Source organism: Chlorocebus sabaeus, chromosome 19 (assembly GCF_047675955.1).
Source record: "Chlorocebus sabaeus isolate Y175 chromosome 19, mChlSab1.0.hap1, whole genome shotgun sequence".
Classification (NCBI taxonomy): domain Eukaryota; kingdom Metazoa; phylum Chordata; class Mammalia; order Primates; family Cercopithecidae; genus Chlorocebus; species Chlorocebus sabaeus.
This window is the reverse complement of record NC_132922.1, coordinates 31,913,706-32,045,950: the sequence shown is the minus strand read 5'-3', so window position 1 is coordinate 32,045,950 and position 132,245 is coordinate 31,913,706. Positions and strand designations below refer to the sequence as shown.

The 132,245-nt window shown below is 48.1% G+C and overlaps 2 protein-coding genes and 1 non-coding gene across 10 annotated transcripts; 1 reads left to right on the top strand and 2 right to left on the bottom strand.

Moving 5' to 3' along the window:
* Positions 1 to 11,924: 11,924 nt before the first annotated feature.
* SLC25A1 (solute carrier family 25 member 1) lies at positions 11,925 to 15,295 on the bottom strand. Of its 2 annotated transcripts, XM_007975053.3 has the most exons (9): positions 14,977 to 15,295; positions 14,533 to 14,640; positions 14,342 to 14,441; positions 14,126 to 14,264; positions 13,499 to 13,583; positions 13,225 to 13,329; positions 12,959 to 13,074; positions 12,804 to 12,877; positions 11,925 to 12,620 (listed from the first exon to the last, which is right to left on the bottom strand). In XM_007975053.3, exons 1-9 carry the CDS (start codon positions 15,068 to 15,070, stop codon positions 12,506 to 12,508), a joined length of 936 nt encoding a protein of 311 aa, XP_007973244.1. In that variant the 5' UTR covers positions 15,071 to 15,295; the 3' UTR covers positions 11,925 to 12,505. The 2 variants fall into 2 exon arrangements, with proteins under 2 accessions (XP_007973244.1, XP_072863131.1); XM_073007030.1 differs by lacking the exon at positions 14,342 to 14,441 and having other exon boundaries at positions 14,977 to 15,283.
* A 434-nt stretch (positions 15,296 to 15,729) lies between these two features.
* Positions 15,730 to 130,661, bottom strand: CLTCL1 (clathrin heavy chain like 1). Of its 7 annotated transcripts, XM_007975056.3 has the most exons (33): positions 130,496 to 130,661; positions 114,132 to 114,339; positions 92,103 to 92,371; positions 81,298 to 81,459; positions 77,865 to 77,978; positions 73,925 to 74,098; positions 71,899 to 72,096; positions 70,814 to 71,014; positions 70,567 to 70,719; positions 69,888 to 70,010; positions 67,215 to 67,352; positions 63,554 to 63,718; positions 62,776 to 62,956; positions 61,344 to 61,507; positions 60,115 to 60,240; positions 59,379 to 59,521; positions 58,806 to 59,040; positions 57,348 to 57,470; positions 53,572 to 53,717; positions 47,647 to 47,830; positions 46,260 to 46,452; positions 45,495 to 45,652; positions 39,433 to 39,597; positions 37,067 to 37,174; positions 33,822 to 33,989; positions 33,599 to 33,748; positions 29,049 to 29,180; positions 24,526 to 24,636; positions 24,101 to 24,271; positions 19,794 to 20,015; positions 17,121 to 17,196; positions 16,589 to 16,628; positions 16,251 to 16,360 (listed from the first exon to the last, which is right to left on the bottom strand). In XM_007975056.3, exons 1-32 carry the CDS (start codon positions 130,535 to 130,537, stop codon positions 16,609 to 16,611), a joined length of 4,923 nt encoding a protein of 1,640 aa, XP_007973247.3. In that variant the 5' UTR covers positions 130,538 to 130,661; the 3' UTR covers positions 16,251 to 16,360; positions 16,589 to 16,608. The 7 variants fall into 7 exon arrangements, with proteins under 7 accessions (XP_007973249.3, XP_007973248.3, XP_007973246.3 ...); XM_007975055.3 differs by lacking the exon at positions 16,589 to 16,628 and having other exon boundaries at positions 15,731 to 16,360; XM_007975058.3 differs by lacking the exons at positions 16,589 to 16,628; positions 39,433 to 39,597 and having other exon boundaries at positions 15,730 to 16,360.
* Positions 88,291 to 88,422, top strand: LOC119622573 (small nucleolar RNA SNORA15). The gene has a single exon (XR_005239169.2). It is a non-coding gene; the product is annotated as a small nucleolar RNA SNORA15 (small nucleolar RNA).
* Positions 130,662 to 132,245: the final 1,584 nt, after the last annotated feature.

Here is a 132,245-nt window from a genome sequence, read left to right as displayed (position 1 = left end):
GCCACCGTGCCCAGCCAGTTGTTTGTTTGTGGTTGTTGTTGAGTTTACTTATATTATTTTTTCCAATATGTCGTCATGAAAATTTTCAAATGTTCAGATAATTTGAAGGGATATTCACTACCTAGATTATTCAGTGATTAATATTTTGCTATAGTGGATTTATCACTAGGTATGCATTCGTCTTTTCATTTTTACAAACGGGGTCTGGGTATGTTGCCCAGGCTTGTCTCGAACTCCTGGACTACCGTGATCTTCCTGCCTCAGCCTCCCAAATTGCTGAGATTACAGGCGGGAGTCACAGCAGCAGGACAGGATTGTTTTTATTAATCTTTCAGTGGCCTGCCAATGGTATATAAAAATACAGTCCCTGTCTGTGTAGTCGTCTGGGAACTGTTTTAGCATCCTAGCACACAGCGGAGAAAAAGAAACTTTAAAAATAGCTAAAATAACGACATAACTAAATGGGCCAGGCACCGTGGCTTACGCTTGTAATCCCAGAACTTTGGAAGCCCAAGGCGGGTGGAGGCGTCTGAAGTCAGGAGTTGGAGACCAGCCTGGCCGACATAGTGAAACCCTGTCTCCACTAAAAATACAAAAAATTAACCAGGTGTGGTGGTGGGTACCTGTAATCCCAGCTACTCGGGAGGCTGAGGCGGGAGAATCGCTTGAACCCAGGAAGCAGAGGTTGCAATGCACCGAGATCACACCATTGCACTCCAGCCTGGGTAACAAGAGCGAAACTGTCTCAAATAAATAAATAAATAAAATAACAAAATGGAAATTCTAGAACTGAAAAATGCAACATCAGAAATAAAAAATTCCCTAAATAGGCTTGACAGCAGAAGAGAGATAACAGAATAACGGAAGAGTCAGTTTGAGACTAGCTGGATAATAGAAATTATCCAGTCTGGGGTGGGATGGTGGCTCACACTTGTAATCTCAGCACTTTGGGAAGCCAAGGCAAGCGAGTCACTTGAGCTCAGGAGTTAGAGACCAGCCTGGGCAACATGGCAAAACCCCACTTGAATTTCTATGAAAAATACAAAAGTTAGCTGGGCATGGTGGCACATGCCGGTAGTCCCAGAGATACTCAGAGGCAGAGGCGGGAGGATCGCTTGAGCCCAGGAGGTTGAGGATACAGATGACACTACTACACTCCAACCTGGGCGACAGAGTGAGACTCCACCTTAAAAAAACAAACAAACAAACAAACAAACAAAAAACAAAATCCTAGCACTTTGGGAAGCTGAGGAGGGCAGATTGCTTGAGCCCCAGACTAGGCAACATAGAGAGACCTCTGTCTCTACAAAAAATTCCAGAAATTAGCCGGGCGTGGTGGTGCACACCTGGAGTCCCAGATACTCAGGAAGCTGAGGTGGGAGGATCACCTGAGCCTGTGGAGGTCAAGACTGCATTGAGCCATGATCATGTCACTGCACTGCAGTCTGGGTGACAAAGCAAGACTCCATTTCAAAAAAAAAAAAAAACAAAAAAGATGCAAGTAAAAGAAGATTTTTTTGTATAGAGTCAATAATATATAAAAAGGCAAAAATAGGCCGGGTGCGGTGGCTCAAGCCTGTAATCCCAGCACTTTGGGAGGCCGAGACGGGCGGATCACGAGGTCAGGAGATCAAGACCATCCTGGCTAACACAGTGAAACCCCGCCTCTACTAAAAAAATACAAAAAAACTAGCCGGGCGAGGTGGCGGGCGCCTGTAATCCCAGCTACTTGGGAGGCTGAGGCAGGAGAATGGCGTAAACCCGGGAGGCGGAGCTTGCAGTGAGCTGAGATCCGGCCACTGTACTCCAGCCTGGGCGACAGAGCGAGACTCCGTCTCAAAAAAAAAAAAAAAAAAAAAAAAAAAAAAGGCAAAAATAGAGAAAATAATGAAGCCAAAGATAAACAAAATTAATAAATTGAACTGAATCAGAAAAAAAGGAACACAAATTAATATCAGGACTGAGAGAAGGGATATAACTATAGATTCTGCAGACATTAAAAGATAATAAGGGAATGTAATGAACAACTTTATTAATAATCTATAGTTAACCTACAGTTAATATCATACTTTCTGGCAAAACATTGGTTATTTTCTCCCTAAAATCGAGAGTAAAGTAAGGATATCCATGACACTTCTATTCAACATTGTCCTGGAAGTCTTAGTGCAATAAAGCAAGAAAAATATATAAAAGGTATAAAGGACTTGGCGTGGTGGCTCATGCCTATAATCTCAGCATTTTGGGAGGCCGAGGCTGGAGGATCACTTGAGGCCAGGAGTTTGAAACCAGCCTAGGCAACATAGTGAGACCTTGTCTCTAAAAAATTTTTTAAAAATTTGCGGGGCTTGGTGGTACACACCTGTAGTCCCAATTACTTAGGAGGCTGAGGGGGGATGATCACTTGAGCCTGGGAGTTGGAGGCTGCAGTGAACTATGATCATGCCACTGCACTCCTGCCTGGGCACCAAAGCAAGACTCCATGTCAAATAAATACCTCAAGGCCAGGTGTGGTGGCTCACGCCTGTAATCCCAGCTACTTGGGAGGCTGAGGCAAGAGAATCGCTTGAAACTGGAAGGCAGAGGTTGCAGTGAGCCTAGATCGCGCCATTGCACTTTAGCCTGGGCAATAAGAGCAAAACTCCGTCTCAAACAAAACAAAACAAAACAAAACAAAACAAAACATTAAAACAAAAACCGAAGTGCGCAAGGCCATCCACTCCGATATCCCGCCCCACACATCGGCGTCCCGCCCCTTCACCATCAGCGCTGTCACTTTGCTGCCAGAGCCTTGTTTAAGTTGAGATCCCCCGCCTTGCCTGCAGTTCAGCTGTGCTCCACTAACCCCGGGGTCTCATCTTCATTTCTGTCCACCCGCCGGCTAGTCTCTGCATGTGCCAGCTGGGCTCTGACGCGGGGCACTCTGCTTCATGCTGTTGATGGGTGTGTCTGGATTTGTCATGTTCTCTCCTCAAGGAATCAATAGTGCTTAGCAACAGCCTCTGAGTCCCATGGCTCTTGGAGTTCCTCCCCACCTCTCAGGTGCCCAGGGCGCTGCACCAGTGACACTGCCTCCCAATGTCTCCCATCCCAGTTCCCCCTGGTGACAGTTCTTACTGTCACACTGTGACCCAGGCCGGGGGCTCTCAGTTCTCCACCTGCCACCTTGGCATCTACAAGGACGGAACACCACAAAATGCTGGAAACACGAGAAGAGTGACGGCTCCCCGTTGCCACCCTGCCGGTGCAGGATCCAATATCAGAGTGCTGTCCTTCCCAGGGCCACCCACCAGACACCCACTGTTGAGGTCAAGTTCCCTAGAAGCAAAGCCTGAAAGCGAGGATTCTTGTTCTCGGGCTGTTGCTGAGCGTGTGCTCAGGAGAGTGGGGAAGTCCGTGCTGCCTTCCGGTGGTGCTGAGCCCTAAACAGTTTCCGACAGAAGCTTACTGGTTCTTACTTCCAGAGGCCAGGAACCCCGATCAGGGTGTCAGCAGGGCCATGCTCTCCGAAGGCTCCAGGGGACAGTCTGCCCCCTGCCTTTCTCCCAGCATCTGACATTGCTGGACCCACTGGGCATTCCTTGGCTCACACATGCCCCCTCCCATCTCCACCTCGGTCATCACATGGCCTTCTCCTATATGCAGCTCTTCTCCTCTGAGGACTTCATCAGTCTTACTGGGTTAAGGACCTACCCTATTCCAGTATGACTTCATCTTCATTTACATGGTTTTTGTTGTTGTTGTTTTGCTTTGTTTAGAGGCAGGGTCTTGCTCTATTGGCCAGGCTGAAGTGCAGTAATGTGGTCACAGCTCAGTGCAGCCTCAACCTTCTGGGCTCCAGCAATCTTCTCACCTCAGCCTCCAAAGCAGCTGGCACCACAGATGTATACCAACATGCCCAGCTAATTAACTTAAATGTTAATTACATCTGCAAACACCTTATTTCTAAATAACTTCACATTCACAGGTACGGTGAGCTGGGACTTTGGCATCTCTGGGGGACACAACAGAAACCTAGAGGGACTCACCATCCTGGTTTGCCTGGGACTTTCCCAGGTTTTGGTGCTGAAAGCCCTGCTTTCCAAGAACTTCCTTAGTCTTGGGAAAACTGAGATGCCTGATCACTGTGGAAGTAGGACAGGGCGGGGTGGTGGAGTGGAGACTGCTGAGCAGAAGGCTGTCTCTGTTAGAGGTCAGTTTTCATCATTCCACATGAAAGCGCTGGGGCAGACACTGAGAACCTCACAGATCTGAACTACCTTTTGGCAAAGCAGGGATGCCCATGTATCAGCCATTGTCAGGGTTCTGCCTCTGGGTCTGGAGGGCTGCTGTGTGGGTGGCTATCATTCCCCAGGACAATTCTCCAAGACCAAGGCCATGAGCCACCAGGAGGCAACAGTCAGCAGGTGGGGACCAGTAGGCTGACCCCCAAAGGGGATCTGAACAGAGTCATCTGTGCACGCCCATCCCCTTGTCCTCCCAGTAAATGGCCCGCCGCCCCACCTACTCACCTGGGTAAACGCACACCTCGACTCTTGTGCACCTTGGTAAACACACACCTGTCTGCCCAGGTAAATGCCCCACTCACTCACCTGCACAGTGCTCACCTGCCTCTGGGGCCGCTCAAGGCTCAGCTGGTGGGCAATGCTTACCACTCCCCACTCCCACCTTGGATCTCATCGTCCACCTCCAGATCCAGCTGGCATTGCCCACGCCTGTCCCTCTGCACTGCCTCCGCCTTGGCACCAGTCGCAGATGTCTGCCACCTGCACGCCCATAGTGGCTGGCTTTTGAACCCACTCCCAGCCACTTTTCTCTCCTGTCCTCCTCCCCAAAGTGAGCCTCCCCCAGAGAGGCGTCAATGCTCACCACAAACACAAGTGTAATCATGGTGCCCTCACTTCAGATACCCGGAGTGAGTGGTCCTCAGTCCCTGGAAGCCCTGGACTCTGCCACCTCTCCCATCTGTCCCCTCCCTTCTCACTCTCAGCTGCTCAGGCCCCTGGTCAGCTCCTCCAATGTGCGGAGCTCGCACCCACCCTGGCTCCTTGACACCCTATCCTGGGGCTCCCGGCACCTCTGCAAAGGGGCCTTCCCTGCTGTCCCCACCTGCACCTCCCTAGACAATCCCAGTGCTCGCCACCATTTCTTTCCCCGACTAAAGAACAGACCTGATGGTTTCCAGGACTGGATGAAGCTGAGGCAGATGAAGGGGGCAGGGATCTGGAGGGGCTGGGGCAGAATTAGAGGCCACAGAGGAATGGAGCTTTGGGTGGGCACGGACGGACCACTGGATTTGGACAGTCAGGACCGAGACGCAGGAGCAGCTAGGACCCAGGGAGCTGGGGGGTTAGATCCCTTAGGTCCTGCACATGCAAAAGTGAGGCTGAAGTAGGAGAGTGGTCCCTCAGCATGTGAGCCCAGGGGCTTCCCGAGCCAAGTGGCAGCCAGAACAGTGGGGAGGGGCAGTCATGGAGGTGGGGAGGGGGCGCTGGCCCCGCTCAGGGCTGGTTGGGGTGGAGGAAGCCCGGGCCCAGGCCGTCCCCCGCTGGGTCGAGGCCACCCCGCCTCGAGGGCGCGGCCGTCCGGATCCCCTGATTGCTTTCTTTCATCCCGGTGCCTTTCTCAGCCACAGACGCCTGCTAATGCCTCCTTTATCACGGAATTAGGGGATTTAGGGCCGGTCACACAAAGGGGCCCTCGATAGCGGCCATAATCAAACTCCAATCGGCCGATCTCGGGCGGTCCGGGGAAGAAAGGAGCGCCGGGGATTAGCGCGGCACCGCGGCCAGGCAGGCGGAGATAGCATAGGCGCCGCTGCGGGGCTGAAGCCACGGAGGGCTCGGCCGCGCACGGAGAAAGGCCGGCTTAGCTCCTGGAGCCGGGGATTCTGAAGCCATTAAGGGGGGCATTAACACCTAAGTTAATCTGCTTTGGTCGCTCAATTGTCAGCATCGTACGCGCGGGGCTGAGGAAACTTGCCTCCCAGCGACCACAGGGCCTTGCCACCCGGCAGTCCAGAGCTACGAGCTGGTATCAGTTTCCCCAGCTATCACCTGGCCAAGGCAGGCCCTGGAGCCAAAAGGGAGATGCGCACGTTGGTGGGCTGGCCAATGGGTCTGGATGAGTGGATCCCCCGCCCCTGCCAGCCTTCCTGGGTGATCAGGGAACTCAGAGAAGGATGCTCCTGCCCCTCCCGACCCACACCACTTGTGGACCCTGATCGCCAGTGCTGCCCTGGGTGCCACCCACACACTGAGCTTGGGTTGCATGGCAACATGCGTGACACACCTGTCTCCATCAAGCAGGATCAGGGGGCAGCCTGCAGACTGGGTGGATGCTGACTGAGGGCAGCTAGCAGCCCCCTTGCAGACCCTCCATCTTCCCTTTGGGGTCCCTGTCCAGGTACAGCCCCCTGAAGGCCTCTGTTGACTAACTCACTGACAGAGCAGAAGTGACACCACCTGCTCTCAATCCATCCTCACTGTTCATCTTCAGTCTTTTCTCACTAGGCGGCAGAGGGAGGGACTGGGCCTCCACAGGTCCCAAGTAGGTCCTTTGTCTCTGCCTGAGTTTTCCTATCTGAGGAATGGAGCCGGCTAAGGAAAGGCCCAGCCAGGATGTGCCAGTATGGTGTGTGGCCTGTGCTCACTGCCACCTTCTGTGGGGACACAACCCCAACCCAGACTCCTTCTCCTGTTCCTGCCAACAGGCCCCCAGAGTAGGCGACTCAGAGGGGTGTGCCTACACCTGCCTCCTCTTCCATGGGGATGTGGCAAGGCCACCGTGCCTTACATGAGCCTACAGGCAACAGTAAGTGGCTGGACTGGAGCTGGCCAGGCAGGCAGGATGGGGTGGGCAGTAGCAGAGGAGAGGCTAGTGGAGCGCTCTGGTTCCCCATCTTCTTTCCCATGGCTGAGACTAGGGACATTGGAACAAAAAGTCACAAGTGGAGGAAGAGACGCAGTCATAAGTACATTTGTCTTTCATTCCCTCTCACCTCCCTCCCTCCCTTTGTTCCTTCAGCAGTGACCAAGGACCATCCAAGCCCGGTGGAGGGGACACAGGCGTGAACCACAGGCCCAGGCTCTGCCCTCTGGGAGCTTGGGTCCGAGGGCAGTTAGACAACCGGATGGGAGGGCGCCGTTCGGGAAAGGGAAACAGGCACCCCACCTGCACATGAGCCAGGCAGGGCCTGCAGGGCAGTGTGAATTAAGGGGAAAGGAGAGGGGAGAGGAAGAGTGTTCCAGGGCGAGGAAGCCGCGCCCGCAGCGATCTGGAGTGCGGTGGGGAGCACGTGAGGCGGGAGAAGCCCAGTTCTGGGACACGCAGGCCAGCTCTAGGCAGGGGAAAGGAGGGGCGGGAGGAGCGGGAGGCCAGGGAGTGTCCCCTCAGGCTGGTGAGTCAGGATGGCCCAGGCAGCCTCCAGCGTGGGCCTCCGCTGGTCCCGGGAGGCGCCGTCAGAGGCTCGGGGAGGGTAGACGATATGGCTGGGCCGCCGAAAATCCAGGGGCTGCAGGCGAGGACGGGGACTCGCGATGAAACCCGAAGGTCAGGGGCTGGTGGCAGTAACCGCGAGGGACCTCCAGGTCGCCCAATCAACCTCGGACGAGGCGTCGAGCCCACGGCGGTGCAGGCGGCCGGGGTCTGAGCAGCGCGGCTCCAGACCTAGCAGCCCCGGCAGGGCGCGTGCGCAGCCCCGGGCTACTGGGCGCACCCTCGTAACGCCATCAGCGCGCGCCGCTCCAATTTCCGAGCGCAAGCATGGTGCTCCCCACAGCCTGTGCGCTGCGAGAACGCGATCCGACTCGGCGGCCCTACCTGCCTGGATGGCCGGTCCGCGAGACTGAGGAAGTCCATTCCTTTTTCGGAAATGGGCCCCAGGAAGCCTCTCGGTGTCCCCCTGTGGCTGGGTACTGAGCGGGGCCCGGGTGATCTGCGGCCGTGGCCCCCGCCCCTCAGCGCAGGCGACTCCCATCCTGGCCCTGGCGGGCACAGCGCCTCTCCCGTGACCTGGGCCGGCCCGCTGGATGAGCCCCCGGATCACGGTCGCTGGCATTTTATTTACCTTCCTCCATTACAACCCCAGGCGAGTCCCCGGGGCCCCGAGAGGAGGGGGTGAGTGGCCAGGGCCATCGGCAGCGGCAGCTGGGGCCTGCATAGGGCTGCCTCGGGGCGACTGGCAGGATGGCCGCGAGCCTGGGGGGCCGCAGCCCCCAGCGCATGGAATGTGCCCCGGAACCCAGGAGCTCCAGGAGCTGCGCTTGTGAGAGAGAGCTTGCGCTGCTTGGAGCTAGTGAGCCACCGGCCACGGCAGGGATTTAAGCAGAGCTTGGAGGCAGAGGGATGAGATGGTGCATCTCTTGAGGTCACTTCAGGAGATGACACTCCTGTGGCTAAGTGTAGCCTGCCAGATACAGCTAAAAGCTGGTCGTTGTTCCCAGGTCAGGCCTGGTCAGTGGAGAATTAAGTGGGCGATGGGTGGTGGATGAGTGTGGTTTGGCAGAGGGGACAAATGTGACAACAGTGTAATAAGAGCCATGTTGGGGAGGGTCAGGGGTCAGGGCCTGGCCCAACCTGAGCAGAAGGGAGGCTGCTCTCAGGGATACTTGTCAGGTAGGAATGGGTGGAGTGGAACTACAGGGCCACCATGTTTCCCATGGGTCACCCATGTTTTTGGCCTTGTCATGTTTATCCGTGATCCTCAGTGTTCTCTGTGGTCCTCCCAGCGCCCCTTTAAGGCTGTGCTTTCAGTTCCCCAATGTCCCTGCATCATCTCTGCCCCTGTCCCTTGTGTGTCTGTTCAGTCCAGGTTCCCAGGTCTTGAGGTGGCCCCTGGTTCTGTGCCCCTTACCTAAGACCCTGTGCAGGGAATCTGTGAAAACACAGAGGAAATAAAAAGTGAGGAAAATACTACTCTTGCATCCTCGACCAAGATAGTGTTTGTTGTGAGTGCTGAGAGGGACACAACCCCCAAACCAGCATTCTCTTTGTTGGCTAAGAGGAGACAGACCCACTGACAGGAGTCATTGGCTTTTTTGAATACTAAGCTCTGACTGCCATTCATCATCTACATAGGGACAGAAAACCCAGTGTGGAGGAGGTGGCATGCAGCAGTGTGTGAGGGGAACATCAAGGAATCTGGGGAGCGGGAGGATGGAGCAGGGTAGCTGCCTGGAGGCCTCAGTCCCACAGCGGTGAGGACAAGGCTGGAGGTTAGCCATGCCCTGCCCTAGGTGTAGTCACCACCTCACCTGCTCCCTCGTCCTTTTCTGTGAGGCCATTGTCCCTCCTGGGCACAGTTGGTAAAGTTCAGATTCCAGACTGTGACTTTAACTGGCCACTGTGGCTCTGGCTGGAGCAGGACATGGTGACCTGGAGTCTCCATCCAGTCCTCCAATGTGCACTTAGCCACCTCCTGGGGCTCTCCCCAGCACTGGCCGAGTGTCCTGGTTAGTGGGGAGACGTGGAGCACCACGCTAGAAATCAAGACCCTTCTGCCTGCAGGCTAGCTTGGAGACCCATCCACATGTCTCTGCCCCTCTGCCCCTAAGGGCCCCAGTGTTCTTAGTCTATGCTACTCCCTGCTGCAAGCCTCCTCTTTGCAGTCTGGTTAAATGCAACTTGGCAGGCCGGGTGCGGTGGCTCACGAGGTCAGGAGATCGAGACCATCCTGCCTAACACAGTGAAACCCCTTCTCTACTAAAAAAAAAAAAAAAAAAAAAAAATTATCCAGGCGTGATGGTGGGCACCTGTAGTCCCAGCTACTCAGGAGGCTGAGGCAGGAGAATGGCGTGAACCCCAGAGGTGGAGCTTGCAGTGAGCTGAGATCGCGTCACTGCACTCCAGCCTGGGCGACAGAGCGAGACTCTGTCTCAAAAAAAAAAAAAAAAAAAAGGCAACTTGGCTCCCTCCAGGCCCCTGCCTGCCTCTCCAGCCTCCAGCTCTTTCCTGCACAGACACCTTTCCCCTTGGGTCTCAGCCCCAAGACTGGAGGCTGCTTACTTCTTGAGGGAATGTGTGAAGCAGCCTACAGTGTGGGTTCTATCTACCAGAGTAGGTAGCTCCTCCATGCTCGTGGCCCCAAGGGACTCAGACCCAGCTCGATCAACATTTCTGGCTGTGCTACCTGATGTCTGTCCTGTGATTCAAAGCATAAACAAGGTGACCCTGAGAATGGCAGGGGTCCAGGGAGGATGGAGACCCATGCCATCCTACACCCTGCTCTCAGCTAGTGCAGCCTCAGCCCCTTCCTTTGGAGAGGGACAGGGACAGGACTCGATGCAGGTGTGCAGTGAGTGGCTGGCATCTCTGGAGGTCAGGATGTGGGGGCGGGGGGTTCCCTTCAGGCAGCTGCGAGGCCTTGGCTGCTCCCAGAACTGCCTGGAACCTGGGGAGACTGTAAACAGCCTCCTGCAACCCCAAGAAAAAAGCTGCCATGTGTGAGGGCTTGCTCTGCACTAAGCATGATTCTCAGCACCTGCAGGGAGTACAGCAAGTGGATGCTGAGGCCTGGAGGGCAGGCCCCAGAGCGCTGAGTGCCCCTCCAGGTTTCAGGGCTGGCACTGTGGACTGGTGTGGCCCACTGCCTGCTTGCCAGCCCACAACAAAGCTTCTGAGGTGCAGAACCAGTGGCCTGAGCTCCAGGGACAGGAAGCATCTTGGTGTGGGGTTCTCGTGGTGGCACTTGCATGCCCTAGTGCACAGGGGCAGGAGGGGAGGCTCTGTTGCCTGGGCCCTTTCTCTTCTGTAGCAACAGATTGGGAAGTCTGCCATGAGCATGGAGAGTGCATGGCCATCCCGTCACAGCACAGGTTGAGTGCTGAGCCACCCCCAGCCCTCCCCAGCCCTGCGGCTCTCCCCAAGGAGGCTTCAAAACCCTTTGCTCCCTTTGTACCCCCAAACCCATGCTTGGCTCTCACCTCTGGCCCTTTGCACCCCAGACTCCTCCCCAGCTGCACATTCCCGGGATTCCAGGGATCTGGTGCTGTGTGAGGTCACCAGGACAGGACAGTCTCCCCAGGGACGGGACCTGTTCACACGGAGTTTCTGGCTGGCAAAAGCTTATTCTCCAGTCTGAGCCAAATGCTTGCATGACTTTTCCCCCACGGAGGCACTTGGACAGGAAGCTGGCTTCTGTGCACAGCCAGGGGCACTGACTGATCCCATCCTGCCCGAGTGTCTTCCACGTGGCTCATAGGCTGTGGAAAGAGGAGCTTGGCCCCATGGGGACATGCCAGTTCAGAGCTCTGGCCTCCAGCCAGAGGGACACTTTCCTCTGAGGCTCCTGGCTGTGGCATGAGGTGCCCAGAGAGCCCTGGCCAGGCAGCCCCACTCCCTGCTGCCCCAGGGCAGCTGCCTCCCAGCCTGGGTGAAGGAACAAGGAAGGGCCCCTGCCCAGAGCCTTTGGGCAGCAGAGGCCAGACACCCCCACCAGGAGTTCAGAGGCCCCAGCATGCCCCCATCTCCTCCTCCCCACAAGCAGCGCATTTCACTCACTCAGGAGCTGGGCATGCCCCGGAGGGGCCCTGGGCAACCCAACCCTTCCCTAAGATTCCCTGTGGGTGAGGGGCAGGCAGTCGTCCTGGGGACCCCATCTCCTGGGCCCAGCCCCCTGCTCTGAACACTGCTCTCTGCCAGGCCACCCTGAGGCCTTGTGAACACACACTTTTACCCATATCATGGGATCTTGCCCACAGGCCACAGAGAAGGCCAGGGTGCAGCCCAGATCCTTCTTGGCCTGGCGCTGGGCTTCTCAGGGAGCCAACACTGTGGTCACAGCTGCCCTTTCCTGGGTGGACACTAGGCTTTCCCTGTACCCCTACTGCAGTGTCCTCAGATGAAGGTGGCCTGGTCCCCTGAAGAGGCACAGCCACCAATCGCATGCACAGATGGGCCCACACAGGGACGAACACAAGACAGGAGACTACAACAGGATCCGGTTTATTCTGCCTTGGCAGGGTGGTCCTGAGAGTGGTGGGTGCCACCCTGTCCCGGGCGGAGGGAGGGCCCGAGGGCCAGTTAAGGCCAATGGCGGGAGAAGCGAGGGGCTGCAGCCCCTGGAATGCGGTGAAGCCAGGCCGAGGCCCGGAGGCAGCTGTGGTAGGCCGGGGCAGGGTGGAAGGCACCGGACTGGGACCGGGCCAGGGCTACAGGGCCGAGGACCCAGGCCACACGGGCACCCCGGGAGGCGGGGCACAGGTCACATGACACAGAACATGAAACACAGGCACAGGGCTCACAGTAAGCACACGGACAAGTGGGCACAGGGTCACAGGCCAGATGCACACCCAGCCATGGCTGGGCCAGACACCAGGACACAGTGGTGGTGTCACACAGACCACAGGGGGGACACATGGACTTGACAGCCACAATGCACAGACCAGGCTACAGAGCTCGAGGGACGTGGGAAGGGCCTTTTGGCACTACTGCACTGGAATCATGTGAGACAAAGGTGGCGGGGCACTCTGGAGGTGCCTGGGGCGGTCCCCTTACAGCCTCTCTAGGCTTAGTCTGTCTTCCACACTTTGTTGAGCAGCTTCACCACTTCATCATAGATGATAAACACTATGGCCACATCCAGGCAGACCCGGCCCAGGCGCGGGACAGTGCCCTTGTAGAATCTGGGTGGGAGGAGGGGTGGGGAGAGGAAGGCAGGTCAGTGCAGTGTCCCTGCACAAGGCAATCCCCAGATGCTGAAGGGGGAGGCACAGAGGCCTGAAGGGGACAGCATAGGGCGTGGGAAGGCCAGGTAGGCCCAGAAAGGTCTGAGGTGGGGACAATAGCCCTGCCCCTCCCCCACTCACGCCTTGAGCCCCTCCTTCCTCAGGATCTGCAAGCCACAGTCCCACGTGTTCCGGTATTTGTGTGCCTCCAGGCCCTGCGGGACATCAGCAGGCAGGGGCTCAGCAGCTAGCTCTGGCCCGGTGCCCCCTTCCCATCGCATTCCCAGTCCCTGCACCTGCATCCGGGTCTTAATCACATCCAGAGGAGTGTTTCCAAAGACACTGGCTGCGCCTGCAATAGCTCCGAAGACCCCAGTGATCAGAGGGTTCATGGGCTTGTTGGGGTTGTCCCCTGGATATGAGGGGTAAGGTGTGGTCAGAGGGTGCCAGGAGGAGCCTGGATCAGCACCTCAAAAGGTGGGTGCCCGCCGCCCAGGGGTGGTCTCAAGGAGAGGAGAGCAGTTGGCCCTGTGCAGATAGGGGCCCTGTGGTGCAGACACACCTCGGTACCAGTTGCGCAGGGAGGTCATGACGAAGAAGCGGATGGCCTGGTTCGAGCCCTGCTTCAGGACGGTGGCCGTGAGGCCCTGGTACGTCCCCTTCAGCCCTGGGGGAAGGCAGGCACGGGTTTGCCCTGCAGCCTCTCAGGCCCTGGCTGGGAATTGGTGTGTGTGGAGGGTGGGTGCTGCACAGAGCCCAAGGCAGGATGGGAGGTGCAGGCCCTTCCCACCCTGGCCCAGGTCCCTGAGCCCTAGCGGGAAGGTCCAGTGGCGCACCTTGTTCCCGCACAATCTCCCTAACCCCGTGGAAGAATCCTCTGTACTTGGGGTTTGGAGAGGTCTGGTCGTGGATGAACTTCACCTGAGAGAGAGAAGCAAAAGCGCAGGTTCTCGGCTGCCACCTGAGTGGGTCCTGGTTAGCAGGCAGGCCCAGGGCCCATCCAGGGTGGAGGAAACTGGGGCTGCAGCTCTTCCCCCAGAAGCAGTGTAGCCAAGGCCGCCCTGGGCCGCCCGCACGGACCATGCCCCAGGACACAGGGCAGCCCGCACAGACCATGCCCCAGGACACAGGGCAGCCCGCACAGACCATGCTCCGGGACACAGGGCAGCCCTGGTGAGCCGCCTCTACCTTTACGTTTGTCGCTCTTTTCCAGTTTTCGCAGTGAACGCGTCATTTTGTTTTCTGCTTTATAAAAGCATTTTGTAAATAAGGCTGCCTTTAGCATAGATTCAGCCTCCACGGATGGCCCTTCGTGGCAGGCGTCCTGCTCCAAGGCCCCGCGGTCACCCCGCGTCCAGGAGACCCTCCCCAGCTTGCCGGTTGCCCCTGGAGCACCGGGCCAGTGCGGCCGCCAGTCTCCGTACTCCCTGCGTGTCCGGGGTCCTCGCCAGGACCTTCCCCACCTTGATGGTCTCCATGGGGCACACGACCACCACGGCCTCGGCCACGCCGGCGCCTAGGCCGCACAGCAGCCCGCGCGTGCTGTCCAGTCGTCCCTGGGCATCCCGCATGTGGTTGCTGAGGAACTCGAACATTCCGAACCTGGAGGCGGGAGGCAGGTGAGAGGGGCTGCCACGGCCGAGACCCTCCTCCCGCAGCAGCCCCGGGCCAGGCCTCACCTGACGGCTGCCTTGGGGATGGAGCCGTAGAGCAGGGAGCTGAGGCCGCGGTACAGACCCAGGACGCCATGGCTGCGGACCGTCTGCCGCACGCAGTCCCCTGCGGGAGGGGGCCGTCAGGACCCCACTGCCCTCGGTGCCGCCGCCCTGGGTACCCGCCCCCCGTGGCGCCGCGGCCTCCCCCTCCTCACCGATGCCCCGGTACCGCGGCGGGTGCGAGCGCTCGTCCAGCTGCAGCTGCGTCTTCACGTACTCAGTGGGGAAGGTGATGCAAATCTCGATGCCACCCGCCAGGCCGCCTGCAGGGACCGGGCACCGGTTCCTCAGACCCCCGCCCGGCCGCTGGCGCTCGGGCCCCTCCCCCGTCTCGGACTTTGCCCGGCGCGGCCGCCGCGCCAATGTCGCGGGAACCTGGGCTGGGGCCCCACGACTCCATGCCCCCACCCCGTTGTCCCGGCGAGGCGCGGGGGTGACAGGCGGCAGGCGGGCGAGCCCCAGCGCGCGGGGTGGGGACCAGGACCGCGCCCCCACGACTCCCAACCCAGGGCCCAACCCGGAAGTGGGGCGGGGCCTCAGCGTCCCGGGCCCACCCGGAAGCGTGGCGGGAGTGGGGTCCGCGTCCCGGAGGGGCCCACCTGCCAGGATCGCCTTCCCCGGGTGCGTCAGCTTGACCTTCCCGGACGCAGGCGCGGCGGCCGCCAGAGCGCGCGGGGCGCTGGGCGCGGCCATGGCGGGCGGGAGGCCGGGCGCCCAGTGGCGGCTTCGGGTCCGAGCCTCCTGAACTCCGCGCTCGGTCCGCGGTGGCGGCAGCGGCCGGTTATGGTCCCGGGGGCGGGGCGGCCGCGTCAGCTCCAGGTCCCGCCCCGCGTGGTCCGAGTCGGGCCCCGCCCCCAGCCCGCCCCAAGCGGGCCGGGAAACTGAGGCCGGGGCGGGGCGCGCCGAGGCAGGCGTAGGGGCGGGGCCAAAGCGCAGCCAATGGCCGAGTCTCTGGGCGACCGCGAGCGGCGGGGCGGGGGCGGGGCTGCGGGAAGCGGGGCTGCGAGAGGCGGAGCCGTGGCCCAGCCCCGAGCTATGGGGTCAAGGTGCACAGTATGCCGCTCCGCAGGGAAGCGGGCCTCGGGTCTGCGCGACTGGCGAGAGCAGCGGGATCCCCGGGGATCCCGGAGGCCAGGGGCATACCCTCCCCGAAAACACGTGGGGCTAGCCCAGTCCCTGAGGAACTCTAACGTTTCGAAGCTGGAGGAAGGCGGCGGGTGGCGGGTGCGAGCCGGATCCCCTCCCGCAGCGGCCACGGGCTGGGACTCACCTGCCGGTTTCCACCCACACCTTTCCCGGATTTAGAGTTCCTGCGTTCAGCGAACAAGGTCCGGAAAGACCCCAAATGCAAGCGGCTATACTCTCCTAGGCAGCTTCTCTGGGCGCAGGTCCCACACCCCCAGAGGGCCCAGCAAATCTTTAATGGACTGCGGGGCCTAGGAAACTGGCCCCTGTCCCTCCCACCCACACCAGCACCAAGCAGAGCACCTTTGCCTGGATAAACCGACTTTAATATTTAAGATTGCCAGGAGGCTCAGAGTCCTGTTATGAGGTCCGGTACCTCCAAACGAGACGTGTTCATGTAGTCTTCAAACTGGCCTGGAGGGGGCAGCTCCAGCCAGTCGGGGGCGCCCAGGAGGAATGCCTGGCTCCAGCAGGAGGGCCCAGAGTCCAGACCCTGCTGGCGGCTGAAAATGGTCAGCCTCTACCCTGGCCTCCTCAGGCTCTAGGATGGCTCAGAGGTTGCCATCATTGGGTTTCACCAAAAATAAATATTGTCCAGGTGTCCCTGCCTCCCACTGCGGTCCCCTGTGCTGCTGGAGTGACACACTCCTTGAAGAAGTTAGTAACTCTGCAGGTAGAGTGGGTGGAGACAGCGCCCACTACACGCAGAAGTTGTACACTGGAGGCTGGTGAAGTTGGGAGCAGAGGCATATCCATAGGGGAAGCTGGCAGGGCCTGCTGTCAACCTCAGCTGCTGGCCTGCAGAGGGTGAAAGCCCACAATGAGCAGAGCTCTTCCTGCCCATGGGGGTCCTCTCCTGGCTGCCCTGAGTAGCTGGGGCCCAGGAAGCAGGGTCTATAGGACCAGCCCTTACCACCCAGAAGCTGAGGCACCGAGAGAATAGGCACCCAGAGGCAAGGAGTGTGTGGTCAGCCAGAGAAGCTGGCCTGGCTAGAGGATAAGCTAGTCCCCAAATGGGACACTTACTTAGTGCAATCAGCTGGGTCTCATTCATGCCCATGAAAATCTAAAAAAACCAGAATGGCATTAATGGTGGAGGGACACACTCAGCAGGAGGCTCGAGACCCACCAGCATGCTACACACTCATACCACACCCTCAGGCCTGTGTTGGCCCAGCAGTGTCCCAGCACCCCACAGTCTCTCCAGTCTGCTCGACAGCCAGGCTGCCCTGGGCAGGTTCTCAGGTGCAAAGTTCCTCCCAGCACACACCAGCAACAGCCTTGCTGCCCAGGGGCCAGGCCCAGCAGGACACAGCAGCAGTTCACAGCTAGGCAGGCAGCCCCATCAGAAGGCAGGCACCCTTACAGCAGGGAGGACAGTGGCCATGCCAACATTCCTGGACGTACACTTCTCCACACCCAGCAGCCAGTGGGATCCTTCCAGCCCCGACCCATCTATTCCCATCCCCATCCAAAGCCCAGTCAGGAAAGGGCAGTGGGCCTTTGACTCCCTCCCTGCTCCCTCCCCAGGGGGTTGGGGGCTACAGGTGCCACCTACCAAACATGAGAGGGGCCGGCTCCATCACATGCTCCTCTTGCTTGTGCAGACTCTCCAAGGCATCCAGTCTGTCCACCTGCAAGGAGGCGAGAGCATGTGAGCACCCACTTGACAGAGTACAGTCCCGGCCTCTAGGTGAAAGTGGAGTGGAAGGTCAGGACACAGGGCCTCCAGGAGAATGACAGTGGAGGAGGTGCACATGGGCAGAGGTGGAGTGGCTCAGTCCTCACCCCATGCACTTTTATAATGCAGCAAGGCATGGAGAGGTGAAGCCTCAGTAGCTGGGCTGAGACGGAGCACCAGGTGGGGCCCCCAGAGCTTCCCAGTGGGGACTGGGGCAGTCAGTTGTTACAGGCTGTGAGTATGGCCTGCTCGTGGGGGGCCAAGTCCTCCTCTGGATACAGGGATACTGCCATTTACTGACTTGCAGGGCTGGGGCCATGTGCAGGGAACACTGCCTGCTTCTGAATCCAGTCAGTCTAGTCTGCCCGCCCCTCCAAACCAGCAGAGAGATCATGTGGCTCTCAGAGACAAGTCACCTGGCACCTAGACACTTCACCTGAGTACTGAGCACAAACTGCCTCCTCACTCTTCCCTGAGGCTTCACCAGACACTGACCCCACCCATGGCCAGAGAGTGAGGTGGCAGCACTGCACTGGAGGGGCGGCAGCAACTGTGCAGCTAGGATCCCCTCACAAATGCACTGAGTAAGAAACAAGAATATGCCCCCATGAGCTGGGGTCTGGGGGGCTGAGAAGTGAGGAGGGAGCAGGGGGCACACTCGCTGACACCTAGGGTGAGGGGTGAGCTAGGCCTGTACCCTCCCTAAACTGGGAGAGTGCTGGGGGCATCTCAGAGGGATGGCCCTTGAGCTTCCCAGATGAGCCACGAGGCCCTGGGCCCAGCTGTCCACCAGGAAGGGACTGTGCTTCTTGTCTGTGCCCTCATTCTCCCAGCACTGCTGTGTGGAGTCAGCTGGGCCCCAGCTCAAGCTGACAATCAGCTCACAACCCCACGACACTGACTGGGAAACCCCTTGCCAGCCCCCTCCTCTCCTTGAACTCTCCCCATGACAGGGGTCTCATCTGCCCCGGCAGAAATAGGTGGGCAGCAGCAGGGCAGGTGCTGCAGCAGCCACCACTTCCCAGGGCCAGTGGAGTCTGGGAACCCTGGGCCAAGGCTGGGCAGCCACAGTGCAGACCAAGGTGATAGTGGCTGCTAACTCCATCATCCACAACAGAAAGGGAATGTGTTCCTCAAAGTCCTGGGGGATCCCCACAACAGTACTTTGACCCCCACAGCGATGACATCCCTGAGGCCTGGTGAGCCTGAGTTCCTCTGACACTAACCCACGGACCTCTACCGCCAGGAAGAGATTCAAGCACGTTCTTCTTTCCTTGTGCTGGTTCTCAGAACACAGACTACTTTCAGGAAAGACACCCGAGGGATGGGAAAACCTGCTCATCATGGTGAAAGCAGCTTCCACAGGCACACACCAGACACTGCACAACGCACACCATACACTGCACACCACAAACCACATACCACACATGCTGCCTGTAGGGAGCTGCCATCCACTGTGGTGGGGGAACCAGGGCCCTTGTCAATCCAACCAGTCCATGTCCCCTGGCAGCCCACGCATCTCAGGCCATGTGGCCAGGGCTGTCCCTTCCTCCCCACCCCTTGACAGTCATCAGGGAGTCTCTCACTCAGGCGTGCTATGCAGATGGGATGGGGTCACACTGTCCTACAGAAGGGCGATGGCCTCGAATGGCCTCTGGGATGGCCTTCACTAGGGGTTGGGCAGCCGCCTAGAGGCTCTGCAGGTGGCAGGCAGCCCTCCAGGCACTTCTAGGCTAAAGCTGGCAGCATAAGCCCGCCTTCCTGTTTCCCTCCTACCTCCCACTCACCTGGGAGGCCCCTCCCTTCCCTTGCTCCACTGAGTGATGCTTCAGCATGAGTGCCTTCCAAGGGTCTCCATCTGGCTTAAAGGAGGTTAGATGGGCAAGTAGATGCTACTGGAAGTGACTTTTCCAGTGTTAGAAACAACAAACTGTACCAGATGACACTGCTGACACAGGTCTCTGGACAGTGGCTAAAGCTAGGTCCCAGCAGGGACTCCTAGGACTTCAACACCCAGGGAGAGTTTTACAATCAGGTACTGTCACTTCAGTGAGGCAGAGAGTCATCCTCCCTATGGCCATTAGAAAGATTCAGTGCATCTGTGAATACTCCTACTATGTGTTCAGCAAAACGCAGCTACCACCAACAGGTATGCTAACAGCTGCACCCCCAGATGCCACTGGGAGCTCCACGGGGAGCTGGGATTGCCAGCCACCTCACTGTCACCCTGATGAAGTCCAGGGCTGGGGACGAGCATGCCTGCTGTGCTCCCAGCAGTGTGCACACTGGGACAGCTGCACAGCTGGAGTCTGCAGGAGGGCTGCTGCCAGTGGGCACTCCCCATGATGATTTTCTGGAGGGGCTTAATGTTGGGCAGAAAACCACTTGAGCATCAAGGAAAGCAGCCACTCCTGAAGGCGGGCCAGGGCTACCTGGGGAATCTGGGTTGGCCCCAAAGGGGCCCACCCTTAAGACCTGCGGCCAGAGTCACTGCTAGGGGTGGGCTGTGCCACACAGGGGCCAGGGAGCTGCAGCCGGCCCGGCACCTACCTTGCTCAGGTACTCCCTCATCACCTGGATGAAGTAGGGCATGGCCAAGTCCACGAGGTTGTGCCTCCAAGCCAGCTCGAGCACCATGTCTGGGCGAAGCAGGTCATAGCAGGTGAAGAGAGAGGCTGCGAAGCACTCCCTCTTGCCTTCCTCCAGGAACCACTGCAGCAACTTCTGGGCTAGCTCAGCATCTCGCGACTCTGCGGCATGCTGCATGGCATCCTGCAGCCAAGGCAAATGCTTGCTTGGGCATCCTGCAGGCACAGGCCTTGTGCCTGTAGCAGGTGGGCTGGAGGGCAGGGAGTGGCACCAAGCTCCACAAAGGTCTTCCTTTGCTGTGAGCAAGTCTGGACCCATGGCTGAGCCATTCCCTGCACCCTGCTGCCCACTGGTGAAATGGAGGTACCACCTCCAGGAGCTGTGGAGGGGACAGGTGGCTCACGGAGGTGCAGGTGCCCTGGGAGACAGGAACTCTGGCCCCGAAGGCAGAGGGTGTGCACTGGCTGCTCTGAGGAAGGCACTAATGGGGGTTTAGGGGTTGCAGGTGTGCTGCACTCAGGCCCATGGAGCGTGACACCAGGGGAGCAGTTAGGAGGGGTACAGCTACTGCTCTAGAAACAGCAATGTGCTTTTCTTTCAAGTGGCTGAAAAACCCCTAACTGCTATTTTCATCCTTGCAAATGTATTTGTCTAAGACAATATCATTGATAAAATAACACCTGCACCTGACCAGTCCTGAGGAAGCCTGCACTTCCTGTGGCCATTCTCTTATTTTCTAGCCCCACAGCAAGTGCTGGATCACCTGACTCCCCCTATGGCCCTCTATGGCAGGGGCTATTAGTACCCCTTTCAGAGACCAGGAACCTGAGACCCACATGTAGTCACTTGCCCAGGGCCACTCCACCTGGAGTTGGCCATGACCCACTGACTGTGACCTGTGCTCTCCAGGATACCCTGTGGCGGTCTCAGCTCCGCATCCCGCCGTCGCCTGCAGCACACACCTCTGAATTCCATTTGGGAGGTCCCTGAGGACGCCCACTGCCCACATCTGCATGGCCCCGATGTGCTGAGCCAGCTCCGTAGAGAAGTCTCTCCTGCCAGCACGCCGCTCACAGAGCGCTGCCTCCTGCCCCACACTGTTCCCACAAAGGCACCAGGATTCGGACCCGCAGGTGAGAGCTCCAGGTGCCTTTGGGTCGCCGCTTTGAGGACCTGTGATGCCCGCTCATCTGTCTCCCTGCTGTGCCCTCCAGTGGCCCAGCCTACCCTTGCTGACTTGTTTTCCACATGTGCCTGAAGTGGGCACTGCTGTTCCTCTTCTGTGGGCCTTGGGGACTGTCTCACTGGCTTCCCAGAGAACTTCCAGTAGCAGCAGCCTCCAGGAAGCTCCCAGTCAACGCCCTGCTCCTGTGGCCTGGAGCCGGCTCAAGTCAGGCTCTCCCACACCCTTCCCTCTCATCACCACCCTGGCTCATACCACTCTGGGCAGCTTGATCCTGGTCCCCGTCCCTGCGTCCAGCTCTCCAGTCTACACCTGTACTTCCGCAGGCCCCCGCTCTTCACTGGTGAGTGTGGGAGGGCCCCACTGACTGAGCTTTCATTTAGATTCTACTTCTGTCATCTGGAAATACATTTTTCTGTTGCTGGCTGGCTTGGTCCTGACTGGACAAACTGTGACCTGGCCACCCCTCCAGGAAGACTCCAGGAGGCTTCAGCTCTGGCCTCAGGGCAGGCTCCTCCAGCGGCAGTGCTGACCTTGGGAAGTCTGCAGGGCCGCCTGCGCATCGGGGCTTATAGGCCTCATCCCTGCCTCTACCTCCTATACATAGCACCACACCCCAAGCTGTGACAACCAATCATTCCCTGGGGCCACAGGCACTCCTGGCTGACAGCCACTGTTCTGGGGGAAGTGTGCTCGGCCACTTTCTTTTTTTGTTTTTTTTTTTTCTTGAGATGGAGTCTCACTCTGTTGCCCAGGCTGGATTGCAATGGTGGGATCTCGGCTCACCGCAAGCTCCACCTCCCAGGTTCATGCCATTCTCCTGCCTCAGCCTCCCGAGTAGCTGGGACTACAGGCGCCTGCCACCACGCTGGCTAATTTTTTGTATTTTTAGTAGAGACGGGGTTTCACCGTGTTAGCCAGGATGGTCTCGATTTCCTGACCTCATGATCCGCCCGCCTCGGCCTCCCAAAGTGCTGGGATTACAGGCGTGAGTCACCATGCCCAGCCGTGTGCTCGGCCACTTTCTATCTGTGGCTTTGTTCTCTGGACTCTCTTCTGGGCCCACGTGGCTCGGAGTGGGTGGCTGGCAAGGCCAGTAGGCCTCTGGCAACACTGACAGTCCTGCTCACTCATCACTGCCTGAGTGTTGAGGAGGCTGTGTGTTTAAGCCCCCTGACAGGGACCACATGGGTAGGACAGAGTGGCTGTGATCAGCCAGCCAAAGGCAGCCTTTCCTCAGGTGTGTCTGAACCCAGCTGCCTCCTCCCAGCAGCCAGGTCCAGAGACCTCCAGGTGCTGTCTCAGAGCCTCAGCAGCTTTTCCTCTCCATTCCCTCTGCAGGGGCTCTTTGGGCACCTCAGGAAAGACCACAAGCCCTGTCACCAAGGGCTAGATGTCACAGAACAGTTCAAAACACTGGAGGTGACAACTTAGGATGAAACTCAATGCAACACTGATTCCAGGGATCACAGGCCTCCATGGAGTCCCAGGCAACAGGCACAGCCCAGGAGCCATGAGAATGAGGCCCCTGTGCTAGACAAGAGGTGGCAGGTGTCCGTGTGTCCTGGGAAGATACTCAGGAATGGCCAAGGCCAACTCCATAAGTAACACCCTCAGGTCAAGTCCAGAGTCTCTGGGCACAAGGGGCCCTTGGGAATTCGCTCAGCTGCGTAACACAGCACAGACAAGGCCCTCTTGTACAACTCCACCTCACCCCCAGGAAGATGTTCAGGCCAAGCAGAGGATGTTAATGCCTTCGGGGTCTTGGTGGTTCTTCCAGGCAGCCCAACCTGTCCAGCAGATGCCCGGATCCTGGTCTGAGAACCCGTCTGAGAATGATACTAAGAAACCTCTCACCAGCAGAAAAACACACTGTTTGTTTTTCCTCTCAAGTGGTCCTCCCACCTCAGCCTCTAAAGCAGCTGGGACTACAGGTGCACAGGACTATACCCAGCTTTGAAACAAATGTTTTGAATGCGATTTATTTATTTTTTTCCTTTTTTTTTTTTTCAGGGACAGTTTCACTCTGTCACCCAGGATGGAGTGGAGTGGCGCGATCTCTGCTCACTGCAACCTCTGCCTCCCGGGTTCAAGCCATTCTCCTGCTTCAGCCTCCCAAGTAGCTGGGATTACAGGAGTACACCACTACACCTGGCTAACTTTTGTATTTTCAGTAGAGATGGGGTTCCACCACACTGGCCAGGCTGGTCTTGAACTCCTGACCTCAAATGATCTGCCCACCTTGGCCTCCCAAAGTGCTGGGATTGCAGGCATGAGCCACCACGCTCGGCCTTTGAATGTTATTTTAATTTAGGCTTTTAAATTCCTCAAATCTTTTATTTTGGAGACAGGGTCTCACTCTTGCCTATGGAGCAGTGGTGGGATCATAGCTCACTGCAGCCTCTGACTCCTGAGCTCAAGTGATCCTCCCTTCTCAGCCACCCGAGTGGCTGGTACCACAGATGTCCATCATTACACCTGGCTAATTTTTTGTAAAGATGGGGTCTTGCCATGTCACCCAGGCTGGTCTCAAACTCCTGGATTCAAGCACTCCGCCCACCTCAACCTCCCAAAGTGCTGAGATTACAGGTAAGTTCCCAAATCTTCATAGGAAGTAAAGTAGGTGTCAAAAAGTGAATCTTGCCACACTGTGTTTTGGTAGAGTGAAACTCACACGTAACTGTCGTGAAAAGAATCAACTCCCTAAGACTCTGTAAGTCTTCCAATGCAAACAGTTTTTTTTTTTTTTTTTTTTTTTTTTTGAGAGGGAGTCTCGCTCTATCGCCCAGGCTAGGGTGTAGTGGCCAGATCTCAGCTCACTGCAAGCTCCACCTCCCCGGGTTCACGCCATTCTCCTGCCTTCAATGCAAACAGTTTTTAAGGGGTTCTAACTCACTCCCAATTCTTACCCTATGTTCTAAATATGGTCTCCCCTTAATGCCAATCCCCCCACCCACCATGAGGATCCCCTGGTGAAGCTCAGAGCCAGGTCTCAGGAACAAGAGGGAAGGGGTGTGACCCCCAAAGCATCAGGAAGTATACCAAGGCAGGAAGGTGGGAGGAAAAAGGGGCCCGGGCCACTAACCTTGTAGAGATGATCCTTCTTGCAGAGCTCCACACTCTGGGCCCACCAGTTGTTGCCCTTGTACAGATAGGCTGCAATGCGCCTGAACTCCATCAGCTGATGCTTCTCCAGTCGCTGAGCCAGGCTGATGTTGTCAAAGTTGTCATAGGCATCGATAGATGCCCTTAAGCCCTAGGAAGACAGCCTTTCTGTGAGGGATGAGACACTGTGACATGGGCTGCCTACACATGGAGCAGACACCTTGTGTTACTTGATGGCTGCTGCTATCACCATGGCCTTAGAAGGCCCCCTACCCATACATCCACTGGTGTCTTGTGGGGCCTGCATACTCTCCTGTGCAAAGGCAGCCTGCTTTGAGAACAGAATGGCAGTTGCAGGGGAGGAGCCCAGCCCACCCAGGACAGGGCTCCCTCCTGCACACCCACCTGATAGTCCTCCTCCTCTGTCAGCAGGTGGTTGAGTGCCTCATTCACACTCTTGTTGTTGTGGCTCTGGACTGACCGCAGGTAAGGCTTCACCAGGGGCAGCTGACCTGCCTAACAAGTTGGGGTAACTGTCAAGGCACTTGGCCAAGCTTGTTATGGGGACACTAGGCAGGGGTACAGGTGGGCATGTGCGTGCCATCCACTTGAATGGTCCAGCTCTGGAGCCAAGGGCACCTTCTGGACACCTAGAACCAAAAGACCTATACTCACACAAAGAGGACTGTCTGGGTGATTCAGTGGACGCCAATGTCACCAGAGACATTCACACCTCACAGACACTGGGGTTTGGTTCCAGACCGCCATAATAAAGTGAATGTCACAATAAACAGAGTCATATTAATGTGTGTGTGTTTTTTTTTTTTTTTTTTTTTGAGACGGAGTCTCACTCTGTCGCCCAGACTGGAGTGCAATGGCTGGATCTCAGCTCACTGCAAGCTCCGCCTCCCGGGTTCAAGTGATTCTCCTGCCTCAGCCTCCCGAGTAGCTGGGACTACAGGCGCCCACCACCTCGCCCGGCTAGTTTTTTTTTGCATTTTTTAGTAGAGACGGGGTTTCACTGTGTTAGCCAGGATGGTCTCGATCTCCTGACCTCGTGATCCGCCCGTCTCGGCCTCCCAAAGTGCTGGGATTACAGGCTTGAGCCACCGCGCCCGGCGTGTTTTTGTTTTTGTTTTGAGACAGAGTCTCGCTCTGTCACCCAAGCTGGAATGCACTGGCGCAATCTCGGCTCCCTGCAAGCTCCGCCTCCTGGGTTCATGCTATTCTCCTGCCTCAGCCTCTTGAGTAGCTGGGACTACAGGCAACCGATACCATGCCCAGCTAATTTCTTTTTGTATTTTTAGTAGAGACGGGGTTTCACCCTGTTAGCCAGGATGCTCTCGATCTCCTGACTTCGTGATCCGCCCACCTTGGCCTCCCAAAGTGCTGGCATTACAGGCGTAAGCCACCGCACCTGGCCAATTAATGTTTATACTATGTTGTAGCCTATTAAGTGTGTAACAGCATTATGTCTACAAAAACAGAGTACACACCTTAATTAAAAATATTTTAGCACTAAAGAATGCTAACAATCATCTGAGCCTTCAGTGAGTTGTAATCTTTTTGCTGTGGAGAGTCTTGCCTCAATGTTGATGGCTGCTGATTCATCCAAGTGGTGGCTGCTGAAGGCTGGAGAGGCTGTGGCAATGTCTTTTTTTTTTTTTTTTTTTTTTTTGAGATGGAGTCTTGCTCTGTCCTCCAGGCTGGAGTGAAGTGGTCTGATCTCAGCTCACTGCAACCTCCACCCCACCCCAGTTTCAAGTGATTCTCTTGCCTCAGCCTGCTGAGTAGCTGGGATTATAGGTGCCCGCCACCATGCCTGGCTAATTTTTGTATTTTTAGTAGAGACAGGGTTTCACCATATTGGCCAGGCTGGTCTCAAACTCCTGACATTGTAATCCACCCACCTCAGCCTCCCAAATGTTGGGATCACAGGTGTGAGCCACGGCGCCCGGCCTCTTTTTTTTTTGAGACAGAGTTTTGCTCTTTTGCCCCGGCTGCAGTGGAGTGATCTGATCTCAGCTCACTGCAACCTCCAGCCCCCGGGTTCAAGCGATTCTCCTGCCTCAGCCTCCCGAGTAGCTGGGATTAACAGGCACATGCCACCATGCCCGGCTAATTTTTGTATTTTTAGTAGACACAGGGTGTTGCCATGTTGGCCAAGCTGGTCTTGAACTCCTGTCCTCAGGTGATCTGCCCGCCTCTGCCTCCCAAATTGCTAGGATTATAGGCATAAGCCACTGTGCCCAGCCAGCAATTTCTTTCTTTCCCTTTTTTTTTTTTTTGGGCAAAAGGAGTCTCCCTCTGTCGTCTAGGCTGGAGTGCAGTGGCGTGATCTCAGTTCACTGCAATCTCTGCCTCCTGGGTTCAAGTGATTCTCCTGCCTCAGCCTTCTGAGTATGTGGGATTACAGGTGTGCGCCCACCGTGCCTGGCTAATTTTTGTATTTTTAGTAGAGACACAGTTTCACCACGTTGGTCAGGCTGGTCTCGAACTCCAGACCTCGTGATCCACCCGCCTCGGCCTCCCAAAGTGCTGGGATTACAGGTGTGAGCCACTGCGCTTGGCCAGCGATTTCTTAAAATAAGACATCAATGAGGTTTGCCTCACTGACTGACTCTTCTCTTTATGTAAGACTACTCTGGACTTGTGTTGCATAAAACAAAACCAACAAAACAGACAAACAGACTGCTGTGCAGCATGCAATGCTCTTTGACAGCACTGCACTCACAGTAGGACATCTTTCAGAATTGATCTTAGTCCTCTCCAAACTTGCTGCTGCTTTATCAACTAGGTTTATGCACTATTCTAAATCCCTTGTAGTCATTTCAACAATGTTCACAATGTCTGTCCCAGGAGGAGATTCTATCTTAAGAAACTACTTTCTTTGCTCATCCCTAAGAAGTAACTCCTCATCTGTTCAAGTTGGATCCTAAGATTACAGCAATTCAGTCCCTTCTTCAGGCTCCACTTCTAATTCTAGTTCTCCTGCTGTTTCAAGTCCTGAACCCCCAAAGTCATCCATGAGGGTTGGAATCCACTTCTTCCAAACTTCTGTTAATATATGAATATTTTCCTTATATACTGGTGTCTTTACTTATTTCCAACTTTTTATTGATACATAATAGTTGTGCATACTTATTGGGCATATGTAATATTTTGATACATACACACATGTGGAATGATCAAATCAGGGCAATTAGGATGTCCATCACCTCAAGCATTTATCATTTCTTTGTGTTGGGAACATTTCAAATCTTCTCCTTTAGCTATTTTGAAATGCACAATAATTTATTATTTTTTTGAGATGGAGTCTCTCTCTCTGTTGCCCAGGCTGGAGTGCTGTGGTGCGATCTCAGCTCACTGCAACCTCCTGGGTTCAAGTGATTCTCCTGTCTCAGCCTCCCAAGTAGCTGACACTATAGGTGCCTGTCACCATGCCTGGTTAATTTTTGTATTTTTAGTAGAGACGGGGTTTCACCATGTTGGCCAGGCTACTCTTGAACTCCTGACCTTGGGTGATCCATCCGTTTTGGTCATCCACCCGCCTCAGCCTCCCAAAGTGTTGGGATTACAGGCGTAAGCGACCATGCCTGGCCATTAATTAGCCTAATTTCAATGTTGCTGTGTCTCAGGGAATAGGGAGGCCCAAGGAAAGGAAGAGGGGCCAGGACACGGCCAGTCAGTGGAGCAGTTAGAACACATACAACATTTACCTATTAAGTTCCCCTTCTTATAGGGGCATGGTTTGTGGCATCGCAAAACAATTACAATAGTAACATCAAAGATTGCTGGTTGTGTGCACTGGCTCAAGTCTATAATCCCAGCACTGCAGGAGGCCAAGGTGGGAAGACTGCTTGAGGCCCAGAGTTCAAGGTTGCAATGAGTTATGATCATGCCACTGCACTCCCATCTGGGCAACAGTGCAAGACTGTCTCAAAAAAAAAAATATCACTGATCATAGATCACCATAACATATATAATGAGAGGCCGGGCGCGGTGGCTCAAGCCTGTAATCCCAGCACTTTGGGAGGCCGAGACGGGCGGATCACGAGGTCAGGAGATCAAGACCATCCTGGCTAACCCGGTGAAACCCCGTCTCTACTAAAAAATACAAAAATCTAGCCTGGCGAGGTGGCAGGCGCCTGTAGTCCCAGCTACTCGGGAGGCTGAGGCAGGAGAATGGCGTGAACCCGGGAGGCGGAGCTTGCAGTGAGCTGAGATCCGGCCACTGCACTCCAGCCTGGGTGACAGAGCGAAACTCCGCCTCAAAAAAAAAAAAAAAAAAAAAAAAAAAAAAAAAAAAAAAAAACATATATAATGAGAAAATTTGAGGTATTGTGCGAAATCCTAAACTGTGACACAGAGACACGAAGTGAGCACATGCTGTTGGAAGAATGGCTGACAGACTTGATCAATGAGGGTTACAAACCTCCAAGCTTTTTTTTTTTTTTTTTTTTGAGACAGAGTCTTGCTCTGTTGCCCAGGCTGAAGTGCAGTGGTGCGATCTCGGCTCACTGCAAGCTCTGCCTCCTGGGTTCACACTATTCTCCTGCCTCAGCCTCCCGAGTAGCTGGGACTATGGGCGCCTGCCACCACACCTGGCTAATTTTTGTAGTTTTAGTAGAGACGGGGTTTCACCGTGTTAGCCAGGATGGTCTCGATCTCCTGACCTCGTGATCCGCCTACCTCCGGCCACAAACCTCTAATCTTTTAAAAAACACAGAATTTGAGAAGCACAATAAAGTGAAGCATGATACGGGAGGTATTCCTGTGTCTGAAATCTAAAACAGTTTGATACACTGGTGAATCTTCAAGTTAGCTGCGGGTCATTTCAAAAGCTCTTTATCAAGGTGCTATCATTCAGATGACTTTGTTAGAGCTAGCCCAGTACACTCTTCTACCTGGGGTTTTTGCTGACTCACCTTTGAAAAGAAACTGACTGTCCGGGTGTGGTCCAGCCGGGGTGACAGCACCAGCAGCAAGTCATTGATGAGCAGTGGTTTGTAATCCAAATAGAACTGCAGGGCTCTGTAACAGAGCTCGACGTTGGCAACCTGCGGGAAGCAAAGCTGAGGGTCAGTTCCTGTCCCTGTCTCCAGATACCCCAGGGCTCCTTCCAGTTTTTGCTCAAATGGCACTTTACTACTGAAGCCTGCCACAACTACCCTCTATAAGACTCAATGGCCCGTGAAGGTGCCTCCTCCCATCCCTGAGGTATTTTGTCCCCCAGCACTGACACACTGACCATTTTTCTTAAGAGGCTAGTCTCAGGGTTTCCTGCCTCAACCCAGCACCCACACCAGTATCTGATGCAGGGTCCACGCTCAACCAGTATCTGCTGAATGAATGAATGAAGTGTAATCAGCCAGAATGAAGCCCAACAGCAAAACCGAACAACACAGTATGCTTCCACCCAAGCAAGATTACCCCAGCCTTCCTTTGAAGCCTCCGCCTGAGCCATAACCAACTGGACAGCACATCCTGTGACATCCCCAAAGCTTCTGAGCTGAAACACTGTGGTGCTCAGACCCTGGGTGAGACCCGAAGGTCAGCCCATGCAGAGAGTGGACCACTCTGGGTGGACCCTGTGCCTGTGCTCCTGGGTCTCGAGATCTAGCCAGGCTGCTGTGTCTCTCAGCACTTTCCCCACTGGTTTGCCACCATTCTCTTGCTGGGCGATGTCATTGTTTTTTTTTTTTTTTTTTTTTTTGAGACAGAGTCTCGCTCTGTCACCCAGGCTGGAGTGCAGTGGCACGATCTTGGCTCACTGCAAGCTCCGCCTCCTGGGTTCACACCATTCTCCTGCCTCAGTCTCCTGAGTAGCTGGGACTACAGGCACCCGCCACCACGCCCGGCTAATTTTTGTATTTTTAGTAGAGACGGGGTTTCACCATATTAGCCAGGATGGTCTCCATCTCCTGACCTCGTGATCCGCCCGCCTCAGCCTCCCAAAGTGCTGGAATTATAGGTGTGAGCCACCACGCCCGGCCCCAGCGATGTCAGTTGGTGGCCTGATGACTGTGGCATTGATGTCCAGGGCCTGGACACAGCTCTGTTCAGGGAGCATGTAAGCCAGATGGGCATGAACTAAGCCAGTGGTGATGAATGTGTCCGCATGAGTGGGGGGGTCCTGGGGTGTGCACAGGGCACAACTGGAGCTAAAGCCATGCTGGGAGCCCAGGGTGGTCACCATTGGAGCCTCCAGCACTGCTGGGTTTGGGTGACCTGGCAAAAATGTGGGGCCCGATGGGGTCTACTGACTAAAAGGGTTCTAATGACCCCTCTATGGCTTATTACTTCAGGGTATCTTCTTTCTCCTTCTCTTTCCCTTTTGTGCTAGAGCACTCACTGTCACCAAAGATTCTGACCCAGACAGGAAGCAAGGTCCCCAGTACCCGCCACCATGGATGCAGAGCAGAATGGTGACCTGGCCCCATCACAAATCTCCACCTACAGCACTGGTGGGCCCCCAGACTCCGCCACAGGCCATTGTGGGTCCACTCGTATTGGAGCTGTAGGACCTGGCAGCCTTCCAGGTTGGCCCTTTACTCAGCAGCAGCAGGGCTAGGTCAGGGGGGATCTCAACTAGACACTGAAAAAGCAGAGGGTGGTCAGGATGTGATGTGGGGCTGAGGTGGAGGGTAGAGGCTCAAGTTCATCTTCTGTGGCAAATCACCTCCTCAAAGCCCCACCTGGTTTCCCGCCCACCACAAGGCTCCTCGGGCTTCCCATGAAGGAGATGAACCATCCAAGGACAAGCCTATTTCACTGAGGCTCTTGCAGGGCACCATGTGAGTGGGCAGACTTGAGGTGGGGCACCAGCAGTCCTAGCTTCCCTTGCAGGACACCTGGTATCATGTGCTCTCTTGGCCCTTTCTGGCAGGCCCGTGCCCACTAGCACGGTCAGCAAGGACAACCAGCGCCCCAGAAGACATGGTAGTATCCCTGTTTCATAGAAAAGAAAACGGAAGGCTGGGTGTGGTGGCTCATGCCTGTAATCCCAGCACTTTGGGAGGCTGAGGCGGGCAGATTGTGTCCAGAATTTATTCCTTCTGGTGGGTTCTTGGTCTCACTGACTTCAAGAATAAAGGCATGGACCCTCACGGTGAGTGTTACAGGTCTTAAAGGTAGTATAGACCAAAAGAGTGAGCAGCAGCAAGATTTATTACGAAGAGCAAAAAAACACAACTTCCACACACCGGAAAGGCACCCGAGCCTGGTTGCCTGTGGCCTCCAGCGGCCGGCTTTTATTCTCTTATTTGGCCCTGCCCACATCCTGCTGATTGGTCCACTTTACAGAGTGCTGATTGGTCATTTTTACAGAGCGCTGATTGGTGCGTTTTTACAGAGTGCTGATTGGTGTGTCTACAATCCTTTAGCTAGACACAGAGTGCTGATTGGTGTACTTACAGTCATTTAGCTAGGCACAAAAAGTCTCCAAGTCCCCCCTCAACCCAGGAAGTCCAGCTGGCTTCACCTTTCAGGATCACCTGAGGTCAAGAGTTTGAGACCAGCCTGGCCAACATGGCAAAACCCTGTCTCTGTTAAAAATACAAAAATTAGCCGGGAGTGGTGGCAAGCACCTGTAATCCCCCAGAAGAATCACTTGAATCTGGGAGGTGGAGGTTGCAGTGAGCAGAGATGGCGCCACTGCACTCCAGCCTGAGTGACACAGCAAGACTCTGTTTCAAAAAATAATAATAATAAAACAAAAGAAGAGAAAACTGAAGCTCAGGTTCCATCACAAGCTCCAGGGTAGCTGGCTGGCGTGCTGTGCTGCACGACCTGAAAGAAGTGCCCACTGGATGCCAGGCACCTGCCATGGACCACTTGGTCAGGGGGAAACATGATGCCCATTGTATCGATGGGATAACGAGGTTCACAGCGGTGACACCCCTAACCCACATGGACAGAGACAGCAAACGGCTGAGCTGGGGTGCCCCCCTGTCTGAGTTAGCAAGCACCCCTGCTCAGGCTGCTGCTGGCCCAGCCCTATGGCTAAGTGGATTCCTGCTATCGTATGCCCCCAAATATAGATTGGATGTCATCCATCTGATTGGGCCCCTTCACTGGCGAGTGTCCTCCTGCCCCCTTCACACTTGAGCTGACACAGCAGGTTGTAGTAGAAGCATCATGAGTCACACAAGGAACTGGACTCTGCCATCAGCCCTGCAGGCACCAGATGAGAGACGCTGTTCTCCCACACAGCGAGTCTCAACTGTCCTGCTATTATTTTATATGCCACTAAGAAATAAAAGCATGGCCACTTCCACCACGGCTCAGCAATTTTTAAAAACACCCTTATATCAGAGGAGTTAAAATGTGAATAAAGAGCAAAAGAACACACAGGAATGATCAAGTATGGATTTTCCAGCACACAGACAAATCTACAAGGCACCAGCCATGTGTGCCAGGCCACAGTAAGGTATGGCCTGGCCGCACTCCCTCCAGCAACCTGAAGACTCTGCTCAGGGTGGGACGCCCCATCAAAGGCCTCCACCTTCATGTACCACCATGCCCAGTAACATGGATGTCCTCCAACAAGAAGTTCAGGTATGTGGCCTGGTGTTCAACACTGAGGTCCTTCAAATAGTTCCCAGGAAAGGCAGAGGGTGAAGGCCTCACCCGGCAGCCCATCTGCCGCTCACGCCCACCCTCAGTAGCTGCATGCGGAAAAGAAGGTGCATGAGCGAGGCCACAGCTCACTGCTGTGCCACTCCAGTCATAGTGGACTGTGACCAGTTAGTTACCCAAGGACCGTGGCACAAAGTGCAGATACCCAATGCAAAGGGATGGGGGCTGAGGATAAAGAATTCCAGCCCCTTCACCAAACTCACATACAGAGCTGGAGAGGGGTGAGTCCTGACGATGAACTCTCTAAGAGACCAAGAAATAAAATAACAAGGGCTCATTTGACCATGGCACCCAAACCCGACACCACCCAACACTGTGGCTGCTGGCAGAGGAAGTTGGGTCCTGGTTTAGCCCAGTGAGGCTACAGGATGGAGGCCCACTCCTAGACAGGTAAGGCCGCTGGTGCTGGGGAGAGACATGAATTAAAAAAAAAAAAATGGTCCGATGGTGAAAAACAACCACAGGAAGTGGGGGTGGGAGCCCTGAGCTGACAGGGCAGAAGGAAGAGCAAACTGAGGCCTGGCCACGAGGGCGTGATGTGGTGGGAGGGGCAGGCAGGGTCACTGGGCCATAGGGACACGGCTGCATGCTGGCCTGACCCTGCCCACAGCTCAGCTGTGCATCGTTAGATGGGTCACCTGCCCTTCTTAAGTGTCAGTTCCCTTCAAAGATGGAATTACCACGACCTGCCCAGAGGGTGGTGGACTCAAACAAGTGAACACACACACAGCATGGGGGCATGTTGGCACTCATTCCACTCCCACCTACCCATTCCCCCGCACCCAGAATAGGGCCTGGCAGAGGCTGGCAGGAGCCGGCGCTCTGTATCCCCTCTTACCTTGGTAATGATGTCCTTGAATTGACCCTCCTTCCAGGCTTCAGTGGGGTGGCTCATCATGGTGAGCACAGCATTGTCGTACTCCTCGTACTTGTCGTAGAGGAACACCAGCTCAGCCCACAGGTGTGCCTGCTCTGCAGCACTCACAACCTGGACAAGGAGGCCAAGGTCGGCTTGTGCCACACGTGGCCACGGCTGCCAGACTGTCAGGAGCACACAGTACCTTTGGGATGTTGACACGGGACCAGAAAAGCTCCAGGTGCTCCAGCATCTTCTGTGGCTTGAATTTGGAGTAAAGGATGGCCAGCTCTGTGAACATGCCCATGTGGGCCCGCTCCAGGCCCAGGGCCGCCTCCAACATTGAGATCAGCTCCTCAAAGTAGCCGCGCTCCTAGCAGACCAACAGCCACACGTGGGGCAGCGCGATTGCATGCCTCCGGCAGCCACCCTCCAGCCCATGCCCACGCCACAGGGACCGTGCTGGTGACTGGGAATGATCCCGAGGAGGCACGTGTGAAGAAAATGTGTGTACATACTATGCTACAGATCATGCCATTTACTTAGCAACTTATTGGATCATCTGACAATTACCAGTGGCACACTGCACTACAATTTTCAAGTTTAGTAAGTGCAAATTAGTATTGCCAATTTTATGAAAAGAATTAGAAAAAAAGTAGGAAGTGGGTGGTAACAGGGTCTGGGAATGATTTGTTTTAATCCCTTGCCACAGCTCATTACTGAGATCCTGGCTCCAACAAGCCTTCAACTCCACTCACGATGCCATGCGGCTGTTGCTTCACTGTGTCCCTAATTATGATGGCCGGCCCCTTGCATTCAGCCCTACACCCCTCTGACACGCTCCCTGGACAAGACCAGATGTCTGGTTACAGCCTGCTCAGCATGCAGAAACCCTGGAGAAACACCCAGCCATGTGACCCTTTCCCTTTACTCTAACCACCACAGCCCTGGGAGGGCCCAACCTAGAGGATCACCTCACGCCTCTTGTTTTCCTAAGGAGGACACCTTCTGTGCCCCCTCCACTCTCAGACTAACCTCATTTCCCAGTGGCATACTTGTCTGCCAGCAGCATCTGCACCCCCCAGTCAGCTACAGACATGCCGCCTGTGCTCCTGTCTGGAATCTGCCCAGCCTGTAGCTCCATCCCACCTGCTTGCCTACCAAGGCCACTGCTCCGGTGACTCCTCATTTCTCTTCTGCCTTATCTTCGCTCTCCACAGCTGGGTTCAGCAAGCATCCCACTTATCCTCCTGTCCTAAACACCTCCTCTCGACCCAATGTACCTGCTAGTTACCATCCCATTTTTTTCTACTTCCCTTTGCAGCAAAGACTCCTCACAACAACCATTCCCATTCCTCTCCCTGTTCTCTCCAGCCAGCATCAGGCTGAGTCTCCCCCAAGCTTCAGGTCACGAGCATCCCCCTGGCCCTGCCATCCTGCTGTCTGCTCAGCAGTAGGCCCTGGCCCTGCTGACCGCTCCCTCTTCCCCAGTGCATCCAGAAGCCAGCACACTCTCTGGGTTTTCTTCCCACTGTACTGGCTGCTCCTGCTCTCCTCCTCAGCCCATCCCTGTTGGGCAGTCTGGTCTTTTCACCTACACTCATCCCCAGGGGACTGCAGGCAAACATAGATAGATATGGATCACTTGTATGTCAGCAACTCCGGGTTCACTGCTCTAGCTAGGCTCCTCCTCTGTGGAGCTCCAGATCTGTCTCCAGCTGCCTACCTAATGCTCCCACCTGAACATGCAGTGGGCAGCTCAACACTTAGCACCACGTGTCCAAAAAGTAATTCCTGTCCTTCCCTCCCACGCTGCACCTTCAGTCTTCCCCTCATCCACTGGTGATAACTCCGTATTTCTAGTTGTTCAAGCCAAAACCAAAAGGAGTTCTCCCGGGCTTTTCTCTCTCCACATCAGTGCATTAGCATATCAGGGTGGCTGCTCATTTAAAGCACATACCCAGTCCTCATGGCCTGATCACCTCTCACCCTGTCACCACCACCCTAGTCAGAGTCACTGTCCCTTCTCGCCTAGACCACTACAACAGCCTCTAGCTGCTCTCCTGGCTCCTGTCCCTACTTCTCAAGTATGTGGTCTCAGCTCATGAGCCACCATGATCCTTTTACCCCGTCAGGTCAGCCCTGCACCCATCCCAAGTACAGCCCGTGGCCTTCCTAACGGCCTGAGATCTGGCCCTCCATCAGCCTCCCTGCCCCATCTCTGGCTCCAGCCCCTTCCTTGAACACACAGCACACTCCTGCCTCAGGACTTTGCCTGGCCACTGACCCTTCCCTCAAATGTCCTCATGACCAAATCCTTCTATTTCTTCAGGTCTTTGCTCAAATGTTACCCCATCAATTGCTGCTACCTTGACTGCCCCTTCATGAAACTCCATCCAGGCACTCCCATGCCCTCAAACCGGCTCCATTTTCCTCTATAACTCATCACCTTCAAACACACTATATAATTATTCACTAGGTTTGTTGCTTGCCTGCCAACCTTGCTGAATGCCAATTCAATTAAATAGAGGCTTTTCTGTTTTGTTCACTGATACAGTTATTGAGAATAATGCCCAGCACACAGTAGGTACTCAAATATTTGCTGACTAAATTGTTCTTTTGTCAGCCCTGTACTGGTTGATTACCCTTCCTGTTGGCTTTCCAGTTCATTTCTCAGGCGCCTCTCTGGGGGTGGGAAAGCATTTCTCATTGAAAAGCCATCACAGCCAGCCTGATATCTAGACACTCTGGCGCTGGTGCGAGCCCCTCCAGACGACGTCTCATGTAGTGAGGGGTTTGGGGCTCAAGTTCCATGGCTATGGTAACACTGCTGAGCACAGTCACATCCCATCTTCATCTGCCTTGACTAACCATACCTGCAGTGTCATGCAGCTCTAGGAATCCCACAAGTGGAAGCCCAGGTCCCTAAACACACAAATCACTGTCTACCAACCACTCGAGAGAGCCCACCTACAGCATGAACACACAGGGCCCCGCCCTTCCAAAGGGTCCATGTGGGGTTCCCTCTCTTGCCCGTGCTTTGTCCCTATGGCAATTGATAAACAGACTCCTGGGGCTACACACTGGGGAACTAGGCTATGGACCGGAGCTCTGTCAACACCAGCCCAGTATTCTCAGCAACCCTCCAAGGGTTGTTCCCGGCATGAAAGCCACTGACTGAGTTTCTGAAGGCCCAATAACACAAAAGGATGGAGAGAACTTTAAAAACACAAAATTCCAGCCAGCCATGAGGTCAAGGATCGCTAACAAGGCAATTGAATTTAGTTTATAAATGACCGTCTAACACATGAATCCTCCCCTCGGGGCCATGCTTCCAATCTGCAGATGCAGCACTGTGACGGTCACATGCTAAGGGGATGACCGTGCCTCTGTGTGGAGTATTTAGGCATCACTTGTCATCTGCATTACCAGCAGAGATCATCTGGTCACCTGGTAATAGCACATCAGCTCCTCCAGCTCATCTGCATGAATGACGATGTGAAGACCACATAGCTGTGCGAGGCGGAACTCCTGTCCATCCACGCAGGCAAAGCACACCTAGGGGATGGAGGGCAAGCATGAGGGTCCCCAAGACAGGACACAGCACCACAGCAGCTGACTTACAAGGGACACAGTTGCAAATGCAGAAATACCAGCCAGTGGGGTGTTTTAAGTTGGATTCTGAACAAGTAGCTAACTCTAGGATAAATTGTACAAGATTGGGAGGAAAAAATATGACATTTATAGTCTGCAGGCCAAGCAGGTGCTTGAGACCACAGAAAGAAGAAAGTTCGTGCATTACTTCTTAGGCCCTGAGTTTTGTTCAGGTGGCGGGAAAGTCATACTGGAATTCCAGGTTTGGGGTTTGAAAAGGAAGGCTAAAAAATAATGACCATCGGAGTGCATCTCATCTGAGTGTTGTTTTCACGGGGGAGTTTGCTTTAATAATTTTTTTTTTTTGAGACGGAGTCTTGCTCTGTCACCCAGGCTGGAGTGCAGTGGCACGATCTTGGCTCACTGCAACCTCTGCCTCCTGGGTTCACACCAGTCTCCTGCCTCAGGCTCCCGAGTAGCTGGGGCTACAGGTGCCCACCACCACACCCGGCTAATTTCTGTATTTTTAGTAGAGACGGGGTTTCACCATGTTAGTCAGGACGGTCTTGATCTCCTGACCTCGTGTGCCTGCCTCGGCCTCCCAAAGTGCTGGGATTATAGGCGTGAGCCACTGTGCCCGGCCTGCTTTAATAATTTTTTAGACTACTTTTGTTTTCTGCACTGTACAGTATGTATACTTAATGATAACAAGCCTTGAGAAGTACAGAATTCTCCTGTGCAGAGAGGCCCTTCAGCTGCGCTTCCTGAGAGAACTGACAGGACTAACCCTGCACCACAGAGCTGGGTGTGCCGTGCAGTTTCCCTGCTTCTCCCACCTTCTATACACAGCACATCTTCCCAAGGTAGAGAAAGCAGAACATGAAGATAAACAAAAATAATCACATAAGCCAGTGTCATTAACTTGAGATACAATCTTTGGCCCACTGTTTCCTATGTGTGATACATACACCAGCCCCCTGACAAATCTCTCACCTACGTACAGTGGAATCACATCATACATTCTGCTTGATGACATATTCCTCGCATAATATTGGCAACATATTTTCCTGCAACTCTGCCTATTCATCTTAAACAACAGGGTAGAGTTGTAATGCATACATTAACAAAGGCTTTGGCCGGGCGCGGTGGCTCATGCCTGTAATACCAGCACTTTGGGAGGCCGAGGCGGGCGGACAACTTGAGGTCTGGAGTTCGAGACCAGCCTAGCCAACATGGTGAAACACTGTTTCTACTAAAAATAACAAAAATTATCCGGGCTTGGTGGCATGCGCCTGTAATCCCAGCTACTCAGGAGGCTGAGGCAGGAGAATTGCTTGAACTCGGGAGACAGACGTTGCAGTAAGCTGAGATCACACCACTGCACTCCAGCCTAGGCAACAGAGCAAGACTCCATCTCAAAAAAAAAAGAAAAAAAAAAAAAAAAAAAGCCAGGCACAGTGGCTCACACCCCTGAAAGCCAGCACTTTGGGAGGCCAAGGCAGACGGATCATGAGGTCAGGAGATCAAGAAACCTCGTCTCTACTAAAAAATACAAAAAAATTAGCCAGGCGTGGTGGCGGGCGCCTGTAGTCCCAGCTACTCGGGAGGCTGAGGCAGGAGAATGGTGTGAACCTGGGAGGCAGAGCTTGCAGTGAGCCGAGATGGCGCCACTGCACTCCAGCCTGGGCGACAGAGCTAGACTCCATCTCAAAAACAAAAACAAAACAAACAAACAAACAAACAAAAAGGCCTTGACATTGGACCTTTAGGCTAATTTTAATCTTTCATTAAACAATGCTGTTTTGGATATTTTTTCACAGTTTTTTCTACTTAAAGATGATTCTGATATTATCAGAGAGCCTCGAGACAATTTACCAATTTGCCACAAAGGACCAATAATGTAAATTTACAATGATTATGCAAATAAGGTGACATGATTAAAAAGGGTAATGAAAATACTTATAATACTGATAATTCTATGCTATTGAGGCTGCCTCTGGGGGCCAACTGGTCAGAGATCGGAGTCTCTGGGGCCTCTGTTCCAACTGCGAACACTAGCTTAGAGACTCTGAGAATCCCAAGAGTTCAGACCCCTGCCTGGGCAAAAGACCAGCACCCAGGCTCATCCCATATGGCAGAAGAGTACCGAGCAGAACACAAAGGACACAGAGAGCATGCCTGTCCAGAGCACACACTGCTGTCTGCAGTTGCCCGCAGCTCACCTCCTTCCACGTCCGGGTGCTGCTGGCCTTGCGGCTGTTGTCCACTGCTGCCTGATACTCACCGAGGTGAACCAAGGTGGAAGCCAGGCGGGCAAAGTTAGAAACATTGCTATAGAGCAGCTTGGCAGCCTCGTACATTCCCTTCTCGTAACAGCGGTCTCCAACCTATGGGTAATAGGGTAGCTCGACTGAGACACTCTTCAATGGGAAGATTTCTCCAGAGTTGCTTTCAAGTGCCTAGATGGCAGAGGCATTATTCTGTTTGCTAGGGTGGTAAGCATCTTTCTGATCGCACCAGTGACCAGATGAAGTTGGCCTTGGCTTTCCAGTCCCTGGACACCCTCCTCCACCTCAGGGGGCGCTTCTACTTGCCTGCTCCTACATAACATTGTGTTCTGGCACCTCTCAGGCCCCGGCTCTCACCTACTACATTTGCATCCTACCGGGCCTGGGCTGAGGAGCTGTGCTCCTTGCTGCTTCCAAGCTGTTCCTCAATAAAAACCGTTGACAACCAATCTTGTGTCAGGTATCACTCACCAGCCTTAGTTCCTGATGCCATTTACAAATCCTTCTCCTTCTCTGGCAATTTACTTGACTTCCTATGATCTGGGGACCTTGTTCTGTTCACAAGAACAAGTCACTGCTATAGCCATACCTTACACCTCAGAAGAGAGCTGCCAGCCCTGGGAACCTGCCACAAGTACCTCCTCTACCTAGCACCGCCCAGCTCAGCATCCTGAGCACCTCAACTCCACCAGTCCAGTGACCGGACTGAATTCCTGCAGCCCTGTCCATGCCCAACTTGCACTGCACTTGCCCCAGCTGGTGGCCCCAGATCATGCTGCCCAGCTCCTGGCACTCACCTTTGATTCTCCTGATAGTTCTCAGTCCTGCTCAGAGCTAGTTCTCTGTCCATTCCCTACCTGTGGCTGCAGAGCTAAACACAGACAGCAGAACCCTTGACTCTCCTGACTGTTCTCAGTCCTGCTCAGAGCTAGTTCTCTGCCCATTCCCTACCTGTGGCTGCAGAGCTAAACACAGACAGCAGAACCCCAAAGTGCTGATGGGTCTCTCTAAATTCATGAAGGCTAACATCAAATGCACTGGCAACACTACCCATCCTACTTCTGTCATCCACGGCACCTCCCGCACCACCCCACCTGCCATTATCCATGGCATCTCTCATGTCAACTCTTTCATATCTCCTTCTCCTCTCAAAGCTCTAACGATTCCTCAAGCTGAGTATTTGGCTTCCCTTTTCCTAAGAAAACAACCAGGAGAGCCTTTCACAGCACAGTGTCTGTGGATGTCCTTCCTATGCCACCAAGGTCTGCTCCATGGATGCCCCGACCCCCTCTCCACATGCTCCATGTCAGGGTTTCAGCAAATCCCTGCATCAGCATCACCTTCTGCACTCATTCACTCTGACAAGCTTAAAGAACCACTGTTCTTTTCTCGAGTTTAAAATAAAACAAAACTGGCCAGGCACAGTGGCTCACACCTGTAATCTCAGCACTTTGAGAGGCTGAGGCAGGTGGATCACCTGAGGTCAGGAGTTCGAGACCAGCCTGGCCAATATGGTGAAACCTTGTCTCTACTACAAATAGAAAACTTAGCTGAGCATGATGGCGGGCACCTGTAATCCCAGCTACTCGGGGGGCTGAGGCAGGAGAATGGCTTGAACCTGGGAGGCAGAGGTTGCAGTGAGCTGAGAGTGCACCATTGCACTCTATCTTGGGAGACAAGAGCAAAACTCCGCCTCAAAATAAATAAATAAAAATAATAATAAAATAAAATAAATAAAATAAAACAAAACTAATCCAACTTGCTCTGCCCTCAACTTACCTGGGGGCCGTCAGCCTGTTTCCACGCTTCCCATCAGAGCACAGTTCTCAGGGAGTATCTGTCCCCTGTCTTCCTATTCTCTCTGCAATCCACTCCAATCAGTCTTCTGCCAGCCCCTCTGCCAGGGTCACTGCTCCTCCAGACAGACGCAGACATGGTTTTCTGGACACCCCTGCCTGCTTTTTTCCCACCTCGCTGGCCACTCTCCATCTCCCCATCTCCCTGCTGTGGGGCTTTGGGGTGCTCTGGTTTCTTTCGCCCATCCCCTCCCCAGCCCCACACCCCCACTGCCATGCTCTCCTACACGGGTGGCGGCTATGGGTGCTGCCTGTCCCTGGAGGCTGCCCATGCACATCTCCAGTCTGGGCTTCTCCTCTAAAACCTAACTCCTACTTCCAGCGGGACAGATTCACATGGCATCTACTAGAGGTCTGACTTGTCCAAATGAGTCCTGATGCCCCCAGGCAGTCCTCACACACTGTCCCCACATTGGTGAGTGTGACCCCCACACCCCCAAACTTGACCCACCCTCACTGTTTCTCTTCTCACACCCCTCTTGGCAGCACACACTGTTGGCTCTGCCTTCAACACACATCCAGAAGCTGACTACGCTTTGCACTTGCCTTGCTCACTTTATCTGCTGTCGCTACCCCTTGTGACATCACTGCACCATCCTCCTCTACGCACTCCCTGCTCTACCCTTGTCCTTTGCTCTGTTTGTAGCATAGCAGCCAGAGGGGTTCTGCTGACCCCTATACCAGATCACTTTCCTCCTCTGCTCAAAATGTCCAGTCTCACCCAGAGCAGAAGCCAGAGTCCTCATGATGGCCCCTGAAGTCCTGACCCACAGAGATCAACAGCTGCCTCTCCTGTCGCTCCCCAAGCCTCTCTCGCTGGATGGCTGTGTTCCAGCCATGGGCTCCTGCACCCCACAATGCTCCTCACAGGACCCTTGCACTTGCCCTGCTGTCTTGTTCTAAGAGCTCCTCCCCAGAGGTGTACAGACTCAGCACCTACCCAGGGGCCCTTTCTAAAACCAGAATGTCCACTGTCACACCCACACCGTTCCAACACTTCCTGTCCCTGCCCCGCTTCACTTAGCTCCTTATACTCACCATTTAAAAGACCACAGTATTTTTAAGAATCTTACGATCCATGGGGCAGAAATCTGATTACCACTTTCCCTGCTCCATCCATAGCCCCTACCCTGGCACACAGCTGATATTTAATAAAAGGTGATGAATGCATAAATTAAGTATTCTACCAAAGGGGTAACCATGTAAGACTTGTTACTGCCAATTTACAGGAAACACAGAGAAAATGAGTGAAATGACATTATGTAGGTGCAGTCAGCTGATGCCAGACTGTGGGAAACGTATACAAACCAGGCGATGGGCTGGATCTGGCCCCCAGGCTGAAGGTCACTGGCCCCTGTCTCAGGGGACAGCAGAAGGCAGAGAGCTTGCCAGGCCTGGGGCCACTATGAACACAGGTAAAGAGGCAGGTGCACCTCTGCCCCACCCAGCCAGCCCTATATGAGGGAGCTTCTGCTCTGGCCCGCAGTGCCTCTGACTCAGGAGAATCCGGTTATTAAGCCAGAGGGGGATTGGGGGCAAGGCTTTGTTTTCTATTATTTTAACTACTTTTTGGATTATAAGGGCAATTTCTAAAGTTGCACGATCACTGATTAAAAAAAAAAAACTTTGCAAACACAGGCAAGTAAAAGAAAAGTAATATGATATTGCCAATTCCAAATCCCAGAGTTGTTCACTGTCCTCATTTGTATTATACTCCATTGATGGATGTTGTTATTTAACTATTTTTTGGCCGGGCGTGGTGACTCATGCCTACAATCCCAGCACTTTGGGAGGCTGAGGCAGGCAGACGGTTTGAGCACGGGAGTTCGAGACCAGCCTGGGCAACATGGTGAAACCCCATTTCGATCACAAATACAAAAATTAGCTGGGAGTGGTAGCATGCATCTGTGGTCCCAGCTGCTCAGGGAGGCTGAGGTGGGAGGATGGCTTGAGCTCAGGAAGTTGAGGATGCAGTCAGCTGAGACTGTGCCACTGCACTCCAGCCTGGGTGACAGAAGAGACCCTGTTTCAAAACAAAACAAAAGTACTATTTCCTTTTGCCAGACATTGGCTTTTAATTTTTATTTGCATAATCATGCTGCAATGATTAAATATTTATAGATAAAGCTATGTGGATCTTTTCTACTTTCTTGGGATAGATTTTTACATCTAGACTTACTAGGTCCATGTTTAGAAATAATAAAACTCGGCCGGGCGCGGTGGCTCAAGCCTGTAATCCCAGCACTTTGGGAGGCCGAGACGGGCGGATCACGAGGTCAGGAGATCAAGACCATCCTGGCTAACACGGTGAAATCCCGTCTCTACTAAAAAATACAAAAATCTAGCCGGGCGAGGTGGCGGGCGCCTGTAGTCCCAGCTACTCGGGAGGCTGAGGCAGGAGAATGGCGGGAACCCGGGAGGCGGAGCTTGCAGTGAGCTGAGATCTGGCCATTGCACTCCAGCCTGGGCGACAGAGCGAGACTCTACCTCAAAAAAAAAAAAAAAAGAGAAATAATAAAACTCTACAGGTATATTTCAAATATTTATGTATTAGCTGAACTGATATTTTCCTTTATGCTTTCTTCCACTGCTTACATGCTTAAAAATTCCTTTCTCATGCAAAAATTCAAATACATATTAAAAAAATTTTAAGTAAAGCTCAATTTTTACCTTTTACTCTTTCATCTGGAATTTTACTAGGTTACAGAATTACATGATGAACTTTTAATACCTTTCAAAACTTTAACCTAATTTCCAACCTTTTTTTTTTTTTTGACACAGGGTTCTCACTCTGTCACCCAGGTTGGAGTGCAGTGGCATGATTACAGCTCATTGCAGCCTTGCCTTCCCCAGGCTCCAGTGATTCTCCCATCTCAGCCTCCCAAATAGCTGGGACTACAGGATGTGCCACAATGCCTGGTTAATTTTTGTATTTTTGGTAGAGAAGGGGTTCCTCCATTTTGCCTGGGCTGGTCTTGAACTCCCGACCTCAAGTGAGCCACCTGCCTTGGCCTCCCAAAGTGCTGGGATTACAGGCCCTTCACCCCTTTGTTTTCTTCTTGTTTGTTTGTATTTTAAAGACAGGGTCTCGCTCTGTTGCCTAGGCTGCAGGGCAGTGCCCCGATCACAGCTCACTGCAGCCTTGACCTCCTGGGCTCAAGTGATCTTCCCACTTCAGCCTTCCAAGTAGCTGTGACTACAAGCACATGCCACACGCTCGGCTAATATTTTTTAGTTTTTTGTAGAGATGGGGGTCTCACTATGTTGTCCAGGCTGGTCTTGAACTTCTGGGCTCAAGTGATCTTCCCACCTCTATCTCTCAGAGTTGGGATTACAGGTGTGACCCACCGGGCCCAGCCTCAACAACTACTTGGAACTCATTTTGAAATAGAAAGCTCAAGGTTCATTTTGTTGTTGTTGTTTTTTTTTCTTTTCCCTTTTTAGAGATGGGGGTCTCATTGTGTTGCCCAGGTTGGTCTTGAACTCCCGTGCCCAAGCGATCCTCCCACCTCAGCCTCCCAAAGTGCTGGGATTACAGGCATGAGCCACTGCACCCAGCCCACTTCGTTGTTATTCATTTTAATAAATTGTGTGCATTCCTCCAAAAAGAGTGTACTTGTAATTAATATAGAGTTATAATATGTTCCATTATCTCTTCATGTCTCTTTATCACATTTTCCAGGGGTAACATTTATCTACATGGCAGACTCCACAATTATTTAAAACTTTTATTTAAGGTTAAGGTTTAAACGTTTTGGCTTTATTCCTATTAAAAAAGGAACGTTTTCTTCCCCATTATGTTATCTGATTATTGGTGACATAAGCTATTTATTTTCTTTTTCTTTTTCTTTTTTTTTTTTTTTGAGATGGAGTCTCGCTTTGTCACCCAGGCTGGAGTGTAGTGGTGCTATCTTGGCTCACTGCAACCTCCACCTCCTGGGTTCAAGCGATTCTCCTGCCTCAGCCTTCCGAGTAGCTGGGACTACAGGCATGTGCCACTAGGCCTGGATAATTTTCGTATTTTTAGTAGAGACAGGGTTTTGCCATGTTGACCAGGTTGGTTGCAAATTCCTGACTTCAGGAGCCCCCCTAGGAGCTGTGCACTGCCAGTCAGATTTAGGCCCAGGGGGCGTGGCCTACCTGCTGGATGTGGGCATTGTTGGGTCCATTAATAAAATCTTCTAGCTCAGAAAGACGGCTGGTTTTAGCCAAGGCAAATATAAGTTCAGTCTCTATATAGGACTCACGGCCCTTTTTCCTGGCCATCTGCAGAAATTTAACTAGATCCTCCCAGTTGTCTAAGGACAGAAAACAAAGACAGGTTAACCCAGAGCTGATAATTTTAAACAAAGGCTCAATTCCTCCCATTCTGTCCTCAGCCAGACACATTTACCCGCTCGTTAGGTCTCCCTGGGAACTCAGACTCCAGATAATGTCTAGGAGGTCTTGATTATGCTCACTAAGCAGATCCGTAGCTCAGAAGGAAGGGAGGGGCAGAGCCACACTCAGGCCGCCTCCCTGAGAAAAGACTTTGCCAGGAGACAGAATGCTTGTTCTGGACATCAGAGAGGTGGGTGCCACAATCAACTTGAAACACCAGAAGATCCCTGGGAATCTGTGGGCCTGTCACTGACTTTAAAATTACTACAGTGGCGATATTGAGATATCTAGTGTGCTTAAATGACCTTATCTTATAAAGGAGGGCAACAGTCAACTAAAGAGCCGGTGTCAATAACAGAGTAACGTTTATCTCAGACTCTTGTGGGAAACTTTCACGTAGATGTGCCCTCTGATATCTCTGGATACATTATACGTACAGATTTGTGAGAATCTCTTCAACTTCTTGCTTCAGCCAGGTTTTGCATCAGTGAGACGCGGAGCCCCAGGGAGAGGGGATTCACTTACTGCTCCTGCTGGCTGCCTGAACAACTTCCAGGTAAGAGGAAGGGTTGTCCCCTCTGATACAGGAGTCGATGGCTTCCTTCACCAAGTCTTTCTGGAGCTGGGCTTGGGCCAGCTGACTCCACACTGCAGGCTCATTGCACCTCTCCGCAAACTCATACGCCCGGTCCAGGTTTCCAATGTGCTCGATCAGAACCTAGGGGTTATGAGAGGACTTCCACTCTCTGCAACACCTAGTCAGCTCCAAAAGACAGACACATTTTTGTTTGGTTCCCTGTTCTGCCTAAAGCTTCATGACCATTTCAATTCTGTCAGAAGCAATCAGGTACTAAGCATTTCTCAGATGGACAGGTTGAGGGGAGAGACAAGAGCCATTATATGAGAAGGCGGATGCCGAACAAAGAAGAGACACTCCAACAGAGGCACAGAGATGGAGATATTCAGGTTAAGCTTTCTGGGCCGGGTGTAGGACATGGGACTTGCTCCTGACCTTGGGAGGAAAGACAGTGCAACAGAGCATAGAAACTGTAGAACAGTTCACAAGAATTGCTGTAGGGAATAAGATTGCTCACCAGGCAGAAACAGGCTTGCTGAGCAGCCTGGCAGACTGCGTGGCAGTGAGGGCCACCACTATATAGTAGTGGAGGTGGTGGCAGCATCAGCCGCCCCCTAACATGATGAGCTGGTCTGTCTCAAAGCAAGGCCAGAGCCCATGAGGGGGCACAAAAGAAGGTCTCCTGGATTGGGGGTTTCACAGCAGGTACAGAAACAAGGTAAAGGAAGAGGCAAGAACATAAAGATAATTGGTAGGAGAGCAGTTCAGAAGATGTCCTGTGGTTTACAACTGATTTGGAAATAAAACCAGAAAAGGCTCATAGACTGGGAAGAAAGGGCTGCAGTTTAAAGAAGAAGAGTTCTTGGGGAGGCGGAGGGGCAGGCAGGGAGGGCTGGAGGGCCTGCTCTGGGAACCTGACCTTGGATCCTGAAAAGCTCCTGCTGAGGAGATGGGGGAATGGGGAGTATGAGGGTGAGCAGCATGGTGCAGAGGGCTGGAACGGTTGTCATTGAGGGTAAGGTGTGAGTGCCTCTGAAAATCAAACGTTTGTGTCACCACGGCTGACCGATGACATTGGGTCGGTACCCAAGTCCAGGGGAGTGATCGGGAGGGGGCAGACTAACAGCCAATGGAAGGAGCACCCGCAGAGAAGGTCAAGACAAGGGGCCAGCAGGCTGGGAAGATGGGTTGCTGGTGAGGAGCAGAGAAGAGCACAAAGAGATGCACTAGACGACCAGAGCATCTGACACCCTTGGAGAGGACAAGGGCTTGCAGGGTGCACTCATGGTGTGGCAGAGGGTGCTAGGTCCAACATGCTTGCACTCAGCAGCCCACCTGGATTGCTGAAGCATTCATATCAAACTTGTGGAAGACGGCGAAGGCCTCCTCATACAGCGCGCTGCTGACAGCGATGCTCGCAATGTCCGGCGCGTCATAGTTGTCCAGGCGGCTGATGTACTCCATGACCCGTGTGCGGTCTGCCTTGATGGCAGTCAGGATCAGCAGATTCTGCAGATTCCTGAGGAAAGAGGGTGGTCAGCATGGCATCCCAGGAAGGAAGGCTGCATAAACCATTTTTCGGAAGGTCAGGCATCCCCAGACCCCCAGCTTTTTAAACAACTAATTAATATACACATACATAACTGATAAGCAAATATAACAGAGTATTTGTGAAGTAGTTGAGATCTAAAAAGAAACAATATAGCAAAATCTTGGGAAAGCACAGGTAAGAGAATCAGAATGTGCCAATCAAATCACTGGGAGGGTTGCTGTGTCTTTTCAGAGCCCAGCCTCTGGCTCCTACTGTAGAAGTACCTATTTTCCTACCTGTGCTTTCTTTGTGATTCATTATAGCTTTATCACAGCTACTGTATTTCTAAGCAATATAGGCAGCTTTGCATTTTTTTTAACTTTTAAAAAATTTTGAGACGGGTCTTGCTATGTTGCCGAGGCTGGTCTCAAACTCCTGGCCTCAAGTGATCCTCCCACCTTGCCCCCTCAAAGTGCTGGGATTACAGGTGTGAGCCACCACACTGGGTTGCTTTGCATTTCTTGAACTTCACTTTGCTTTAATTATAGTAGATGAATTTTTGCAAAATTTTTATATAATTCAAAAATGTGGAAAAAAAATCAATGTAACACACCACATATCAAGAATCTAAAAAAGAAATACTATATCATTATCAAATGATTCAGAAAAAGCATCTGATAAAATCTAACACCTATTAATGAGGAAAACTATCAACTAGAAATAGAAGGAAACTTCCTCAATCTGAGAAAGTACATCGACAAAAAGCCCACTGCTAACATCATAAGTAACAGAGTCTGGACACTTTCCCCGAGGATCAGGAACAAGACAGGGATGTCCACTCTAAACACTTCTATCTGTGCTGGAGGTTCTGGTTAAGGCATTTAGGCAACAAGAGAAACAAAAAGTTTCTTTTCTATAATGAATCGCAAAGAAAGCACAGGTAGCACCACATTAGGAAGAAACAAAACTTCCCGGTGGCTCACGCCTGTAATCCCAGCACTTTGGGAGGCTGAGACGGGCGGATCACGAGGTCAGGAGATCGAGACCATCCCGGCTAACACGGTGAAACCCCGTCTCTACTAAAAACATAAAAAATTAGCCGGGCGTGGTGGCGGGTGCCTGTAGTCCCAGCTACTCGGGAGGTTGAGGCAGGAGAATGGCATGAACCCGGGAGGGGGAGCTTGCAGTGAGCCGAGATCGCGCCACTACACTCCAGCCTGGGCGACAGAGCAAGACTCTGTCTCAAACAAAAAAAACAAAACAAAACTAAACTAAACAAAACTGTCCCAATTTGCAGCCAACATGATTGATTAAAAAACTCAAGAAATCTACAAAAAAAAAAAAAAAAATCCTGTAATAAATGAGTTTAGCAAGGTTGTAGAATACAAGGTCAACATACAAAAATCAGTTGTATTTCTATATACTGACAATGTTTTTCAATGAACAACTGTAAACAAAAAAATCTATTTAAAATACTTCCAAAAATATGAAATAAGTATAAATCTATTAAAATCTACATATGACCTATATGCCAAAAAACTATAAACTGGTGATGAAAGAAATCAGAGATCTAAATAAATGGAGAGAGACATATCACTTTCATAGAATCAACATAGTAAAGATATCAATTCTCCCTAAACTGGTCCACAGATTTCATGCAATTCCCGTTCCAGTAGATTTTCTTGTACATATAGACAAGCTAATTCTGAAATTTATATAGATAGGCAGAGAAATTAGAATAGCTAAAACAATTTTGAAAAAGAATAAAGTTCAGCCCAGGCATAGTGGCTGACACCTGTAATCCCAGCACTTTGGGAGGCCAAGATGGGAAGACTGCTTGAGCCTAAGGGTTTGAGACTAGCCTGCGCAATACGGCAAGACCCTGTCTCTACCAAAAAAAAAAAAAAAAAAAAAAAAAAATTAGCCAGGTCTGGTGGTGCACACCTGCAGCTGCTCAGGAGGCTGAGATGGGAGCATTGCTTGAGCCTAGGAGGTTGGGGCTGCAGTGAGCCATGTTCATGCCACTGTACTCCAGCCTAGGTGACAGAGGGAGACCCTATTTAAAAAAAAGAAAGAAGGAAAGAAAAAAGGAATAAAGGTGGAAGAATTACACTACCTGGTCAATTGATTTTTGACAGAGATGCAAAAGCAATTCCATGGAGAAAGAGTATTTTTAACAAACAATGCTGGAATAAACTGGACATTCATATGCAAAAAGATGAATCTCATCCTAAACTTCACACTTTATTGGATAATGAATCTAAATATAAAATGAAAAAATATGAAACTTTTAGAAGGAAATAACAGAACATCTCTGTGACCTAGGAGTATTCACAGAGTTCTTGATTTAACACCAAAGCACAATCCGTAAAAGAAAAATTTATGAATTGGACTTTATCAAAATTGTAACTTGTGTTCTGTTAATGACACTATTAAGAAAATAAAAGAAAATCTACAGAATGAGAAAAAATATGGAAATCACATATCCAAAAAAGGACTTGTATCCAGAATATAAAAAGAACTCTGAAAACTCAACAAAAAAAAAACAAACAGCCCAATTGAAAAACAGGCAACAGATTTCAAGAGACACTTCACCAAAGAAGATCTACGGGTGGTAATTAAGCACATAAAAAGTTGTTCATCATCATTAGCCATTAGGGCAATGCAAGTTGAAACCACAATGGCATACTGCTATACATTTATGAGACTGGCTAAGATAAAAAATACCAACATACCAAGTGCTGGTAAAGATGAAAAGTAACTGGAACTCTCACATATTGCTGGTGGGAATGCAAAAATGACACAGACATTTTGGAAAACAATAGTTAGGCAGTTTCTTAAACCGTACATACACCATGTGATTGGGGAGGTTTAAACACAAATCTGGACACAAATGTTCACAGCACATGTATTCATAATCACCTCAAACTGAAAACCACCCAAACATACTTTGATGGGTGAAGAGATGAACTGTGGTACATGTGTACAACAGAATAAGATTCAGTGATAAAAAAGAATGTAAGGCTAATGCACTCACCAACTTGGATGAATCTCAAAGGCATCATCACGCTGGGTGAAAGAAGCCTGTCACAAAGGAGTCTACACCACATGATTCCATTTACAAGACCTTCTTGAAAATGCAAAACTAGTGTGGCCGGTGGTAGCCAGGTTTGGGGGAATGTATACTATACAGGGTAGCTAGCACAAGGGAATGTTATAGGGTGATGGAATTGTTTGTATCCCGACTGTGGTGATTCTACAAATCCATACATGTGTTAAAATTCCTAGCACTGCATTCCCCATCCCCTTCCAGAAGGTCATTTTTACTGTATGGTGATTTTTACAAAAAAGAATTTTAAAGTTAGGTGCTAAGAGTCATCCATGCATCCATGGTGCTAACAGTCATCCATACAGTGTTCATTTCTAGGGCTATCTGGTATTCAACTGCACAACTGTACTACAACCTACTTATTGATGGTTATCTGGATCGCTCTTAGAGCTTTGCTATTGGAAACGGTGCTGCCTTGAGTATCCCTGCATACATCTCCTCATACAAATGAACTGAGATCCTTTAGGGCTCATAAGGAAGAGAGGAAACTGCTGGCTGTGTGCATCTTTTTTCACCAAACTGTTTTCCAAATGTAACGCGCATTCCCAGCAGGGGCACATAAGAGACCCAGCTGCTCAACATCTTCATCAGCACTGATTAGGAGAGTGGGGTTCCTGCTGCTCTGGCAGGAGTAACAAAGCATCAGATGGTGCACCATGGCCTCACTCTGTGCCTCCTTGGTGGCTGATGAGGCTGAATTCTTGCCTTAGGTTCACAGGCTGTCTTTCCTCTCACCGGAGGGCCTGTTTAAGTGCTCTGCTTGGTTTCTCATTGGGTTGCTTGTGTTTTTCTTTTATTACATCTTTTCCCTACCAATTTTTTGTTGGTTGTGTTGCAAATATCTTCTCCCCATTTGTAGCTTCTCATTTGTCCATCTTCTTTATGATAAAATGCTTAAGTTTAATACAGTCTTACTGGTTTTTCACTAAAGGTTTACGGTTTCTGTGACGGTTTAAGAATTTATTAGGTCATAAATATATTCTTCCAAGTACATACTCTAAAAATAATATATTTTGCTTTTTTTTTTTGAGACAGAGTCTCGCTCTGTCACCCCGGCTGGAGGGTAGTGGCAACATCTCAGCTTACTGCAACCTCCACCTCCCAGGCTCAAGCGATTCTCCTGTCTCAGCCTCCCGAGTAGCTGGGATTACAGGTACCTGCCATTATGCCTGGCTAAATTTTTGTTATTTTTAGTAGAGACAGGGTTTCACCCATGCTGGCCAGGCTGGTCTCGAACTCCTGACCTCAAGTGATCTACCAGCCTTGGCCTCCCAAAGTGCTGGGATTACAGGCGTGAGCCACTAGGCCCAGCCAAGGCTATTTTTACCTACACATAAAACTGTCTGGTAAAATCATCACAGGAAGAGCACAAACTTGAGGTTACCTGCATGTTTGAGAAGCAAGCGTTTAAGAAGACAGCAGAGCCACAGCCACCTGTAAGTGCCTGGAAGTACCCACAAGCTAACAACTATCAAAGGAGGTTGATCAGACAGCAAAACAGAATATCCTACCCACCTCAGGCACCTTAATCCTGGCATCCTGTCATTAGTCAGGGTTTATGATTCCATTAAAATCTAATTTCACATTCCATATACCATTATCATATAGCATCTCCAAGTTTAAAAACACACACACAAATTCCTCTCTATAATACTACAGCCCTTGATAGCCTTTCTGGCCTACAAAATAGATCTCATAATTAAATCTTTATAGCTGCACTTATGATGTGAGTAGATTAAAATCTGACACAGAATCTCTGATGGTGAATTTTGAAGTGGAGAGGAACCCAAGGTGGCTGGCCCATGCAGAAGCACACACTCTTACCTCTATGGTGCCTGCCCGTGCAAAAGCAGCACGCACTCCCACCTCTATAGTGCCGGTCCATGTGGAAGGACGCACTCCCACCTCTATAGGGCCTGTCCGTGTGGAAGCATGCACTCCCACCTCTACAGTGCCGGTCCATGTGGAAGGATGCACTCCCACCTCTACAGTGCCGGTCCACGTGGAAGCACACACTCCCACCTCTACAGGGCCCGTCCGTGTGGAAGCACGCACTCCCACCTCTACAGTGCCGGTCCGTGTGGAAGCACGCACTCCCACCTCTACAGTGCCGGTCCGTGTGGAAGCATGCACTCCCACCTCTATGATGCCAGCCTGTGCTGCTGTCCCCGCCACAGCTCCTGCTCATCTGGCTTCTACATTATACTTCTGGCAAGTCTTCCCTGATACATGCCCAGATCTGGTTCTCCTGCCACCTTTCTCCAAGCTTTGTTCACTATGATTTGAAGAGTTCAACACACCCTTAGGCCACATGAGACCTTCATAAAATGCCAGCTCCCCTTCTCTGAGCATTGTGTTAAAGGACAGTGTGGGCCAGAGCAGTAAGAGGAGTGCAGCCTCCTGGAAAATGTGAAACTGAGGCTAGGCTCTGAGACAGGCAGGAGCTAATAAGGGAAGGGCTACATTGAGATAGAGGAGGTGGTAGGAAGATTGGCATGTCTGGGGAGCAGCCAGTGGGCAGGCTGGGTGGGTGAAGTGGTACGAGATTGTAACAGAAGATAAGTATCAAACAGATGTTTGAATCTGCCTGTGTCCACAGCTACCCCTGGCATAGCCTCACCTGTGCTCACTGAAGACAGAGTTATCCAGAACTATCTTCTCCAGCAGTTCAATCAGTTCATTAGGCAGGTCGGCTGTCATAAAGGCTTTGACAGTGACCGAAATCTCTTCAGGATCCCGTGTTTCTGACAATGCTGTCTGTACTACCTGGTTTTAAAAAGCATTTGAAAGAACCTGATTAGTCAATTCAAGACTGAATCTTTGAAGCTAAACAGAAGGGAAGGACTCCTCCAAGATGGTGTGGAACAGAAAGAGAAAATGGGAGACTTCTTAAGGTAACAAACGAAGGGTTTTCAAAGTCAATTTCAGGAAATTCTCAGTTTGCTCTATTTTGACAATTAGTTTTTCTCTCATATCAAATGAGCTACAGACTCTTACTCTGCTCCAATGACCAATGCACTAGGCATTTTGAAATGAATGTCTCCTTTTAGATTTGTCTTTTAAAGCCACTAATAGCAAATATGGTTCCACTTCTCTATTGAAGACACTGCAAGGGCTTCCAGCAGCCTCTTACGAGCAAAGAGCACTGCCACTGCTGTGGCACAGTCCATAGCCAGAGCTGTGGAGTCAGGTGCCTTCACACTGGATGCCACTCAGAACCACAATCTGAAGGAAAGACCAACAAAAGACTGGCTGTGCCACCCCTCATCCAATTATAGGTGTCTCACATACAAAAACACTTACAAATAGGGTGGAAAGACAGTTTTCCAAAGAGTACATTTCCCACGTGACAGCAGGACCAGGCACCTTCAGTGACTTCGAGGATCTAATATTTTTGCCAAGTTTCTGGTTCTCCTCAGGGGTGGTCAACAGCCATGTATCAATGAGAGGGAAGAGACAGCCCTGGACGGTCTTTCATGGCTAACACAGCCCTCTGACCATGAACTTTTACATAGCAATCTTGAGGGGCCTTAAAGGAACGTAGGGTCAAGGTCAGTCCAGTCCACCTTTCTGGTGGTCTTTATGAACTCAATGGTACCATAAGATGCAAAAGTTCTACCTCTGTGGAGTTTGTAATATCCACAACAACGAGGCTGAAGAGCTTGAGAACAGGAGCTCTCCCAGCAGCTGAGGAACCAAAAGGGTATGCCTGACGGAAAGGGGGCACCAGGACACAGCACAAGTCCATTCAAAGGAGAAGGTACACTTCCTACAGTGACATCTGTCAGTTCTTGAAAAACTTGGAGGCCAGGTGTGGTGGCTCATGCCTATAATTCCAGCACTTTGGGAGACCGAGGCAGGTGGATCACCTGAGGTCAAGAGTCCGAGACCAGCCTGGACAACATAGTTAAACCCCATCTCTACTAAAAGTACAAACATTTGCCGAGCGTGGTGGCAGGTGCCTGTAATCCCAGCTACTCAGGAGGCCGAGGCAGGAGAATCGCTTGAACCCAGGAGGTGGAGGTTGCAGTGAGCCAAGATCATGCCATTGCACTCCAGCCTGGGTAACAAGAGCAAAACTCCATCTCATAAAAAGAAAAAAAAAAAAAAAAAAAGAAAGAAAACCTTGGAGCAACTTAAGTAAATACAGACAGGTTGTTTTAAGGGCAAAAATAAATTTCTACCATCTGTTTGAGTCAATACAGGATGCCCCACCTAAGGTTGCCTCAGGACACTGCTCTCAGTAAACATTTCATAATGAGGTTCCACTCCAGACACTAAAAGCAGCCTCCCTCTGTTATTATGTGCTCTGGATTAGAGGAGCATTGCAGCTGAATTTCCCACCGGGAGGTGGCTACAGATATTCAATTACAGCAGAGATAACAAAAGACCAGTAGCTCCACCCAGAAACAGGAAGACAAGAGGCCCCCGCTGGCTCTGGTATGGTGCAATGTTAAAGTTGCCCTTCCCCAGTGCCAACATGAAGTCACCTTCAAGCTGTACCAGGTGGCTGGACTACACCTGGAGAAAAGTCTGATGTCTGGGAACTTGGATGTAAATCCCTAGTAGCATATTGTGTTGTTTAGTATTTTTATTAGATTTGGATGGGTAAGTCCAAAGTTGAAACAGAGATTCAAAACAACATAACCTTCCATAAATCTCAAAGTATTTCAAAATGAAAAGTTTATTAAAAAAAGTAGAGGCACAGGCTTGAGAAACAGTGGACAGAAAACGAGAGCATAAAATTCAGTAGAGATAAAGGTCAAATCCAGCCCTCAAGACTTTCGAAAGCGCTGGTCCAGCAGGTTGGCAATGTATACGAGGGAGGTGGGAGTTTTAACTGGTCCTATTCTCAGGGCTGAAGCCACTTGTTGGATGAGGGTTTTGTTCCAACATTGGTCTTGCCCCACCCCTAAACAGTATGCCCAGCACCTAGGGACAGTGCTGAGGGCAGCAGAGGCACTATCTGTGAGTGTCTGTGAGGCTGTGACTGGAGGGGAGGCTCTTCCACAGGGCTGGGGGAAGTCCTCCCAGAGGCCAAGGCAGACTCCCACCTGCCAGGCCACATCCAGTAACGACCCCTGGCCCCAGCACTCTACCCCGTCTCCAAGGAGGTGCTGGATAGTCACAGGGGCGTAAAGAGTTCTTCAACACAGGGAAGTCAGCTGAGATAACCTTGAAAGCTACTTCACCTCTGTCCACGGGGGCTGAGCTGGGCCCAGCATGCAGGCATGCCACCAGGTACTCTCTTCCTGGGCTGCATATCCCTGCTTTGGATCCAAGGGCCAACTCTATGCCCTCAGCCAGTAAACAATTCCAAGTCAGCTCCCCTGGGGAATCAAGCTAATTTTAAGCAAGCTATTTCTGCAGGGGAGAAGGTTCATAAGGGCTAAGATGTATTTATTTATTTATTTATTTATTTATTTTTTGAGATGAAGTCTCACCCAGTTGCCCAGGCTGGAGTGCAGTGGCGTGCAATCTCGGCTTCCTGCAACCTCCACCTCCTGGGTTCAAGCGATTCTCCTGCCTCAGCCTCCTGAGTAACTGGGATTACAGGCATGCACCACACAGTGTGTTTTTGTATTTTTTTTTTTTTTTTTTTTTTTTGAGACGGAGTCTTGCTCTGTCACCCGGGCTGGAGTGCAGTGGCTGGATCTCAGCTCACTGCAAGCTCCGCCTCCCGGGTTTATGCCATTCTCCTGCCTCAGCCTCCCGTGTAGCTGGGACTACAGGTGCCCGCCACCTTGCCCAGCTAATTTTTTGTATTTTTTAGTAGAGACGGGGTTTCACTGTGTTAGCCAGGATGGTCTCGGCCTCCCAAAGTGCTGGGATTACAGGCTTAGAGCCACTGTGCCCGGCCGTGTTTTTGTATTTTTAGTAGAGATGGGGTTTCACTATGTTGACGAGGCTGGTGTTGAACTCCTGACCACAAGTGATCCACCCACCTAGGCCTCCCAAAGTGCTAGGATTACAGGCGTAAGCCACCATGCCTGGCCTATTTATTTATTTTTTTGAGACGGAGTCTCTCTCTGTCGCCCAGGCTGGAGTGTAGTGGTACGATGTCGGCTCACTGCAACTTCCACCTCCTGGGTTCAAGTGATTCTCCTGCCTCAGCCTCCCCAGTAGCTGGGATTACAGGCGTGTGCCACCGCGCCTAGCTAATTTTTGTATTTTTAGTAGAGACGGGGTTTCACCATGTTGGCCAGGCTGGTCTTGAACTCCTGAGACCTTAAGGAATCCACCTGCCTCGGCCTCCCAAAGTGCTGGGATTACAGGCGTGAGCGACTGCACTCGGTCAAGATGTTTTAAATGAAAAATGAAACCAGTCACTTGAGCCACAACGATGATTAGACGGCAAAATGCAGGTGCACAGACATATCCATCTCTGTGCCTCACCTGGTCAATTAGCTGTCTCCTGGATGGGTTGGTCTCCTCAAGGACGTGAGCCCACAGCCCTGGATCCTTTCTGCGTACCAGGTAGCGGGCCTCGCTTTTGAACAGAGAATTCTCATTGCACACCTGAAATGAGCATACTCATGTGTGTAACACAGCAGCCAATCAATGGAAGCTGCTTGGGAGGACACACCCCAATTCGTTCCCTGTGTGTCTGATACTGGTTTGGTGAACAGTCAGGGCCCAGGCAAGGCACTGTGCTTTGACACGGGATGAGCAGCATGCTACAGGGTTAACAATGGACTCAAACTACCTCAAAATGCCCTTTCCAAGTTTACAACTCCTGGGGATGTGCCACATCTCTGGCCAGTAGGACCTCCTGCATTCAGGGACATGCTCTGTCTCCCATTCTGTCTGATATAGCCACTAGCCACGGGAGGCTACTGAGCCCTTGAAATGTGGTGCATGACAGGAACTAAACTGGTCATTTTTAATTTGGTTAAATTTAAGTACTCATATGTAGCTAGCTCTAAACCATCTGTAAAATGTTATCAGAACAGCCTAGAACTGGTGTAAAACAGCATAAACACTGCAATGTTTCTAGACCTAAAAACTGTAAACTGTGCTTTCACTGGCAGATCTGGAGACCCTTTACGGAATGTTATAACAGATCTCCAAAACACCATCAGTCCACTGGAATGTGCCAGCGTTTGCAGCGCTTGCTAAATCCTGGTGAGGATCGGATCTGTTGAGTGCCAGATGCCAGGCACAAAGGCTGAGTGGCATGCAAAGGTGTTTGCGGATGCAGCACAGGCTGCCTGTGTATCACGGGAAAAGCCTGACCGGGCTGGTGCGGTACCAACCTCATAGGTGCTCTGTTCATGTCTAGATTTTTAGATCAAATGGTTAGGTAGGAACAGTTCATACAACTCAACCTAAACATGTAATTATATGTGGATCCAAGCCTGGGCAGATGTAAGCAAAAGACCCGGGCAGATATCTCAAGGAGGGGCTAGCAAGAGCTCACCGGTCAGGTGATGGGGAAAGGCTTGTGTAGAGGGTTATCCCAAAAAGGGGGCATGAAGTACAAGGGCAGTCGGGAAATGAGGCACCCAGGGAACTGCAGGTCCCTCCAGGTGGGGTGGCAAGATAGGTGGTTGATCAAGTTGGGGAGTTGGGGGAAGGTGGCAGTCCACAGAGGAGCTCACGAGTCAGGCCAAGGAGTTCAATTCTGCCCTCAAAAAGCAGAGGGATGATAAGTCAGGTTCATGGCCACTTGGTCTATAGGTACAATGCATACAAATTGCATGAGCAAGTTCCCAAAAGCTGCGAGAATCACAAGGAAATAATCTCATGACCTGCCATCTCCAGGTGCACAGAAAGCCCTGATCAGCTCCCCACGGGCACACCTTTGAAAGCTTCCCAGGGTTGCATGGGCAGCTCAGCACATATGCTACCCACCTGGATGAGCTCAAGGTCACACTGACCCCGCTCATAGGCGACACAGGCCAGATGGGGGTCTCGCTTCTCACAGTAGCGGCCCACCACGCTGCTGTCATAGTAGGCATTCTCTCTCAGGAAGCACTCGGGGCTGTTGTTGCTGTCGATGTAGATTTTAGCCAGTGCATTGTGAGTGGCAGGCTCCTTGCAGCCTTCCTGAATCCGGGACTCTAGCCAGGGAAGCAGCAGCTTGAGCCTTTGAAAGAAGGAAGGCACCATAAAGTCTCAAGGCTACCACTGGAAATCTTGAGGGCAACTCCAGGGCTCTGACAGATGTTTCCTGAAACAAAAAATCTCGGAGTACATTAACTTCAGGTTGCTCTAGGGACGAAGATGGACCTGATTCCAAACTGATTTCTAGTGTTAGGTTTTCCCCCAAGGTATTCACAGTACCAATAGCAAGTAACTCACTGCTACATCTAAGATGTGCACATGAATGATCAGGTACAGAGACAGTCCTGGAGAATCAGACAGAAACAACAACAGACACTAGAATCCAGGGGTAAGACAAAACACCAAGTAAGGACACCTTACCTATTTCTTTTTTCTACTTCAGCCACCAACTCGTCAGTAGAGAACTGTCCTCTCACTGCCATGATTAAGTGTTTAATCACTTCCTCAGAACAATCCACATCAAGCAGCCCTCCAACCACAGCTGGGGTCCGGCTAGGGTTGACCTACGGTAGTCAAGGTGAAGTAACTTCAGTGTTGCAGACACAAGTTATTGTTAGAAGCCTCCTACAACTTGGACAGTCTGGGCAAAACCCTGAAAGGGCTCCTATTTAGCACTGCGCTATGTCCCACCAAAATTCACTTGCTGATGTCCTAACCCCTAGTGGGACTCTATTTGGAAAGAGGGTGTTTAAGGAGGTAATCAATGCCAGGGGTGGGGCCCTAATGCAATGGGACTGGTGTCCTTCTAAGAAGAGGAAGAGACACCAGGAATGTATATGCACAGAGGAAAGGCCCTGTGGGGGCACAGCCAGGAGGCCGTCTGCAAGCCTGGAAGACGGCCTTCACCAGAAACCAGCCCTGCTAGCACCTTGATCGTGGACTTCCAGCCTCCAAAACTGTGAGAAATAAATGTGTGTTGTTTCAGTCGCCTGGACTGTGTTCTTCTACTCTGGCAGTCTGAGCACACTAACCCACCACCCTTCAAAATGATAGTCTCTGAAATGCCAGATGTTAGAGGCAGCCTCTGAGGCGAAGACTATTGTCACTGACTGGGGCCCAGAGGCAGCCGGGTGTCACCCCAGGGAGCCAGCAGTACCTTCTGCATGTAGATCTCAATGTACCTCTGCAGGTTGTTGTGGTATAAATACAGGACAAGGTCATGGACAAAGCCAAAACGATCGCACACGACGATGAGGGGAAGCTGGTCTGTGAGCTTGGCCTCCTGAGGATTAGAATGCACAGAACAAGTCAGGGAGTGGAGAAACCAGACAGCCAGACCTCGGACTCATTGCCCATATGGGACAGCACTGTCTCTGCAGCAGAGTGACATGTAGGAGACTCAGAATGAGACTGCTCTAGGTAGGCTGTCGTTTTGTGGTATGGTGTTTGCTTTGGAAATAAGTGAAAGATAATAGTATTTGGTTAAAGACCATTAAATGTGGCATTAACATTCCAAATCTGGACAAAAATATCTTTTAAGACAAGCAGCTCATTATGTGCAAACCCAACAGAAACCAGGCCATTCTCAAGAACAGCACACCTGCAGTAAAGGCTGCCTTTTCAGACATGCAGCCGCAGGCCATGGAAGCACACCGGGCACCATTCCCAGATGATGATGGCACTTGGGTAGGACAGCCACAGGTCACCACAATCATGCCTCCCCCTTGTGTGGTCCCATGCCTACATCACATTTCCTGGTTTCCCTTGAAGTTTTAAGTGTGGCCACATGACCTCATTTCCTCCAAGGGGATGTGAATCCAAGTCTCATCTGCCACTTGCAGGCCTCGCCCATAAAAACCACCCATGCTGGTTCCTCTGTGCTCTTCCCGTCTTCTAGCTGACTGGGAAGATGACATCCAGGTGAGGTGCTGAACACCGCAAAGCAGCCATGAGCCTGGTCCTTGAAGGACAGTGGGAAGGAAAGCTACCCCACTGACCTCCAGCCCACCCAGGACTGCCACATAAGGAAGTAGGCTTCCTGTTCTTTATGACACTAGTGCTGAGTGATCTACTTGTTTCTGCAGCTTTGCTTGCCTAATTGACAATGGCACTAATGGGATGTTGATGAATTACAATGCAGCAATAAACTAACTCCCTCCACTCACGTGCCAGAGACTTAGAGCACAGCCTCAAGCTGCGTCTTAAAACAATAGAAGGGTTCCTCTAGAACTTTAAGCCATAAGGCGGAGCTCTGTCCCTGGGACTAAGGGGTCCCTGGCAAGACAGATCCAGCTTCCTGCCTCCTGGGACATCCTGCGGATGGTCTGCCCCACTTGCCATCAGCAATTCAGCTGTGGAACACAAGGAGGCAGTGCTGGAACACACCTTCAGGAAGTTCTTCACATGCTCTGGGTTGTAGCAGCTGCTCTCTCGGCATATCCTCTCCACCTCCTTGATCTGCCCTGTCTTACAGGCAGCCTGAATGTATTTCAGATGCACGTCTGGGTCTTGGCTGAAGTTCACGATTGAGCCCAGGAAGTAGAAGAGGCCTACGAAGAGAGACCGTTTCATTTTTGTCCTTGCAACACTCACCTGTCTCCTCCGTAGCTGCTGTCCACTTTCCCTCGATGACACTGCTCCACTCTTCAGGGACCCACAGCCCACTCAGAACTCATAATCAATATGCCATCTGTCTCTTTTGGCAGCTCCCAAAAATAGCTAGTCAGATTTCCATCAAATTTGGCAGGCATACCTGGCATGTTTTGATGTAAAATACTAGATATTTGGTACATGTGAAATTCCTTTTGGGGGCCCAGGTATACCCAGATAGTCATCGTCAAGAGTAATTCCCACTGAGGTAATCTGAGAGGGCTGTGGGACTGATGCCAAGGGAGAGAGAAATAAGCCACAGCCTCCAGGAGGAGGCCTGCAACTCTGGACAGTAACAACAAGATAGGATACATCTGAGAAGGTCCCTCCCTGTTGAGGTCTTTCACTGTAACTGTGAGACTCTGATGCTAGGAAGGGAATGGGTAGCCCCTAGGCCGATGGTTCCCCACCAACCTACTCTACTGTTCTCTCCCAGCCCAGCTCCACTCAATCGTCCGCCATGGTCTTTCCTACAGTGGTGTCTTCTGAAGAGAAGGCCAGATCCCTGAGGGCAGGGTCCTGTCCCATCCTCCACCGATGCCCCAACCTCACCGGACACATAGCAGTGGCTTGATGCCTAGACAAATGCTTAGTCTCTATCCTGGGTGGGCCAGACAGCCCCCACCTGTCCCTAACAAAGCTACTCCCACCCCCATTGCCCTAGAACACTCTTTTGGGGTGATGTCCAAAAAGGGGAAAGGAAGACAACCAAGTTGCCTCGTCAGCCCCTGCAATCAACTGGGTTAGCAGACACCACAAAGCAACGCACCCTCTATCATAGGCTCTCACTTAGGAGAGGCCCAAAGAGCCTCCCTCCTGGGACTGTGAAGACCAGACATCAGGCCCTTTCATGGTACCCACGACACAGGCTTTTAGATGAATTCTTGCCAGACTGTGCTGCACAGACACACCGGGCTCCATAAGTTTCTCCACTCCATCACCAACCAACCTGATTTCTTCCTTTGGAAATACCAAAAAGGACACTGAAGCTGAGGGTGCATATGAGATGGCAGTTGCATTCCGCCACTGACTAAGCACCCAAGGCAGCGAGTGCTGCATCCTGCCTGGCTTTGCAGGAAGGCCGTTTTAAGTCGGGCAGGTAGACTGCAACACCTCAGAAAGGAGGTGTAGTCATGTGGTGGGGTCGGCGAAAGGCTGCACGGTTTACCTTCATAACTCTTGAAGGATTCAAAGAGCTCCACCAGGGCCTGCGTGCCCAGCTGCTCATGGTACTTAGAGGCCACCTGCACACACAGCTGAAGGTTCTGTCTGATGTTAGCAGACAGCATGGCACGCAGACACTCCACAGAATCCTCCACCGACAAGGAGCCGAAGAAATTGACAAGCCACTGGGAACAAGGAAGAGTCTGTCCACAACGATGCACCACTATAAAGATTGCTAACACTTGGAAAATAACTAGGTCATTCTCCTGTTCCCCTGAGTGTCAAAAATAGAGAGAATTTCCACATAAAGGGATTGAAAAGCAACTATCCATCATGGGAAAAAGTAGGAGCAAGGAGTAAAGCTGGGAAAAGACACTGATCTAAACTGTTCACCTGCAATATTCCACAGACGATGCTAAAACTTATTCCATAAGTTGGAACACAATAGCTAGCTCAGCTTTGCTAATGGCTTCAGACAGCCCTGTTAGGTTGTCAGTGTTAAAAGGTGACCAGTATTCCTGCTATTAGACTAAGTCAAAGGTGGACATCAGAAAGAAAGGTACTACAGGGCCCAGACATGCTGCTGAGCAGATAAACGTTGTGCGTGCGCTGAACCAGAACTGCTTTTGGTAGTAAAGTATGGTAGGTTAGGGCAGTGACCTACCTACCTGACAGGCTCAGGCCATGGTTCCACAACCATCAACAGGTGAACATTGGGGAGCATGTGACATTAATGGCATAGACAACAGCCATAATAGGAGTGCCCCAGGGGTACACAATACCTCGGGATTGAGGAGGTGAGTGTGGACCACAGTCCTCTTGATGTCATAGAGGTCGGTGTAGTGCTCCAGTGCTTGCTGCAGGAGGCCTGCCTTTTCACAGAGCTGGGCGATGTGGGCCCGGTCGTAATGAGTAAACATCTTATTTCCAAGGATGGCATCTGCAACCTATGAAACAGGGAGTTTGGTGGGAAAGCCTGATCAATGGCAATAACTTTTTAAGACCAGCTGCTCAGCCTTGCCCCAGGGTAGGGTATAGTCTGGCAACCCGAACTCACAGGCCCCTGTCCACACCCACAACTCTGTGGTGGCAGCAGTGCTTGTGGGTCCCAAGATCCCCGGCTGTCCTTCAAGTCATCTTAGGCCCTTTGCACAAGGCTCCATCCTCCCATATTGTAGAGCTGGGCCCACCCCATGTGGCCACAAAGTTGGGCATGTGAGAAACGCTGAGGCTCCATAAAGCCCTATTACTGGGATGAGTCCAAGTCGCTGTTGCAGCTTTTAAGCAATCACATTCTTTATTTTTTTTTCTTTTTTTTTTTTTTTTTTTGAGATAGAGTCTCAATCCATCATTTAGGCTGGAGTACAGTGGCAGAATCTTGGCTCACTGCAACCTCCATCTCCCGGGTTCAAGCGATTCTCATGCCTCAGCCTCCCAATTAGCTGGGATTATAGATGCGCACCATCATGCCTGGCTAATTTTTGTATTTTTAGTAGAGACAGAGCTTCAACACGTTGGCCAGGCTGGTCTTGAACTCTGGACCTCAAACGATCTGCCCACCTTGGCCTCCTAAAGTGCTGAGATTATAGCCGTGAGCCACCGTGCCCAGCCAGCAATCACATTCTTATAGGGTTTCTATGGCAAGATCAACGTGAGGGCTCAAGTCTACCGATTCTCCTTGAATGAGCTCAAGCGTTAGACTAGCAATGGCCAGAAGGAGACCTGAATATAACAAATCCGATTTGTGCTTACTAGACTGCTCTACTAGGCTGAATACAGACTTAGGAATTGGGGATTGCATTTAAAAAACAATGAACACTTCTGAAAACAATTTTTATGAGGCATAAAATATATATATATATTTTTTTGAGACAGGGTCTCACTCTGTTGCCCAGGCTGAATGGAGTGCAGTGGTGCAATCTCGGCTCACTGCAGCCTTGACCTCCCAGGCTCAAGCAATCCTCCCACTTCAGCCTCCCAAGCAGCTGGGATTACAGGCACATGCTGCCACAGCTGGCTACTTGGTTTTTTCTTCTTCTTCTTTTTTTTTTTTTTGAGACAGAGTCTCACGCTGTTGCCAGGCTGGAGTGCAGTGGCACGATCCCACCCAGCTCATTGCAACCTCTACCTCCTGGGTTCACCCCATTCTCCTGCCTCGGCCTCCCGAGTAGCTGGGACTGCAGGCACGTGCCACCATGCCCAGCTAATTTTTGAATTTTTAGTAAAGACAGGGTTTCACCATGCTGGCCAGGCTGGCCTCGATCTCTTGACCATGTGATCCTCCCTCCTTGGTCTCCCAAAGTGCTTGGATTACAGGTGTGAGCCACCATGCCTGGCCCACCCGACTAATTTTTATATTTTTTGGAGAGATGGGGTTTGGCCATGTTGTCCATGCTGGTCTCAAACTCCTGGGCTCTGTTCACCTTGGCCTTCAAAAATGCTGGGGTTACGGCGTGAGCCACTGCACCCAGCCACTAAATATTCTCTTTAAGTAAGTAATTTTTGGGCTAAGACTGGATAGGTCAACACAGTAGCCTTGCAGCATGGCTGAATGAGTGCTCCCTCAGTATCTAATGCTGGTCTTGACTAGCTACGCTCCTGGATGCCTTCCCTGCCACCCAGCACACTCTTTCTTATTCCTTCAAGGATCTGCATCACCAACCAGGTATGGCCAAACTGAGTGACCACAGCCCCTGTCACACACCAGACCACTTCAGAGTGATGCACACTTCTGGTTCCCCATAGAGCTGACGATCCAAACCAAGTACTAAGAGTAGGGCTTTAGAACACCTGGCACTTACCTGAGTCTCCTATCCTTTGTTTCCTTCAGGTTTATCTTTACTTTTTGTTTTTAAACATTTTCTCATCATAGCAACAGTGTATTTTAGAGAACTTAGAAACCATCATGCAGTCCCACTGCCCAGAGAAGACTGCCAGCATCCTGGGGCACTAAGCCAGAGTCTGCTGGCACCTCACCCAACTACTTGCTTGTCCTGCACCCCTTAGGGTCTGGGCATTCCTTTGGGTGTCTGCCAAGTTTCTGAGTGGCGCTTGGTGTGTTTCAAATCTCATTCACCAAAACCTATTACATACACTCACAAAGTCATGAGAGTCCAATAGACCCCAAGCAGCAAATTAACAGCACTTTTATTTCCTATAGTTGGAATATGACCCACTTCTTAGCAGCTAACCTGTGGATTTGAATAAATTGAGGTAACAGAACAATATACTTAATATGTTGTTTCATAATTATAAAAACAATAAGTTATTATTAAAGAAAAAACAAATCAGAAGAGAGAAGTAAAGAACAAAGTGAACTTGTACAATCTTATCCACTTAGTACCGTGAACAGCTTGATACAAACTCCTCTAAATCCCTTTCTTGTATATATATCTAAATTTAACCCAAAATAGCACAGACATGTGATTTGATTATACCTGCCTCCCACAAGTTTCAGGCCAACAAATGATGCCTCACCACAATACCACTGCACACCCATTAAGATGATTACTATTACTATTATTTTAGACAGGGAAAATGTGTTGGCAAGGATATACAGAAGTTGGAACTGCTGAGCATTGCTGGGAAGAATATAAAATGGTGCAGCCTCCTGGAATACAGTATGGTGGTTCCTCAAAAAGGTAAGCATAGAATTACTATACAATATGATCCAGCAAATCCACTTCTAGGTATATGCCCAAAAGAATTAAAGCAGGGTCTCAAAGCAATCTTTGTACACCCATGTGAACAGCAGCATTATTCACAATAGCCTAAAGGTAGAAGCAACCCAAATGTTCATCAATGGATGAATGGATAAACACATGTCATATATACACATGGTGGACAATTACTCAGTTTTTAAAATGAAGGTGTTTCTAACACATGCTACAACGTGGATGAACCTTGAAAATAATACGCTAAGTGAAAAAAGCCAGGTAAAAGGACAAATATTTTGTGGTTCCATGTATATGAAATATCTTGAAAAGGCAAATTAATAGAGACAGATTAGAATGGCAGTTGTCAGGGGCTGGGAAACGAGGAGTCATTGCTTAACAGTTACATAGTTACTCTGGGATAATAAAAAGTTCTGGAACCATATAGTGGCAATGGTTGTACAGTATTGTGAATGTTCTTAATGCCACTGTATCAGACACTTAAAAGTTGTTAAAATGGTAAATTTGGTTATGTATATTTTACCACAATGAAAAAAAGAAGAAAGAAAGAAATGATGCCCCAATTATAACTGTTTCCATGAAAGTCCAGTACCATGATTTCTGGAAAATCCTTTTAAGGGGAGTCATGGAGAATGTTCACTGAGAAGTACAAGATAAACATCTGGCACAAGCCCAGTCCAGTCCAAAGCCACTGTGCTCAAGTCTGCAAACCCACAGAGGGGTGCCACAGGTGCTCTGCCTCTCGGTGTTAGCCTACAATGTCACTGACCTGGGGTGCATGAACAAGGTTCATCTCCAACAGCCATGTCTGGAGGAGTCCCTCAACTGGGCGATTATTCTTCAAGGCATCCAATAAGAAGGAAGTACACTGCTGAATTAAACTGTTTTCCATGAAAATGTCCACAATCTGAAACACATCCAAGCCACATTTTCACTCAGTGTGTTTTCATTCAGTGTTTCATTTTCGTACTGAAATAGTTCCTGAAATATTATCTCATTATCTCATTTAGAAATTCAACAATTAGTTCCTTAGTTTTGTTTTGTTTTGTTTTGTTTTGTTTTTTTTGAGATGGAGTCTCACTCTGTCACCCAGGCTGGAGTGCAAAGGCACAATCTCAGCTCACTCCAACCTCCATCCTCCACCTCCTGGGTTTAAGTGATTCTCCTGCCTCAGCCTCCCAAGTGGTTGAGATTACAGGCACCCGTCACCACACCCAGCTAATTTTTGTATTTTTAGTAGAGACAGGGTTTCACCATGTTGGTCAGGCTGGTCTCGAACTCCTGACCTCAGGTGATCCGCCCACCTCGGCCTCCCAAAGTGCTGGGACTACAGGCATGAGCCACTGCTCCCGGCCCCTTTGCATTTTCTTATGTCATCACAATTCACATAGAGACAGGTGTGGTGGCGTGTGCCTATAGTCCCAGCTACTCAGGAGGCTGAGGTGGATGCATGCATTCCTTGAGCCCAGGAGTTAAGACTATTCTGGGTAACATAGAGACCTCATCTCAACAACAACAACAACACAATTCACGTAATTTATGGCCATTAATTTATTGATAATCTTGTGAAATCATATCACCTACATCATACCTACCAGTGAGGTATTTTACCAAAGCATATGAAAGGGAGTGACTTTTATAACATATGAACCCCCAGAATCCTCTCAAGTGATCCAAGCAGTAATCATACATTACTTAATCACATCCTAGAGGCAGCTGTGATGCTTAGCTTTAGGTGTCAGTTTGACTGGATTAAGGAACACAGAGAGAGCAGGTAAAGCATTCCTTCTGGGTGTGTTTGTGAGGGCGTTCCCAGAGAAGACTGGCATGTGAGTTGGGGGACCAAGTAGGAATGATCCACTCTCAACGTCAGGGAGCACCATCCAATCAGCTGGGGGCACAAAAAAGGAAAGAATAGATTTCTTCTCTCTTTCTCCTGGAGCTGGGACATTCTCCTCCTCCTACCTCTGAACATCAGAACTCCAGGCTCCCCAGCCTTTGGACTCCAGGACTTACCCCAAACAACCCCCCGCAGGGTCCTCAGGCCATTGGCCTCAGACTGAGAGTTACGCCATCGGCTTCCCTGGTTCTGAGACTTTCAAACTTAGATTGAGCCGCACTACTGGAATCCAACATCTCCTCTAGCTTGCAGACAGTCTATCACAGGACTTCTCAGCCTCCATAATCACGAGCCAATTCTCCCTCATATATCTGAGATGGGGTCTCATTCTATTGTCTAGGCTAAAGCAGTGACAAGGTCACCACTCACTGCAGCCTCAACCTTCAGGGCTCAAGTGATCCCCCCATCTCAGCCTCCTGAGTAGCTGGGACCACAGGTGTGCACCACCACGCCTGGCTAATTTGTAAAAAATTTTTGGCAGAGATGGGGTCTCACTATGTTGCCCAGGCTCCCTCTCATATAGCTAGAGCTATGCTATTGATTCTGTCTCTGCAGAATCTTGACTAACAAAGCAGCTGATACTTGATATCTAACCCAAATATATCATTATATTATTGGGGCACAACTGGGAAATGCAAACATTTACTTAGACAATTATTAAAGTTAAATTGATGTTAATTTAAATAATTAATATGCCTCACTAAGATGTGAAATATAGGAATAAATTTAGTAATTATTTTTGAAGGACAGCTTTACAGGAAAATAAAAAAGAACTTACTAATTGTGGATCTTCTCATAAAGTATGAGAAGTTTATATTTTAAACAACTTTAAAATATGAACTAGAAACAAGATGTGAACTGGAAATTTCTTTCCTATTGAAAGCTAAGTAAATTTGTCTCAAATCTCTTATTCATGTTCTCCAAAATATCTGCAAATTCCCAGACATATAAACACATATAACTACACTTATTATTTCTAAACAGTTGTTGGCTCTGATGCCTTGCTTCAAGCTTTGTCACACATCTATATATCATCAGAGCTCCTTGTACCAATTGACTGAAAGTGACTTGTCATGTGTTTACATCTAAATTCTAAGTAGGTTACACTAAAAAACAGGCTGATGCTCACATAGATCCAGGTCAGTCAGACACCCACAGGATGAACATCTGGGGGATGCAACAGCACTAGCTCCTGGTGCTAAGGCCAATGGTCAGGGAGAGACAATGACGTGGTAACTGGGGTGGGGAGAGGGATGGAGGGCTGGATCCTAAATGACATCCTCACACCCTACACCATCACCACCCAAAGACACAAACCCACGCAAACATCCTCTAAAGTACTTCAAAACAAAGGAAGCAATGAGTACTCACATAGTAAAGACTAGAAGACAAACTCCCCAAGTACACTAGATTTTTTTAAAACTAGAAGATTAATAGCAGATGAAGAAAAGCATTGAGACAAGTTAACAGGAAATGAATAAAGGAATCTTCTAGATGGCTCTAAAAAGCCACAAAAAGTTGTCCAAAACTGCCTACGCTCACCTGGTTAATGTCAGCCAGTGGCTCCTCGTCCTGCACTAGCATTTGAGAAAACTGCAGGCCCTGTTCCGGACTGATCTTCATTACACCCCTCAGCAGAAAGATCCAGTCTGGGGTGTACCCAACCTAGAAGCAAGGGAGCACCAATCAGGAAAATCAATGAAAAACCCTGGGCATTAGAAAAGGAAGTTATCCATCCTTTGTTTTAAACTCATGTTAACAAAGAAATGAGCAGCAACATTATCATTTGTAGGTACCACCTTCTGCCAAACACAATATCCAATTAAATAAATTGATTTCATGTACATGGAAGGCACAATTAACTATACAAACAGCCCAGACCACAGATAAGTTCCCTGATCTGTGTGCAAACACAGCCTGCCAGTGAGCACACAGGGACAAGATCTGGAAGTCTGCCAAAATATCAAATTAACATACAGAAGGAAGAGAGGGAGAGAAAAAACAAGATAAAGCTCCCAAATAAAAAGAAGATGGAAGGACTGGAAAACTAAGGATAATAAAAAACTGAAGAGAATGCAATATGATCATTATCAATAAAGATCCTAATAGCAACACTGCCAACTCTCACACCAGAGGACTTATAAAGAAAGGTATTTTATAAACTTTAAAATCAGCAACCACTCAACCACATGTGAGATGCAGATGGTTCAACTCACGTTACCTTTTTGGCATAGAGCACAATTTTCTGGAATTGGCCTGTTTCTGCAAAACACTGGATCACTTTGCTTGGCACGTTTGCCCGAAGGTACACACTCAGAGCGAGCATGGGGTCAGTGGTTTTGACCAAGTCTCCGAGCTCCTCTGAGCACTCCAGCTGTGGTACGCCAAGGGACAAGGCAAAGTTAGAAGGTGGGCAGGGAGCCTGGACCAAGCTGTGCGGGGAGCTACCATCTCACAAATGTTTCTACCTTATCTTCTTTCAGCCACTTCTCTAGGAGTTGCTTACGCCCCTGCTGAAGAACCAGATGGCAAAGTTCTAGGGATTCAAGTTTATTGAGCTGACCCTGGTCGAGCAGAATTCCAAAGTACTGCAGCAATGGAGAAGCCTGACCAGGCTGAGCGGGTATACTCTGGAACTTCTGGACCGTCTCTCTGGTACGCAGGATTCCCTAGTAATAAATGGAAAAATAGGTCATTGTGTTGTAATCACGGGGGATCCCTTCACTCAACTTGCTTCTATGTAAAAACAAAAATCTGCCAGTGGAAATTCCACACTGCTCTGTCATGGACAAAACGTCCTCTACCACAGCAACTGCTTCTATCTTCAATAAGAACCATAAATATGGGGGAATCTAGGTCCTCCAGGTGGCTTCACACTTAGGGTCTTACTTCTCCCCCAGCATGCTGCAGTGAGAATTCAGCCTCTCAATCAGTCTTGTAGTAGTGAAGCTCTGCTATCGTTATATTCTAATTCAAAATACTCACATTCACAGATGAAGGCTAGAAATGGTTTGTTCATAACCACCCCTTGAAAGACAAGAAAAATTCTTTCAAGGACCAGCAATTTGAAAGTCTTTATCTACTCAGGAGCAGATTCAGTCTCTGAACAATTTATCCAAATGAAATAAACTAAAGAAAAAGCCTTATGCAGAAATGCTATATTCTGAAAGAGTGGAGGAAGTCTAGAGCAGGACTATTGCTAAATAAAACAGGGAACAACTACTTGGCGTATTGTGCAGTTGCATATTTGACAACCAGGCAGCAAGAGTGGAAAATTCTGAGTTGCGAAAATGTGAAACTGTACCTAAGCCGTCGGGTGAGAGGTATGTATGCACACAAAGTGGGAGACAGGAAGAAGTGCTGATGCAGCAAGAGTGTGCTTTTTGTTTACTTCCCTTACTGTTAAGCCATTGATGCAAAAATTTTAAACTAAAAACTACTAACATAACACTAATAGACTGCAATACCAGTAGTGAAATGCTTTTGACTTATTTTCCTCTCAAGGTTAGTTCTTAACACTCAGAACACTTGAACAGTATTCAAGGTTTATCACCTTTGGTGCAGACGCTGCAACTTTGGCGGCTTCAGCATAGCTGCCCTGTGCAAAAAGGGTACTGAATTTTCTCGCGAACAACTTCTCTGCCCCAGCCAGGTTACTACGAATGGCCAAACGCAGACCGAGGTCTGGATTCTGAAGCACGTTGGTTGCATAATTCACAATATTATCTTCCTCAACACAAACTGACAGCACCTGTAAGGACCCAACAAGTGAGAGCGGCCCGGCCTAGAAGAGTGCTCTACCATCCCTCAGCCATGTTCCCTCTACCATCCCTCTGCCATGTTCCCTCTACCATCCCTCTGCCATGTTCCCTCTACCATCCCTCTGCCATGTTCCCCTCTACCATCCCTCGGCCATGTTCCCTCTACCATCCCTCGGCCATGTTCCCTCTACCATCCCTCGGCCATGTTCCCTCTACCATCCCTCTGCCATGTTCCCCTCTACCATCCCTCTGCCATGTTCCCTCTACCATCCCTCTGCCATGTTCCCCTCTACCATCCCTCTGCCATGTTCCCTCTACCATCCCTCTGCCATGTTCCCCTCTACCATCCCTCTGCCATGTTCCCCTCTACCATCCCTCGGCCATGTTCCCTCTACCATCCCTCTGCCATGTTCCCTCTACCATCCCTCGGCCATGTTCCCTCTACCATCCCTCTGCCATGTTCCCTCTACCATCCCTCGGCCATGTTCCCTCTACCATCCCTCTGCCATGTTCCCCCTCTACCATCCCTCTGCCATGTTCCCCTCTACCATCCCTCGGCCATGTTCCCTCTACCATCCCTCTGCCATGCTCCCTCTACCATCCCTAGGCCATGTTCCCTCTACCATCCCTCTGTCATGTTCCCCTCTACTATCCCTCGGTCATGTCCCCTCTACCATCCCTCTGCCATGTTCCCCTCTACTATCCCTCGGTCATGTCCCCTCTACCATCCCTCTGCCATGTTCCCTCTACCATCCCTCGGCCATGTTCCCTCTACCATCCCTCTGCCATATTCCCTCTACCATCCCTCGGCCACGTTCCCTCCCGATGCTGGAGGGTAGTCACATTCTCAGGCGACTGTTGAGCACACCTGTGATGGTGGCCCTCATAGTGAAAGGATGCAAAGCAGTCGAAAGCCGAATGGTAACAAAACAGAACAGCACAGGAGTCTATGTAGTTATTAAAGTCACACAGATAAGCACCCCAGTGATGCGTTCTGTACTACAGCAAAATGGCCTATGTGGAAGGAACTGACAATTTTTCTTCTTAAAGTTTTTATTTTTAAAGCACAGTTTCTTTTCTTTCTTTTTTAAAAAATATTTTTCTGTAGTCCCAGCTATTCAGGAGGCTGAGGCAGGAGAATGGCATGAATCTGGGAGGCGGAGCTTGCAGTGAGCCAAGATCACTCCACTGCACTCCAGCTTGGGTGACAGAGCGAGACCCTATCTCCAGAATATATATATATAGTGTGTGTGTGTGTGTGTGTGTGTGTGTGTATATACTATACACACACACACACACACACACACACACACACAGAGTAAATTCCAGATGGGTCAAAGATTTTAAAATATATATATATTTTGGAGATAGGGTCTTGCTCTGTCACCCAGGCTGGATTCAAACTCCTAGCCTCAAGCAATCCTCCTGCCTCAGCCTCCCAAAATGCTGGGATTATAGGCATCAGCCACTGTTCCTGATTTTTTTTTTCCCCCGAGACAGGCTCTCACTCTGTCACCCAGGCTGGAGTGCAATGGTGTGATCATAGCTCACTGCAGCCTCAAACTCCTGGCCTCAAGCCATCCTCCTGCCTCAAACTCCCATGCAGTTGGGATTACAGGCATCAACTACTGTGCCCAGCCAAGAGTTTCTTCTTTTAACTATCTTTTTCAACTATGGTTGGGAAAAGTAACTTAAATACCATAGTATCTGCAACTAATAATAGCTACACCCAGTCACTTTCCTAGAGAAGGGGGAAAGTTTAAACGCCAGTCCCTAATGAATGGAAAAGGTGGAAAATGAAATATCAGAGTTACACACCTGTCCCTTTTTGTTGACACCAATAATTCCAGAGGTCGGTTTGTGTGGAGCAGTGACAAATATTGTGTCAGCACTAATACGGTTCATGTAGATGCACACGCCAGACTCTAGGTCGTACAGATGAAGATAGCCATACTTTGTGATCAAGTAAATAACACCATGTTTAGCTCCAATCTATAAGAAGACAGACAGCAAGAGGTTGCGAAGTAAGGAGGAGAAGCCATGTCGGTAAAAAGAACTCACAAATGATAAAGAGGATTCTTTTTGTTTGTTTGTTTGTTTTTTGAGATAGTGTCTTGCTCTGTCACCAAGGCTAGAGTGTAGTGGTGCCACCATAGCTCACTGCAACTTCCGATCTCTGGGCTCAGGTGATCCTCCCATCTTAGCCTCCAATGTAGCTGGGACTACAAGTGTGAGCTGCCACACCCAGTTATTACAAGGATTCTTCAGTCTCTTAGGCCAAGAGATTACTGGTGGGAGCAATGCTTCCATGAGACACGGATTATAAGTTGTACTTGATTGAGAATTAGTTTTAAAGCCAGTATTTTGTCCAACCACTCTCAAATACAGGTCCAATAAACTCAGGCTACTCCATTTATCTTTCAGGTAGGGCGATCCTTTCACAGTTTATCAAACCCATTTAAGCAAGCTGTGAGTTCATAAGGGGAAAGTTCTGGACAAAGACCTCAAACGCCAGGTTGATGTTGCAGCATGCCTTCCACCACCACTTATTAACCTTTGAGTTTTGCCAAATGCTATTAACTTTTACAGAAAAATATTTAACCCACAAGAAAACCTGAAGGGGCTCGAGGAAAAAAAAAACAGATGCATTTGCCCAACCAGATTATTAAACATATATATTAAACATACAGTAATTTTTGTAGCATGATTTTACCATTGGGAGAGAGAGAGAGAGAAACAAACTTAATTGAGAGCCCTGAAAGAGAATGGATCATACATGAGAATTTATTAAGAATGAGTGTGTGGTGGCTAATGACTATAGTCACAGCTACTTGGGAAGCCAAGGCAGGAAGATCACTTGAGCCCAAGAGTTTTTGAGTCTAACCTGAGCAATGTAGCAAGACTCCAACTCTAAAATAATAATTAGTAGGTAACATATTAGTGGAAAATAGGCATTTTAATCAATATATAACATACATTATTAATATAGTCAGCTAGCTATCTGGAGGTGGAGGTAAGAGTAAAGAACTGAATTTCCATCTTACTCTTTAGATCAAAGTAAATTCCAGATGGGTCAAAGATTTTAAATAAAAAACAAAAACACAATTAGGAGAGGAACGAAAGAAAATATAGGTAAATGTTGTGGCCATGTTGAGGTGCAGAATTAGTCTCCTAACATGATACTATTGCCACACAAAAATGCAACACTTCCATAAGGTGGCACGTATCACAAATTATGACCAGGAAAAACATTCAAAACACATCAGACACGTAGTATTCTATACGTACAAAAAGCTCTTACGAATGAGGTAAAAGTCCTGGAGTTGGGCATAGTGGCACACGCCTGTAATCCCAGCTACTTGGGAGGCTGAGGCAGGAAGATCTCTAGAGGCCAGGAGTTCAAGACTGGCCTAGGCAACACAGCAAGACCCCATCTCTATTTTTGTTTTTGTTTTTGTTTTTTTTTTTTTTGAGACGGAGTCTTGCTCTGTCGCCCAGGCTGGAGTGCAGTGGCCGGATCTCAGCTCACTGCAAGCTCCGCCTCCCGGGTTTACGCCATTCTCCTGCCTCAGCCTCCCGAGTAGCTGGGACTACAGGCGCCCGCCATCTCGCCCGGCTAGTTTTTTTGTATTTTTTAGTAGAGACGGGGTTTCACCGTGTTAGCCAGGATGGTCTCGATCTCCTGACCTCGTGATCCGCCCGTCTCGGCCTCCCAAAGTGCTGGGATTACAGGCTTGAGCCACCGCGCCCGGCCCCCATCTCTATTTTTTAAAAAAAGATCCTGATAGAAAAACAAATGCAAAGATTAGGAAAAGGCAGTTAACCAGATACATATGAGTGGCTGATACATCAATTCTACCCTGATGGTAACTAGGGGAAAGACATCACAACATGGGATGCTATCCAGCTACCAAGGGCAGCATCAGCAGGAATGTGAACTGGTCAGCATGGTCATAAGAGTCTGTGATGGGAATGTGCCCCTGACTCAACAGTTTAATTTCTAGGAATTTATCCTCGGACTTTTAGACTAACACACAAAGACGTACAGAGCACAATGTTCCTTAGAGTGTTTCTTGTAAATGTAAATACCAATCAACAGGAGATGTTTAAATGAGTTGTGGCACATCCACAGAACAGATGACACAGACAATAAAATACATACATTATGTTATTGGCACAGGATGATCTACAACACAGCTAGAGGAGTTTATACAGCAGCAAGGCTAGTGCAGAGCCATTTTCATAAGAGTCCATCTGTATAAATCTGCATAAATGTATGTGTGTTAAGTTACTTCCAAAGGGGTAGCCAAATTATCAGCAGTGCTAGGATTTCAGGTGATATATAATTCTGCTGTTACATTTATCGATACTATTAGAAATGTATCGATAACATACATTTTATGAGAACAAAAGAGTAAAAAGGAGAATAGATTATATAATCTTACATATATAATGTGATGCCAATTTTGTTCAGAAAAGGTATAGATCTAAATTTTTAATAAAACAAGTTGTAAGATTTTTTATTTTTATTTATTTATTTTTTTGGAGATGAAGTCTCGCTCCAGGCTGGAGTGCAGTGGCATGCAGTGGTGTGATCTTGCCTCACTGCAATCTCTGCCTCCCGGGTTCTAGAAATTCTCCTGCCTCAGCCTCCCAAGTAGCTGAGATTACAGGCGCACACTGCCATGCCCAGCTAATTTTTTGTATTTTAGTAGGGGCAGAGTTTCACCATGTTGCCCAGGCTGGTGTCGAACTCCTGAGCTCAGGCAATCTGCCCACCTCGGTCTCCCAAAGTGCTAAGATTACAGGTGTGAGCCACCGTGCCCGGCCAAGAAGTTTTATGTATTTTACATCCAACTGGTTCACTTACAGAGGAATGTTTTCTTTTTAAAAAAATCTTTCAATTTTTATTACTCAAAAAAGCTTCATTTTTTATTTAGCTTTCTGACTGTGCCTTCGACACTTCCACAACAATATTCTGCTCCTCGATAAGGAAAGCACACTTGGTCCTGTCACAAGCCCTCAGCACACATGGAACCACCACAGGCCCTGCTGACACGGGTTTCAATTTTAGAGAACCTTCACTTCAGGTCTCATAGCACCAACTCCTCGAAGTCTGGCTGGACACAGGCCACATGCAGGTTCAGGTGTTTTCCCAATCTTCTCGATGTAAAGGTGAACGGTTCTACTACCAGGGGCTCGGGACTGCCTAGTTTCATTAGAAGCTGCATGTCAAACACTGGGTCATTCTGAGTGAAAGCTCAAAGGACTGTCCCCGGGAGCTCTAGGCGCCCCCGACAGCAGCCAATTGTAAAGGAAATAAGTGTTTTATTCTTCTTTTTTATTATTATACTTTAAGTTCTGGGTTACATGTGCAGAACGTGCAGTTTTGTTACATAGGTATACACGTGCCCTGGTGGTTTATTGCACCCATCAACCTGTCACCTACATTAGGTATTTTATTCTTTATTCTCATACCACAGTGAACATCTAATGTCTTATAATAAGGGAAAGGGCTGTGGACTTCAGTGTGTGACTTGGCAAAGTCTTCCTGCTGCCCTAACTCACCCTCATGCAGGACATTCCTTTCTACGAACAGGGCTTTCCCAGCTCACACACCAAAGCCTTAGGCCTCTAAATGGTATCACAGTGGCAGGAGACAGCAGAAGTAGACTAAAAATGGCAGCCTCCTGTATCTTGGGAGGTGCTAGAGTAGATTTTAGGACATGAAGATGTTTAGAGAGCAGCATATTCATACCTGCATAGCCACTGGAAAATCAGTCTGTGCCTCTGGAGGGAAAAACACATCTACTGCTTTCTTTACAAAAGGTTGGTTTCCCGCTGCAGGCTGTCCAACTTCAATGATGTGCAACTAGAAGAGAGATTTTAGGTCAATCGATGGGACCACGTGTGGTGGTGGACAAGGGCTAGCCAAGGCACAGAGGCAAGTGGAGCCTCAGCTCCACACACTGGATGATTAACAGTAAAAGTCACATTCAACCAAAGCAGAACAACTCCCTTGTCGGAGTGCCTGTGATTATCCAATAACCTGCTGCCCACCACCAAGCACAGCACAAAGGGCCAATGCCAGGCAGCCTAGGAGCCTCAGTTCCAGCACGGTGGCAGTCACTTCCCCTCCCTGGACCTGGATGCTGATAAACAAAAGGCTCCAGTCAGAACTTCCAGCTCTGCTCTCTGCTGCCCTCCTGGGTATGGCCCAGACTCACACAAGCCTGTTAGTGCAAGATCTCCTCACTGGAGGCCAAACTCACCAGACACCCTCACCATGGCACAGGTCTGAAGTTTTCAAGGTTGTGCTGGGCGGGGGTAAGAATCTGATGAGGGAGCCCATCCCTGCCTTTAGGAGAACAGCTCCAAGTTCCTGACCTATGCCAGTGCCTTCCCTATAACTTTCTTTCTTTTTTTTTTTTTTTTTTTTTGAGATGGAGTCTCGCTCTGTCGCTCAGGCTGGAATACAGTGGTGCGATCTCAGCTCATTGAAACCTCTGCCTCCCAGGTTCAAGCGATTCTCGTGCCTCAGCCTCCCAAGTAGCTGAGATTACAGATGCATGCCACCATACCCGGCTAATTTTTGTATTTTTAGTAGAGATGGGGTTTCTTCTATGTTGGCCAGGCTGGTCTCAAACTCCCAACCTCAGGTAATCCGCCCCCACTCGGCCTCCCAAAATGCTGGGATTACAGGCATGAGCCACCACGCCTAGCCCCCATAACTTTCATCTAAAGAAAAAATATTATAACTAATATAAGTCCACAAAAAAATCCAAAATGGAGGGTAAGAGACATGAAACAAGGGCAGGAGGCTGGGCTTAGAGGACAAAGATGACAGTGTCTATCAGGGGCAGTCTGGGTTTGGCCGGGCAGAGAGAGGAGGGAAACATCAAAAGGGCTCAGATAAGGAGGGGAGCAGCACTGAGAGCAGGGCTAGTTGGGGAGCTGGGCGGCAAGCATGTGAGTGCTCCTGCGGGTGCAGACATGGGGGAATAGAAGTCTTGCACTGGGAGCTTTAAGGCAGATAAAAGGTAGTTTAGGAAAATTATCTGGCTAGGCCTATTGGTAAGAAAGTGTGAAGCAGGTCTGAGGACCCAATAAATGGCTATTCTGTAACCCAAATGTGAGGTGAGAAGGGCTTAGTGTACCACAAAAGGGTAAGTCAGATGTAAGACTTATTAAAGGTCAGATAGTGACAAGTGAATGGAATGGGGCTTGACAGCTGTGGGTTCTTGCTTGGGAGCTGAGAAGGGCGACACTGCCAGCAGGAGCAGAGGTACAGAAAGGACACCAGCCTCTCAGGGTGGCAGCAGGAGGAGGTCGGCAGAAAAGAACTGTGTCCAGGCAAGCTCCAACCCACATGTGGAGACAGCTGGCCAGTCCCAAAAGGACTGGTGAGTCCTGAAAGGAAGGTGCATGCCAGGGCACAGGCGGGGCGGGGGCCCTCCCAGGACTCCACACACACCCTGCAGCGGGGAGGACCAAGTCTGCCACAAGACACAGGGCCGCTCCAGGACAGGCACTGTCAGGAAACCACGTTTCCCAGGTTCTCTGGGTCACAGAAGACCTCCTGGTACAACTCCAGCTCAGCTGGAGGGGCATGCCGCCCACCAGAGAGCTGGGCGTAGACAGAACCCCCAGCCCTTTCTCTTCTCGGGGCTGCCATCTGTGGAAAGTGCTCTTCTCCACGGGGCACTCCGCGAGGCAGGCTCTGCTCCTAAGAGGGAGGCCTGTCGCTGCCCTGCTGCATCTGTGAAGGAGAGGTGTGCCTCACTCTAAGGGAATATGGGAGCAAGCTCTTTGAGCCACATAACTAAAGTCAGCGTCCTTCATCAGCAACAAGGCTAACATTCGACCCGACTCCTTTTCCTTCTGGCTGTCAAATGAGGAGGGCATAAAGTATGTTACTCAACAGGAGGCCAAAGTATTCAAAGTGTATTTCAGATGACAAAGTTTGTAAAGCTACATTCTAACTGAGATCTCCTCTGCCTTGGGGAATATTTCAGGGCTAATGAACACCCCAAAATTATGGTTTCAGGAAGTGTTTTTCACAAGACGACTGTCTTGAAGCAGCTCTCCAAGTGGCTGAGACCATGCTGGTGGAACCCAAGGTCTCCCTGACATCACAAGTTCTTCTGTCTCCTCATCTCTGCCCATGGCAGCCCTGCTGAGCAGCCGCTGGCCATGTCCCTGAGCCTGATAAAACCCAACTGGCTCCTGGGCACAGTCTCAACTCTCTGGAGCCTCCCTGAGGTTCCCACCAACTACCTGGGCAGAACCATGCTGATGGCAAGGATGGATCCACACTGGGGATTTCACAGTCATCTCCCCAAGAGCAGAAACTGTGCCTCACTTACCTTTTTTTTTTTTTGGATATGGAGTCTCGCTCTGTCACCCAGGCTGGAGTGCAGTGGCGTGATCTCGGCTCAGTGCAACCTCCGCCTCCCAGGTTCAAGCAATTCTCCTGTCTCAGCCTCCCGAGTGGCTGGGACTACAGGTGCACATGGCCACACCCGACTAATGTTTTGTATTTTAATAGACACAGGGTTTTGTCGTGTTGCCCAGGCTGGTGTAGAACTCAGGCAATCCGCCCGCCTCGGCCTCCCAAACTGCTAGGATTACAGGTGTGAGCTACCGCACTCGGCCGCCTCACTTATCTTTATAGTGCATTTTAGTCTAGTCTGTGTGGAAAGTTTTTTTTTTTTTTTTTTTTTTGAGATGGAGTCTCGCTATGTAGCCCAGGCAGGAGTGCAGTGGTGCGATCTTGGCTCACTGCAACCTCTGCCTTGCAGGTCTCAGTTCAAGCAATTCTCCTGCCTCAGCCTCCTGAGTAGCTGGGTTTACAGGAATGCGCCACCATGCCTGGGTAATTTTTGTATTTTTAGTAGAGACAGGGTTTCACCATGTTTGCCAGGCTGATTTTGAACTCCTGACCTCGTGATCCACCTGCCTTGGCCTCCCAAAGTGTTGGGATTACAGGCATGAGTCACTGCGCCCGGCCTAAGAGCATTTTTTAGGGGAATGGGGCCACTTAATCATGTGCATCACGGTGCACAGTTCTCACCACCACGAACTTTTTCTCACATAGACATCTGCAGGCCATGCCCAGCCACACACACGCATACCCCTAACACCAGCTCAGGACACTTTTCTCAGGGAGAAGACAATAGAGTGGATCTTACCTTGCCTCCTGTGGGATTACGTACAGCAAAGCAGAAAAGGGTGACAGGCTTGGCATTCCCCTCCATCTTGAGCTCTGCAAAAGCAGCGGCATGGCCTTCTATGGGTTGTGAAACCTTCCTATCCACAGAGTAGAGCTGCATTGCCCCAACCACACGGTTTTGCTAAGAAAAGATATACAATGAAAGGGAGAGAAAAGGGAGGAATATAAAGAAATAATTCTTAAAATATATTTCTAAAATGAAAGTCTCATACATTAGAGGTATACTTCCTCTAATAAAAATTAAATGCATTAGCTATTAAAGGCATGATATCACTCTGAATTTGACGTGGAAAGATGGCAAACATTATGGAAAAAAATAAGACCACAAAAAAGTAAGATGGATGATCCTAACTTGTTAAATATAATAAGCGTGAAAGCATTTTTTCATGGAAACTAACTCGTGCACTTTGGAGGAAAAACTCCAAAGCATTAATAGTAGTTAAATCAGGGGGATATAATCACAGGTAATTTTGAAAATTGTGTTTTCTGAAATTTCTAAGTAGCAAAAATTGTATTTAATAAAAACTAATAAGGCCAGCACAGTGGCTCACACCTGCAATCCTAGCACCTTGGTAGAATCACTTGAGGCCAAGAGTTCAAGACTAGTCTGGGCAACACAGCAAGACGCCATCTCTACAAAAAAAAATAAGAAAATTAGCTGGTCATGGTGGCACGCGCCTGTTGTCTTAGCTACTCAGGAGGCCAAGGCAGGGGGATTGCTTAAGCCAAGAAGTTTGAGGTTGCAGTGAGCTATGACTATAGCACTACACTGCAGCCTGGGTGGCAGAGCAAGACGCTGTCTCTAAAAAAACCAAAATCCCCAAACCAGTAACACTAATATCTTTTATAAAACTTAGAATTTATATTTTCTCTCTTTTTTTTTTTTTTTGAGACAGAGTCTTGCTCTGTCACCCAGGCTGGAGTGCAGTGGCATGATCTCAGCTCACTGCAAGCTCCGCCTCCCAGGTTCATGCCATTCTCCTGCCTCAGCCTCCCGAGTAGCTGGGACTACAGGCGCCTGCCACTAAGCCTAGTTAATTTTTTGTATTTTTAGTAGAGATGGGGTTTCACCATGTTAGCCAGGATGGTCTCGATCTCCTGACCTCGTGATCCGCCTGCCTCAGCCTCCCAAAGTGCTGGGATTACAGGCGTGAGCCACCGCGCCCGGCCAGAATTTCTATTTTCTACTAAAGAATTTCAGTACATTTATATCCAATGTCAAATGCTCAAAAAGCTAAGTGAATGGAATACAAAAGGGTTCCAGTTCAAGCTCCTGTAATTAAACATTCAATTGTCTCTGCTGAGTGAGCTCACATGTAGTTCATGAATAAAATCCTCAGCCTATTCCCCACTCACTCACAACTCCTTAAAATGGGATAACAAAGGCTTCAACTTTGTCTTTAAAAATATTTTCTATTGCACAGATTTCTGTTAAAGTTATTAAGCAAAGTACTGACACATTCTACAACATGGATGAATGTTGAAAACATGCTGAGGAAAGAAGTCAGGCATGAAAGGCCACATATTGTCTGATTCCACCTATGAAATATCCAGAATAGGAAAATTTATAGAGACAGAAAACAGATTAGTGGTTACCAAAGCCTGGTAATAGGGAGAAATAAGGGAGTAACCAGCAGATAAGTGGTCTGTGTTTTAACAGAAAAATGAGCATGGAAAGGTAAAAATGAGAATCCAAAGACAGGACAAAACTCACCCTCCCCAAGAGATTGGGAAGACTTCCAGCAAATGATGACAGCAGCACACTTGAGTCCCACAGGTACAGATACCTAAACGAAGCCTAAACTGAAGCCAAGACAAAGAGGCAGAGAAGACAGAACAGCCAAGGTGAAGGTGAGAGACCAGACCTGAGGCTACGTCTGTGGCTTTGGGCCGATGGCCTGCTTCTAAGTCTTAGGCACCTGCCAGGCTTACTCTCCCACCTCATGGGGCTGCTGAGTGTTAAGTGTGTCAAATTTGGGTAAAGGCATGTTAAGGACTGTAGCAGGCAAGGATTCAATGAGCAAATGCATTCACTGTGCCAGGCACAATGCTAGGGGCTAGGGATAAGTAAAATGTGACATAGGTCCTTCTCTCAAAGACAGATGGTAAGAGTTTCTGGCAAGTACGCAAGCAACTGCAATACAGAGTGCTGACTGCTACGGCATGCGAGAGAACAAGATGCCTTGTCAGCTCACCAAGATCAGTAAGTCAGGGAGGATTCCCAAAGTGACACCTAAGCTGGAGTAAGAGCTAACCAGGTGACAGAAACAGAAGTTGTTTCAAACAGAAACAGGCATTTGCACTTGTCAATGCTTAGACAGGGCTGGCAAACTATGGCCCCATATTCCCCTTTCCCACTCCTTTTATTATTTTTTTTGAAACAAAGTCTCACTGTCTCACCCAGGCTGGAGTGCAGTGGTGTGACCTCAGCTCACCACAACCTCCACCTCCCAGGTTCAAGCGATTCTCCTGCCTCAGCCTCCTGGGTAACTGCGATTACAGGCACGCACCAGCATGCCCGGCTAATTTTTGTATTTTTAGTAGAGAGGGGGTTTCACTATGTTGGCCAGGCTGTTGTCAAACTCCTGACCTCGTGATCCATCTGCTTTGGCCTCTCAAAGTGCTGGGATTGCAGGCATGAGCCACCGCACCTGGCTTCCCCTCTCCTTTTTATGTTGAGGTGACATTCACAAAACATAAAATGAACCATTTTAAAGTATATGATTGAATGGCACTTAGGACATTCACAATGTTGTAGAACCAAAACCTTAGCATAGTTCTAAAACATTTTCATCACCCAAAAAAAATTCCTGTGCCCATTAAATGGTCAGTCCCCAGTCCTCTGACCCAAGTCCCCTAGCAGCCACCAATCCTGCTTTCTAGCTCCATAGATTTACTGATTCTAAATATTTCATATAAATGGAATAATAAAATATGAGGCCTTCTGTGACTCTCTTCTTTCATTTAGTAAGGTTTTTGAGGTTTACCTATGTGTAGCATGTATCAGTACTTCATGTTTACGGTTAAATAATATCCCACTGTATGGATACACCACAACTTGTTTATCCACTCATTTGCTGGTGAACATTTGGGCTGTTTCTACCTTTTGGTTATTATAAAAAATGCTATTATGAATATCTGTGCAAAAGTTTTCATGTGGATACATTTTCATTTCTCTTAGGTAGATACCTACCTAAGAGAGTCTCGCTCTGTCACAAAGGCTGGAGTGCAGTGGCGCAATCTCGGCTCACTGCAAGCTCCACCTTCCAGGTTCACGCCATTCTCCTGCCTCAGCCTCCTGAGTAGCTGGGACTACAGGCACCCGCCACCATGCCTGGCTAATTTTTTGTAGAGACAGGGTTTCACTGTGTTAGCTAGGATGGTCTCGATCTCCTGACCTTGTGATCGGCCCGCCTTGGCCTCCCAAAGTGCCGGGATTACAGGCGTGAGCCACTGCGCCGAGCCTTATAACGTTTAACTTTTTGAGGAACCACCAAACTGCTTTCCACAGCATCTGAACAATTTTATATCCCTACTACTAATGTAGGAGGGTTCCAATTTCTCCACATCATTGCCAACACTTCTTTTCTTTTCTTTTTTTGAGACAGAGTTTCGCCCTTGTTGCCCAGACTGGAGTGCAATGGTGTGATCTCGGCTCACCATAACCTCTGCCCCCTAGGTTCAAGCAATTCTGCCTCAGCTTCCCGAGTAGCTGGGATTACAGGCATGCACCACCACACCCGGCTAATTTTGTATTTTTAGTAGAGACGGGGTTTCTCCATGTTGGTCAGGCTGGTCTCGAACTCCTGACTTCAGGGTCAACACTTATTTTCTACTTTGTACAAATTATAACCATCCGAGTGGGTGAAAAGTAGTACTTTATTGTGGTTTCGAGGGGGGATTGTTTTTCCTAATGGCTAATGATGTCAAGCAAGTCCTTTGCCCATTTTTTAACTGGGTTGACTTTTTGTTGCTGAGTTGTAAGTGTTCTTTGTATATTCTGGATACTAGAACCTTATCAGATACATGATTTTCAAATATTATATCCCAGGTTGTCTTTTCACTTTATTGACAATATCCTTTTATGCACAAAAGTTTTTAATTCTGAAGTCCAAATTATCAGTTGTTTAATTTTGTTGTTCAGTCTTTTGGTGCCATTATATATCTAAGAATCCATACCAAACCCAAAGTCATAAAGCTTTCTCCTTATGTTTTCTTCTAAGAATTTTGTAGTTTTGGCTTCTACATTGAGGTTTCAGATCTATTTTGAGTTTATTTTTGTACACAGTGTGAGGCAGGTGACCAACTCCATTCTTTTGCATGTGGATATTTAGTTGTCCCAGCACCATTTCCTGAAGAGACTACTGTTTCCCCATTGAACAGTCTTGACACTTTCATCAAAAATCAATTGGCTACAGATGTAGGGGTGTATTCCTGGACTTTACATTTTTTCCCATTAGTCTACATGTCTATTCTCATGCCCATGAGGTGTTTTGTTGTTGGTAAATGCATGGGATTTTTTAATTTGCTGGTTTTTAGTTTGTCAGTAAAGCATATACAAGTAACTATGATATATAATTTTTGTTTTATATTCCTCAAACATGATGGTTTCTTTGTAAAGAGGCATAATTCCCAAGAGTTTGTTGTTGTTGTTTGTTTTGTTTTTGAGAGTTTCACTCTTGTCGCCCAGGCTGGAGGGCAATGGTGAGATCTTGGCTCACTGCAACCTCTGCATCCCAGGTTCAGGCGATTGTCCTGCCTCAGCCTCCCAAGTAGCTGGGATTACAGGTACATGCCACCACTGTCGGCTAATTTTTATATTTTTAGTAAAGATGGGGTTTCACCACTTTGGCCAGGCTGGTCTCGAATTCCTTCCTGACTTCAGGTGATCCGCCTGCCTCAGCCTCCCACAGTGCTGGGATTACAGGCATGAACCACCGTGCCTGGCCCCCAAGGATATTTTTGAAAGCTTAATTGAGATATAATTCACATACCATAGAACTATAATTCACATACCATAGAACTTATCTGTTTAAAGCAAGCTTGTCCAACATGTGGCCCATTACAGCCTTGTATGCGGCCCAAACACAAATTCATGAACTTTCTTAAAACATTATGAATTTTTGGCCGGGCGCAGTGGCTCATGCCTATAATCCCAGCACTTTGGGAGGCCGAGGCAGGCAGATCATCTGAGGTCAGGAATTCGAGACCAGCCTGACAAACATGGAAAAACCCCATCTCTACTAAAAATACAAAATTAGCCAGCTGTGGTGATGCATGCCTGTAATCCCAGCTACTCAGGAAGGCTGAGGCAGTAGAATCACTTGAACCCCGGAGGCGGAGGGTGTGGTGAGCCAAGACCACGCCACTGCACTCTAGCCTGGGCAACAAGAGCGAAACTCAGTCTCAAAAAATATATACATATATTATGAATTTTTTTGCTATTTTTGTTTTTAGCTCATCAGCTATTGCTAGTGTATTTTATGTGTGGCCCAAGACAATTCTTCTTCCAGTGTGGTCCAGGTAAGCCAAAAGATTGGACACCCCTGGTTTAAAGTATGCCATCCAGTGTCTCTTCATATACTCAGAGGGTTGTGCAATCATCACTACAATGTAGTTTTAGAACACTTTCATCCTTTAAAAGAAACCCTATTAGCATTCAATCCTCATTCCCATCTCCCACACTCCACCTCCTGTCATAGGCAACTACTTATCTATTTTTTGTGTCTATAGATCAGACTACCCTGAACATTTCAAATAAATGGAATCATATAATACGTAGTCTTTTGTGAATGGCATCTTTCACTTAGTTTAATATTTCCAAGGTTCATTCATGATGTATTTTTTAGTAGAGATGGAGTTTCACTATGTTGGCCAGGCTGGTCTTGAAATTCTGACCTCAGGGTGATCCGCCTGCCTCAGCCTCCCAAAGTGCTGGGATTACAGACATGAGCCACTGTGCCTGGCCCTTCTAAGAGCTTTATAGGTTCAGTTCTTACATTTAGGTCTGATCGATTTTGAGTTTTTAGTATTATGAGACAGAGATCCCATTTAATGCTTCTGCATACAGATGTCCAGTGCCCAAAAACCTTGTATTGAACAACTACTCTTTCCTTCACTGAACTGTCTTGGCATCCTTGTCAAAAATCAATTGACCGTAAGGGATACAACATTTTGATTAGACTGGAGGAATAAGTTTCAAGTGATCACACCTATAATCCCAGCACTTTGGGAGGCCAAAGCGGGCGGATCACTTGAGGTCAGGAGTTTGAGACCAGCTTGACCAACATGGTGAAACCCCACCTCTACTAAAAATACAAAAATTAGCTCGGCGTGGTGGCGCATGCCTATAATCTCAGCTGCATGGGAAGCTGAGGCAGGAGGATTGCCTGAACCCAGGAGGTGGAGGTTGCAGTGAGCCGAGATTGTGCCACTGCACTCCAACCTGGGCGACAGAGCGAGACCCTGTCTCAAAAAATAAAAAAATTAAAATTAAAATTAATGAATTTTTTAAAAATGTATTTGCACTCTACTGATATTATTTTAATTCAGAGAAATATGTTCATAACTTATTAGAAATAATCTTGAGTAGTTTGAGACCGGCCTGGCCAACATGATGAAACCCTGTCTCTACTAAAAATACAAAAAAAAATTAGCCAGGCGTGGTGGTGTATGTCTGTATTCCCAGCTACTCGGGAGGCTGTGACAGAGGAATCGCTTGAACCCAGGAGGTGGAGGTTGCAGTGAGCCGACATCGAGACATTGCACTCCAGCCTGGGCAACAGAGCAAGGCTCCATCTCAAATAAAAAAAAAAGAAAAAAAAAAAAAAGAAATAACCTTGAGTAAGTTTAAATTTATTTCTAAGTTGATGCTATGGCTAGGCTTTGATAATTTTTATTTGGTTTCCCTTCCCTTTAATCAGAAAATTAACTTTCATACCCTGTTCACAAAACATTAAAGCTGATTTTGAATGTTAAAAAAAAAAAATCACAAGATGCCATGCAAAAGCAATCTTCCCTTCAGAATGACTGATGGTATGCTCAGGTTTTTCATAGCATATCATCATTAAAAGTGAATAAAATAAATGGGCCGGGCGCAGTAGCTTACACCTGTAATCCCAGAACTTTGGGAGACTGAGGTGGGCGGATCACTTGAGGTCAGGAGTTCGAGACCAGCCTGGCCAACATGGTAAAACACTGTCTCTACCAAAAATGCACAAATTAGCTGGGCATGGTGGCACATGCCTGTAGTCCCAGCTACCCGGAGGCTGAGGCAGTAGAATCACTTGAACCTGGAAAGTGGAGGTTGTAGTGAGCCGAATTTGTGCCACTGCACTCCAGCCTGGGTGACAGAGTGAGACTCTGTCTCAGAAAAAAAAAAAAAGAAAGAAAGAAAGGAAAAGAAAACCTGGCTTTTGAGGATAACACTTTTCTGGGACTCATCTATTCCTTTTTTTTTTTTAAATTTTAGAGACAGGGTCTTGTTTCTATGGCCCAGGCTGGAATGCAAAGACATCATCATGGCTGACTGTAACCTTGAACTCCTGGGCTCAAGCAAATTCTCCTGCCTGAGCCTCCCAGGTAGCCAGGACTACAGGTGCATGTCACCACAACAAGCTAATTTGTTTGTCTTCTATTCTTAAGTTAGTACCACATTTTATTTTTTTAAAACTTTATTTTTTTTGAGACAAGGTCTCACTCTGTCACCCAGGCTGGAGTGTAGTGGTGCAATCTCAGTTCACTGCAACCTCCACCTCCCAGGCTCAAGCAATTCTCCCACCTCAGCCTCCAGAGTAGCTGGAACTACAGGTTCATGTCATGATGCTTGGCTAGTTTTTGCATTTTTTGTAAAAAATGGGTTTTACCATGTTGCCTAGGCTGGTCTCAAACTCCTGGGCTCAAGATATCCACCTTCCTCAGCCTCCCAAAGTGCTGGGATTACACGCATGAGTCACTGAGGCCAGCCAGTATCACATTCTTGATCACTGTAGGTTTGTGGTAAGTTTCAAAATTGGGAAGTATAAGTACTCCAATTTTTTGTTTATTTGTTTTAGGGTTGTTTGGGCTATTCTGGGTTCCTTGCAATTCCACATAAATTTTAGGATCATCTTGTCAATTTCTACAAAGAAGTTAGCTGGTATTACAATAGAGATTATGTTGAATATGTAGACCAATTTGAGGAGTACTTCCATTCTAAAAGTATTAAATCTTCCAATCCATGAACATGGGACATTTTTTGATTTAGATCTTCTTTAATTACTTCCAACCATGTTTTGTAGTTTTCAGAATGTAACTTATGCATTTTTTAAATTAAATTTACCTCTAAGTATTTTATTCTTTTTGATGTTATTATGAATGAGATTGCTTTCCTGATTTCATTTTTTGATTGTTCATTGCAAATGTCTAGGAACACAACTGATGTTTGCATACTGATACTGTATTCTGTAACCCTGCTCAATGTTTATTAGTTCTAATAGTTTTTCACTAGATTCCTTAGGAATTCCATATACAAGTTTATATCATCCACAAATAGAGATAGCTTTAATTCTTCCATTTAAATCTAGATGCCTTTTATGTTTTTCTCACCTAATTGCCCTAGCTAGAATCTCTAGTCCAAAGTTGAACAGAAGTAGCAAGAGAAGACATCCTTGTTCCTGATCCTTGGGGGAAAGCTTTCAGTTTTTCAACACGAAGTAAGATGTTAGTTGTATTTGTTGTAGATGCCCTTTATCAGGGTGACTAAGCCAAAGTCTTAGGTCTTGTTTCCCCTGTATATCTGCAATGCCGCTGCCTTCATCTGGTCACACATGCCTCATTTCTTCTGGGAGTTGCAGAAATGGAAGAGATCCTCAAGTGGAAAAAAGTACTCCTTTCCTCTTTGCGTATTCTTAACCTTTCTCACACATGTCTCTGCTCTAGAACAGACTACATGGTTTTGTTCCTGTATCTGCCTTTCAACTAGTCTCCTGGCCTCCAGTCTTCATGGCTGTCCATCTCCAACATCAAAGATAGCAGTTTTTCCATTCCACTATGCTGCTAAGAAGGAAAATTAATTACATCACTTTCACTCAAAACCTGCTACATAATTCCCATTGCCTGCAGTCTGGCCCTCCACTCATCTCTCTAAGTCTTGCCCCTCCAGCTACCTAATATGCTTACCTATAGGTATCATCCATGGTGGACGACCCTGGACTCCCAGAAAGAGCCATTCCCCTCCATTCCATGCCTTTGCATACACTGTTTCCTTCCCAAGTGCGCTTTAATAGCTAGCAAAATGCAGCTTAGATCCCCTGTGTTGTGGGCTCTCTTGACTTAAGCTGCTCTCTCATGGCTCCCATGGTATTCTCTTCGAAGATGTGACAGTTCCTTAATTACTAGAATTGTGCAGATACACCTTCCCCACTAGGCTGTAGACAGATCATCCCCTGGTCATCAGGATTGAATGATTAAGATCTGTGTCCCAAGTGCAAACATCCTATAGTCCTCAAGTATCTGGTGACTGAATTAGCCACCAGGAATGAAAAAAGGGAGGACAGAAAGACACTGCTTTCATTATAAAAGAATATGAGTTAGTAACATTCCAGTAAGTCCTTGAAATACAGTCTAAGGACTACTTTTTTCCCCCATAAAATTAAACACTTCTTTTTTTTTTTTTTTTTTTGAGACGGAGTCTTGCTCTGTCGCCCAGGCTGGAGTGCAGTGGCCGGATCTCAGCTCACTGCAAGCTCCGCCTCCCGGGTTTACGCCATTCTCCTGCCTCAGCCTCCCGAGTAGCTGGGACTACAGGCGCCCGCCATCTCGCCCGGCTAGTTTTTTTGTATTTTTTAGTAGAGACGGGGTTTCACCGTGTTAGCCAGGATGGTCTCGATCTCCTGACCTCGTGATCCGCCCATCTCGGCCTCCCAAAGTGCTGGGATTACAGGCTTGAGCCACCGCGCCCGGCCAAATTAAACACTTCTTAGTGTTTAAAATAAGCAGCATTTACACAGAAGCAGCTCTATGTTAACCATCTAGATGCTGGGACTTTGATACAACAGTGCAGACCCAGTAGGGCCAGAGACGCCAGGAAGGCCGTGCTGTGTACAGGCTGCGGTGTGTGCGGGCAGTGTGTGCACTCACCAAGGACAGACCAGCTGACCGCCCATTTTCCCAAGACCTCCCTCCCTGCAGCAGCTGTGCACATCAGGGCCCCTTGACCCCATGGGCCACGGTCCCTCCCTGCCCTGGCTGTGATGCAGTGGGCAGGATATCTAGTCCTCTCTCATCTTCCTGAAGGACTTCTTATAAATCTGCGTTCCAAATTATTCTACAAAATTCCTCAACAACCTCTCAAAACCGTGCTAGAAATAGTTTATACAATGAACATCAGGAACCTGATGGAATGCAGTAGTAGTTAACGGGCCAAAGGTAAATTAAGATTATTTGATCCAAGTTCAGATTTCTTTGTAATCTCTATTTCTCTCAGTTCCAGGCCTACTTTTGCCTTATACCTATAACCAACTTCTTTTTTTTTTTTTTTTTTTTGAGACAGGGTCTTGCTCTGTTGCCCAGGCCCGAGTGCAGTGGCACAATCTCAGCTCACTGCAACCTTGAACCCCTGACCTCAAGAGATCCGCCCGCCTCGGCCTCCCAAAGTGCTGGGATTACAGGCATAAGCCACCGCACCTGGCCCTATAACCAACTTCTAATGACTTAACCATTCCATTCTAATATTGGGCTTTGAAGTTACATCAGACCAGCCCCTAAAGGCAGTTCAAGGCTTACCTGAGCCGAGATGCCTATGAGGAGCAGCCACTTCTGGTACTCATCAGTCCGGTAGTGAATCACCTGGCAGCCCGCCAGACTGGTATGTCTATCAAACATCTTCATGGGCTGGGAGTCACCTTCCATGCTCCAGTGGTAGACTGCAGTCTCGGTCACCAAGGCAACAGTGTTCACAGAAACCCATTTCCAGAAAATCACTTCTTCTGCCATAGAATGAGCCTTCATTTTACTCTTCATCTCAATATTAAAGATCTGAAGTGTCTTCCCAGCTAGTATTTGATATAATAGAGATTAGAGAAAGATAAATTAAAAATCTGAAAGACAAATTCGTATACTCTTAATTCTGAATTATTTTAATATTACTTTAGGTTGTACTGCTAATCTGATTAACAGGGTCTGAAAGATGCTGCCAGAGTAATTAACCATACCTTAATGTCTAAATATTGAGAAGAGCCTGTATGCATTAAATTCTTCTTCAGAAGAATATAAAAGCGTATAAATATTCATAGAAATATGTGAATAACAATGAGAAATTAGTTCTACTGAAGCAAGCCTCTCTTTCAGATTGGTTTCTTTTTGTTTCAAAATACTTTTCTGGGTAAGTCAGCAAAAACATAAGACACCCCTTCTCTGCGCGGTCTCCAATTTTCAAGGAAGACTACAACTATCCCTTCACATTAAACCAACTTCTCCAAATTTGTCTTAAATTCTAGACCAATGCTGACAAATGGAATTTCCTACAATGTTGGATATATTCTATATTTGTATCCATCACAGCAGATAATAGTTATATGTGGTCATTAAACACTTAATATGTATCTAGCAAGATATTTCAGGAACTGAATTTATACTTTTATTTAACTTTAATTAATTGAAATGTTAAACAGTCCCATGCAGCTAATGTCCAATAGGACAGTACAGTTCTAGACAAAATATTTGGCATCCATTCTCTGGCAAGAGACCCATATTGTTTCTACCTGTAGTAATGAACTAAATTTTGATTTTGGAATCTATACAAAATTTAGAGCTAACATAAAATATTAAAATATTGCTTCACACAAAGATTGGGAACAAGGAAAGGATTATTTCTCTGACCATTTGTTTTGACACTGAGAATGACATAGCTAGTGTGATAAGGCAAGAAAAATAAAAGGCATAAAGATCAAAAAAGGAAGTAAACCTGTCTTAACTCACAGACAACATAATTATTTACAAAGAAAATCCTGCGGAATCTACAAATCTACAAAACAACTATTAGATTTAATAGGTGACTACAGGAGTGCAGCAAGATGCGAAGTCAACCTACAAAAATTTGAATTGGGCTGGGCACAGTGGCTTACACCTGTAATCCCAGCACTTTGGGAGGCTGAGGCAGGTGAATCTCTCGAGGTCAGGAGTTTGAGACCAGCCTGGTCAACATGGTGAAACCCCATCTCTACCAAAAATACAAAAATTAGCTGGGCATAGTGGCAGGTGCCTATAATCCCAGCTACTTGAGAGGCTGAGACAGAAGAATTGCTTGAATCCAGGAGGCGGAGGTTGCAATGAGCCAAGATGACGCCACTGCACTCCAGCCTGGGTGACAAAGTAAAAACGGGTCTCAAAAAAAAAAAAAAAAAAAAAAAAAAAAAAATCAACTGAATTTGACTAGCAGCAAACAATTTGGAAATATAAAAAGGAATTCAGGCCAGGCATGGTGGCTCATGCCTATAATCCCAGCACTTTGGGAGGCCGAGGTGGGCGGATTACCTGAGGTCAGGAGTTCAAGACCAGCCTGGCCAACATGGCGAAACCCCATCTCTGCTAAAAATACAAAAATCAGGTGGGTGTGGTGGCATGTGCCTGTAATCCCAGCTAGTCGGGAGGCTGAGGCAGGAGAATTGCTTGAGCCTAGGAGGCGGAGGTTGCAGCAAGCTGACATTGTGCCACTGCACTCCAGCCTGGCCGACAGAGTGAGACTCTGTCTCAAAAAAAAAAATTCGTAACACCACCCAAAACATAGCATTTTGGAGTAAATTTAACAAAGGGTAAGCAAAGCCTCTACACTACAAAATATTCCTGAAAGAAAGTAAAGGCTTAAATCAAGGAAGGGGCATACCATTTTCATGGATCAAAACACTTAAAATTGCTAAGATGTCATTTCCCCCTAAATTATCTACAGATTCAATGCAATCCCAATCAAAATACCAGCATACTTTTCCTTCTTTCTTTTTTATAGAGACAGGGTTTCACTTTGTTACCCAGGCTGGAGTACAGTGGAGCAATCATAGCTCATTGCAACCTCAAATTCCTGGGCCCAGGTGATCCTCCTGCCTCAGTCTCCCAAGTAGTTGGGACTATAGGCATGCACCATCACACTCAGCTAATTTTTCTGTTTTTTTTTTTCTTTTTTTTTTTTTTTTTTTTTTTGAGACGGAGTCTCGCTCTGTCGCCCAGGCTGGAGTGCAGTGGCGCAATCTCAGCTCACTGCAAGCTCCGCCTCCCGGGTTCACGCCATTCTCCTGCCTCAGCCTCCCGAGTAGCTGGGACTACAGGCGCCCGCCACTGCGCCCGGCTAATTTTTTGTATTTTTAGTAGAGATGGGGTTTCACCATGGTCTCGATCTCCTGACCTTGTGATCCGCCCGCCTCGGCCTCCCAAAGTGCTGGGATTACAGGCGTGAGCCACCGCGCCCGGCTTTTTTTTTTCTTTTTTGAGACACAATCTCTCTCTGTTGCCCAGGCAGGAGTGCAGTGGCATGATCTCAGCTCAATGAGGCCTCCACCTCCCAGGTTCAAGTGATTCTCCTGCCTCAGCCCCCCGAGTAGCTGGGATTACAGGCACATGCCACCACATACACCTAATGTTTGTATTTTTTGTAGAGATAGGGTTTCGCCATGTTGGCCAAGCTGGTCTCAAACTCTTGACCTCAAGTGATTTGCCTGCCTCAGCCTCCCAAAGTGCTGCGATTATAGGTGTGAGCCACCATACCTAATTTTTTTTCTCTAATTTTTTTTTTTTTAGAGACTAGGTCTTGCTATGCTGCCCAGGCTGGTCTCAAATTTCTGGCCTCCTGCAATCCTTCCATCTTAGCCTGCTGAAGTGCTGGGATAACAGGTGTGAGCCACCACCCTGGCCCAGCATCTTTTGTTTGGTGGAAAATAAAATGATGCTATAACGAATATGGAAATGCAGAGGACAAAGAATAGATATAACAATTTTGGAAAAGAGCAAAGCTGGAAGACTTACGATACCTAATGTTGAGACATTCTATAAAGCTATTAATAAAACCGATGTTATTCTCATAAGACACACAGATCAATGAAACAGAAGAAAGTCTAGAAACAGTTGCATGCACTGATTTGATAAAAGTGCCTCAAAAAACTCAATAGGCCCAAACACATTTTTTATAAAAATAGAAAAATCCATCCTAAAATGTATATGGAATCTCAAAGGACCTCAAAAAGCCAAAATAATCTTGATAAAGATGAACAAGTTTGCATGATCTCACACTTCCTGAATTTAAATCTCATTACAAAGTTAAAGTAACCAAATGTATGGTAACAGCATAGAAACATAGACACCAATGCAATATAAGAGAGAACCCAAACATGAACCTTCACATATGTGATCAAATGATCTTTGACAAAGGTACTAAGACCATTCAATAGGAAAAAAGAATACTCTTTTCAACAAATAATACTGGGAAAACTGGGTCCACAAAATAATAAAATTGGACCCTTACCTTATACCATATACAAAAAGTAACTCAAAATGGATTAAAGACCTAAACATAAAAACTAAAATCACAGGCAGAACCTGAGTCCTGTTCTCTCATTTTCCTCCCCAGACAGCATGAGTTTCACCACTTGTTCCACTACATTCTCTGCCAACTACTGGTCCCTGGGATCCATCCAGCCGCCCAGCTACAGTACCCGGTCGAGCAGCAGCCCAGCCAGCATCTATGCAGATGTAAGGGGTTTGGGCTTTCAGATCTCTGTGTCCTACTCCACCAGTTTCCAGGGTGACTTGGGGTCCAGGGCCCTGGCCACTGGAATGGCCAGCGGTCTGGTGGGAATAGGAGGCATCTAGAATGAGGAGACCATGCGAAGCCTGAACGACCACCTGGCCTCCTACCTGGACAGAGTGAGGAGCCTGGAGACTAAGAATCAGAGGCTGGAGAGCAAAAACCGGGAGAACCTGGAGAAGAAGGGACCCCAGGTCAGACACTGGGCCATTGCTTCAAGACCATCGAGAAGCTGACGGCTCAGATCTTTGCAAATTCTGTGGACAATACCTTCCTTGTTCTGCACACTGACAATGCCCATCTTGCTGCTGCTGACTTTAGAATCAAGTATGAGACAGAGCTGGCCATGCGTCAGTCTGTGGGGAGCAACATCCATGGGCTCTGCAAGGTCACTGATGACATCAATGTCACTGGGCTGCAGCTGGAGACAAAGATCGAGACTCTCAAGGAGAAGCTGCTCTTCATGAAGAAGAACCATGAAGAGGGAGTAAAGGCCTACAAGCCCAGATTGCTAGCTTTGGGCTGACTGTGGAGGCAGATGTCCAAATATCAGGACCTTGGCAAGATCATGGCAGATATCTGGGCCCAATATGACAAGCTGGCTCAGAAGAACCTAGAGAAGCTGGATAAGTACTGGTCTCAGCAGACTGAGGAGAGCACCACAGTGGTCACCATGCAGTCCACCGAGATCAGAGCTGCTGAGCTGACACTCATGGAGCTGAGATGTCCAGTCCAGTCCTTGGAGATTGGCCTGGACTTGATGAGAAATCTGAAGACCAGCTTGGAGAACAGCCTGAGGGAGGTAGAAGCCTGCTACACCATGCAGATGGAGCAGCTCAACAGGGTCCTACTGTACCCGGAGTCGGAGCTGGCACAGACCTGGGCAGAGGGACAGTGCCAGGCCCAGGAGTATGAGGCCTGGAACATCCAGGTCAATCTGGAGGCTGAGATCACCACCTACCGCCGCCTGCTGGAAGATGGGGATCTTGAGGTCCTCAATCTCAATGGTGAGGCCCTAGACAGCAGCAACTCCATGCAAACCATCCAAAAGACCACCACCTGCAGGATAGTGGACGGCAAAGTGGTGTTTGAGACCAATGACACCAAAGTTCTGAGGAACTGAGCCAGCAGAAGCAGGGTACCCTTTGGGGAGGGGAGCAGGAGGCCAATAAAAATTTCACAGATTAAAAAAAAAAAATCCCAAGAATTAAAATCATAAAACATTTAGAGAAAACATAGGGGGAAAGCTTGATGACGTTGGATCTTGCAATGACTTTTTTTGATATGACAATAAAAGAAAGAAATGAATTGGACAGCATCAGAGGTCACAAAAGAGAGAAAAGGCAACCCATAGAATGAGAGAAAATACAGGCATATCTCGTTTTATTATACTTTGCTTTACTGTGTCTTGTAGATGTTGCATTTGTGTTGTTGTTTTGTTTTGAGACAGCGTTTCGCTCTTGTTGCCCAGGCTGGAGTGCAATGGCACGATCTCAGCTCACTGCCACCTCTGCCTCCCAGGTTCAAGAGATTCTCCTGCTTCAGCCTCCCGAGTAGTTGGGCTTATGGGTGTCCACCACCATGCCCAACTAATTTTTGTATTTTTAGTAGAGACTGGGTTTCACCATGTTGGCCAGGCTGGTCTCAAACTCCTGACCTCAGGTGATCCGCCCACCTCGGCCTCCCAAAGTGCTGAGATTACAGGCGTGTTTTTCGTTTTGTGGAGAAAAAAAAATCAAAGGTTTGCGGCAATCTTCCATCAAGCAAGTCTGTTGGTATCATTTGTCCGATAGCATGTGCTCACTTCCTCTCTCTGTCACACTTTGGTAGCTCTCGTGATACATCAAACTTTTTCATTATTATATTTGCTATGCTGCTCTGTGATCAGTGATCTTTCATGTTTTTACAGTAATTGTTCTGTGGTACCATGAACCACACACATATAAGATAGTGGACTTAATAAATGTGTGTGTTCTAACTGCTGCACTTACTGGCCATGCCCTAGTCCCTCTTCCTCTCCTCGGGCCTCCTTATTCCCTGAGACACAACAATATTGAAATAAGGCCATTTAACAACCTTAACAACCTTCCTTGCTAAAGGAAAGTGAAAGTGAAAGAAAGAATCCCACGTCTCTCACTTTAAGTCAAAAGTTAGAAATGATTTGGCTTGGTGAGGAAGGCATGTCAAAAGCCGAGACAGACTGAAGGTTAGATCTCTTGCACCAGTTAGCCAAGTTGTGAATGCAAAGGAAAAGTTATTTAAGGAAATTAAAAGTGTTGTTTCAGTGAACACATTAATGATAAGAAAACAAACAGCCTTATTGCTGATATGGAGAAAGTTGTAGTGGCCTGGATAGAAGATCAAAGCAGCCAGAACAATCCATTAAACCAGAGCCTAATCCACAGCAAGGCCCTAACTCTCTGCAATTCTATGAAGCCTGAGAGAGGTGAAGAAGTTGCAGAAGAAGTCTGAAGCTAGCAGAGGTTGATTCATGAGGTTTAATGAAAGAAGCCATCTCTACAGCATAAAACTGCGAAGTGAAGCAGCAAGTTCTGATATAGAAGCTGTGCCAAGTTCTCCAGAAGACCTAGCTAAGATCACTGATGAACACATTTTCAATGGAGAAGAAACAATCTCCCACTGGAAAAAGATACCATTTAGGACTCAAGTGAGAGAGAAGTCAATGCCTGGCTTCAAAGCTTCAGAAGACAGGCTAACTCTCTTGTTAGGGGATAATACAGCTGGTAATTTTAAGTGGAAGCCAAAGCTCACCGACCATTTCAAAAATCCCAAGGCCCTTAAGAATTATGCTAAATCTCCTCTGCCTGTGCTCTATGAATGGAACAACAAGAGTCGTGATGATAGTACACCTGTTTATAGCATGGTTTACTGAATATTTAAAACTCATTGTTCAGATCTATTTCTCAGAAAAAAAAATATTCCCGAGGTCAGGAGATCGAGACCATCCTGGCTAACACGGTGAAACCCCGTCTCTACTAAAAAAAACACAAAAAACTAGCCGGGCGAAGTGGCGGGTGCCTGTAGTCCCAGCTACTCGGGAGGCTGAGGCAGGAGAATGGCGTAAACCCGGGAGGCGGAGCTTGCAGTGAGCTGAGATCCGGCCACTGCACTCCAGCCCGGGCGACAGAGCAAGACTCCGTCTCAAAAAAAAAAAAAAAAAAAAAAAAGAAATACATTTTTAAAGGCTACAGCTGCCATAAATAGTGTCTCCTTTGATGGATCTAGGCAAAGTAAATTGATAACCTCCTGGAAAGGATTCACCATTCTAGATGCAACTAAGAACATTTGTGATTCAAGGGAGGAGGTCAAAATATCAATATTAACAGGAATTTGGAAGAAGTGTTTTCCAAACCTCATGAATGACTTTGTGAGGTTCAGGACTTCAGTGGAGGAAGTCATTGCAGAGGTGGTAGGAACAGCAAGAGAATTAGAAGTGGAGCCTGAAGATGGGACTGAATTGTTGCAATCTCAAGATCAAACTTGAAAAGATGAGGAGTTGCTTCTCACAGATGAGCAAAGAAAGTGGTTTCTTCCGATAGAATCTACTCCCAGTGAAGATGCTGTGAACAATGTTGAAATGACTACAGGAATTTAGAATAGTACATAAACTTAGCTGATAAAGCAGCACCAGAGTTTGACAGGACTGACTCCAATTCTGAAAGAAGTCTACTGTCGGTAAAATGTTAGCAAACAGCATTGCACACTACAGAGCAATTTTTCATTAAAGGAAGAGTCAATCCTGTGGAAACTTCATTAATGTATTTTTTATTATTTTTTATTTATTTACTTATTTATTTTTTGAGATGGAGTCTCGCTCTGTTGCCAGGCTGGAGTGCAGTGGTGCGATCTTAGCTCACTACAACCTCCACCTCCCGGGTTCAAGCGATTCTCCTGCCTCAGCCTCCCATGTAGCTGGGACTACAGGCGCCCGCCACCACGCCCAGCTAATTTTTTTTTAATTTTTAGTAGAGACAGGGTTTCACCATACTGGCCAGAATGGTCTCGATCTCTTGACCTCATGATCTGCCTGCCTCAGCCTCCCAAAGTGCTGGGATTATAGGCGCTGGCCACCGCACCCGGCCTGATGTCTTATTTTAAGAAATTGCCACAGCCACTCTGGTCTTCAGCAACCACCACTGTGATCAGTCAGCAGCCACTGGCATCAAGGCAAGCCCCTCCACCAGTAAAAAAATTACAACTCACGGCTGGGAGGAGTGGCTCACGCCTGTAATCCCAGCACTTTGGGAGGCTGAGGCCAGCAGATCACTTGAGGTCAGGAGTTCAAGACCAGCCTGGCCAACATGGTGAAAACCCATCTCTACTAAAAATACAAAAATTAGCTGGGAATGGTGGCACATGCCTGTAATCCCAGTTAGTCGGAAGGCTGAGGCAGGAGGATCCCTTAAACCGGTGGACAGAAGTTACAGAGAGCCGAGATCGCGCCACTGCACTCCAGCCTGGGCGACAGAGAGAGACTCCGTCTTAAAAAAAAAAAAAAAAAAAAAAGGATTACAACTCAGTGAAGGCTAATAATGGTAAGCAATTTTTAGGAATAAATAGATTATTTATTTATTTATTTTGAGACAGAGTCTCTCTCTGTCACCCAGGCTGACATGCAGTCCTCAGACTCCTGGGCTCAAGCTATCCTCCCATCTCAGCCTCCTCGAGTAGGTGAGACTACAGGCACGCACCACCACCCCCAGCATTTCTTTTTTTGAGATAAGGTCTCACTGTATTGTTTCCCATGCTGCTCTTGAACTCTTAGGCTCAAGCGATCTTCCCACCTTGGCCTCTGAAAGTGCTGGGATTAGAGGTATGTGTCATCACCCCTGGCCAGAAATTATTACTTTTTTATTTTTATTTTTATTTATTTATTTTTGAGATGGAGCCTCGCTCTGTTGTCCAGGCTAGAGTGCGGTGGCACAATATCAGCTCACTGCAACCTCTGCTTCCCGGGTTCTTGCCATTCTCCCACCTCAGCCTCCCAAGTAGCTAGGACTACAGGCGCCTGCCACCACACCTGGCTAATTTTTCGTTTTCGTATTTTTAGTAGAGATGGGGTTTCACCGTGTTAGCCAGGATGGTCTCGATCTCCTGACCTCATGATCCACCCGCCTTAGCCTCCCAAAGTGCTGGGATTACAGGCATGAGTCACCGTGCCTGGCCAAATTATTTCTTAATTAAGGCAATCAATTTTTTTAGACATAATGCTATTTTGCGCTTAATAGATCACAGCATAGTATAAACATAACTTTTATACACACTGGGAAACCCAAAAATTCATGTGACTCACTATTGTAATATTCTTTTTATTGTCGTAGTTTGAAACTGAACCCAAAATATCTTCAAGGTATGCCTGTATATGGAAATCATATATCTGACAAGGGGTTAATATCCAGAATATATAAAGAATGCCTACAACTCAACAACAAAAAACATAAATACTCCAATTAAAAAATTACCTGCGTGGGATGGTTCACATCTGTAATCCCAGCGCTTTGGGAAGCTGAGATGGGATGATCATGTGAGACCAGGAGTTTAAGATCAGCCCGGGAAATATGGCAAGACCCTGTCTCTACAAAGAAAAAATGCTTTTAATTAGCTGGGTGTGGTGACGCATGCCTATAGTCCTAGCTACTTGGGAGGCTAAGGTGGGAGGATAGCTTGAGTCCAGGAGTTCGAAGTTACAGTCTCTTTAAAAAAAAAAAAAAAAAAGACTACTATTAGAAAGGAAACAACACAAATAGCAAGTGTTAGCAAGAACATGAAAAAATTAGAACCCTGTGCACTACTGAGAACGTAAAATAGTGCAACCACTATAGAAAAGGGATAGTAGGCCGGGCGCGGTGGCTCAAGCCTGTAATCCCAGCACTTTGGGAGGCCGAGACGGGCGGATCACGAGGTCAGGAGATCGAGACCATCCTGGCTAACACGGTGAAACCCCGTCTCTACTAAAAAAAAAATACAAAAAACTAGCCGGGCGAGGTGGCGGGCGCCTGTAGTCCCAGCTACTCGGGAGGCTGAGGCAGGAGAATGGCATATACCCGGGAGGCGGAGCTTGTAGTGAGCCGAGTTCGTGCCACTGCACTCCAGCCTGGGCGACAGAGCAAAGACTCCGTCTCAAAAAAAAAAAAAAAAAAGGAAAAGGGATAGCAGTTCCTCAAAAAATTTAAAAATGAATAATGATATGATCCAGTCAATTACTTGTGGGTATAGAATCAAAAGGATTAAAAACAGGTTCCCAAAAAGACATCTGTACACTCATGTTAATAGCAGAATTACTCACAAATTTAGCTTTTTACCTCAAAAAAAGCTAAATCTAGCCGAGCTACACATCTAGAAAAAAAGAGTTAATCTGACTATCCAGTTAGTTAGCCAAGCTATGCAACAACTCATATTATTACAATATTATCATCAATCAGCAAAACTGGTTTTTAACCACAATTTGAGTAATAAGGCTGCTGTTGCTAAAAGACAGTCTTTAATGATGTCATGTTACACCCAGGCAATAATTAAGATGACTTCTTGAATTTACGAAAAGGAACAACGAAATTTGATGCAATTTTTGTTTGTTTGTTTGTTTCTGAGATGGAGTCTCGCTTTTGGGGCCCACGCTGGAGTGAAATGGGGCAATCTAGGCTCACTGCAACCTCTGCCTTCCGGGTTCAAGCGATTCTCCTCCTTCAGCGTCCCAAGTAGCTCGGATTATAGGCATACACCAACATGTCCAGCAAATTTTTGTATTTTTAGTAGAGACGGGGTTTCACCTCGTTGGCCAGGCTGGTCTCAAACTCCTGACCTCAGGTGATCCACCTGCCTTGTGCTACCAAAGTGCTGGGATTACAGGTGCGACCCACTGCGCCTGACCACAATTTGATGCAATTTATATCCAAAACACATGATCAGTAAGATTAAGGTTTGCTGCCTTAAAACAGTTCTAAAGTTAGCTATAACTATATTATAAACTTAAGTTTAAATTATATAAATTTATAAAACAACTGCTTTTGGACATAATTTATGTGTGATGTAGTTTTGCTGTCTAGTTAAAATGGTAAATGTTAAACCCTCACTGTCTTCAGGCACTAACAGCTTATGGTAAACGACTTCTAATGAGACTGAACTAAGATGGGAGCTCAAATCCACAAAAAGAAATAAAAAGCACTGGATATGATAAATGTTGGTTAGTATAAAGATTTCTCTTAATTTCATTAAATAATATCATATAAAACCATAATAAAACTATAGGTTATTGGGTTTATAACATACATAGATGCATCTTATTTTCTCTTTTTTCATATATTTTATATATTCATATATATGAAAGATAAAAATAGTGCAACAGAGGGACAATGAAATGAAGCTATGCTGCAGTGAAATTTCTTCATTTTAATAGAAGTTAGTATTAATAATCCGAAATCATTTGTAGTAAGTTAGGTGCATTTTATAAACCCTACAGCAACCACTATACACACACACACACACACACACACACACACACAATAGCAAAAAGAAAAATTCAGAAGAATTAAAATGGTATGCTACATTTTAACAAGAAAGGCACATGGTAAGCAGCTGTGCACATGTTCCTGCAGCAGCCTATATACACTTTGCCAGAAGTAGGGTTTTTCAAAACAATCAAGAAAACTAACAAATCTTATTTATTTATTTTTAGAGACAGGGTCTCACTCTGTTACCTAGGCTGGAGTGCAACAGCACGATCCCAGCTTACTGTAGCCTTGACCTCTTGGGCTCAGGTGATCCTCCAGCCTCAGACTTCTGAGTAGCTGGAACCACAGACGCATACTACCACACTGGCTAGTTTTTTGTTTTTTGTTTGTTTGGTTTTTTTTAATTTGTAGAGATGGGGTCTCCCTATGTTGCCCAGGCTGGTCTTGAACTTCTGGTCTCAAGTAATCCTGTCGCCTCAGCCTCCCAAAGTGCTGGGATTACAGGCATGAGCCACCAGGCCCGACCCAAACCTTAGTTAATGATCAAGAAAAAAAGAGAAGACACAAATTATCAAAATTACAAATGAAACAGGACATCACTGCCAACCCCAAAGAAATTAAAAGGAGGGAATATTATGAACAATAACATACTAGAAGACTTAGATAACCTGGATAAATTCCTAGAAAGAGACAAATTACCAAAACTGACATAAGAAAACAGAAAATCTGAACAGATTCACAGCAAGTAAGGAAGGTGAATTTGAAATTTAAAATCATCCCACAAAGAAAACCCCAGGACCAGAAGACTTTCACTGTTGAATTCTATCAAATACTCAAAGAAGACAGAAATAAGTCCTTTACAGATTCTTTCAGAATATAGAGGAAGAAGGACCTCATTCTCTAAGGCCAACATTTGCCTAATTACAAAGTTACAAAATGACATCACAAGAAAAGAAAACTACAGACCAATGATAAAAATAACAGAAAACCCTTAGAATATTAATGAACAAAATCCAACATTAAAAAAACCACCATACACCATGACCAAAAGAGATTTACCACAGGAATGCAAGGTTGGCTTAATATCCAATAATTAATTTATGTAATACACCACACGAATAAAGGACACAAACCATGTTATCATCTCATTAGACACAGAAAATAGAAGGGAACTTCTCCAACTTGATAAAGGATTTATCTACCCCAAATCCTCAGCCAACATCATATTTAATTGTAAAAGGCTAAAAATCCCCCCTAAGGTCAGAAATAATTCAACGTCTGTTCTTGTCACTTCTGTTTAATACTCTACTGGGTATTCTAGCCAATGCAATGTTGAAACCAACAGAATCTGGATTAGAAAGGAAGATGTAAAACTGTCTATTCACAGATAACATGATACAGTATGTAGAAAATGCCAAGGAATCCACTAAAAACTACACAAATAAGTTTAATAAGTATATGGGATACAGAGAAATATACAAAAATTATTTTATTTCTATATACTAGTAAGAAACAATCCAAAAATAAAACTAAGAAAACAAGTCTGTATATAATAACATCAAAAAATAATAAAATACTTGGGAATAAATTTAACAAAGAAGTACAGGATTTGCTCACTGAGTATGCAGAACAGCACTGAAATAAATTAAAGATCTAAATAAACAGAGACATTAAACGACTAGAAGACTTAATACTCAAGATAGCAGTTCTTACCAAATTGATAAATTCAACGTAATCTCTATCAAAGCCCCAGAAGGATTTTTTGTAGGAATTCACAAACTAAACCCAAAATTGATGTGGCAATTCAAGGGATCTCGTTTCAAAGAGTTTAAAAAACTATTTTGAAAAATGCTAAGTTGGAGTACCAACACTATCTGACTTCAAACTTACCATAAAGCTACAACTATCAAGTAATCAGTACAAGTATGGACACAGATCTGGGTTGGGCACAATGACTCACGCCTGTAATCCCAACACTTTGGGAGGCTGAGGTGGGTGGATCACCTGAGGTCAGGAGTTCGAGACCAGCTTGGCCAACACGGTGAAACCCCATCTCTACTAAGCACACAAAAAATTAGCCAGGCATGGTGGCAGGCACCTGTAATCCCAGCTACTTGGGAGGCTGAGGCAGGAGAATCACTTGAACCCAGCAGGCAGAGGGTGCAGTGAGCCGAGATTGCGCCCCTGCATTCCAGGCTAGGCGAGAAGAGCAAGACTCTGTCTCAAAAAAAAAAAAAAAAAAAAAGAATTAAAACTACAAAACCATAGACTAAGCACTCTTAGCTATGACTCCAAAAGCATGATCCATTAAAGAAAAAAAGAATAGGTAAGCTGGACTTCATCAAAATTAGTAAGTTTTGCCCTTCAAAACATATCCTATGGTTTGAACATTTTTTGTTCTCTCCAAAATGCATGCTGAAACTTAATCCCCAAGTGTTGGGAGATGGAGCCTTTTGAGAGGCAAGCCCCCAGGTTCTTATAAAAGAGCTTGATGGAGGGAGTTAGGTTTCTTTTCGCCCTTCTGTCACAGTGTTCCTCCCCTCCAGAGGATGCAGCAACAGGGGCCATCTTGGAAGTGGAGAGGGAGCCCTTAACAGACACACTATCTGGTAGCACCTTAATCTTGGATTTCCCAGCATCCGGAACTATGAGAAATAAATTTATATTCTTTATAGATTTCCCAGCGTCAGGCACTTAATTATAGCAGCACAAACAGACTAAGACAAGATGTCATTAGGAGAATGAAAAGACAAGGTACAGACTGGGAGAAAATATATGTAAATTACATAGCTGATAAATGTATATTCAGAATATATAAAAAACTCTTATAATTCAATAAGAAGACAGATAACCCAATTAAGAACTGGGCAAAAGATTTAAACAGACACTTCTCAGAAAATATATATAAATGGTTAATAATCATATTTAAAAATAAAAGATATGGCCAGGCGCGGTGGCTCACGCCTGTAATCCCAGCACTTTGGGAGGCCGAGGCAGGCGGATCACGAGGTCAGGAGATCGAGACCAACCTGGCTAACACAGTGAAACCCCGTCTCTACTAAAAATGCAAAAAATTAGCCAGGCATGGCGGCAAGTGCTTGTAGTCCCAGCTACTTGGGAGGCTGAGGCAGGAGAATGGCGTGAACCCGGGAGGCGGAGCTTGCAGCAAGCCGAGATCGCACCACTGCACTCCAGCCTGGGTGACTGAGCAAGACTCCGTCTCAAAAAAAATAAATAAATAAAATAAAATAAAAGATATTTAATATAATTAGGCATTAGAGAAATAAAAATTAAAACTGCAAAATGCTAGTACACAACCACTGGAATTACTATAATAAAAAAGATAATATCAAGTGTTGGCATGGATGTGTGAAGAAACTGGCATCCTCATACATTGCTGATGGGTACATAAAATGAGACAGTCACTTTGGAAAACAGTTGGGCAGTTTCTTAAAAAGCTAAACAGGGCCGGCTGCGGTAGCTCACACCTGTAATTCCAGCACTCCGGGAGGCCAACGTGGGCAGATCACGAGGTCAGGAGATCAAGACCATCCTGGCCAACATGGTGAAACCCCATCTCTACTAAAAATACAAAAATTAGCTGGGCGTGGCAGCACACACCTGTAGTCCCAACTACTCAGGAGGCTGAGCCATTATTACTTGAACCTGGGAGGCGGAGGCTGCAGTGAGCCAAGATAGCGCCACTGCACTCCAGCCTGGGCAACAGAGTGAGACTCCTTCTCAAAAAAAAAAAAAAAAAGAAAAGAAAAAAGCTAAACAGGCCGGTAGTGGTGGCTCACGCTTGTAATCCCAGCACTTTGGGAGGCCAAGGGGGTGGATCACGAGGTCAGGAGTTCAAGACCAGCATGGCCGAGATGGTGAAACCCTGTCTCTACTGAAAACACAAAAATTAGCCAGGTACAATGGCAGGTGCCTGTAATCCCAGCTACTCGGGAGACTGAGGCACTTGAGAATCACTTGAACCCAGGCAGCAGAGGTTACAGTGAGCCAAGATCACACCACTGCACTCCAGCCTGGGTGGGTAATAGAGTGAGACTCTATCTCAAAAAAAAAAAAAAAAAAAAAAGAAAGCTAAACAAATTTATCATATGATATAGCAATTCTACTCCACCCAAGAGAAATGAAAATATATGTCCACATGCACACATATGTTTATTGCAGTACTATTTATAATAGCAAAGACATGGAACCAACTCAAATGCCCATCAGTGATAGACTGGAAAATGTGGTACATATACACCATGGAATACTATGCAGCCACAAAAAGGAATGAAATCATGTCCTTTGCAGGGACATGGATGAAGCTGGAAGCCATCATCCTCAGCAAACTAACACAGGAACAGAAAACCAAACACTGCATGTTCTCACTCATAAGTGGGAGCTGAACAAGAGAACATGGACACAGTGAGGGGAATAACACACACCAGGCCTGTCCGGGGAGTGGGGGGCGAGGAGAGGGAGAGCATCAGGACAAAGTTAACGTATGCAAGGCTTAAAACCTAGATGATGGATTGATAGGGGAAGCAAACCACCGTGACACATGCATACCTATGTAATAAACCTGCACATTCTGCACATGTATCCTGGAACTTAAATTAAAAAAAAAAAATTGCAGAACAATAACAACAAAGAAAATATGTCCACACAAAGATTTGTCAGTGAATGTTCACAGCAGCAATATTCTTTTTTTTTTTTTTTTTTTTTTGAGACAGAGCCTCACTCTGTTGCCCAAGCTGGGGTGCAGTGGCTGGATCTCAGCTCACTGCAAGCTTGGCCTCCTGGGTTTACGCCATTCTCCTGCCTCAGCCTCCCGAATAGCTGGGACTACAGGCGCCCACCACCTCACCCGGCTAGTTTTTTGTATTTTTTAGTAGAGACTGGGTTTCACCGTGTTAGCCAGGATGGCCTCGATCTCCTGACCTCGTGATCCGCCCGTCTCGGCCTCCCAAAGTGCTGGGATTACAGGCTTGAGCCACCATGCCCGGCAGCAGCAATATTCTTAATAGCTAAAAACTGGAAACAATCCAAATGTCCATCAACTAGTGAATGGGAAAACAAAATGTGGCGTATCCATATGATGAAACACTATTAGACAATAAAAAGGAAGGCACTACTGATACATGTTACAACATGGATGGACCTCAAAAACACTATGCTAGGTAAAGGAAGCCAGATGTAAAAGACTACATATTGTATGATTCCATTTATTTGAATTATTTACAAAAAAATCTGTGGAGGAAGAAAGCAGATGAGTTGCTGCCTAGGGCCAGGAGTAGGAGTGCGAATGGTTCTAAACAGGCATGAGGAAACTTTCTGGGGTGGTAGACATGGTCCAAAACTATATTGTAGTGATGACTCCACAACTCTATGAATTTAAAAATCACTTAGAAGGAGTGAATGTTATGGTATGTAAATTATACTTGAAAAAAGCAGACAAAGAAAGATACAAAAAAAAAAAAAAAATCTGGACCAAAATTCTTGGTGGTACACTGCCAGGATGGGGGTACCTTTTAGTGTTAAGCAGCCTTAGATCACAGAGGAAATTTCCTCTAGCTTGAAAACTTGTCAAACTGTCCTTAGCCCGGTTTAAATGAACATGTGTTTATGATGTACAAAATATTCAGCATCAGAAAAAGGACCAAAAAAGGACCAACCTTCTTTGGGAACCACTTCAGGTCAGACTTAAGTAGTCAAGGTGAGGAGGGGGCCTTCAGGGGGTACCATTCCCCCTCCTCTACCCCCACTGAGCTCAGTGCCTACTCTCCACACAGGCACTACATTAGCCTATACTCCATCTACCTCTAAAAATTAAAAGAAAAAAGGTAAAGTTCATAAAAAGAAATACATACAAATACTGAAAAGGTAATGTGACATGGTTTGGCTCTGTGTCCCCACTCAAATCGCATCTCCAGTTGTAGTTCCCAATGTTGGAGACAGACCTGGTAGGAAGTGATTAGATCATGGAAGCAGATGTCCCCCTTGCTGTTCTGGTGATGGTGAGTGAGTTATCAGATCTGATGGGTAAAAGTGTGTCTGCGGCTACTGTGGACACCCTGCCTATGGGTTAGCCCTGCTCTGCAAGGAGCAGTTTAAAAAAAAGTGTGTGGGTATGGCACTCCCCCTTTTGCTCTCTCTCTACTGCTCCACTAAGGTGAGACATGCTTGCTTCCCCTTCACCTTCTGCCATGATTATAAGTTTCCTGAGGCCTCCTAGCCTAGCCATGCTTTCTATATAACCTGTGGAACTGTGAGTCAATTCAACTTCTTTTATTCATAAATTACCCAGTGTCAGGTAGTTCTTTATAGCAGTGTGAGAATGGACTAACACACAATGTTTCATAATAAAATTGAGAATATCACAGCTGGACCAGTAATGCATGGTATCTGCCAACTTTCCCTATAAAAAGACATATAAGACCTCTGTCACATATTTGTCTGTTTTGTTTGTTTTTACAACTCCTCATAAAAACCATTCTTGGCCAAGTGAGGTGGCTCACATCAGTAGTCTCAGGACTTTGCAAGGCTGAGGTGAGAGGATCATTTTAGGCCAGGAGTTTGAGATCAGCCTGGGCAACATAGGCAGATACCATCTCTACAAAAAATGTTTAAACATTAGCCGGGCATAGTGGCATGTGCCTGTAGTCCTAGCTACTTGGGAGGCTGAGGCAGCAGAATCGTTTGAGCCCAGGAGTTCAAGGCTGCAGTGAGCCATGATCGCATCACCGCATTCCTGCCTGGATGACAGAAAGAGACCTGGTCTTAAACATATAAAAAACATTCCTAGTCCAGGAGCAAAAAGCAACTGTTTTGTTTGCCAATCCCTCAGTTAAGGTGTTCCACTAAAATCATAAACAACATATGAGGAATTCTGCCACCACTTCACGCTCTTTAAGTCAAGGGCAAAATGTATCTGGTTTTAAAGAATTCACCACAAATCCATCAGCAAAGAAAGTATGAACAGATAGTGGGTAAGTGAATCTGCTCCAGGCTTCTCCAGAAAGCCTGGCAATGATGTGGGCTGAGTATCTCTGAGTACCTTGGGAGTTCATGGCCAGGCATGAGGACAGGCTGCAATGGTGTCCCTTTTAATTTTTTTTTTGAGACAAAGTTTCCCTATTTTTTGTTTGTTTGTTTGTTTGAGACAGAGTTTCGCTCTTGTTACCCAGGCTAGAGTGCAATGGCACGATCTCAGCTCACTGCGACCTCTGCCTCCCGCATTCAAGTGATTCTCCCACCTCAGCCTCCCGAGTAGCTGGGATTACAGGTGCATGCCATCATGCCCAGCTAATTTTTGTATTTTTAGTAGAGAGGAGGTTGCTACACGTTGGTCAGGCTGGTCTTGAACTCCCAACCTCCAGGCGATCTGCCTGCCTCGGCCTCCCAAAGTGTTGGGATTACAGGCATGAGCCACTGCACCCGGCCTTAATTTAATTTAATATTATTTTTAGGGACAGGGTCTTGCTCTGTCACCCAGGCTGGAATGCAGTGGCACAATAATAGCTCACTACAGCTTTGAACTCCTGGGCTCAAGTAATTCTCCCGCCTTGGCCTCCCAAAGCACTGGGATTACATACATGAGCCCCCTGGCCTAGCCCTTTTTGTAAAAGGAGGTCCGAGAGCTGCTTCATGAGCCCCTTTCCAATCACAAAATTTCACCAGCCAAAATGGGAAAAATCTGTGAGATACAAGGCAAGGCCCCAACACCCTGTATTTCTGCATTGGATCCTAGGAGCTATTAAGGTGTGTGATACGGCAGAGGACTCTGCGGAGCTCACCTGCAAATCAATCATCTCCATCAACCAATCACTATACAAACAACTCTTTCTTCAAAGACCTTTTGCTCATTTTGGCATAGGGCCTTGAAAACGTACTGTACATCCTCCACTTGTCTACGATTTGTACTACAATGATCCGAGATTTGACTGCTACAGAATTAGCAGTAAAAATAAGATAAAGCTGGTCAGGCGCGGTGGCTCACACCTGTAATCCCAGCACTTTGGGAGGCCGAGGCGGGCGGATCACAAGGTTAGGAGATCGAGACCATCCTGGCTGACACGGTGAAACCCCGTCTCTACTAAAAATAGAAAAATTAGCCGGGCGTGATGGCAGGCACCTGTAGTCCCAGCTACTTGGGAGGCTGAGGCAGGAGAATGACGTGAACCCGGGAGGCAGAGCTTGCAGTGAGCTGAGATCGCGCCACTGCACTCCAGCCAGGGTGACAAAGCCAGACTCCATCTCAAAAAATAAATAAATAAATAAACAAGATAAACCTTAAAATTATGTCTCTTTTTGGTTTTAGAGCCTTGCACTTCCCTACACAAAAGAAAACAGGACTCAACATGTTATAGCTGAAGTGATTTATATGACCATTAAGAATAAAAATAAAAAGCAGCAGCCCCTGCCACCTGGAAGCTGGACTGGCAATCACAGCAAGGCCACACTGCTCTCCTGATGGACATAAACCACCTTGGAGAAGAGCAGCCTCAGGCAAGGGCCCTCTGAGACCATGATCAAGTGAGACAGAGCAAGCACAGAAACAACAAGGTTACTGCGCAACTCACAAAATATCAACACCCCTGCTTTCAGCTAAAATAAGTGACTGCTATTTCTTTACCCATTAGAGCGTTAATCTCACTCTAGTCTTCCCTCCCTAATAGATAAGATTTATTGAGATACACAATCATAAAAATTACCCCCACTTGCTACCAGCATCCAATCCACAGCAAACCCCTGCTTCCTTAGATTACCCCCTACATCATCCAACCAAAGCCCAAATCCTATAAAAGGCTCTAACACCTTCTTACCGAGACACTCCCCAGTTCCCCATGGCGTGTGTTCTCTCCCACTGCAACAATAAACCCATCTTGTTCAACTGCAAGTGTGTTCCTGGTGGTCTTTGGCTGGAAGGGATTGACAATATCTAACCACTGCGTTCTCTCTACTCCCCAACTCCACACCAGAACACACACACACACCCTAGGAGCTCCACACTGCACATTGTTAAAAAGAACTGTACCAGAAAACCAGGAAGACTAAAACGCAGATAATTTTTGAGACCTACTGAGAACACTAAACAGCAAACAACATGCTAAATAAGGTCTCTCAAAAGTACTACAACAAGGCTCATGCCTATAATCCAAGCACTCTGAGATGCCAAGGCAGGAGGATCACTTGAGGCCAGGAGCTCAAGACTAGCCTGAACAACACGGTGAGACCCCCTTCTCTACAAATATTTTTTTAAGTACTACAACAACATAAAATGCAGAAAAAGGCAACACTACAAGGCAAATATTCCATCAAAAACAGCCAAGGGATAAGTGACAAAGTAAGATAAAGATAAAAGAAGCATTAATATTCCAGAACAGCAATAATTTCTAACTAAAATAGTTTATACTGCTTATACTATATGTTCAAAAATACTTTGACAAGATTACAAGGGAAAAGGTAGGGTTGGTAATAGACCAAAGATCCTTTCAACTAAAAGAATTTCAGTTATTTCTTTTTAAATAGAAAGGTCTTAACTTCCAGATGTCCTTCTATCTACTGAAATGACCAAGTAGACACTACTTCTGTAACAAAACAGAAGCCTAGGTAAAGCTAATATTTGGCATTCACAAATTTTAGGTCCAGAAACAGTTTTTGCTTATCATTTTTTTTTTTTTTTTTGAAATTGAGTTTGGCTCTTGTTGCCCAGGCTGGAGTGCAATGGCGCGATCTTGGCTCACTGCAACCTCCACCTCCCGGGTTCAAGCTATTCTCCTGCCTCAGCCTTCCTGAGTAGCTGGGATTACAGGCATGTACCACCACACCCGGCTAATTTTTTGTATTTTTAGTAGAGATGGGGTTTCTCCATGTTGGTCAGGCTAGTCTTTGAACTCCCGACCTCAGGTGATCCGCCCACCTCGGCCTCCCCAAGTGCGGGGATTATAGGCGTGAGCCACCGCGGCTGGCCCAGTTTTTGCTTTTCAAAGTAAGTGATAATGCATTTCACATAAAACATTAAGTCTACTGCATACATAATCCTTTTATTTCCCAAATGAAGGCAATATAAGAAGATTCTGTATTTTTCGAGATAACTAGAAGGCTTTAAGCACCCAAGACGCCCTGATTTCAAGGTAGTGAAATTTTATTAATTATCAGCTCTTCTACCATTGATGTGTTTCACAGGAGGAAAACCCCCAAGCCTGTGTCGTCGGATAACTGGAAGCACCACTGCAGCAGGCCCTCGGGCAAGGGGGCCACACAGCCTTCCTGGGAAACACGCACAGTGCTGTTGTGCATTCCTAGTCGCATGAAGACAAAGGCCTGGGCATTTTCTTCCTCTCGGTGTGTCTGGCACTGTGGGTGATGTTACCGAGAAGCTTTGGTGCTCAGGGGCCTCTTGGTAGGGCACACTAAACATAACTTTTGGAATTAAATTGAATACTATTGATGACACTTTGCCATGAGCTTAGTGACACTTGTTCAATACTTAAGGTAACACAGCAGTTAAAGTGAGATAAGATTCCTTTCTAACAATCCCATCGGGTTTACCTTTCAGAGCTATCACCTTAGAGGCTGGATGCATGATGGCACTCTCTGCAGAGATAGGCCGTCGGATCGGAGCCATTGGGTCACTCATGTCAATGATCGTGACCTGTGCCTGCTCACCAGCTTTCTCTCGGATACATATGAACTTGTCAGATTCCATGGTCAGTGTGCTGAACCCAATGTTGGCTGGATTAATTCCAAGGTTTTGGAGCTGAACAGAAAAAAAGCACTTGATTAATTTTTTTTCCTCTGAAATGGACTGACCCTAGCCAAAAGCAAAGGAGGAGGAGAAGTTAAATACAATTTAGAAAAAAGTTAACATTAGGTAAACACTTGAAGCAAACATTAGCTTGCTTTTCTACACCTGTAATAGATCCACCCAAGCCTGTGAATCAATTCTCAAGGGGATGACCAACCCACAGTGGAGATAAGACATGTGCAGGATGACACTAGGCAGTGTCAAGGATGCCACAAGTGATACAGACAGGAAGAGATGAGTTGGGGGTGAACTCCCAAAGAACACCATCAGATAAGGTGTCACAGATAAGCCCACCACTGAGGAGAGCTTTGGAAGGAAGGAAGTCTTGGAGAGGTGAAGGCGAGGGAAGCAGAAGGGAAAAGGGGAGGAAACACAAAACCTGGTTTCTCCAAAAGGCAAGAAAAAAGAATTGGCCAAAGGTTTTTGCTTAAATATTTCCCTAGATATCATCAAATCTGTCTAAATCTGATTTGAAGGAATTTCTAAGTCAGTGTGAATATTTCCTGGAGAGTCTGAGGTTAATAAGAAAGTCAGCAGGTTTGGCACATCTTCCAAGGCTGATGGATTCCTTCTACTGTGTAAACTGAAACCAGGCGCCTTTCTCCAAAGGCCATCTTATACGCAGTGACTGGGCTAAATCAAGACCTGTTAATGGGATAAGCTTCAATGAAAAACTCTGGGAAAACACACACTCAAGAAATGTGTATCACTCCCATAAAGCATCAAGCTTATTTCTACAAATTTCCCTGCTCTGACCTACCTATAAGACACCTTTATTTTTATTTTTATTTTTTATTTTTGAGATGGAGTCTCACTCTGTCGCCCAGGCTGGAGTGCAGTGGCCGGATCTCAGCTCACTGCAAGCTCCGCCTCCCGGGTTTTACACCATTCTCCTGCCTCAGCCTCCCGAGTAGCTGGGACTACAGGCGCCCGCCACCACGTCTGGCTAGTTTTTTGTATTTTTTAGTAGAGACGGGGTTTCACCGTGTTAGCCAGGATGGTCTCGATCTCCTGACCTTGTGATCCGCCCGTCTCGGCCTCCCAAAGTGCTGGGATTACAGGCTTGAGCCACCGCGCCCGGCCGAAGATACCTTTATTTTTAAACACTGTTCTGTTCAGCTCCAATTCTACTGCTACTGATTTGACCATTTAACATCTGTTGCCTTGTGTAGTAACCTTGAAGAGGCTCACACTAGCAACAAAGATCATGGAGCACTGTGTTAAAATCACCACCACCCTTTGGAAGGAACACAAGTGAGACTGTTCATACTGCCAGTATAACTCAGGACGGTGCCTTGTTTGTCTTTTGTAGCAGAGTCTAGCACACACTGGATGTTCCAGCTGCTGAGCGGAGCAGGCTACATGACAACAGGTCACCTCATCTCATCTTCCTGTTAACCCACTGAGACAAGCATCTCACACACACTTTACACTTGGGAAAAACAAAGTGTTGGGGTTCAGAAATCTTTCGGAAGTTACAAAGCTGATTAATGATGGAGCCAGGTATAATAAAGCCTGTGTTCAGACCACAATACTGAGTTCTTTGAAATTCATATTCCATTTTAACACAGAAAAGATAAACTAAGTGGTGATTATGTTCCCAAATGAGTCCACCAAAACAAACAAAAAACAGATATAACAGCAAAAAACAAAACATTACTTCATAGCTGCAGTGAAATAATTTTTTTAAAAATAGAACTTGCCAATTGATATTGCCATTATTACAAGAAAGTCCCTTCATGTTCCAAACTTGGGTTATAGCGAAGAAAATAATGCTAGCAGTGGTTTATGAAGGATAGGAAAAACCAAAGTATTTTTCCTGTTCTCACACATCCCTCAACACAAGATTTCTAACACCAGATGTGTGGGGGTTTCTCCAGCAGACACCACCTGGATATCCTACAATTTAATTCAATTCTAACAATATATACCTAGAGAAAGTATCAGATCCCGTAGGCTGAGGGCTCAGTCCCATAAGACTGACTCCACTTCAGACACTAATCGCAAGCCCCAGGCTGCAGCCTGTACTTCTGACCATCCAGCTATAAACCAGGGTTCCCATGACCTTCTTCCTGGGTTTGACTAATTTGTTGGAGTGGCTAACACAACTCAAGAGACACGTTTCTCATTTATTACAAAGGATATTACAAAGGACACTGATGAACTGCCAGATGGAAGAGGCGCTTAGAGAAAGGCGCAAGGGGTGTCCTTGCCTTTTCCAGCACACGGCTCTTCAGGAACCTCCACGTGTTCAGCTATCATGGAGCTCCCGAAATCTATCTACACATCAGCACCACACTATTTTATTTATGGAGGTTTTGTAACATCTGGTAGGGCCTGCTGTCCTTTGCACTTGTTACTTTTGAAATTTTCTTAGGTATTATATTGCTTAACTTTTTTGTAAGTCTAAAAAAAAAATTTCAAGCCCCCAAATAAGAATATGGGGGTCATCTGTGGCAGGCAAAGTCATGAGACTGGATGGTAGCACCAAGAGAGACCGCGAAGAGTGAGAGAATGGCTTGGGAGCCCAGGGCACAGAGCCCCAGGACACACCAAGGCTTAGAAGGGAAGCAGAGGAGCAGCCCATGAAGATGGACATAATTTACTCATGTAAAGTTAACATACTTAAGTAAACCAAAAATAAAAGATAACAGAAGTCCCACAAGTGCAACCACTGATACTTAGTAAACCAGGAAACCACATTATCACAACCAAAGAAAACCTCCCAGTCTCACGAACTTTCTCACAAATCAGCCATGTTCAAATTCCATCATCCTCTCCTAGTTTAGTTCCCTGCTGGATTATACAACAACATCCAAGGTCATAAATTCCTGGAGGACACAGATCAGATTAGTGGGGTTTTTGTTTTGTTTTGTTTTGTTTTGTTTTTGAGACGGAGTCTAGCTCTGTCCCCCAGACTGGAGTGCAGTGGCGTGATCTCAGCTCACTGCAACCTCTACCTCCCGGGTTCAAGCGATTCTCCAGCCACAGCCTCTTGGGTAGCTGGGATTACAGGCAGTCACCACCACGCCCAGCTACTTTTTGTATTTCTAGTAGAGATGGGGTTTCACCATGTTGGTCAAGCTGCTCTGGAACTCCTGACCTGTGGTGATCCGCCTGCCACAGCCTCCCAAAGTGCTAGGATTACAGACTTGAGCCACCACTGGCCAGATTAGTATTATTTACTCTGTCTGCAAGTAATAGAAAAATCCTGGCCGGGCGCGGTGGCTCAAGCCTGTAATCCCAGCACTTTGGGAGGCCGAGACGGGCGGATCACGAGGTCAGGAGATCGAGACCATCCTGGCTAACTCGGTGAAACCCCGTCTCTACTAAAAATACAAAAAACTAGCCGGGCGAGGTGGCGGGCGCCTGTAGTCCCAGCTACTCCGGAGGCTGAGGCAGGAGAATGGCGTAAACCCGGGAGGCGGAGCTTGCAGTGAGCTGAGATCCGGCCACTGCAGTCCAGCCCGGGCTACAGAGCAAGACTCCGTCTCAAAAAAAAAAAAAAAAAAAAAAAAAAAAGAAAAATCCTGAAAAACAGAATAATACAAATGCCCTAGAAGTTACTTTGTTTGTTCATTTATTTATTTATTTGAGACAGTCTCACTGCGAGGCCCATGCTGGAATGCAATGGCACAATCTTGGCTCACTGCAACCTCTGCTTCCTGAGTCCAAGCAATTCTCCTGCCTCACCCTCCCGAGTAGCTGGGACTACAGGCATGCACCACCACACCCGGCTAATTTTTGTAATTTTTAGTAGAGATGGGGTTTCACCATATTGGCCAGGCTGGTCTAGAACTCCTGACCTCAAGTAATTTGCCTGCCTCGGCCTCCCAAAGTGCTAGGATTTACAATATTTATTAAAAAAAAACAGAGGACAGTGGGATTCCAGAAGACAAGACTGCTGCATTTGAGGTTCCCCCTCCAAATTCTACAACATTATCCATCAGATTTGTGAGCCCTTTGAAAAGAAAAACATGAATACCTGCAGCCAATGTGGGCTCACTAAGAAGTCACACCAAATCAATCTAATTTTCTTGAAGTCAAGTAAATGTGGTAGAATAAATCTTCATTTCAGCAAAGCATCTGGCTTACCTCTGCTGAGGTAGCCAAAGTAACTTTCATGGGTAATCAGTCCCCTACCCCAAGCCTTATCTGTGGCATGCTTATAGAATAGAGAGCTTTGCTTTGTATTTTCATATTTACTTAATCTCTTCTTTATTCTCAGAGTCAAATTCAGGTTCTCCTCATTTTGAATCCATCAAAACACTGAGCACATAAAAGCCCAAACAATGTATCAAACAAAAGACTCTTGGAATGAGATGGAAAAGCATGAAGTGAGCTTGTGTCCCAGCTGAACCGCACCTCAGTGGTGCTGGCCACATGGACCTCTGTCCGTCTGCTGCCAGGGCCCGGAGCTCCGACCTTAATCATCTGCTGGTCAATATTCTGAATAATGACTCTACCCAAAGTCATAGACAGCGACTGTTTCATCTGCTAAGGGTATGCTTTGAGACTGTCAATATACTAGAGTAACAATCAGAATCTTAACGGATTTGAAAGAACTATGAAATTAAAAAGATAAACGTACACAAATAAAATACTACATTTGTGTTAAGTATAAAAAAAAAGATCAGCGCTTGCTTCAAAAAGCAGTTCTAATACATAAAATGTCAACCAAATGCAATGCACAGGCCTTCTTTGGATGCTGATTCAAATAAACCAAATGTACGAAGCATTCGAGACAAATAGAGAAACAACACTGACAAGATACTGGATGACACTGAGAAATTACTGATTTTTTTTTAGGTGTGATGTCATTAGAGTTAAAAAATAAAGAATTATTGGCCGGGCGCAGTAGCTCATGCCTATAATCCCAGCACTTTGGGAGCCCAAGGCGGGCGGATCACGAGGTCAGGAGATCGAGACCATCCCGGCTAACACAGTGAAACCCTGTCTCTACTAAAAAATACAAAAAAGTTAGCCGGGCATGGTGGCGGGCGCCTGTAGTCCCAGCTACTCGGGAGGCTAAGGTAGGAGAATGGCATGAACCCAGAAGTTGGAGCTTGCAGTGAGCCGAGATCAGGCCACCGCACTCCAGCCTGGGCGATAGAACAAGACTCCGTCTCAAAAAAAAAAAAAAGATTTCTTAGTGTATATCAATGGATGAATAGATAAAATACAAAAATTAGCCAGGCATAGTGGCGGGTGCCTGTAATCCCAGCTACTTGAGAGGCAGAGGTAGGAGAATCACTTGAACCCAGGAAGCAGAGCTTGCAGTGAGCTGAGATTGTGCCACTGCACTCCAGCCTGGGCAACAGAGTGAGACTCCATCTCAAAAAAAAAAAAAGTCATACAAAAAGACAAATATTGTATGATTCCATTTATATCCAGTATGTAGAACAGTCAAATCTACAGAAACAGAAACAAAAAGTAGATGGTTTAAGGGGGAGGAGTGTGAATGGGGGGAGTCATTTCTTAATAGGTATGAAGCATCTGTTTTATAAGATGAAGAGTTTTGGAGATGGATGGTGGTGATGGCTGCACAACAATTTGAATGTACTTAATATCACTAAAGTGTACACCTAAAAATGGTTAAGATGATACATTTTATATGTATTTTACCACAATTTTAAAACTTGGAAAAAAATAACAAAGAGTTCTCTCTTGGAGATACATCCTAAAGTGTTTAAGGATAAAACAAGATGTCAGGAATTAGCCTCAATATAATTTGGTAGTGATTGGAGACATAAGTAAAACAAAGCTGGCCATGTATTGGTAAGCAATCCATTCTTGGTCTTGTCGACCTATCCGGATTTTCCGGCTTTAGCAGAATAGGACTGGATGCTCTCCAGACAGAGCAGTGCATGTAAGTGGGCCTGAGTTTTCTAAATTGCCATTTTATTCTCAGTTTGGGGATCAATGTTGGGTTAATATGGTGACATTCTGATTTCAACTCCAAATATCAAGAATTTGTAACCCTGAATAATCTGTATCCAACCTCTTGAGCATAGTGGGTTTTTAAATAATAGTAGTTGAGTCAAGTTCCTTATCTAAGAGCATATATACACATGTATGGCATTTGAAAAACGTAAAAGGACCTCACAAATAAGACAGTGTTTTAATATCTGAGAAGAGTGGATCCAAAAATAAGATAAAGACTATTAGATGAAATTAAGACAGTAGTTCTCAACCAGGAGTGCTATCTTGCAGTCTTCAGAAATGGGAAAGGGGCAGCCAGGCGCGGTGGCTCACGTTTGTAATCCTAGCACTTTGGGAGGCCAAGGTCATAAGGTCAAGACAGATCATAAGGTCAAGAGATGGAGACCATCCTGGACAACATGGTGAAACCCCATCTCTACTAAAAATACAAAAATTACCTGGGCATGGTGGCGTGCACCTGTAATCTCAGTGACTTGGGAGGCTGAGGCAGGAGAATCGCTTGAACCCAGGAGGCAGAGGCTGCAGTGAGCCGAGATCGCACCACTGCACTCCAGTCTGGCGACACAGCAAGACTGTGTCTCAAAAAAAAAAAAAAAAAAAAAAAAAAAAAAAAAAAAAAAAGAAGAAGAAAAAAAAGAAAAAGAAAAGAAATAGACAAGGGGATCGGGCGCAGTGGCTCTCACCTGTAATCCCAGCACTTTGGGAGGCCAAGGCAGGTGGATCACTTGAGATCAGTTCAAGACCAGCCTGGCCAACATGGTAAAACCCCGTCTCCACTAAAAATACAAAAATTAGCCGGGTCTGGTGGCATATGCCTGTAATCCCAGCTACTCAGGAGGCTGAGGCAGGAGAACCCAGGAGGTGGAGGCTGCAGCAAGTCAGGATCACACCACTGCACTCCAGCCTGGGTGACAGAGCAAGACTCTGTCTCAAAAAAAGAAAAAAACAGAAATGGGGAAGGGTAGTTTTAATAGTACAATGAGTGGAGAACTCATTCTCCATTCATTTAGCTAGGAATGCTCAATACAGTACAATCCCACAAAAATAACTTTTCCATTTAAGATGCCAGATACTACTGTGAGTTTTTCTCCATGTGCAGAAACTAAGTCCCAGAAAAGTGATGTGCCAAAAAGCCAGGTTTTTTTTTTCTTCTTCTTTTTTTTTTTCTCAGACAGAGTCTCACTCTGTTACCCAGGCTGGAGGGCAGTGGCACGATTTCGGCTCACTGCAACCTCCGCCTCCTGGGTTCAAGTGATTCTTCCAGCCTCAGTCTCCTGAATAGCTGGGACTACAGGCGCCAGCTATCATGCCTGGCTAATTTTCATATTTTCAGTAGAGACGGGGTTTTGCCACATTGGCCAGGCTAGTCTCAAACTCCTGAACTCAGGCGACCCACCTGCCTTGGCCTCCCAAAGTGCTGGGATTATAGGTGTGAGCCATAGCGCCCGGCCCAGGTTTCTTTTTTCACTAGTTAGCAGAAATAACCAAGGATTCCTGATCCCTAGTACATTATTCTGATAGGTGACCTAGCTACACATTTTAAAAAAATTTTTCTTTCTTTCTTTTGAGACAGAGTCTCGTTCTGTTGCCAAGGCTGGAGTGCAGTGGTGCAATCTTGGCTCACTGCAAAGTCTGCCTCCCACATTCAAGCGATTCTCATGACTCAGCCTCCCAAGTAGCTGGGACTACAGGTGTCCGCCACTGCACTGGCTAATTTTTGTATTTTTAGTAGAGACAGGGTTTTGCCATGTTGGCCAGGCTGGTCTTGAACTCCTGGTCTCAAGTGATCCACCTTCCTCGGCCTCCCAAAGTGCTGGGATTACAGGCATGCACCACTGCACTGGACCTTTGCTACACATTTTAAATGGCATATATAAGAGTTAACTAAAGAAAGGTAAAGAAGATGCTGTTTAATGATCCTTTTCAGTTCTCAAAGCCTGTAATTAAATCAATCAAAATTCAATTCTGACACTGGGGGCCAGGCATAGTGGTTCATGCCTATAATTCCAGCACTTTGGGAGGCCAAGGCGGGTAGATCACTAGAGGTCAGGAATTCGAGACCAGCCTGGCCAACATGGTGAAGCCGGGTCTCTACTAAAATGACAAAACTTAGCTGAGCGTGGTGGCACACGCCTGTGGTCCCAGCTACTCAGGAGGCTGAGGCACAAGAATCGCTTGAACTCAGGAGGCAGAGGCTGCAGTGAGCCAAGACTGTACCACTGCACTCCAGCCTGGGTGACAGAGAGAGACCCTATCTAAAATTTAAAAAAAAAAAAAATCTGATTCTGGGGAATATGCAAAAAGAAATTACTCATCGGATAGTCCTGTGGTTTCTATGTATAAGGGGCTTAAGGAAGAGGTCTAACTGGGAGGACTACAACCGTGTTTATACAAGAGTATTAGTGAGAACATCAACTGCCTACATCAGTGAAGCCAGAATGCTTAAGTTGCACTGAACATTCCCATGTTTTCACACCTCTGCAGACAGCAATATTTTTTCCTTCTGTATGTGTCTCCTTCCCAGTCTCATTCACTGCTTTATCCTTGTGCCTAGCACATGGATGGTAAACAAGTAGTAAAATTACTTTTTTCAGGGCAGTAAAATTTAGTTCATCTACAGTTGTTTTTTTTTTTGTTTTTTTTTTTGAGATGGAGTCTCGCTCTGTTGCCCAGGCTGGAGTGCAGTGGCCGGATCTCAGCTCACTGCAAGCTCCGCTTCCTGGGTTTACGCCATTCTCCTGCCTCAGCCTCCCGAGTAGCTGGGACTACAGGCGCCGCCACCTCGCCCGGCTAGTTTTTTGTATTATTTTTAGTAGACATGGGGTTTCACCATGTTAGCCAGGATGGTCTCGATCTCCTGACCTCGTGATCCGCCCGTCTCGGCCTCCCAAAGTGCTGGGATTACAGGCTTGAGCCACCGCGCCCAGCCTCATCTACAGTTTTTAAAACATATTTTGAGGGCTGGGCGCGCTGGGTCATACTGTAATCCCAGCACTTTGGGAGACCAAGGCAGGTGGATCACCTGAGGTCAGGAGTTCGAGACCAGCCTGGCCAACATAATGAAACCCCATCTCTATAAAAACACAAAAATCAGCCAGGCGTGGTGGCGGGCACCTATAATTCCAGCTACTTGGGAGGCTGAAACAGGAGAATTGCTTGAACACGGGAGGCAGAGGCTGCAGTGAGCCAAGACCACGTCATTGCATTCCAGCCCGGGCAACAAGAGCGAAACTCTGTTTCAAAAAAATAAATGGGCTGGGTGTGGAGGCTCACACCTGTAATTCTAGCACTTTGGGAGGCTGAGGTGGGCAGATCACGAAGTCAGGAGATCAAGACCATCCTGGCCAACATGGTGAAACCCCATCTCTACTAAAAATACAGAAATTAGCCACGCATGTGGCATGCACCTGTAGTCCCAGCTACTCAGGAGGCTGAAACCAGGAGAATCGCTCGAAGCTGGGAGGTGGTGGCTGCAGTGAGCTGAGATCGCGCCACTGCACTCCAGCCTGGTGGACAGAGCGAGACTCCGTCTTGAGAAAATTAAAAAAAAAAATTATATTTGAAACTTATAAACAAGCCTTTCCTAGCCTAAAGAGGGAGCTTTGTAAATGAGGGCCTATGAAGAATGTTGACACTAAGGTCTTTTCCAGAACTTACATTCTAGGAGTAGGTTAGTTCGGGGATAGTTAACTACATTTATATAATGCTTTACAGAACTTCTCTCAAGTTACACCATTACAGGTTTTCTGTATTTTAACACCAGTGCACAAGACTCTATATTTATCCCAGTTAAATGTCAACTAGTTGGATTCTGGCCTGTCAAGATCCATCTGATTCTAATTTCGTCGCTGAACTTTGCTATCCCAGCTTTGTGGCAACCTTCTTCAGCCTGCCAAGAGTGATGGTCATCTCCCTGGCATGGAGGCCAGCAGCAGGCCTCAAGAGAAGCGGAAGAAAATAATGCGGGAGAAGAGCCTGCAAACTCAGTAAAGTCTCAGTGAAGAAGCAAAGGAAGGAAAAATCAGAAAGATTGCAGAAAGATCCCCCCTTAGAGAAGGGGGTGATAGGGTGCCAGCAACTACTACCCTAGGGAATACTGATAAACAACATATCAGATAGATGCAGTGATCTGTCTGTGATCTTCAGTGTGTTAAGTTACAAAAGCAAAGGGCAGAAGCATATTTAAAGCAGGATTCTTTTCATCATTTTTGGAAAGATATAGTGGCTTCATTAATAGTGGTTTCCCCTGAGGAGAGACAGTCAGAGGTTGAACTGAAAGATTTTAATTCCCATCAGACTTGCCCCTGCAACAGAAATATCTGAGTGGAGAGGAACCTGGACTCAGACCCTCCTAGGGACTTAATTCTTTCAACCCAATCAACTAAAAAAGCACTGGTTTATGCCATCAGCTTAGGCTTCTGAACATTTAAATGTTCTATGGTGAAGATTTGTTTTTCCAAAGAGTCTCCATTCAAATTCATTTACTATTTGGTCACTCACAATGTCACAGTGGTAGGCACTCCCACGAGGCTCACCCTCCCAGACACCCTGGCTGAGGCAGGTTACTCTCCTTGCTTTGTAAATAAACAAGTCAGACTAACTGGCCAGTATGTATTTCCAATACCAGGAGCAGTGGTAGGCCAATAGGCAAAATTTAACAGCTTACATGGTTATCTTAAAAAGATATTTTACACTGGAATGCCATAATTTTAGGATGCAATGAGCCATCTTAGTACATTTGTCTTAGTACTATTGTCTTCACAAACCACTTTACAAAATGACATAGCTATGTAATGGCAACATAAACCAAATATGAACTGGCCTACTATGGGTACGTGTCCCCTTTTGGAGCATGAGCCCCAGGAGCCTCTCCAGACACACACGGGTGTGTGTGGATGGGAACTGTTTTCAGTTCAAGCTCAATCTATACCTTCACAGTTTGACTTTCCTCCCTCTTTCCTGAATGATTAATACTGACTAACAGGCAGAAGACGGGTTCACCCGGGCTGTGTGTGAGACTCACCTGGGAAGGAATACCAAAGCTCCATCTCCACCACTCAGAGCTTTGGATTTAACATCCAGCAGAGATATGTTTAAAGCTGCAGGCCATTCTCACATGCAGCCTAGGTAGAGAAGCTCTGGTTAAGATCTTGACCTTCTTTCTCCTACAATTCTAATGCTCAAGGTCTCTACACCTGTTTCGAACATCACCTCAGAGACACTTTGAGGGAACATGTTTATGTTTTCTGTGTATTGAGCTATGACACATTTCACAGCTTACAAACTTGCAGCTGCTTTTTTGATCTAGCTAGGGGGAATTACTTAAGGCTCAAGAAAATTTTTATGTCACCAAACTATTCAACCATTCCTCTTCTGAATCAAGATGTCCTAAATTATCAGCCCATCCTCAGATACTACAAACAGCAATACCCTTCCAACTCTGACATTTGAATATTTCTAAAAAGTTCAAATAGTAGCTCCTGAGCTCACAATCCAGTAGAGAAAATGAACAGCTACAGTACCCTGGGAAGACGGTCATTATAAGAGGAACCCCAAAGAGGCACAGAGGAAGAACTCCTAACTGACAAATCAGGGAGAGCTTCCAGAGACAGCGTTATTTCCACAGACACCAGAAGGCTCAGTAGGAGTCAGTGAGTAAAGAGGGGTGAGGGGACAATGTGTTCTGGCAAGGACACAAAGGGAGTAGCAGCAGAGTTGAGCAGGTGTTGGGCTAGGAAGAACAGGAAAGAGCACGTGGGGATCAGCCTTTTCATGCCAGAGGAAACACAAAACCACTCCCTGAAGGACTTTAAGCAGATGCTCATCCTTGGAGAAGATCACATTGCCTGTGTGCTGGAGAATGGACCACAGGAGGGCAAGACTGGAGGCAGAAGGACAAAGCTAGCATGACCATCAAGGTGGGGAAGGATGGCATAGTTTAGGGAAATGGTAGTCATGATGACAGTGGCAGAACAATGCCAAAAGTAAACAGGAGAAAGGGACAACAGGATGGAGAAAACACATCCTAGGCTCCTGGCTAGACACTGGACAAGATACATATCTGGGGAGAAAGGGAACCCCATTTCTGAACACTGTGTTTGAGGAACCTGCTGACCATTGGCCTTCTTCTGTGGGCAGCTGTCACAATGGCAGCTACAGCTCATAAGGACACAGTGCTTTACAGTAGTCCCCTCTTATCCGTGGTTTTTTCACACTTTGTTACCTGCAGTCTGAAAATATTAAATGTAAGATCCCAGAAATAAACAATTCTTGTTTTAAATTGCATGCCATTCTGCAGAGAGTGATGAAATCTTGCACCAGCCCACCCAGGACATGAATTATCCCTCTGCCCAGCATATCCAGCTGTATACACTGCCGGCCCATTAGTCACTTAGTAGCGGTCAGTTACCAGGTTGACTGTTGCAGCATTACAGAGCTTGTGTTCAAGTAACCCTTAATTTACTTAATAATGGCCCCAAAGGCCAACAGTAGTGATGCTGGCATATTGTTATTGTTCTGTTTTATTATTAGTTATCATCGTTAATCTCTTACTGTGCTTCATATAAATTCACCTTTATCATACATATGTATGCATAGGAAAAAAAAGTGTATAAAGGGTTCAGAACAATCTGCAGTTTCAGGCATCCTCTGGGGGGTCTTAGAACATATTGCCCATGGGTAAAGGGGGACTACTGTATTATGTCATTGTTTAAAGCTTTACATTTATTAACTCAAAACCTCACAACTACCTTGTGAGATAAGAAGTATGCCTTTTATTCTTATTTTATAGATGAAGATATAGAAGCACAAAAAAGCTACAAACATTGCCCTAAATCACACAGCCAGTAAGTGCCTAAGTCCAGATTCAACGCCCTCAGTTTGGCCTCAGTTTGTGCTCTTAATCAGGACCCGCTACTGCCTCTCAGGCACATAGCAGTGAAACTCCGAAAACACTCAGATGGCTTGGGAACACCGAGTTTATGGGAACACAAAAAATCACCAGCAGCATGTTCTGAATGAAAAAGTAGAGGGGCTCAAGACAGATTCCAAGCTCATGCACAAGAGGCACCCATGGGGCAGTGGGTGTAGGCAGAGAGGAAGGAGACACCCTGGGAAACTGTGGCACCAAAAACAATAGAGAAAGGACCCTCAGGAGGCAGTAAAGTACAGCATCAGATGCGGCTGGACATCACAGAAGATGCGTGTGCTGTGATGGGCTTTATCTCATCTGTCTCATCTCATCTTATTTTTTGAGACGGAGTCTCGGTCTGCTACCCAGGCTGGAAAGCAGTGACATGATTTCGGCTCACTGCAACCTTCGCCTCCCGGGTTCAAGAGATTCTCCCGCTTCAGCCTCCTGAGTAGCTGGGACTACAGGTGCGTACCAACACGCCTGGCCAATATTGTATTTTTAGTAGAGACGGGTTTTACCATGTTGGCCAGGCTGGTCTCGAACTCCTGACCTCGGGTGATCCACCCGCCTCAGCCTCCCAAAGTGCTAGGATTACAGGTGTGAGCCACCATGCTCGGCCTGATTTTATTTTTTATAGCAAAGATTAGCCAACTGCAGCCTGCTTTTGTATGGCTAAACTAAAAATTATTTTCATATTTTTAGAAGGTTAAAAAATATAAGAATATGGGGGCCGGGCGCGGTGGCTCAAGCCTGTAATGGGAGGCCGAGACGGGCGGATCACGAGGTCAGGAGATCGAGACCATCCTGGCTAACACGGTGAAACCCCGTCTCTACTAAAAATACAAAAAATTAGCCAGGCGAGGTGGCGGGCGCCTGTAGTCCCAGCTACTTGGGAGGCTGAGGCAGGAGAATGGTGTAAACCCGGGAGGCGGAGCTTGCAGTGAGCTGAGATCCGGCCACTGCACTCCAGCCTGGGTGACAGAGCGAGACTCTGTCTCAAGAAAAAAAAAAAAAAAAAAGAATATGGGACAGAGACAGAATGTGACCCTTATAAAAAAGCCTGCAGGATGACTTGTAACCTTTGCAAAAACAGATGCAGGGGAAAAAATGGAGACAAAAGCCAGACTGCAGGTTACTGGGGAACATAAAAATAATGAAGCGCTAAAGCAGCTCTTTCATGACATCCGGCTATAAGAGAAGAGTTTCGTGGGGACAAGAGCGGTGGAAGAAGTTTGCTGGTTGTACAGATGGAAGTGAGGTGAGCATTGCCCAACACAAACAGGAAGAAACCATGAGAGGGAAAGGCTGAAAATACAGCAAAGAGAGGCTATGACTGAACAAGGCTCCCTTTTAGGGAGGAAGGATACCAGATCCAGGGCATAGACAAGAAAGGACACCTACTTTTGAGGCAACAGGAAGGCAGGAAAGGGTGGCTGCAGACAAGCGTCTAAGTCTGCAGCCATAAAGGTGAGAAACATCCCAGTTATGGCTTTAGTTTTCTCCAAGTCATCTGCTGGTTGCAAGGTAGGAGTGGCAGAATCAGGGATTTAAGGAGCAGGCTGAAGTTTTGAAATGTCTGTAGTGAAGGCAGTGTGTGCTGACTCAGTGTGTGCTCTACAGAATGTAGAGCAGCCTCAAAGACCCAGTCAGTGTTGCAGACCACAAACCACACACTTTCATTCACGTGGCTGCCCACAAGCCACAAGCATTTTCCAGATAATGGAACATATCAACTCTGATGGACATTACAAATCCTGATGGACATTAGAAACGCTGACAGATACCTAAAATGCCTTATTGCTTTCTTGCTCTTTGAAAAGAACATATTTAGACAGTGGTTAAGCACAGGCATTGGAGTCAGAGACCTGGGTTAGAACTCAAGCTTTGTCACTTACTAGCCGTGTAACTTTAGCTGAATGAATTATAATATGAACCTCAGTGACCCATGGTAGAAAACAGGATATCACTACCTGCCTCAGTTATCATGAGAATTAAATTAAACGAGATTTATAAAATACAATAGTCTAGTCAGTGGCAGGAGAAATGGCTCAATAAATGATAACTACATCATCTCATTATTATGAGCAGCAGCAGTATTTTGCTACCTCAACATGACTGGCGCTGGCTCAGCTTAGTGGCAGAATGAAGTCCAGGGGGACAGATGTCGAGGCACTTCCACCTCCACACAATTTCCACTGTGTCACTAACCAAGTGACCCTGGCAGGATCCTCTGGATATCAAGTTTCCAGTCTGCAGAATGAGGGGACTGGACTGATCACTACACAGCTCCCAAGGCCTTTCCCGTCTGCATCTAGGGCTAACAGTGCTCTGCACTGTGAAAACAGGAACTTTCAATCAAGCACGTTCCTCGATGTACTACTTTGTAGTCAAAAAGACTGGAGTCTGAATCCTGTTCTTATTGAACGAAGACGAGTTCCACACTTTTGAGACTCGGTTTCCTCATCTAGAAAAGAGTAAGCGAATCGCAACGAATGGGAGTGTGATGAATTAACACGGAGCACTCAGGGAGGAGCCGCTGGAGACCCTCCTCTGCCGCACCTTCCCGGGTAAACGAGGCGACCAGCACCGTTCCGGGGCAGACCCACGAGCGGCCCGCAAGGCGCCCGACCCGAGCCTTTGCTCAAAGCAGGCGACCAGTCCTTATGTTCCTGAGCACAAACACACGGAGAACAAACTGGGACCTTATTAAAAAGGCAGGCTTTGGAAGTGTTACTGCATTGAAAAGCCCTACTTAGGCTTCGCCCTGATCAATTTTTCTCTTGGGTCACGCATGTTCACGATCCTCCCAGGGGAAGCCGCCCTGGGAACGAAAACAGAGCACAGAGGCAAACTCAGGGGCGAATAAGGACCGAAGAACACCTAGCGGGGCGTGGAGGTCTGGGATCCGCGCGGCCCTCGGGTTGCCCCGCCTGAAGCGGGAATCTGTGTGCGTCCTCGCGGGCACTGAGCGGGGCGTCCCAGGGGGCGTTTGCTTCCACCACCAGCGTTCCCCAGCCGGCGCCCGCCGGTAACGGGCTTCGGCGACGGCACCCGAGCGGGTCCTCACAAGCGGCCGCCGCGCCCGGGACCCCGCAGCCCCAACCCAGGTGGGAGGTCAGAAGTCGGCGCGGCCAGCTGGGCAGCGGCTCAGCGGGGCTAGCGGCGCGGGGTCAAGCCTGAGAGGCCGGCAGGCGGAGGCGCGGCTGACAGGACGGAGCGCGGGGCGCAGCGCTCGGGCCCCCCGGGCCTCACCTGGAAGTGCTCCTGAAAGCGAACAGGGAGGATCTGCGCCATGGCTGGTGCGGGACCTAGGCGGCTGTGGCGGCGGCAGCGGTGGAAGCTGCAAGGATGATCGCCGACCCCTCGCGCGGGCGGACCGGTGGCGACGGCGCAGGCGCAGTTGTTCCGACTCCGGGTCCCGGCCCCCGCCCTCCTCCTGACCTCGCCCTGGCCCCCACCCCCTCCGCTGCCCCTCCCCCGTCCCTCTTCCCTCCCCTGCCCCTCCCCCGCGCCCCTTCCTCCCGCCCCTCCCCCTCCCCCTCCCCCGCCCCGTCCCCCCCCCCGCCCCCGTCCCGTCCCGCCCCCGCCCCCGCCCCCGCCCCCGCCCCCGCCCCCGCCCCCGCCCCCGCCCCCGCTCCCGCCTGCGCGGATCCCTCCGCCCGCTCCGAGGGTCCGCGGAAAGTAGTCCCGCGCGCCCTCTGCCGTGACGCGATGTGCGCCAGGTCCCCGAGTGAAAGGTTTTCAGGAGATAAACCCTGACGGGGTCTGCGGCGGCCCTTGCCCAGCGCCTTCCACATGTGGAGCGGGGCAGTGGTGCTAGTTCTGCCTCCAACTCTGGACGGTTGAGTTCAGGGCCACTTTTTACGCAGGCACGGGTGTGACAGAAACATGGAAAAGGGTCTTGGAAGAACCACATGTGCCGTATAACGAACGACCTCTTGGTCTGAGGAGGACCGTGTATATGACGGTGGTCCCATAAGATGATAACGGAGCTGGAAACTTCCTATCCTCTGGTGAGGGCTTAGCCGAGGACATTTCCTTCCCTGTATTTGGAGATACACGGTACAGGTGTGTCATTACGGGTGCCGACGGAATTCTGCACCTGACACGCGGTGCGGGTTTACAACCTAGCAGCAGCGGACCGCATCAGCTGCCTAGTTGTGTAGTGGCTGTGCCATCTGAGTTCGTGTAAGTTCCCTTGTGATGATCCCACAGCCAAGACGCATGCCTCAGAATGCATGGATGCGTGGGACACGTGACTGTGCCTGTTACAGACGTGTTTCGGCGTGAGGCTCGGCCCCTGCTCCTTTAAGAAACATCTTTCCTGGCTCATGCAGTTTCTAGAGGACACTGTGTTGGAATATCAATGCTGAGAGTCAGCGAAGCTCATCTAGCAGCAGATGACCAGCCCCAGGCCAGTGAGGATCACCCAGAGTGCCCGTGGCTGCACGACGGTAGTAGTAGGTCGAAGCTGGAGCCCACACCTGGTTTGCCCAGCAGCCAGTTGTTTTTCGGAGGCACCACTGGCTGAGGTGTTTTGCATACAGATGACTGAGCTGCATAAAAGATGTCTGTCAGGAAAGGGAAGCCCTTGGCATTCAGCACAGGCACTCCTACGGTGTCATCGATAGCCGTCTCTGCTGCTTTCCTTGTTGCTCACTGGTAATTTTAAGATATGAACAGCCCACCTTGAATAAGACAAAGATGGTGCAATTATTTGCGCAACGGCTTGACCATCTAGAAGCCAAAAATATATTAAGGAATAGAACAGACTGTTCACTTTCAAGTTAAATCTCTTTTCCAGTATTAGCCAAGACCTCTGCAGCCTGCCGTTTCTAAAATCCGTGTGGCCTCATCCGCTAAATATAGAGCTGGATTTTGCTGTGGTTAGTACTACATTTCCCAAATCTCTTTATTTTGGCGGTGATGCCTGTGACTCCAAGTACCCTTTACCCCAAACATTATATAAATCTTTTAGTAATTAATACCATCACTCTCTAAA

Excerpts from the sequence above, each read along its gene's own strand:
- SLC25A1 (XM_007975053.3), bottom strand. The coding sequence starts at position 15,070 with ATGGCCGCGCCCAGCGCCCCGCGCGCTCTGGCGGCCGCCGCGCCTGCG. Across the intron at positions 14,641-14,976 it reads GGGGAAGGCGATCCTGGCAG|GCGGCCTGGCGGGTGGCATC; the intron begins GTGGGCCCCTCC and ends CGGTCCCTGCAG. Across the intron at positions 14,265-14,341 it reads ATCCCCAAGGCAGCCGTCAG|GTTCGGAATGTTCGAGTTCC; the intron begins GTGAGGCCTGGC and ends TCCCGCCTCCAG.
- CLTCL1 (XM_007975055.3), bottom strand. The coding sequence starts at position 130,537 with ATGGCGCAGATCCTCCCTGTTCGCTTTCAGGAGCACTTCCAG. Across the intron at positions 77,979-81,297 it reads GTAATCCCACAGGAGGCAAG|TTGCACATCATTGAAGTTGG; the intron begins GTAAGATCCACT and ends TCTCTCTTCTAG. Across the intron at positions 29,181-33,598 it reads TCAAGGACATCATTACCAAG|GTTGCCAACGTCGAGCTCTG; the intron begins GTAAGAGGGGAT and ends TGCTTCCCGCAG.